We start from the raw sequence: 141,593 nt of genomic DNA on the forward strand, positions 1-141,593 counted from the left end.
ATCGTCTGTCGTCCGCCGCCTCCCCTCCTCTAACTTCGTCTTCTTTTTCTTTCTTAGAACAATAGAGGGTCCGCATGCATTCGGAAGCTTCCGCGAGCGAGCGCCACGATGTCCAGATGGCCAACGGAGGCTTCATATTTTTTTTGCCATGTGTCAAACGGAGGTTTCTCAATGGAGAAGCCTCCATTTTTATATATATATATTAGATTCGAGATGCCTTTAGATCCTAGTTGGCTGGGTATTCACTGGGTAAAAGAGCATCTAAAATCTTTGCTGGTTTATTATTGTTCATTTTGTCGTGCATTTTTAGAAGAATGGTTGTTTGTGCATTTTTCTCGATGGAAGACGATAGCCAAGGAAAATTAACAAGGCATGTTACATGTCTTGCATAAGATTATTTGGAAAGCAAAGAGGTCCAAGGTGAAATAGCTCACTCTATTGGCTAGATTTGTCCTATGGAAGGCATATTGTAATTGGTTCTTTTTTAATCTATCATCCGTGAGTGTCGAAGACTCGAAATTCTGCGCACCACCTAATATTTTGAGAACTTGAATGGGTAAGAACTCAAGTAAATATCAAAGTGATTAAATCAAAATCCTTCATGTCAGTACAAGAGACCTTACTAACTTTGCAAGTGAACACCATCAAGTTATTAGAAAAATAAATTTAATTAAATATCAAAATGAGGGTGGTATTATTTCAAGGTCTACTATCAATATAAGAGATTTTACCCAGCAAGTTAGCACTCATAAGGCACTACTAAATTCGCGGGAAATATACAACCTGAACACTTTGAAGCCAAACATTTGTTGTATTTTAGAAAATAGTAACAGTCAAGAGATGCTTTGATGCTAAAGAAGAGAAGCGTAAAAGTGCATTGCAAGCCGTATGTAGAACTCTACTGGAGTTATACAAATCTCAAAACATAGAATTTTGAGCCTTCACATGTTGTGCATGGCTTTTTTCTTCTTTTTTCTTTTTTCCAATGGACTCATACTATATTGAGAATCCATGGAGCACCAACGGAATCAATTTGTGTATCCATTAGTGCATCATACATAATTCAAGTTGTTTAGCAAGCCTAACTCATTGGAGGATTGCCACGCATGATCTACGAATGAGCATATTTCTTCTAATTATCCTAAGTTCGTTTCCAAGAAAGACTATAAGATAAGGTTTGTAGTATTTTTTCTTCTTTTTGATGAAAGGGAAACTTAATTGAAAAGAGTTGGTAATTACATGAAGATACAAAACCCAACCGAGCAAGTCCAAGGAAAGTGAAAACAGAACAAGCAGAAGCACAGTTAAATACATACTGCAACCATATATTTAAACAAGGAGAGTGGAATAAAATGAGTCCTAGGAGAAGCACATTTTGGAGCTGAGAAATTAGACCACCAGAGAATCCGCAACCTGGAAAACATAACAGTTCGCCTGAAGATGGGAAGCAATTCCATATGCGATTCCAAACCAAGATACGCCTTCATCCTATTACTGTAAACCAGAGACAAATAAATTTCACACAACATAAGAAGACTCCTAGTCCCACTGAAAAGTGAAGCAACTTGCTTAGATAGAGTATTAGAAATGAAATAGCTGAACAACATTTATCTGCACCCAAACACTGAGGAAACATGATCTGTTAAAAGAAACTCCATATGCATCTGCCTGTAATGAAGTACATAGCTGAGAAGGCAAATCTTCAGATGATTGGAACATCAAAGACTCAGACAATGTATGATCAGCCAGCCAATCTGCTATCTGATTTGCCCCTTTAAAAATATGAGTTTTCATCCATTGATGGGCATTTTGTTTCCAATAAAATATATCTCGAAGTAAGGGCATTAAACATGGATCAATTAATTGAGCTTGAGAAATCCAGTGAATAGAGTCATTTTCAATCCAAAGATGATGAATATGTAGAGAGTTTGCAATACTTTAGTACATATCAGAGGACATATTATGAATTTAAATAAAACAGATAATGGAGCTTTTTCTAATACAAAAGTCATCCTCTTTTCCATCCTAATTAACTAGCCGATCATAAGGGTCTCCAATCTAGCAACATGACTAATAAGATGATCAAATTTAATTGAGAAATGCACATAACTAAAATACAAACTATTAATTAACGATAAGCAAAAGCTAATGGAGGCTTCAAGAGTATATGCATGTAAGTTAAAACATGCTTCCACATGCTTCAGAATAGATAAAGAATACAAGATAGAAAATCTAGATCATATGGAAGGCAATTCCGGTGAAATTTACATATGCAATGGAACATATTTTTCATTGTTGAAAATAGCAACTATTATAATACTTCAACCATTAATATAATCATCTTATGATTGTTTATAATATGTTCTGTTATGCATTATTATGAAAGGCAAATATTCTTGATTGGTGAAATTATTGTTGGATCGGGTCTGCTAACTTGACATTGGATGTGTCCTTTTGTGGTTGGATTGGTCCACTGCTAGGTTGGTGGATCTGATCTAATCAATAATTTCTCTTACGTTTGGAAGATTATTTTTCTTTATACTCCATTGTAACAAGTAACAACTCTATTTAAAAATTAAAATAATATTTTAAAATTCAAATAAGCACTAACTTATAATCCCATGCAATGCATGGGATGCGATTTTTAAAATAATATTTAATTTAATTTATTTATTTTATTATATCTATTGTATATGTATTTTAAAAATCTACAATATTGATGAAATGAAATTCATACCAAAGATTTTCTTCTATAGAATGGACTCTAATCTCAGCTAGTTCTTGAAATGGAGTTCCATCCTATACTTCTTTTGAACATTAATATTCTTTTACTCAACAAGTTGTCCACAGATAAGTAAAGCAATTATATTTTATTATAATCCCATCTTCTATTCACGCACTACTGTGTTGGATCTGACTTTTGGAGTTATAAGAGAAAAACTTGACCTCCATTCTTGAATTTAAGCAACCTATTTTCTTTTTAAGTAATGAATTTTATGTAGGTAAAATCAATTTGTGTTTTTTATGATAATTTATAGCAAATCTTAAATGAAACGGCTTGTTGATCATGTCTGCGCATTGTTTAGTTGTTATTGTTGCATGGTATGCTCAGGATATAAAAGTAACCAACTTGGATACGATTTGACCCAAAAAAGCAAGAAGAGAGACGGCCCAAAGCTAAACCTGCGGAAGCGATGGCAGCGTTTTTGTTCTGACGCGTTTCATCCCATCTAGCACGTCTTCCTCGTCCTCTCTTTTCCTCCATCTCTCTCTCGAGTCCTTTAACCTAGGAAAATGATGGCGGTGTCTTTGTTCCGACGAGTTTCGTTCGACCTAGCACGTCTTCCTCGTCCTCTCCTTTCCTCCATCTCTAAAGAGTGCTTTAACCTAGGGAAGCGATGGCGGCATCTTTGTTCCAACGAGTTTCATCCCACCTAGCATGTCTTCCTCGTCCTCTCCTTCCCTCCTCCTCTCTCGAGAGTCCCTCCGCCCAGGCCCCTCCTCCAGCAGCCTCCGCCCTTCCCACTTGTCATAGCCCAAAACCTAGTCCAAGCCCAAGCCCATACCGTCGAGACCCAAGTCCAAAAAAAAAAAAAATAGAGGAAAAACCGGCGAGACCCGGGCGAGATCGGAATCCTAGGACCTCTCGGAGTCCTAGGGTTCTCTATAAAAGGACCTTTCCCTCCCTTGAAGCCGATCATCGGTCTTCTTTCCCTCTTTTCCTCTCCGATTTTTCCGAATTAGAGCCGCGGACCCTTGCTTCGTTCTCACCGTGATTGCTCGCCGATAGGGTCACCGGAGGTCGAGGTGAGTTTCTCTTTTCTTCCTCTCTTCCTTCCCCTTCCTCCCGTGCCCTTGTGCGCGGCTGCTGGCGATGAGAGTCGCCGATTTTCGATCGGAAAAAGAGAGCCGGCGACGAGAGTCGTCGATTTTCAGTCGGAAAAAGGGACCTCTGTTTTGGTCTCTTTTCCCCGTGAATTTTCCGACGCCGGCGATTGCAATCGATCGCCGGCCATGCTCCTCCGTGACTGGGGGAGTGGCCCCCCTCTGCCGCCGGCCTCCGTCGCGGCGGCCGTGGCCTGAACGGCCCGGCACAAGGAGGGGACTGCCGTCCCCTGTTCGGCCTGGAAGGAGCCCGAGAGAAGAAGAAGAAAAAAAAAAGAAAAGAAAAGAAAAAGGAAAGAGAAAAGAAAAGAAAAGAAAAGAAAAGAAAAAGAAGAAAAGAAAAGAAAAGAAAAAGAAGAAAAAAATAAAATAAAATAATAATAATAATAATATATATATACATATATATATATATAATAAATAAATAAATAAATAAATAATGAATGAATGAGAGAGAGAGTTTCTCTCTTTTCTCTCTCTTCTTTCAGTCTGAACCCTGACTTTCTCTCTCTGAAATTGAACTTTCTCTCTCTACTTTCTCTCTTTAGAATTTTCTCTCTCTATATTGTTTCTCTCTCTTGATGGATTCCTCTCTCTTTAAAGTTATTCTTCTAGGATTAGCGTAGTGGAAGGTTTCATTTGATGATTTTGATCGAGTTTAGGGAAGAGTCTGATTTTAAGTGAGATTTTAATTTGGGATCTGTTTAGATTGAATTTTGAATTAAAATTAATATAAAAATATAATTTTGGATAATAGGCACGGAAGAATCTCCTAGAAGTTAGTCGATCTGTTCATTCAGTGCTCCGTGAAAGGTAAATAATGAATCATCTTCTCGAGATATTTTATATTTATTCTGAAAATAAATAATTATTCTCTGAAATTATGCATGAATTATGAAATTATATTTTGTAAAGAAAAGTGCTTTTGAAATATTATGGTTCGTCGAATTATGCACATATTCAGTAAAAAATTATGATATATTATGATACAAAGTATTTTGATACAGACCGGATTTATGCTCTCAGCCTAACTATGTTTCAGTGGGCCCCGCCAATGGGGATTATACGTTGGTACTCAGTGGACCTTGCCAGTGGAGGTTATGGGCTGGTGTTTGTGGACCCTGCCATATGCGCTGGTGTTTGTGGACCCTGCCAGTGGGGGTTGTGCGCTGGTATTCTATGGACCCCGCCAATGGGGGTTAAACGTTGGTCATAGTCGAGGCTGTTGAGTTTCGAGTGTTTTGAATCGAATCGATTTTATGATTATATTATATGTGAATATTTGAAAATATTGGATTTGCATTAAATCAGCATGAAATATACTCTTATGTTTATTTGCAACATTATTCTTGAAAATTATATAATATCTGAATTATCTAGTTGAGATATTTGTTACTTACTGGGCTGTCTAGCTCATTACCTTTCTTTCTATTTTTCAGATTCAGATAATTAATTATGAGCGTGGGAAGAAATATTGGGACAGAGTTTTTAGAGGCGAGATTTAGTATTGTCAACTTCATTGAACTTAGACCTATTATTTTATTTTTAGTAAAAATTTATTGGATGTAAGACATTTGATTTAATTACTTGAATTAAAGTTAAATAATAATTATTTAAATTTATTCCACTGTGATGCATCGATATCGTGATGAGATGCCTTGCATGCTTATGGAGAGAGTTCTTCATGAGTATGCGGCGGTTGCCATGACCCTCGATTCACAATCTCGGATCGGGGGCGTGACAATTAATATGGTATCAGAGCATAAGTGGATAAATTATGACACATAGAATTTGACATAGTATGAGTGTAGGTGGATAAACATTAGGAATATTGAGACGTTAAAGTATGAGCATCATAATAAATCTATCCTAACAAATAGATAAATGAATCTAATAAGGTTTTACTACTATAAGATTACCATGCCTCCCCGTAGAATGATAAGAACTACTCAAGGAATTGCAAGAGAGACATCACAACCACGGGATGGTAGCACTCCCCATCTGATCAGTGGCACCCCTCAGGAGGAGGGAGTCGTAGATCCTAATGGGAGTACTTCGAGAGCACGTCAGGAACCAGATATGGCTCAGTTAATGCAGACCCTAATCAAGATGGTACAAGCGCAACAACAAATACAGCAGCAAATGCTTGAACAACAGCAGATACAACGAGATACACAACAACATCAGCATCCACCACCACAACATGGAGAGCAACCAGTACAACGGAACAACATTTCAGAATTTAAAAAACTTGCTCCTCCAGCTTTCAAGGGGACTACTGAACCTTTGGAGGCTGACAACTGGATAATGGAGATGGAGAAAGCTTTCGCTGTCCAAGAGTATCTTGATGAAGAAAAGATTCGATATGCAGCTTATTTACTACAAGGAGAAACATACAACTGGTGTCAGCGACTATAGCGCAAGCATTAACAAGATGGCGAAATATTTACCTGAGAAAGATTTCGGATTGCATTCTATGATCAGTATTTTTCTCGGAGTATAAGGATCCAAAAAGAGCAAGAGTTTATTTATTTGAAGCAAAAGGGTATGAGTGTGACTGAATATGAAGCAAAATTTACAGAGTTAGCAAAATTTGCTCCGAGATTAGTGGATGGTGAGCAAGAACGTGTTCACAAGTTTGAGATGGGATTGAGAACTGAGATTCGAAAATAAGTGGTTCCATATGAATTGATAACTTATGCAGATGTGGTAAACAAAGCACTGATAATTGAAAGAGAAGTCAATGAAGAACGTATGGAAAGGGAAAGAAAGCAAAGAAAGAGAGCAAAATCAAATGATACACAAGGGCAGAATAATAAAAACATCAAAAGATCAGCTAAGGGAGCAGTAGACAATAAGACTCAACAGATTGATGGTGAGCCGTGCTCCAGATGTGGCAAAAATCATGCAGACAAGGATTGCTATTGGAATACAGGTGCTTGTTTCAAATGTGGTCAGATGGATCATAAAATTGCTAGCTGCCCGCTAAATACTGAAAATCAAGTTAGCCAAAGAACTCATGAAGGACAACATAAGGGTGGTGGACAGATTTCTAAAATCGAGGGAAGAGTTTATGCGCTTACTCAACAGAAAGCATAGGCTTCCAATACACTGGTGACAGGTATGAAAAATTTTGAGGACGAAATTTTTTTTTAGGGCTGAAGAATGTCATAGCCCAAAACCTAGCCTAAGCCCAAGCCCATACTGTCGAGACCCAAGCCCAAAAAAAAAAAATAGAGGAAAAACCGGGAAGAAGACTCCCGATAGGAGTCTTCTTCTCTAGCGAGACCCGGGCGAGATCGGAATCCTAGGACCTCTCGGAGTCCTAGGGTTCTCTATAAAAGAACCTTTCCCTCCCTTGAAGCCGATCATCGGTCTTCTTTCCCTCTTTTCCTCTCCGATTTTCTCGAATTAGAGCCGCGGACCCTTGCTTCGTTCTCACCGTGATTGCTCGCCGATAGGGTCATCGGAGGCCGAGGTGAGTTTCCCTTTTCTTCCTCTCTTCCTTCCCCTTCCTCCCGTGCCCTTTGTACGGCTGCCGGCGACGAGAGTCGCCGATTTTCGATCGGAAAAAAGGACCTCTGTTTTGGTCTCTTTTTTCCATGAATTTTCCGACGCCGGCGATCGCAATCGATCGCCGGCCATGCTCCTCCGTGACCGGAGGAGTGGCCCCCCTCTGCCGCCGGCCTCTGCCACGGCGGTCGTGGCCTGAACGGCCCGGCACAAGGAGGGGACTGCCATCCCCTGTTCGGCCTGGAAGGAGCCCGAGAGAAGAAGAAGAAAAAAAAAAAGAAAAAGAAGAAAAGAAAAGAAAAAGGAAAGAGAAAAGAAAAGAAAAGAAAAGAAAAGAAAAAGAAAAAAAAATAAAATAATAATAATATATATATATACATATATATATAATAAATAAATAAATAAATAATGAATGAGAGAGAGAGTTTCTCTTTCTTCTCTCTCTTCTTTCAGTCTGAACCCTGACTTTCTCTCTCTGAAATTGGACTTTCTCTCTCTAGAATTTTCTCTCTCTTGATGGATTCCTCTCTCTTTAAAGTTATTCCTCTAGGATTAGCGTAGTGGAAGGTTTTATTTGATGATTTTGATCGAGTTTAGGAAAGATTCTGATTTTAAGTGAGGTTTTGATTTGGGATCTATTTAGATTAAATTTTGAATTAAAATTAATGTAAAAATATAATTTTGGATAATAGGCACGGAAGAATCTCCTAGAAGTTAGTCGATCTATTCATTCAGTGCTCCGTGAAAGATAAATAATGAATCATCTTCTCGAGATATTTCATATTTATTCTGAAAATAAATAATTATCCTCTAAAATTATGCATGAATTATGAAATTATATTTTGTAAAGAAAAGTGCTTTTGAAATATTATGGTACGTCGAATTATGCACATATTCAGTGAAAAATTATGATATATTATGATACAAAATATTTTGATACAGATCGGATTTATGCTCTCAGCCTAACTATGTTTTAGTGGGCCCTGCCAATGGGGATTATACGTTGGTACTCAGTGGACCCTGCCAGTGGGGGTTATGCACTGGTGTTTGTGGACCCTGCCAGTGGGGGTTATGCGCTGGTGTTTGTGGACCCTGCCAGTGGGGGTTGTGCGCTGGTATTCTATGGACCTCGCCAATGGGGGTTAAACATTGGTCATAGTCGAGGCTGTTGAGTTTCGAGTGTTTTGAATCGAATCGATTTTATGATTATATTATATGTGAATATTTGAAAATATTGAATTTGCATTAAATCAGCATGAAATATACTCTTATGTTTATTTACAATATTATTCTTGAAAATTATATAATATCTGAATTATCTAGTTGAGATATTTGTTACTTACTGGGCTGTCTAGCTCATTACCTTTATTTCTATTTTTCAGATTCAGATAATTAATTACGAGCGTGGGAAGAAATATTGGGACAGAGCTTTTAGAGGCGAGATTTAGTATTGTCAACTTCATTGAACTTAGACCTATTATTTTATTTTTAGTAAAAATTTATTGGATGTAAGACATTTGATTTAATTACTTGAATTAAAGTTGAATAATAATTATTTGAATTTATTCCGCTGTGATGCATCGATATCGTGATGAGATGCCTTGCATGCTTATGGAGAGAGTTCTTCATGAGTATGCGGCGGTTGCCATGACCCTCGATTCACAATCTCGGGTCGGGGGCGTGACACCACTTCTTCCTTGGTGGCGCCATAGAGCTCATGGCCGTCCCCAAGAAAAAGGTTGGCCCTGCTATAGTTCTTGTGCTTCGGGTTTTCTTTTAACTATCCATCTGGGTTAACCCCAGATTCAAAAGGCAATGATCGATCTCAGCGGGGATTCGACTCCGCGACCTCCTGACATGGCTTTCAAGTGACAGACGGAGGCGACGACTCCCTTTGGCGGGGCTCCAAAATTGTTCCGACGGTTTAGAGGGAATCTACGGGGAGCTCCCTTCGCCTCCATCCCCTCTCGCTCTCTGATCACTCCTCTGCCTCCACCACCACCACGACCTCTCTTACCCCTCCCTCGCCGACACCGCCCTCGCTCTCGCCCTCGCCCTCGCCTGCGCCATAGCGCCCTCTTCCTCGTAGCCTGTTATTTCCTCTCTACTCTACTGCTTCGAATTCGAAATGCATTGGATGAAACTTTTTTTTGCCACACGGTGTTCTCCACTTTTCCAGAGTCTCGTGTGTCAAATGAAAGCTTCTCCGCTGAGAGTTATATATTATATAGTAAATTAGATAAAAATCATCATTTTATATTTCAAATTTAAAATAATTTTTTATTTAAATTTAAATTAAAAATAAAATTTTAATTTAAATATAAATTAAAAATATTTTTTTATTTTTTTAATTGAAATGGTCGTTATATTTTTATACTCTCGTACGGTTATACAATAAGATAATATTATTTTATAATAATGCAGTACTGATTTATAATAAGACAATACTATCTTCTAATATCGCAGTATTGTTTTATAATACGTAACGCAGTACTGATTTATAATAAAGGAGCACTGTTTTCTAATATCATAATATTGTTTTATAATATGGTAGTACTGTTTTATAATAAAATAGTATTATTTTATAACAATATTATATTACAATAAGATAGTACTGTTTTATAATAAGATAATATTATATTATAATAAAAAAATATTATTTTGTAATATTCTTACATGATAATAAGACAGTATTATTTTATACTAAAATAGTATTATTGTATAATAGGACAGTACTATTTTCTAATATCACAGTGTTATTTTAATATTGGTTTATAAGTACAGAGATAATTTGATCATTTATATCAATTTGAGGGTTATTTTTAAATGAAACTCAACTGATAAGCTATTTGTAAGTTTAAATTCAAATAGAGAGTTTTCATTGATTTACCCTATATTATATATATATATATATATATTATATTATATTATATTATATTATATTATATTATATTATATTATATCATTTAAACCGGAACCGGGGAGTTAGAGAAAGATCATTGCTAAAGCTGTCGTTACTTTGCTCATTACTGAGCCGGGCAAACAACGAAGGCAGATTTTTTTTTTTGGGGAACGTTTCAAAACAGATTCCTTGGGATATCGGCGTTAACGAATCTTGACGCCATTCAATACGAAATTTCACGATTAACGCGGACCAGCGGCGCACCATACCGTGCACGATTAAATCATCTACCACAGTCGGTGTGCTCCTTCGTCGCTCAACCCCAAACTCCTCCGTTAGTCCAGCGGAGACCAAGATGCCCGAGGATCGCCGTGTCGCGGCGGAGGACGGCGAAGGCCCCGCTGGAGACGAAGATATCGCTGATCTCCTCCCTCTCCCTCTCGTCCGATCCCAGCTGATCCCCCCCGCTCCCAACCGCCGTGCGTCGGCTATCGACTGGCTGCCGGACTTCGGCGGCGCCTCTTGGATTGCGTACGGCGCCGCGTCTCTTCTCGTCATCTCCCACTTCCCTTCCCCTCTCTCCTCCCATGAAACCCTAGTCGGTCCTTTCTTCCAGCAGGTCATCGACCCGCCCGTCTCCGCTGCCGGAGACGGCCCCGCAGCCGTGAACGCGGTCGCCTGGTGCCCTGCCCACCCGTCCGAAGGAGAGATCGCGGCGGCCTTAGGGAATAGCATCTGGATGTACTCGCCGGTCCTTGACAACGAATCCGGTAAGGGAAAGATCCTGTTTGCCTCTTTTCTTTAGAATTCAAGAACTGACTCTTTTTCCCCAGGAAAAGGTGTCAAATCTTGCTATAAGTCCATTGTATCCTTCTTTATTTCTCGGTTGTTTTTTTGAATGTTGGTAGTTTGTAATTTTGTCCCCTAAAACGTTTATTGATCTTTCTTGGAGTTTGTTTCTGGTTCGGATACCCTTATATGGTGATTTCTTTGATGTGATTGTTAGTCTATCAATGGGAAAATCTAAAGATTTCCTTCGATTCGAGCTCAGGAATGCATGCCATAAGGGAGTAGTTGAAGAATCAACGCGGCACCTAATATCAGTGCTATCTACCATAAAAGAAAACTATTCAAATAGCTTCTAACTCCACTGATGCCTTATTTTCCAGTGGATCTGGCTCCATATTGTTTACTATGTCTTGATTGCTTTCTGACGAACTCTGTTCATGGCGTCCTTGGACATGCAACTTCTTGTTTTTCATCAGTTATAGGATATAGTCCAAATGGCTAAAGTGTGTTAACTAGCCTTGCGTTGCTCTATCCTTAATCATTCTACTCAAGTTTTCTTAGTGTATGCATTCTCTGCATTTCCTAATTTTCCTGCACATAAATGATCAATCTTATATCTTCATCTTGATAGTGCAAACTTTGCAAAAGGTTGTCTTTCTAGTGTCTACTGAGTTAATATTACCCAACTCCATTTCTTTATCATGTTTCTTGGTTTCTATTTTGTTGAGCCTATTGTTCCTATAGTCCTATTCTTCTGGATCTGTACACCTTCAGACTTTTGAACAAGGTTTTATGTCCCGGTGGGACAAACGGCATCCTAGCCGTCTCATCCCATTTTTGTGAGAAAATGGGACTAGGACGGGGTCGGGACTCCAAAACCTATCCATGCAGGGGGAGAAGAAGAAAGAGGAAAAAAATAAAAGAAGATGCAAGGTAAAACGTGTAAGATAGAAGAAGAAGAAGAAAAATGCAAGAAAGGAAAGGAGAAAAGGGAAAGAAAGGAAAGAAGGAAGAAAGAAAAGAGAAAGAAGAAAAAAAAGGAGAAAAGGAAAGTAAGAAAGGGATAAGAAAAAAAGAATAAGGAAGAGAAAGAGAGGAAGATAGATGAAGAAGAAGGAAAAGAAGGAAGGAAAGAAAGAAGAAGGAGAGAGATGAAGAATATCTATTGGGATGCATGATCAAATAGCTATCGGGATGGGATGGGACAGGACAGCAGGGTGTCCCAGAGATACCGGAACACTTCTATCCCACCAAATTTGAAACCTTGCTTTTGAATTGTTCCGTTCTCTATACCTTTCAATATATGTTAACATTTTTTGTTAGTAGGCCACATTTCCACCACCGTTAAACAATCAATCTCATTTAGGTCTTGCAGTTTGAGTGTTGTTTTGTATTATCTTAAGGAGCAATGAGTATCACTATGGCGGGTAACTGGTCCAACATGTACTGCATTCTTTAAGATGAAATAGTCTCCCTCTACCAGTGAAATAGTTTCGTGCAGATCACTGAAGCAACACTCACATCATCCACAAAGGTCAAGTGGATAGTATCTCAATTTATGTTCCCTATAGTTCCCATGTTGTGTAGTTTGGATCATGTTGCCATTTTGTAGTTGTCGGGATTATGACAGTTTGACTAAATAGTAAATCATTTTGCTCACTGATATATCTTTATTGTTTATTTTTTTAGCAAATGATGGTAGCTGAAATCTTCATCAAGGAAACTGCTATAAATTATGACATGGAATCTCCTGAAACTTATAAATTCATAGGAAGTGAACTGTAATTGCACATCTGACGTTTCCAGGTTCTTTCTGTTGGAAGCAGACTGTAGACATTGCAGTGACCTTTACTATAGAGGCCATCGAATGGACAGGTTCTGGTGATGGGTTGATTGCAGCTGGTATTGAGGTGGTTTCATGGATAAGAAGGAGCACCTCTTGGGAAATGGCATGGAAGTTGAGAGCAAAGGTGCCTCAATCTCTTCTTTCTGCAACCTGGTTTGCTGAAGGACCTGTAGCAACAGCTGCTTATTCATTGGTTCACTCCAGTGGAATAAATGCAGAAGTATTCTCTTTCTCAAGAGAGGAACATAAGTGTGTTTCAGTCTATCACAATGATGGGAGTTCTGGAATAACAGAAGTTCAGCTCCATCATCCTCAATCTGTTTCAATGATTCAGTGGAGGCCATTCACTGGGACACAATTTGAAAAGGATGCTTCACCTGCATCAAGGGATGTGCTGTTGACATGCTGCTTGGATGGAACTGTAAGACTCTGGAGCGAGATTGACAATGGGAGGGCTAGAAAATTCAATAAGGAAACACATGATCTGAAGACAAGAAGACGATCTTACCATGTTATTGCAGTAATTGAAATAAACCAGTGTTTGAGGGGAACTCTTGGAGTAGACATTTTCATAAAATGGGCAATTGAATTTGGTGGTGTAATTTGTAAAGGTGAAGGAGATGGTATGTATTTATCATCCGCTGGTTCTGATCATGGTCAGATTGGCAAATGTGAGTGGTTGATAAGTTTGGGCCCTAGATCCTCTGTTACTTACTGGGCAATCCATTGCCTTGATGACATTGCCCCCACACGTTCTCCACGGGTGACTTTGTGGAAAAAACAAGACATAGTGGACTTAAAAGGGTGCAAATTTTCTGAGTCTGACTTCTCAAGTTCTAAAGACCAGCCTATCCTTGTTAAAGTTGTTGATTCAAGGAGCTGGCTTTGTGGCCCACCTGAGGTCTGCTCTTTGCTTCAGTTGTTGCCCAATAGTTCAGTTCATTGGTCACAGTTATATAATCCCCTGCCAAATGATAGGGAGGATAAATCTTTAAGTAAACTCAGTAAGGAAAGAAGTCTTTCATGTTTTTCAGGTGGAGTTCTAAATCAAGATGGACACACGGGGAACATCATACAAGTTGCTCTGCATCCATATAGTTGTGAAATTGAACTTGCTGTTTCTTTGGATTCTGATGGCTTTCTTCTTTTCTGGTCCCTTTCTGCCTTCTCCAATTGCACTTTGAGCATGCAAACAGTTGTACATCCTGTATGGAAACTTCTGGGGAAAGTTACCTTGCGAGATTTATCCACTGATATTGGATATTCATGTCTGACCTGGGCACCATCAATTTTGGATGATGAGCGATTCCTTCTCCTGGGAAATGCTTATGGAATCGATTGTTTTATTGTTAAAATTTCTGAAAAAGGGGAGAATGTGTTATGCCAGAAGATGTTCACAATTCCCTTTGCTGGCTGTAATCATGGAGGACCACCAGATCACATTTATTCAGCACCTTTAGCTTCCAAATGTGGGTTATCTTTTCTTTCTAATAGTTTCTTGTTATTTTGTGTATGGACAACGAAGTTTCAAGCTTTATCATGGAAAGTTGCCCTGCACTCTGAATCTCCATCTGGAAGCAATGGTCAATGTGGCTGTGATGCTAAAGGCATTGCTGATTCAGAAGAAGGGAGACATGTTAGTTCTTTTGAAAGTCAAGTGTACTCTACTACCATTTACCCAGGCTCATCAGACCTACCAGCGCCTCAAAATTGTGATCAGATTACCAGTGTTGCTGTAGTTTCCTTGGATAATTCTATGCTACCCATCCAACAATCTGCAGCTTCTTGTGGTGGTTTATGCAGCGACTCTGTTAGTTACGACATGGCTACAGGCTGCTCTGATGGCACTTTGAAACTTTGGAAAATGTCTTATGCAGAATCTCCTCTTCATTCTGAGCCGGAGAGGCTCCTTTGGAAGCTAGTCGGTATGTTCACAGCACATCAGGGCCCGGTCAGTGCAATTTCTTTATCCATTCATAATAGTAAGATTGCAACTGTCAGCATGGATGGTCATAATAGCACTGCAAGGCTTCATATCTGGGAACCTATATGCCTGATAGGTAGTGGGAGTTTTCTGTTAGAAGATGCAATAATATTAAATGGGCCTGTTATTGCTATAAATTGGTTATCCATTGGTAATGGCCAGTTGTTGCTTGGAGTCTGCCTCCCAAATGAGTTCCATGTATATTCTCAGAAAATGTCTTCTGACCAGAATCTGGTAAAATTGGAGGGATTGAAGGAGATGCATGTTTGGTATTGCCTTGCACGATTGCATTCTTACCCTGTTTCTAAAAATTTCCTTTGGGGACCTAAGGTGACTCCTGTGCTTGTTCATGAGAAACATCTTTCTGTCTTAAGCCAGTGGTTATTCAGAGCAGAAAGTAAGTGTAGTGCAAATCATTTTGTTATATATGTTTGCAGAATGCAGAGAATCTATTCTTATGTTACTAATGTTGAAAGAAGTTCTTTTCTTTTGACACAGCAAAGTCATCAGAAAATGCGAGTAATAAGGAAAATGGCCTCAAGGACCTCACTTTCTGTTCAGAGATGTCCCAGCAACAATATTATTCTGATACCAAAAGGGGTTTGCTCAGCATAATAGATATAGCAGATAGGCTGCGTGCATATCTAGTGGTCTATCACCCCAGGGCACTTATCGAATGTCTGTATTCAGGTACCATGTAACTATCAGATAATTGTACAAAGTTGGATGCTAGTTAATGAATATAAGACAGGTCATCATATCTCTATATTAGATTTTTAGCATTGTATATCAGTTTATATTTAAAAGATATGAGAATGCCCCTTATCAATTTTATTTTTTTCTTTTTTTTCCCGAAATACTCATGACATCTGCATCACTGGGTTGATAGCACCTGCTTATTTATTGTTCTTATTATAATAATCTATTATTATCTAGTCTTTAAGTAATGATTTCTTGTATTACTAAGAGAGTTAAGATAGATGCATACTGTTTTCTTTCATAGGTAACTACCACCTTATAATTTAATGCAGCAGGCATTCTAGATGATTTATAGTACCATCCACCATGCATGCGGCATAGGATAAAATGGGAGGTGATTTGAAAAGTTTGGTCATTCCTTCATAAATTAATTACTTCTTTGGGCCAGTTACTTTAAAATTTATTTTGCTAAGAATCTGAATTGTGTTCTCCAGTTTGATATAAATAAAGATAGTCCAAGTAGATTCAAACTAATCGATCCCACAAGTCTAATAGGGTGACACAAGCGCATCTATTGATCGATGTGATTATAAAGAACAATAAGGCCAATAGGAAGATGTGATTGCTTTTATCAGTTGACATGAAAAGAAATTTGATGATGCAACTTGACTCTTAACATAAAACTATGTGCTTTATGCATGGGTAGCAGAGAACATATTTCTAAAAATTTAAATTATGTTTTTTTTTCCCTCCATTTTCCACATCTTGATTCTAGGAAAAAGAGTGGTTGATCTAAGCTGTCCATTAATTATGTATTAAAAAAACAAGCCATCCATCATAACACTCATAAATGCTAAACATTTCAGCAGTTGACAAAATCCAAATTTTCCATCAAATACTCTTTTCTCTTGAATCATCCATGAACATTGCATTGGATGGTATTACTTTCATCAATAAAATGGATGGTATTGCTACCACCCATTGGATATGCTTTGCACTTGATTCAGTCACATGCATCACATAATTGGATATCTTCTATTGAGCATATAAACATACAACTCGTGAGACAAATGCTCATCCTACTTGGTTCAGTCATAATTATGATGAGATCACCAGTTGTCTGTCAAATTCTCTTGATGAGTTAGGTAGGGATGAAAGAGGGAGCGAAACAGGTTGGTGGGCTGGGGAGGGGGGGTGTGTTTTGCAGATAGAGACAAAGGTAATTGAGATTTACACACATACACACATGCATATATATACACACACACATATGTATGTATGCATGTACCTGTGCTATTTGTGATCATTTGGCTGATCAAAGCATAGGATAATACAAAAACCATGAGCTTGTTTCTTCTACTGTGAATTGTACAGTTCCATTTACTGACAAGTTCTTCAGCTGCAGCTTTAAGCTCTTTCCAAAAGAGAGGCATTTACTTTATTAACTTTGTCCTTTTTTGTCCTTTTTGCCCCTTGAAAGAGAGGCATTTACTTTTGACTTTATGTAAGTCTCTGATCTGTTATTGATGTTACTTTCATCTAAAGAATGATCCTACCCATGTCTAGGTAACTGGAGACATGCACAAGTTGTTCTGAAGCATCTGATTGAATCTATCAAGTCTAATGGAACTTCCACTACTATTCTGGGGGGCAATAATCAGATATTGTGCCATAACATTCTGGAGATTCATTTATCTAAATATTCCGAGGATACTATCTCTCAAGAGTTATGCAATAAAAGGTTGCAATGGGGTCAAAATGTTAGTTCTGAAGTATCTAGTTTGCAGTTCCAAGGAAAAATAAGCTGGTCTATGGTAGGTGATTCAATGGCTAATGCTCCTAAAAATATTTCTACTGCCCCCTCTTGGAAATCCGAGTTCATCTATGCTCTCGAGAACACCCATGACATTGCTTCCATTAAAGATGTGGAAAGAACCCAAATCCTTGCAATTGTTGATCTTCTGGGTGAAGTTGGTGATTCAAGTCATGCTTCTGCCTATGAAAGTCTTGATGAACCTGGGCGAAGGTATGCTGGATACTAACTGCCTTGTCAGACACATATCTGTGTGAGCTTTTACAAACCTAGACAATTCAGATTTAGATAGCATGACCTAGTGATTTTTTATCCTATTGAACTTTATGGACATATTAATGAAGATACTTTTATTTGGTATGGCCGTTTATTGCAAAATATATTATATTCCATTCTCAATTGATGGATGTTTATAATTGCTTTTTGATTGGGTAAAATTTTGCTGGAAATGCATGCATGCATGAATATGTGTAAAAACAAAAAACAAATTTTGATATTTATATTATATGTGCTTATGTGCTTGTATGTGTATCATGTCTTTAGCATGCATCTGAATGAAAAATAATTTAGTCATTGATTCTTGAATATACTGAACTTCTAGAGGCATTTAATCTTATGTATAAAATATGGGAGGCCATCCATTCCACATTATTGGTTTTAGGACCGCCCAGTGATTGGTGAAGAAAATGGCTTTCCATACTGTTCTATATGGTAGCATTTTCTGAAATTTAGCTGTTTATAGTCAATTATATTTTTGATAGAGCTTAAACGATAGCGCACCAACTACAGAGCACTGCAGTCTTGACCACTTTTCCCTCTCTAGTGAATCTATTCTACCTTTTAAGCAAGGTCCATCGACTGGTATTGGAGGGGCTATCGATCGGTGACCAGTCCGGCATGGTACGGGTTTGTATTGTGTACTGTTTCAGGGTGTACTGAATAGGGAGAGCTGAAGGAGGAGGTGGAGGAGAGAGAAGAAAACAAGGTTTGCGGAACCGGTACCGGTGGCCGTATTGGCCGGTTGGCGGTACGGTTCGGCATGTCCTTGTTTCGTTCTGAATCGAGGCGAACCGACGAAGGAAAACGGAGCCAAACCGGAGAAGAAAGAGAGAAAGAGAGAGAAATAGAGAGAGAGGGAGGAAGAAAGAAAAAGAGGAAGGGGGTTCGCCAAAGGGACCGTCGAAGAGCCTCCGGTGGGCCGCCGTGGCCCGCGGACGGCGTTTACGCCCCCTGCGGCGTGAAACAGGGGTGATCTGCCCTTGTTTTTCGTATTTTTTTAATTTTTTTTTAAATGAAGCCAATATTGGGTTTGCCGGCGTCACTTAAGTGAAGCCGGTAAACCCTATGCCGGCTTCATTTAAATTTTTTTTTTAAAAAAAATACGAAAAACAGGGGTGGATCGTCTCTGTTTCACGTCGTGGAGCCGCAAGAGGTGTTTACGCCGCCCGACGGCTACGATGGCCCATTGGAGGTCTTCCGACGGCCCCTCCTCCCTCTTTATCTTCCTCTCTCTTTCTCTTCCTCTCTTTTCCTCTTTTTCTCTTTTTTCTTTTTTGGCACCGGCATGTGATGTTTTCCACGTCGGAACCGTCTCGGTTCCCCATCGGTACGGTTTGGCACGCTCCGAACCGGCCGGTTCGGGACGGTTCCGAAAATGCTGGAAGAAAAGAAAGAGAGAGGTGGGAGGGAGAGGGAGGGGAGAGAGGCTGAGAGAGAACTTGAACGCCCTCATCAATAAGGGGCTTCCCTTGTTTCATTTTGAAAGTAGGGATGCCCTAATTTTTTGGGTAAATTTCGAATTAAAGTCAGCATATAGTTTGCCAATTTTCTTTTGAGTGAAGTTAACAAACCATTTGCCAACTTTAGTTGGAAATTTATATATAAAAAAAAAATGTATGTTCCAAACAGATGGGATGAACCGTGTTGATAATCAACAAGTCTAGTTTTGTACACCTCAAACTTGCTGGTTCGGTGCAAATTTAGAAGACCTTGCTGCTAAGTGTCGTGTGCCTTTATCTAGGTTCTAGACTGAGTAGCTTAGCAGCCATTTGTGCCATCTGGTCTAGCATGCATAGCTGTCAAAGGGCTCAAGGTGCTATAAGGTGCCGAGGCCTCTTGGAGCCTAGCTGCAAGGCACAATGCAAGGCGCATGCCTTGACAAAGTGAGGCCAAAAGTATCAATATACATATAAATTATAATGATTAGATCCTTTAAAATATATTTAACAACGAAGATCCTTTCTTTACTTATTTAATTTAGATACATGTTTTAGAATTTGTTGAGGTATGCCGTAGCATGTCCCTGGTTGCTTGCACCTCGGCAAAAATTTGTGTGCCTTTAGTGCCCTTCCAATGCCCGCTTAAAGGGGTCTTGCCTCAGTAGAAGCGAGGTGTTGGGGTCGTGCTTCACCTGTGCAAGCACCTAGGCATGCCTTTCAAAACACTGCTAGTGTGTCATATAAATTCACCTAATTGCAGTGCTATTACTTGTTAAGGACCAATGTTGAGAGGAAATGACTTCACATTGAATCTCGAAATACAGATTCTAGGCTATTAATGTAATTTCTAATCTAAATTTAAGTATTTTTATGCTTTCTCTGTAATTTGCCTGCTTCTTGGATATTAAGCTGTTGCCATTGACAGCTGCATCTAAAGCATTATAGACTGAGAAACATTCTGCGGTCTTTTAGTTGCCCTAGCAAGTTCTGTTACAGTCCAAGGCGCCCCCCACCCCAAGCCCCCCATTTTTTTTTGGCAGATATCTGACTTTAGTTTAGCCTAGATATGATTGATCTCCAATGCTTCCCTATTCCTTCTTCACAAAACAATGTCCTTGAAATGGTGTTCCTCTCTTTAACTAAATGCGTATGATTTTTGTGGCATATCTGGTTCTTCTTTTATATGCGATGTCTGTCTTTCAAACTTCCTTGAATCTAGTTTTGTGTAACCAACTTGTTAGTACCCGCATTGTTTGTCTCTGAAGGGCTTAATCTATTAAATTCTAAACCCTTTATTAAGAGTTATCTTTAAATTCTTTTCAATTGCTTTATTTAAAGTCTCACTATTTTGTTGCATGTGAGATGTTGAATCATGTACACTTGTCGATACATGTCATGCATTTCTTTTATCATTACTAGTGCAAAGATGAAGAATCGAAGTACTCACAAATTTATCACTTATTATGATAATTACATTATTTTACTTCTCTCAAGGTTCTGGGTTGCTGTGCGATTTCAACATCTATATTTTCTTCGAAAATATGGGAGATTGGCTGCTGCAGAAGAGTTTGTTGTTGACTCTGGGTTGGTTGCATGGGCCTTCCAGTCTGATTGTCAAGATGATCTGCTGAATTCTGTTTTATCTGCAGAACCATCTTGGATAGAAATGCGAAATTTGGGTGTAGGAATCTGGTATATGAATGCATCCCAACTACGAACAAGGGTAGGAATGCACAATTTGCAACTTTGACAATTAATGCTTGTTCTTTTATCAATTTCTTGAATACTTTTGAGGCTACTATGTAATTTTACCAATTTGGTTTACAGTGCATGGTTTTTCAGAGGGGCTGAAGCGTATGAATTGCACAGGAGATTACAAGAAAAAAAAAAAAATCATGTTACCAAGTGATTCTAGCTGTCAATCAGCTCCTGCTGTTGTTTGCTACATTTATGATTAGCCAATCATAAAGATTGTTGGCTACTTTTTTTGTTTTGGTTATCTTGTGTTTATTTTCTTTTATTTTCTTATTATAAGTATTTCTTTAAGCTTGTAGTTAGTTCAGTCTGTTTTTTCTGCTTGCCAGCAAATTCTTTTTCTTCCATTTTTTGCTGTTCTTAGGCATTTATTTTTTCTGGATCATTATCACTGTTGACAAAATTTATTTGAGTGATGGAAAAACAGATGATCATAGAATAATATCTAGAATAAGAACCAATAGGTCTGTGTTAATTTTCATATAAGGTTGCGCATGTTACATGCTTCAAGTTTTGGATGGTTTTCTGTACTTGGGCAACAGAAAAAGCCATTTAAGTTTGATTGGGCCCAGGCTTTAATATTTGCTGTCCTCATGAAGCATTGTTGTGATTAACACTATGATACTAGCACTTGCTAACCACTGCTTCAATAACCTGTGCATAGAATTTGAGTATTGTAAGCTATCAATTCTTTTACGACTGCAGTTTGGATTGTGTCAAGCTGATTAGGTATGTTTAAACATACAGATGGAGAAATTGGCAAGATTGCAATATCTGAAGAAAAAGGACCCAAAGGACTGTGCGCTTTTATATTTAGCATTGAATCGACTTCAGGTTTTGGCTGGCCTTTTTAAAATTAGTAAAGATGAGAAAGATAAATTGCTGGTTGGATTTCTATCGCGCAATTTCCAGGTATTGTAGCATAATATGTAATTTCAATGTTACAAGCAATAACTCTTTACTTCTTAGGCCCATATATGAATATAATTGTTATTGTTCAGAAAAATCAAGTCTTTGATTCATCAAAACTAATTGCCAGCAATGTTTAGCACAGTAGCTTGGCACCTCAATCCTAAGGCTTGCCTCAAGGTTGGCTAAACTGCTTAGTTTTGGACATATTGAATAGAACCAGCCTAGAATTGGATGGCTCGGGCTTTCAAAATGGAATAGGAGGTGAACCGGTCTGAACTGGACCAAATGGGGCTGAATTGATCGGTTTGCCTGGTTTTGGGTAGTACTGACCTGGTTCATCTGGGATGAATCTAGTGACTAGTCCCTCTTGTAAAAAATTCCCAATTCCCTACCCTAATCTTCTCTCCCCCCCCCCGGTTTGCTCTCTTTGCCTCTCTCGATCGATACCCATCGCCACCTTCTTTGGCATGGCCCTACCTGGCATCCTCTATGGACTCGCTGCCTACATCCACCTTTTCTGCTGTTGGAGGCCTTCAAGATAAGGGTGGGCTATGAGGGCATTCCCCTCCCCAACATCCCCCACTGAGTTGATGCTGCACCAGCTTCTCCACCACATCTACCAGCACCATTGAGTACCCATATGCTCATGCCCCCCTCTCACCCTCCCTCCCTCCCTCTCTAGCTGAAGCATAGGGGTTTGGGCGTGGAGCTGAGTACCATGTCGGGTGTTGGTATGATATAGTATGATATCGTATGGACTCCATACTTGACCAACATAGGTGACGGTACTACACTGCTAATGGTGCTTGCCCTTCAGAAGGTTCAAGGTTCAAATCCTGGGTATTGCTATGTATTTAAAAAAAAAAAATCAGAACTAATTGATAGAGGTTCACACTATTTTATAAATATCCAGTTCATGAATAGGTAAGGACCTTAGCTGTAGGCTTAGTTGTTAGCAGAAGTATTTGTAGCTGCATCTATTGTAAGAGTTTGTAACGTTCTAAAATGACTGCTAAGATACAAACATCCTTCGTTATTTTTACTGATAGTTAAATTGTCAATGTTAATCTCATTAAATTATGCTCACTTCCTGCTGCTTGTTTAAGATCTTTTGTATTTGTTCAAAGAGTTTTACATAGTTGTGTCTTATTTGAGAATGCACTGCTACTGAATTGCATAGCTCATTTTCTTTAGGAAGAAAAAAATAAAGCTGCTGCACTAAAGAATGCCTACGTTTTAATGGGAAGACATCAGTTGGAGCTTGCCATAGCATTTTTCCTGCTAGGAGGTGATCCTTCTTCTGCTGTCACTGTCTGTGCAAAAAACCTTGGGGATGAACAGCTTGCTCTTGTCATTTGTCGACTTGTTGAGGGTTATGGAGGGTCACTAGAGCGTCAGCTTATATCAAATATTTTGCTTCCTAATGCTATTGAGAAAGGCGACTACTGGCTTTCCAGCCTATTTGAAGTATGGACAATATACACTTCATATTTGTTATTTTGTCCCACACATAACTCTTTTTGTGACTGCATATGCAGTGTCTTGCTAACATCATTTTGTATCTGCAGTGGACTTTAGGGAATTATTCTGATTCAGTCAAGGTACTATTTGATTTGCACAATGAGTTACTGATTGATAAGTCTGTAACTCTGTGTGACCGTCCTGCCTTTTCAGACCCAAATATTGGTCGATACTGTCTAGTACTTGCAGCCAAAAATAGTTTTAGAAATTCTGCTGGTGATGTTCTGGCTATGATGCTGTCCAAGTTTGGAAGATTGTTGGCTGCAAAAGCCTTGGACAGATGTGGACTCCCTGTAAGTTTTTTCTTGCTGAAACTCGCATACTTGTCTTTTTCATGATGATTGGGCAATTGAAATGTGGAGAATAGTGACATCTGCTGCATCTGACTAGGTTATATGTGTATTGTTAACTTTTGATATGGAAGAACTGTTGGATAATCACGAGAACATGTACATATGGAATATAGTAATATGTTTGTTTATATGTTAAGTTTGTTATTTTGAGAAGGGGGCATGTGTTTAACCTGGAATTTGAGACACATCATTATGTCATTTATGTGGTGTGATGTGGTTTGCCAGAAGCCGATGTATCCTTTTGGTCGTTGTTGGGGATTGAAATGTTGGCAAGAGAAGAAAAGTTGTTTGAGGGCAGGTGAATTTTGATTTAGAATGGCTGCTTTTGTGTTGATCATAACTTCAGCATGCACATAACTTGGGTATGGCTTGATTATTATGGTTACTTTTGATCTTTGGCTTGGTGACAGAAAAAAGGTTACCTACTTGGGGGAAGAGGCTAAAGGTGACCACTATTTACAGATCAAGTTCATATGCATTGCATCTTGTGGCCCAATGATGCAACACATGTTGAGTTTACAGAACTGCACCTGCATAGAGCTTTGATATGATAAGGTACTAAAATGAGGTTGAGAAGAGAAGGGCGGCAGTGCAGGGGTAGAGCTGACTTGGAGGGTGGTACATTTATAGGGTGGAATTAGGGATTGTTTGGCTTCTGGTGTTCAGTTATGCATAGGCTGATTTGTAGAAAATATAAGGGATGCAAAAGGAGCTGAATTTCATATAGAGATGCTGGAATAACACCAAAATCTTATGGAGGTGGAGAGGTACACATTAAAAAACATGGTTGAGGATGCAACTCTAGGTAATAGAATGATAATGGGTGAAAAGGGATCTGATAAGCCTTTAGATGTAATTGGTTTTGAAGTTGGTGGTTATTTCTTACAAATTAAGTGGTTTGGTGGGAAAAGCAGTTTAGTATACACAGACAGATATATAAATAGAAAAATGCAATTTGATGTGTGTGATAGTTGTAGATTGAAAGGTATGTGTAGCTGGGTTTGCTGCAGATGGAGCACAAGAGCTTTAACTTTTTTAGTGAAATAATATGAGATGAAGTTGTTTGTTTAAATGGATTGTGAATTTCCCCTATTTTGTCGGTGTTAAAAGAGGATGCAGATGGTTTATGGCTGACTATATTGTTGTCTCTTAGTTCGTAATCTATAAATACTGAATTGATCTTCATGCTAATACTTTGTATGTCCCATATGTTCTCTCAGCTGTTCACAAATGGTTAGAAGCTCATAAATCACACTCAATTCCTACTGCCATATGTCATTAGATCTCATGTACAACCATCTTTTATAGCAACAACAAGTTAAGCAGGTTCCTCTTTTTTGACAACTTACATGAAAGTCTTTTCAAATGGCTTACGACATACATGATAATGTGCATGGAGCTACAAGCTGGTCTTCTTAGTAATTCCCATAGTGCTATTGCTCTTACACTGCCTTGTAGCACCATTTATTAAAATGAGACATTGTTGCACTGGTGGAGTCATAGTTTTCTGTCCAGTAGCTTGTATAGAGTGCTCCAATTTGTTCCTCAAGACTGATCAGGTATTCTTTCTTTTTGCGAAGCTTGAAGCATTGGAGTGCTTATCCTCTTCTTTAATCATTGAGGGTAAAGATCGAGGCAGTTTGATAGATATTGCAAGTCATAAGATCTTTCATGGAATACTGAATCCTTTCTCAAGTGGTGCGTGCAACTGGCTACTGGGAGATGTGGCTCTTAAATTGGAATCTAATGTTAAGTTAAATATGGCATTGCAATACATATCAAAAGTGCTAAGGGATCATCCAAGATGGCCTCCCAGTAATCTAGTCTCGTCCAGAGAATTAATTATCTACAAGGAGCATGATACTTGCCAAGATGAAACTCAGACAGGAGAGTTCAAACATTACCTGAAGACGCTATTGTTCACGTTTGAGCAGAAGTTCTCATTGAATTCAGTTGACTTAGCCAACATGGTAATATGATGTAACTCCGAGACCTTTTATATGCTTTTTACATTAATTTATTTTCTCATGCTTAGTTTCTCGTCAATTAATGACTTTTATTTTCAAAGATTTATTTCTTTTCTTGGCACTGACTCACTGTTTATCTCTACAGATCCTAATTTTTGCTTGCAACAAGGAATTATTATTTCTTGGATACCTAATGCTACAAGTCAATATTTCTCAGGAAGATGAAAATGATCATCATGGTCCTCTAAGTTCTTTCTTAAATCCTGCTCTTTCCAGGCTGCTTTTGAAGGCAAGCCGGGAAATATCCTATTTTGTTGCTCGATATGTTGTCTTCTGCTGTTTTTCTGATTCTGTACTGAAGCTGGTTTACAACAGAGATTTCACATGTGAAAAGGACATGTATGGTCTGGTTCATCCTAGGGATTTTGTTCTGCAAAGTATAATCTACCAATTGAGGATCTTCAGGTCAATTTTAAAGCAGTGTGATAAAGAATATTCTACAGAAGGTGTTTCTTTAAATTCCCGTTCTGTTCTTGATCTCGTTGAATTTTGTGTGTTTTTTTCATCCACTTGGTTTAGGAGACATTTGAAAGGACTCATCTTGATGATCCGTCCAATTTTAAATGCATTTGTCAATGGCCGGTCATCTTTTGAAGGTATGGCGGGTGAACTAATGAAAGTTTTACGTCAGACATCGGAGTTGATGGTTCAAGATGTGCCAGGAGATAGCATGGGATGCGTCCCTGATGCTATTTGCCAACAAAAGCAGCTTGAACAAAATGATTCTTTAATTCCTTCCATACCAGAAGATGAAAAGTGGCATCTTGTAGGGGCTTGTTTATGGATGCATCTGTCAAATTCCATGACAAACCACTTTAGCAAGCTCCCAGTGACAGAAAGGCCTAAAGATGAGAACAGTATCATGGATCTGATAAATCTATTCCCCCTTCTTGTTGCGAAATTACTAGTAACCTCACTGTCTTATGTTTCCTCTTCTTTAGTAAAACAGCTTGCATCATTCCTTAGATGGAAAGCACTAAAGGGTTTACCTATACCTACTATTGTATGGTTAAATGAGTGTAGTCAGTCTCAACCAGGCTTCTTACATCATTATTTAAATCAGGAAGTTGCTACTTCGCAATTGCCCATCGAGGACAGGAAATCCTTTTTCAACATGTTGTGGGAAATTTCTTTGAATCCTCAGGATATTTGTGCAGAATTTATAAAAGAAAGAGTTCCCTGTTTTCCCTGTACTAGCAGGAAGCTCTTTTCATCCTGGAAAGATATGCACAAGGATTTCTTTGCTGAGTATGAAAATGGTGCTTCAACAAACAATAGAATAGAAGATAGGAGCACTGGTGGCATTCCTGATGATGGAACAAAATCAATTCTTAGTGGCATGGTCGTGGACACAGATGGTTTTGTGGAAACAAGAAGGAAATGTCCAAGCTCCCCAAGAGGCGCTACTTATTTTCACAATCCGAAGGAAGTTGCTAAGAGAAGTGGCGAACTTCTTGAGGTATTCACTTTATTGTTAGACATGTTCAACAGTTGGAAATTTAGTATATGAGAATCCTTTTACTTTTTTTTGTTCTAATATAGCAGGAATTATTTTTTGATGCATTGGCAGCAAATTAATCTTTTTTTCTGGAGATAACAAGAGAAAATGTCTCTAAAGCTATTTGTTGTAAGTAATGGTTAACTATTTTTTCTTCTTCATACAGGCAATTTGTTTTAATTCTATCAATGAGCAACAAGTTGCGCTTGCAAGCAACCGAAAGGTAACTTCTGTAAATTCAAGGCATTCTTTTCCAATCCATTTTGCAAGAGGAATTTTATACATCCTTCTAACTCCTCTTCTTGTTTAGAATTGTCACTTGTGGCAGTTGTTTGTGCATATCTATGTGTGCACATCTTTAAGTTTAATTACATTCTTCATTTTCATATATAGATGTTATACCTAAAGTATGGAGTTTGTTTTAGGGACTTCTTTTCTTCAACTGGAAAGCAGAAAAACCTTTCAAAGAGCAAGCAGATTATATCTGGTCAGAGTCTGATTGGCCACAAGATGGGTGGGCTGGTTGTGAATCTACGCCGATTCCTACGTATGTTTCTCCAGGTGTTGGTCTCGGGAGCAAAAGAGGGGCACACTTGGGGTTGGGTGGAGCAACAGTGGGCATAGGCTCTTTGGCAAGACCAGGAAGAGACTTAACGGGAGGTGGAGCATTTGGAATTCCAGGTTATGCTGGTATTGGAGCCTCAGGTCTTGGCTGGGGGGAACAAGAAGATTTTGATGAGTCCATAGACCCTCCAGCAACAATAGAAAACGTTCGCACCCGAGCATTATCCTGTCATCCTTCAAGGCCTTTCTTTTTAGTTGGGTCTAGCAACACACATGTCTACCTTTGGGAGGTATACTCAATGAATATGTACATAAATAAATATGTACATGCATATTATTTTTTGTATATTGTCTGTCTATATGAACTTGACAATTTCAACAAATTTTTCCATGTCCAACATACATTAAATTTAATAGTAGTGGGATGCAAGTGAATTTTCCTTGATGTTCTTTGTGATCCAAAATCTTTCTTATTAAGTTAAATTTTCTTTATATAGATACCTCTTGATAATGCATCTGTATACCTAGGAATAGTTTTTATGGTTGTGCACTGACAATTGGTGGTCGCAAGGCATTAATGGAAGCCTGCAAAATGACATGTAAGCTGTCTGTATTTTTGATCTATTTACATACTTGCATAGAAATGTACAAAAGGACAATGTAATAAATTATCCTTTAATATTTTCTATTTCTAGCAACCCTCTTAACCTTAAGATGATTTGCAGATTTTATGATGATAACTGTGTAGCAAGTAGTAGATCTAACAATGGAAAGGAAAGAGCATGAAACCAAATAATTAGTGTCACTATAATTTGGTTTATATGCGTATTGTGCTTCTCTTCTTTATATGTTGTGACAATTTGCTTTATCATTTTATGCCAAATAATATTTTGAATCTTATATGTGCATTTTCAAACTGTGCAGTTTGGTAAGGATAGAGCTTTGGCGACCTATGGTGTTCTTCCTGCTGCTAATGTTCCCCCACCTTATGCGCTTGCCTCGATATCTGCCGTGCAATTTGACCGTTGTGGACACAGATTTGCTACTGCTGCATTAGATGGCACAGTATGCACATGGCAACTTGAGGTTGGAGGGAGGAGCAATGTCCATCCCACTGACTCATCCATCTGCTTTAGCAACCATGCATCGTATGAACTTCTGTATTTCCAAAATGATTTTGCTTTGATAACTACACACCTCATTGGAAATATCTTATATTTTCAATTTCTGATTATTCTAAATAGATTGGAAATTGTTTCAGGGATGTTGCATATGTGGCTGCAAGTGGGTCAATTATTGCTGCAGCTGGATGTAACTCAAATGGCATCAATGTTGTTGTGTGGGACACATTAGCTCCACCAGCAACATGTCAAGCATCTATTATTTGTCATGAAGGTATTTATTGCCTTGGTTGTGACAGTGCATATTATTTTGCCATTTATTTCATTTGATAAAGACATCATCTGCCTCTGCTTTTCTTTTCATTCAGCTTGTTGGCTTATGTAAGCAAGCTTCCAACATAACCTTATCATCTCAAACCTTCTTCTAGACTTTTTAATCCAATGGAACTTTTTCGAGGGTTAATCCTTAATTGCACGAGCTTGTTAATTTGCAACAATGAATAAGTTCTCTTTGCCCGTCAGCTGGCCATATCTGTTTCATGGAATGCCTTTCTCTTGCCCATATTGCCTTGACTGTAATTCGACACTAGTTTCTAAAGCATTGACACCTTTTTGACAAGCAGTCATAAAATCTGTTCTTTCTGTTGAGCCCTCTCATCTTCAAGTTGTTTTTCTATAGTCCGCCTGGCATAATTAGTGGGAAAAGGCTTTGGTGGTAGTGGTGGTAGTACTAGACCAAATGGACCCGAAGTCCATGTCGTCAGTGAAGTTGTAATTGTTGTCATGATATGGCCCAACCATCAATGTTCACGGCCTGTGTACTATAATTTACTTTCCTAATGACCACATAGTGTTAACGCTGAGACTGTTGACATGGCGGACACGAAATATAATTGGTTAAACCAACCGTGTTCCAATCTTTAGAAGAAATATGGATCAAGTAAGGACCTATGGAAATGCTGAGTGCAGCTTAATGGATCTGTAATGAAGATTGAATGTCATAAGAATAAGTCAGTGAAAATGTTCCGAGGATAAATTTCCATGAGGCTTCCTAATTATACTAGGAAATATTGCATCTTTCTAAATATTACCCATAAGTTATCATTAGATAAAAAGAGAGATATGGGCTTAGTGCTGTTTCTTGATGGAAGCCTTGTGATTGAAAATTTACTCGTATAATAACTAATTCCTAACATTTGTCGCTGATATAGCATACATGTCCTCAATAATTTAAGTGCTCTCTTTATGCTTTTTCTTCCTTCATAAGCATTGGTTTCTAATAATTTCTGTAGGGTTTACTTATTTTGTTTTTTTTTCCTATTTATTTTGCTTGTTGAGTTGCACCTTCCATCTTAATAATAACATGGATCTATGATTGTATGCCATGTAAAATGAGCTAGGCTTTGATTATTTTGTTCCACAAGTTAAATATAATGAATAGATAAAGAGAACATTTGATTCCACATGAAAGAAGTACACAATTTGAACCTCTACCATAGACCTTTCATGAGCAAAGCCAGATCTATGAAATTTAGGCAGTTGAGATTCTTTGGACTATATTCTGAAATCTGAATTCTTATATTGCAGAAACTTGTTGGCTCCAGCCTATGACTTTAAATTTTAAAAATTGTTGTGTATGTCCCTCTTGCCGAGCATTTCTTTTGTTGGTTTGAGACATCTTGACTTCTCTAAAAGTTTTTGTGTGCATGTGTGCATGCATGTGTGATGTGAGGACCAAATGTGAGTGTGTTTTTGAGCCTACATTTTTGTGCACTTACAAGATGCTGGGTACTCATACACAGCCAAGAAACTCAAGTAATACCTCATGGGTAGCCTTCTTTTGTGAGGTTCTAGGTTGTTACGAAACCTCTGGACTAGCCTTTTTGATCGGGATCATCGATTGTTACAAATACTATCAAAGGGGATCTAGCCACGGTCCATGTGGATTAGGGGAAACTACAGTATAATTTCTTTTGGAACTGTCCATGGGATAATCGTGGTGTTTGTGATTTGATTTAATTGGATTTAAATCCTTAGCCTGTCCAAGATGTTAGGGCTTAAAAGAGGGGACTATGTGAGGACCATGCAAGCCTGTGTTTGGGCTTGTGTCATGGTTTGTTAACAAGATCTTGGATACTTTTTTAGAGCCAAGGAACCCAAGTAGCACCTTCTAGCTTAGCCTTCTTGGGCGAGGTTTTGCATCATATCACATGAATCTTTACAAGACTGATTTGACTTTAATTTAGTCGGGTATTCATGTATGATGTTAAATTAACTAACATGCTTTAATCAATTTTCAAAATCTACATTTCTTATCTCATGAATAAATTTCCTTTTTTATGCAAAATTCTGAATAAGTTTCTGTTTTCTTTATAATCTTTTGACCAGGAAGTGCCTTGTTGGAAGAGAAGTTAATGAATAATTTGCGATTCATTGTAAAGATCTTCTTGAGCTAAGAACTTTTATCCAACATGTTCAAGTTGTTTATTTTCTTTTTATCTTGCAAAGTTTTCAGTCCCGGATCATGGATTTTTTCCTTGAATTGTGTTAGTTCAACCCCTACAAAGTCATTGATCATCAAATCCTCGGTTAAATGTTTGTCTAATGGATATATAGTTTTTAGTGATTAAAATCCCTTATTTTCCATCTTTATTCATCCATGGGACACATCATGGATTTGTTTCAATTAATTCCACGACCTTGATGATCGGCAACAGATTTGATGGCATCAATGCATGTTGTATCAAGCTTGGAAGTTTGCTAACAAATGATAAACAGATAGTGCCTAGCATATGCTCTTCTTTTTTGTGATGGGAGCTAGCGTATACTCTTCATGGCCCTTTATTTAAACAAATGGATGGCTTGGGGATGTTGTTTCATTTTCCAAGGCATTCATGAGATTTGCATTGTATATGCAGTTGGATTAAGTCATCCATTTCTTTCCCTATTTTCACAGCCATTGGCAAAAGTAGGCCTAAGAAATCAGCAAGATAGTTTAAAGAAGCGCAATCACAAAACTATTGGGCAGATATGCAAATTAAAGAGTTCTCGAACTCTGTACAGCAATTATTGATTTAACAATTTAATTCATTCTTTGTCTCAATACAACTATTCATATAAATTGTTAATGAGGAATTGGCTATTTTTTGAAGTACACAATGATTCTCTCGTCTTCTAGAAGGAGTGTTGTAGAAGGATAGCAATTGAATTCTTGATATATTTGATTGCAATGGATAAAATCTTATATTCTCATTTTGCAAATCTGACTTCTTGTGTTATCTGGAGACCTTTTCCCTGAGGCCTTTTTGTGGATGACTGGTTCTTTAATGATCGCATCTCCTTGTCTTTGTTGCTCATCATGGAACTGTACCTTTTAAACATGCAAATGAATTGATTCTTGTGTTTCATCTGATTCTCCCCTTGTGTATGTGTTGTTGAGCCAAGTGGTGACATGGTTCATAAATTCTTTCTTTTAAGCATCTAATTCTTAGTTATTTGCCTAAACAATGCATCTTCTAATTGCAAGTACCTGTTTTTCATATGAAGGTGGTGCTCGTTCTCTTTCGGTGTTTGATAATGATGTAGGAAGTGGGTCAATTTCACCCCTAATAGTAACAGGGGGAAAAGGCGGTGATGTAGGGCTGCACGACTTCCGCTTCATTGCCACTGGAAAGACCAAGCGGCATAGGCATTCTAATGAGCAAGATTACCTGCCCTCTACTGTGCATGAGATGAACTCGGGGACTTCCAAGTATGGTGAAAATGCCAATGGAATGGTATGGTATATACCGAAGGCTCATTTAGGTATAACTCTTACCTTTCTCAATTGCATTTTATTGGAAAACTGGCTGCTTTGCTAATTTGTTTTTTGCTTGGTGTGACTGCAGCAAGTGTCACCAGGATTTCAACTATCCCGAATACTAGCTTGTTCTTAACTGGTAGCAAAGATGGTGATGTGAAACTTTGGGATGCCAAAAGATCCCAATTAATTTTTAATTGGCAGAAACTGCATGAGCGACATACTTTTCTTAAATCAAACTCCAGAGGCTTTGTGAGGGTAATCTCTTTAGAAGGAAGGATTCCAATTTATGCCTTTTTCAGTTAATGAGTTATTGCCTGATCCAACTTTCCACTCATGATGCAGGCTGGTGTGACGGACATTCAAGTTTTTTCCCATGGTTTTCTTACGTGTGGTGGAGATGGTTCTGTAAAAGTGGTCCAGCTCAAATAATCTCTTACACGCAAGTTTCATAAAATCTAAAAGAAGAAAAGAGATCTCCCTTCAGATTATGGGTTGAATGGATTTCTCCAATGAGCTTCATCAAGAACCTTTGAGATCATCTACCACCGATGATGCAGTCTGCCAGGACAAATATCGAAGTCTCTTTCCATGGTTTTCTTGGATACAGTGGAGATGGTCCTGTCGAACTGGTCCAGCTCAATTAATTTCTTAGACCGAAGTTTGATATAAACTAAAAGAGGAAAAGATTACCCTTCAGATTGAATAGGGGTTAAATGGATTTTCCCCAGCAAGCTTCTTTGAAAGCCTCCAGAATCCTTTCAGATCTCATCCAGTATTATTCTTGGAAGTTACTGGGAGTTCAACCATCAAGTCCAAATATTTCAACTCATTTTATAGCTTTAGAAGTCCCACATTCTAACTTTCTTCAGTAGAGGTACCTGTCAGCAACTGTGGTTTCTTATGGTCTCGTATTCACATCTTTGATATCCAATATGTTTTCAATGCTGCTGAAATGAGTTGTATTGTTATCAGTGGGCTCAGTTATATCATCTTAAACCACAGTTAGTCTCCAATCTTTTAGACAATCGGCAAATGCAGTGAGGCCATTATTGTGGGGTAATACCTGCCGGATTAGCAGCGCCTGGACTAATTTATTTTGATCCACCTTATATTACATTCTTTATTGGATTGTATACCAATGGGAGCTGGACATTTTAGCCAGCATAGATTTGCTGTTGGACTGATTACAACTTGAACACCTAACCATTGCTACTGGTACCTGTATCTGCTTTTCTTGCCTGCAGCATGTCTATAACATCTTGTTTTGTTATCAATTTGATTATCGAGTATATATGATCTCAAAGTAGGGGTTGCTCAGTTCATTGTAAAAACCTTTCTTATTGTACAAAATCTCTGTCAGCTTGCATGTGCATAGCCAGACTGGGGACAGATCTTTTGCTATCGGTAGGACTGATGGGTTTTGAGTGTTATCAAGGTTCTATATTCCTAGTAGGATTAAATCATGTAACCCTCCATTTCCTATTCCTTTGCTGAGTGTATTCAGCGTGCTCAATAAGTAATTCTCTGGATTGGATTTTCTGCGCCAAGTCTTTTCTCCTTTTGGGCACGATTGTTGGTCAGAATTGTTGGTTTGAACCTACTAGCGTATCTCATCAGACTGCTGACCATGAAACAGGTCATTCATACTTATGGCAGTCAGATCGGCGGCACTGATCCGGTAGGCCAATGCTTCATGGTGGCATAGAGGCCCAATTCTGTTCACACGTGGAACTCGTGGTTTCCTGACGTTAGTGTCCTCTCTTGACGCGCGGATGGCACGTGGTTTTTTGACGCTCATTATTCGGTTTCTTCTCTTTTGTTCAAGGTTGCATGGTGGGGGGAGTGGGGTCGGTGGGTGGATGAGGATGATGTGGTCAAAGGTCATATGAACCACGTTTGCTAGGATGTTTTTCTGGTAGTGGTGGCAATTTACTTTGCACTATCAGGTATCCTCTCCAATCCTAATAGGATGGGTATTGGGTTTTATCTAACCTGCAGCGGACCCATTGTGGATATAGGTAATGATGCAATATGCTCCGAACCCGATCTAAATACATGCGATGCTTTCCGTGAGGTAGGAAAAAAGGATTTCTTTTGTAGGTTTACTTGATCCAACTCGTCTCACTTTAATTCTATCCACCCTATTTTCCCTATCTTGAGCAAATATGGAAATATTTTTGTCGCATTCAAAATTTCTTTTCGATCTGTATTTTGGAGTCCGAGGCAGGGTTATGATGAGTCGTTCTATGTCAGTTTTTCCATGTTATCCTGCATGTGCTAAGAATTGATGGAGTGGCAGCACAAAAGTTATAATTTTGCTACCTGAAATTTTGATATATTTAGTATCTCTGCATCTAGGATAGGCAATCAGCATTGTAAAAGGAGAGACCGCTCTGCTCGTTCAACAGTGGAAAAGCAAATCGTGACGAGTGCACATGTGAAGCACGCACCCATGGACGAACTCTCATCAGAAATTCCGTCATTTTTTACAACTTAGATTCATGGACGCTCGTTGATGGACTACTCTTGCTTTCTTAAGATAAAGGAAATTCTTCCAAAGATGGGTATGGCTAACCAAGCTGTACATACTGACAATAGTGACCTTAAACATTACAGCTGATTGAACTTCTTGCTTTTGGCTCTTTACGAACTGCGCTAGTGAGAGAAGCCCTGGGAAAATAGTACTCTTTTTGGCCCCGACCAACTCTTGCCAGGGTTCCTTGGTGATTCGGTTCCCCGTTTAAATAGATGGTTTAAGGGCTGCTTGGCGATGGTTTGTCTCTTGCTTTTTAGCTGGCACTGCTTCCCCGCGTGCTTTCTTTCTTGAGTACTTCCACCTTGGTGGATGTTTATTGCACGAGTTTCCCTAGTCACATGTAAGTCTGTCTTCGCGGCCCCTGAGCAATGGGTCATGGGGACTCCGGACTCGAGTGCAGAGAGGCATGGGTGCGTGATCTTAATAGGTCCATCCCATGTTCTCAACTTCACGAAGGGAGTTTCCACTGGTTGCGCTGTAGGTTGTGGGGTTTTCCAACTCCCTGGCAACTTTTGCGATGTAAAACGGAGATGGGGTGTGACCAGAGCCGATCCTGATATTTTTTAAATTTCGGATTAAATAAAAAAAATAATTTTTTTTATTAAAAATTAATATATTTTAAATATTAATTATCATTAAAAAATTAATCTACATGTCATAATTTTTTATAGATATGTTCGTTAAGCAACATATAAAATTCATCATTAATTTATTTAATTATTTTTTTATTATAATATTGTAAAAAGTCATCCTTATATTCTATTGAAATTTGAAACATCAATGCAGGATCTGAGGCGGTTGTCCAGTTCAACCTGTCCTAGGACCGGCCTTGAGTGTGAGTGTAGGGGTTTAATTCATCTGTAATGCGTATTTTTCATTGCAAAAGGCCATATGATTTTGAATAGCATCACATCATCCAGCTATTGCGACTCTTGAGAATGGAAAGAGTTATATTGGATGCCAAATACGACTTCCTATGACAGCCATACACCTTCAGATGATGATATGGAGGCTATTCAGGGATGTACTGTGGTGCAAAACATACACCACAAAGAATCTCAACTTGTGAACAACATAGGTCGTGCTTGGGACCACACACACACACACTTGGTGGTTGTCCAATAGTAAGACAATAAATATAATGAAAGCCATCTGTCAAGCAATCTCAAGTATTTTTTTTTTTATAGCAGCACCTCTATTGCATATATATATTAAAAATTTTATGGGCCATAAATTTATTTTTTGATTATTTATTTCAAATTTTTTTGCTACATATTTATTTAAGATACTTTAATTGAATGTGAATCCTCTCTAGTCATTACAATTTGACCACTTATCTTTTATATATTGTACAAAGATAGATGATAGTATGAGATAAAAAATGCATATTCATGCTAGATAGAATTATGCATGATATAAAAGTGGCAAATGATGTGAATTAAAATTTTTAAATTATTTTAAAAAATATAGTATGTACAATCATTTTTTCACAATTATAGATGACTGATTGTACAACAACGGATGATTAAATGAGATAAAACGGACTTGCATGCTATATAGTATATACTATTACTTGATAAATCATGATACGAGGATAAGAAAATAATGTGAATTATATTTTTTAGTTTTTTTGAAAAATATAAGAGATATAAATTCGGACAGTGAATCTCCATCAATGAACGAAATACAATTTTTAATACATCTTCCTATGCTTATTTTAATCCAGCTTTTGCTTCTCAGTATACAAATAAAAAACAACTGGTTGAGTCCACATTATTTTTTACCATAATTTGTATGGAACAAGTAGAATAGGGTAAAACGTGCGTGTCAGATTGAAAAGAGAAAAGACTTTTACTAAAAAGAAAATCCCATGAATCAGTTTTTCAAATATTCCAATAATAAATAAATAAATAAATAAATAAATAAATAAATAAATAAATATATATATATATATATATATATATATATATATATATATATGCGCGCGCGCCCGCGCGTGTGTGGACACACGACTACAATGTCGTATGGTCGGAGCGCGGGTGTGTGTGTGTGGACACACGACTACAATGTCGTATGGTCGGAGCGCGGGCCAAGATACAAATTTGTGTTCGTGCTCTGAGGAGTGGATTCTTAGGTTCTCAAGATCTCGGCCGTCGTCTTTCGTCCTCTCCGAGATGGCGATCAGTGGATCTCCGGGACAAGAAGGTTGCGTCCAAAAACGGCAGCTGGTTCGATCCCAAACTCCTTTCCGATTTTTGTTTCAAGCAGCCCCAATTTCATCTCTCTCGAACTTGAGTTCCAATTCTCTTTTTCTCTTTCCTTTCGTTTATTGTGTTGTTCTTGAGTCCTGTCGATATGAAAAGAAATCGGTTCTGTATTCTTAGTGCTTCGTTTGGGTATGATCGGATTTGCGTTATTGAGGACCGCCATTCCCGATTGAGATCTGAAGGCCTTTCGATACCTCGAATTCGTGTCATTAGCTTTCCTGAATCCTGCGAGAAACCTCAATGGGTTTGGGAATTTGGGAGTTAGGGTTGCTCTCTTGCTTCTGGTTGAGAGGAGTTGCCCCCCCCTCTCTCTCTCTCATGCTTTCTTGTTGTCACATCTATTCACTTATTTGCAAGTTGTACGAGCTATCACGTTTCTCTCATTAGTTTTAGTTCCCAATTTATGATTTTAGGGTATGAAAAGGAGTTTATTAGGAAGGTTATATGGCGAAAAGAAGGTTTATATGAAGACTTTCTTTTTGAATGTCTTGAAAAATCATTGTGTTGGCCGACATAAGATTGGATAAAGGATATACTTGCATGGGTTTGGCGAGCTGTTAACCTGTGGAGGCTTGCACTATCACAATTGTATTACTGATATATGGACTAGATTTTTCGATCAGTAGATCTTGTATCCAACTGTTATTTTGCTTGTCCTTGAAAAGGACAGGAATTTGGGGTCTAGGAAACACTTTGGGGATATAATATGTGATGGATAGTGGGTGCGTTTTAATCTCACTTTGATCATCAACTATAACAGTGAAGTTACAATCAACTATTCTATTGTTGCATAACAAGCATTGCTTAAAGTTTATCGCACTTTTCGGCACTTGATTCGTGTCAAGGATCGCTTGTCCATTCCTTGAAGATCTATTGTTGCATTCTTTATGAATTAACATTTCAGGTGCAATTTGCCGGTGCGTTTCCAGTAAGGCATTGCAACAAACATGCAGTGCCATGCAATGCCAGTGCTCGTACATGCATTGGAATGCAGGTGTTTCACATGCCGGTCTAGTCTTGGCACTATACATGCTGGTCTGTGACAATTGGTACAGTAGACACTTTAATCATTGCTATTGGAGTATTCCAATATCCCGAGACTCTTCCAATAGAGAATACAACTCAGAGATCTCCTTGGACACTACAATATTTGTGTTCTCCTTGCACTCTGACTTTTAACAGTGCATCTACCTACAACCCCTGAAGTGTTTCAAGAGGCTTTTTTTATTGTGCCTCTTAGACAATGTTTCTTTCTTTGTTGGACAATTCCTTGGCTCTGATTGCTTAATTGCCCATGATCTATATAAAAGTATCTTCACCGTTCTTTATAGCTTGCAATGGATGTCCGCACATCTGCCCGTGCATATGGAGACCTCAACTTAAATGGAATTATGACATACATCCTTGAAAAGTTTGTTCCACATCTTATCTTGATTAATCTTCATTTGTTGCTAGCATTTATCATTCTTGGCTTAATGTTATTTAGGTTTTAGTCCTGTAGAGCCAATACTGAAAGATGAGCTACTTCATTCTACTCTTTCTGTATGCTTTATGCTTTCGTAGCTTAGATTGTGTGCATCATAAAGATGATCTGATATGAACAGGAGACTTGCAGTGTAGCAGATGACTTGCATAAAGAGATGGACTGTAAGCCATACAAAGCACATGAAGCAGAAGAGAAAAATTTGTCAGGATGTGGTATTAGAGCTAAGTGGTTCAGGTAACGAGGTAAAACATCTAGAATTTTGAAACTCCACAGGTAAAATTAGATTTTGGTGCAAATATTTTCTAATCACTTTTTGCGAAGCTTATTAATTTTAGGCACAACAGCAAAAGTTTTGTCTGTTCTGATCCTCTGGCACTACATATTTAAACAACATAGTATTATATGATGACCATTTTTATACTATTACTTGGCAATAAAAGATACTAATTGTTCCAAGAACAGTGAAATTACTTTGCTGCAGAAGAACAGAATTAAAATAAAATTACTTGGTTCATGACACTGTATGAGTGAGTAGAATGACCACATACATGATTTATGAATTGACTAAAAAGAATGTTTAGGTTTGGGTTGCTTCAATTTTTGTCATTGATAAATTGCATGGAATGTAATATCTTTTTTCTTAAGGGTGAGCCATATCTGTGGTCGTTATCCAACACACTAGGTCTAAAAAGGAGAGGAATTTGTATAGGAAATCTACTTAAGATTGAAATGGGGGACTTTGAATGGGTCTATTTCATATGCCATCATGATGCTTAAGCTTGAAAGTTCATTAGCTTCTCTTATCTAATTAAAGCACACCCTTCAAAAGCCTCACAGAGAGATACATTTTCTTTTTATTTTCCTCCTGCTCCTCAGTCATTATTATTGGACAGAAGCACCACAAAAGATGCTCTGCTCTCCTGCTTGAATCATTTCACTTATGTTGCCTAGTTGTTCTGGTTCTGAGGAGGAAAAAAAAAAAAAACTCGTTAATGCTGAGGGGACTTGAGAATCCTCAAACATATGGTGAACTGTTAATTTGACCAATGACATATGGCTAAAGACTTATGATCATATTTATAGTTGTCAATATATCTTGCTTAAAATTGTGGGGTTTATCATGTTTATCTCTGATTATACTTGGCTAATTTATCTATTTAGTCTTAGTTCTTCATTCTAATTTTGCAGCTAATAGGTCAGAATTTTCACTTTCGATGGCATAATTCTTTACTAACTTATCTTGTTTCTGTAGAATGCTCAGGTGACGTTGTATGATGACAGTGACACACTCATAGATAGAAGGTTTGTGAAGAAAGATGAGGTGGTTGAATGTGGCAGAATGCTGACCATGGAAACTCATCTTGTTGATGTTGGAGATCTTGAAGCAGATCATGGACATGTTACAAAGTTAGATGTCAGTGGTAGAGATAAGAAATTAAATGAAGTGGCTAAATACAGGGACAAAAGGGTATTTATTAATTGTTTCTTCTTATAATAGGCATTAAGTTCCTTTTTGTAAAATTTACATTAGTGGTCATTGCTTGGTACAATGATAAAAGGCTTGGGCTGACAGGCGTAATGGCTCATGTTCAAGTCCTAGGCAGCTGATTTGTTCAAAAAAAATCACCAAGGTTAGGTTATTTTGTTGCAGACCAAGTTTAGGTTATTGCTCATGGTAAAGAACCTTTCTTACACAGAACAGTAAAAGCACATTGCAGAGTAAACGACCAAATAACATTTTAAATGCGATACATTGCAGCATAAAGGTCACTGGTTCTGCCATATGTAATTATTTAACACATTTAATGGGTGATTTCTGTCGAATGTTTAGGTTCTTATCCAAAGTACCCTTATCCTCAGATTAAAGACATATTGGATAGTAGACTACAGAGAAACATTCAGTTGCGTTACTGAGCAGCATTAAGGTCAGTCTCATGTAGCTTGTGGATGTACTGTATGCAGCTGATTAGCTATGAATTCTTTCCCAGCTCTTTTCTGTATTTAACATGCTAATGCTACTCAAATTCCAGCTTTCTTTCTAATCTCATCAAGTAGATAACAGCATTGTCCTAACTAGTTCATCATGGTTTAATCTTATATTTTAATCTTAACATAGAATGTTTTAATGATTTTCCTGATCCAGTGAAACAAGAGGACTGCATTTGGTAGCTCTAGAGCAGCACAAAGTTGTCCAAATACAACATATTCACCATTAAAAGGTTAACACAACATTTTGCTTTTTATTTCCTATATGTAGTATTAATATTAACTTATTTTGGGGGCCATTGCTTGGTTCAAAGGTTTGGGCTGAAAACTGCAATGGTGCGGTTTGAGTCATGAAGCAGCCACTTTGTGCACAGGAAAAAAAAAAAAAGTAAGAAGAAGAGAGAGAAATAGGTTAGGTCGATCCTTGTTCCACCCCTCCAAGGACCCTGAATTGCTGAGACCATAACTAAGTGATGGCCCTAACATTTTACTTATGTTTAATGTTGTTGCACCCACATGTCACTTTGCATTTTATGTTCTATTATTGTGATTTAGTGGTATTTATATTTTTAAGCATCAGTTACTTTTGATTTCCAAGCCAGATAGAAAGTGAAGATGCATGCAGATCCATGTGTCCCCATGATTTTGCACATGATGCTACTGAAAGGGAAAAGGTTTTTTATGGTTCTTGCAAATATTGTGGATTTTATTTATGTCAAAGAAGGACAAACGGAAAATGAAATTATCTGGTTCTGGTAAACCATATCATGCCTGCAGCAGTTAGTGCTCAGAATTGTACAATCTACCTATTTGTATCATGTAAGTGTCACATGCCACCAAGGAAAGTCACACAACATTGTGTACAGGTGGATGTGAAGATTAAATATGCTCTTTTCATTTTGTGGTTTAGATTAATTTCAAAAAGCCTTTTCTTGTCGAGGATTTTAGCCCAACTTTATAAATGTTAGTATATGTACATGCACAAACTGCTTCTTTGGCCTGCTAAAATATTAGTTTGACCATCGCTAAGGAGCAGTGACTTAAAAGAGTATTTTGAGAGCAATGGTTAGCTTCAGATTATATCTTTAAAAAGTAAGAGTTGAAAAACAACTTTCTTTGAGTTCTTTAAAAAAAACAAAGTAAGAAAATACCTTTCTTTATGTAAATTCTATTTGTACTTGCTGAAATAATCTCAATGTCATTTTAGCCTGTACCCTACCAAATATGATTAGTCATTCCTAGAACAGCCTACTTAAGTAAGCAATTTTTGACTATATTAGTTGATAATAACATGCAAGTTACATGTCCTATGCAGAAGTCATTCCCTTTATCCTGCATTATGACATTTACGCATCTGTCTCTAGACCTGGTCTCCATTTACACGACAGCAAATTATTCTTTTCATCACTTGGATTTACTTAAAGTTTCTAACTTGGAGCACTTTTAAATGTTACAATTTTGAAATTTATGGTTTTATAAAGTATGAAAAAAGTTATAATCGTCAATAATCTAGTCCATAATAGATTAAAAAGCAAGGAAAAAAAAATATATGACTCCTTGTGATATCTAAATATGTATCAAGGATCTGGTGATGGTAGTTTTGCATCCTGATGAGAAGATTCCCCATCTGCTAACCATTTACAAATAATTTTTTATGTTCAGTGCAACATAACAGGGTGAACTTGCATTAGATAACCACCTGAAAAATAAGTTTTCTCTAAAAATATTTGAATTTATGTACTTTAATTTTTTCCATTCATAAGTTTTTACCGCTCACTCACAATCCCTTTAATCCTACATAGAATGGAATGTCTTATACATCACACAAATTACTCAAAAAGCAAAAGGATATCATAATGGCATCTTGTGTCTTGCACCTTGTGGTTTGCACTCCTTCAACTATCTTTACTTCAATTCTATTGACAATCTCACTTTTATGCATTTAAACATTAAATCTATTTTAAAACGCCAAAGTTCTATTTGTGCATCTAAATTCTAGTTACAATCAATATTAAGAAGCCAGAGTTTAGTTAAAGATATTTGTGCAAATTCTCTTATGTCTTCAAATTTTTTTATTGAATGAAGATGGGGCAGTACTGAGCAGCAAGTTCCTCAAGTCAACTGAACGGGTGGAACCAGGCATTGAATTTGAGTTGCTCAACTATCTAGTCGAAGTTTCCAGGAAGGTACAGTTTTTTCTACATATCCACGTGTGAACTCTGTTTTTAGTTATTAGTATTTTTTTAACAAGATGGATGCAATAAGGAAGAAGTACTGTTGGTTATATTTCATGATGAAAGGCTTGATGAAAAATATCTGCAGATCTCTATTGTTAAAAATAATCTTGTTGCCCAGAAAGTATAACTCAAATATTTTACTGATGTGCAGAAGGTCTCCACTAGCGTCCTTTAGGGCAAGTTGCAAGTTCTAGATGCTCAAGTGACAGAAAGTTCACTATTAATAGGGAAAACCTTAGTTGCAAGACATTGCCTACCGGTTTGTCTGTTCTTATTAGATGCAACTTTTAGATGTTATCTATCATGCAATATGATTTGAGTATTCTTCATCCTGATCATGAGGGTGATCTTTGGTGTAATGGTAAGGTTGCTCCATCGTAACCTGGGTGTCACGGGTTTGAAAATGGAAACAGCCTCTTCACACGTGGAGATAAGGTACGTAAATCTGACCCTCTGCAGATCCTGCAGTGGTGGGAGACTTGTGTCCTGGACTGCCCTTCGTCCTAATCACCTAAGTGCTTCAATGTGCAGGAGATTTACAGAGGGTCATTCAAGGCAAGTGAAAGGTTCTAGCACTCAACAATTAGGAAGTCTACAAGTTGTTCAACACTGCTAAGTAATGAGCCACTGCCTGACGGTTTGTTGGTCCTTGGTGCTTCTTTTCTACTAATATTATCTTCATTCAAATGTTACTGATTTGACAATTAGTCCAGGCATAATGTTGTCCATACTTTCTATCTATATATGCATTGGTGAACCTTTCCTTGCTATTTACAAAGGATTAGTGGTTTATATTAGATGAACATGATAGCTGCAGAATGTGAACCATTCTTTAGTTCCATAATAATGTCATCTTCTTGGTGACTGCCATTTTCTGTCTATTCTTTGGAAGCCATTACCAGAAGAGAATCAGACCGCATTGTATTGGATGTACGAGGTCATACCAAGAAAGAGCTTAGTGTGTCAGGACGAATTTTTTGAGGGAAACTGCTAGTGGCAAACATGAATATGACTCTGCTGGCGGTGCCATTCAAACTTCTACATTGGGAAGTCTCTATGTAAATTTCAGAGCTTCTCCGAACCTCATAAATCAGGAATTACATTGCAGCGGGCATGGATAGTGAAGAAAATTACTATTAGATGATTATTCATCTTCTTGCAATCGGTTATCATGGTGTGCATTTTACATTTTTAAGTTATTGTAAGTTAGAATTTTGGTCATCCAATAGTCAAATATACAATTTCTGTAACTTCTGGTCATCCAAAATCCGAACTACAAAGGATTTAAAGCTGTAGTTTGGTTCTCTTAGATCTTAATATAGAATACCAAATGTTTGGTTTTTTTTCCTGAAGAACTTATGCTTGTTGATCATTGAGAGAACACAATATATAAATTTTTAACTACTAAATGTGAATGTTCCGGTAGTGTTGTGGGTGGTTTTAGCTGTGTGCCTAAACATAGATGGTCCACCATGGTTCTGGGGCTATGTTAGCTACCTCAATTGTGGCTGTCTAGGCTACTGGGAGAGTTGAGGCGACGACCATCCAGGATTTAAAGTAATTTTTGCTCACTGAATATTGCTAACTGAAAGTTTACTTCAAGTTAATGGATACATTAGAGCAAATCATGACGGTGTTTGAGAAAGTGAGAAAGTAATTGTTAGGAAAAAGAAATTGCATGTCCAAGCACAGCATGATGGTCCTATAACCAAAGAGCACAAAAAAATACTTTGTTAAAGAAGAAATAACAAAACTGAAAAAATTGTAATGAATATGATGGGGTGTGGATAAAATTCGTATTTAAAGAAAAGCTAAGTTACGTGAAAGTGCAAAGCATCACCCAAGGCCGATGGGTGGAGCTAGCTGACCAAGGTCACACACCGGCCATCATTGGGTCGGTCGTGTTTGGTGGCGGGGAATGAAGGCGGATATGTTGGAGGCGGGGGGAGGGTTCTGGGCCCAAACCCAAACCCATTTGGCCCATTGGCCAGCACAGGGCCTGTGGGCGTGAATGGGTCTGCGGGCACACTGGGCCTTGCTGTGGAGGGACCAGTCTAGCTGAAAGCAGGACAGGCGGCTCGAGCGACAGGCCCGATCAAGCGAGCCTGGCCTGAGGAAGCTGATTTGGGCTGGGCTCCAGCTAAGCCCATTGGCCACGTCTTGAGCCTGATGGGCTCCAAGAAAGGCGGGACTAAGAAAACCAAAGCCAAAGGCAAGACCGTGATCTCTTCGTCAGTGGATTTGGAGGTGCCAGTGCCTTCCCAGGGTCCTGGTGTCTCATCTTTGCGGCTAGGGCCCCGATGGAGGCGGAGAAGGGCCCGGTGGAGTTAGGAGGGTGTCGAGAACTTGGTGCCTCGACGACCGTGGCAGTGTTGGAGCGGCGATCTGAGATAGAGATGCAGATCCCCTCTCATGAGTCTGTGGTGGCCAGACTTATGTAGGCCATCCATGATGAGGGGACGGTCTTCAGGAGGATGGGCTCGTTGGATGATGTGGCTGTGGGGGACTCTCAGGTTGTGGGGGGGGTACGAGTACTGACCCCCATCCTGATGAGTCTTCTCCCGATTGATCCAGCAGTATTGTCCTTATGTTTGTGTGTTGAGCGAGACTTGTCTTTCCGAGATCGGGTTGGTCCGAATCAGACGAAGGATCTTTATGGCCTGGAGTTCTTATGCTATGGTCTTGGAGTCTTTCTGGAGGTATTTTGGTGATGTGGCATCGCAGCTTGGTCCGTGTGGATGCTTTCCATAGGTGTGAGCAGCAAGTGATTCTTGTCATTATGGACTAGTCCCGGAGGCCCTAGCTCCTTTCCAGTGTCTATGCAAGCATCGAGTACACAGACTGGAGGGTGCTCTGGGCAGAGATCTCTAGACTTTTGATGCAAGGTGTGCCTTCTCTGATGGCTGGAGATTTCAACTATATTGTGGGTCCCCATGAGAAGCGAGGCGGCAGGCAGTAGGGGGACAGTGTGGAGTCTCAGGAGTTTAGGGAGTTCATCAGCTGCACTAAATTGATTGATTTGGGATTTACTGGCCCCAGGTTCACTTGATGCAACAACCGGCATGGGTCAGCTCGCATTTGGGAGAGGATTGATCAGACCTTTGTTTCTGCTGATTAGATCCAGCATTATCTAGGATATTATGTTCGGCACTTGTCGAGGATTGTTTCGAATCATTGTTCGCTTCTTGTTTCGACGGATGGCTTGGATTGGCTTGGGACCCCCTTTCGATTTGAGAAGTTCTTGATCTTTTATCCGAGATCTTGGGATTTGGTGTGGGAGGTGTGGAGGTTGCTGATCCGAGGGGATGCGAGATATAGGATGACTTGCAGGCTGGAGCTGGTCAGATGCATGTTCCTCAGATGGAACCACTTGGAAGTGGGTGATATTTTCTATCGGATTGAACAGGTTGAGGTGGATATTGTGGAGTTGCAGCTGAGGGAGGATCAGCATGGTGGCTTGCCTGACACTGAGATGGGGGAGCTTCGTGGTAAGCTCTCCGAGCATCACCCTTTACTGAGGCAGTAGGAGACTTTATGGAGACAGAAGTCTAAAGTCCAGTGGATTCAGGAGGTGGACCGAAACACTCGATTCTTTCATCAGTCCATCATGATTTGGAGGCCCACCAACCTTATTAGGCAGCTGTGGTGAAGGGATGGCAATGTTGTGGATGATGGTGGAGGGATCCGAGCGGAGATCCTTCGCTTCTTCAGGGATCGGTGGATGATGATGCTTGGTGATAACCATCCCATCCTGGGTGCTCAGCAGGTGACTTGCATCTCTGTACAGAAAAATGATATCTTGACTCATCTGGTGTCCTTTGAGGAGGTGCATGAGCCCCTCTGATCTCTTGAGAAGGATAAAGCCCCGAGATCTAATGGTTTTTCTCCATTGTTCTTCCGTCGGTACTGATCGATCATTCGGGAGAAGGTTGTTGAGGTGGTGCAGGCGGCCTTCCAGTCTAGGGGTGTACTAATGGCGTGGAAGAGGATCTTGATCACCCTCATTCCGAAGCGGCCTGACGCTTCTCTTCTGAAGTACTTTAGACCTCTCAATCTATGTACCACCTTCTATAAGGTGTGTGCACGGGTCCTGATGGGATGGTTGAAGCCGTTGATGCCTCGTCTGATTAGTTCGGAGCAGGATGCTTTTATTGCTGGTCGGTCTATCATCGATAATGTTATACTGGTTCATGAGTTTATGCATGACCTATAGCGAGCGCCATATCACCGTTGCCTCATGACGATCAAGCTGGATATGGAGCGGGCCTATGATTGGATGTATTGGCCTTTCCTCCGACAGATGCTTCAAGAGCTGGATTTTGCTGACAGGTGGATTGACTAGATCATGGATTGTATTGAGAGTCCGAGTTTCGCTATCCTTGTCAATGGCTCTCCCACGAAGTTCTTTTTCTCCTCAGTTGGTCTTCACCAAGGTTGCTCTCTCTCTCCATTTCTGTTCATTTTTTGTGCTGATGCTTTATACAGGGCTTTAAGAGTGATGGTTCAGGGGTAGATCCTGGAGCCGTATTGGCCTGTCTTTGGAGTCCTGCCTCTCTCGTACTTTCTATTTGTAGATGACTGCCTTCTTATCGGACGCACCTCGGCCCACAATATGGAGCGTTTTGTCTCCATTGTCAGGGTCTACTGTCGATTGTCGAGCCAGTTGGTCAATATTCAGAAGTCTGCAGTCATCTTCGGTCTGAAGACAAAGGCCCAGACCAGAGTGACGATTAGGGAGATCTTAAGGATCTGAGAGCAGACTGAGACACTGTTTTACCTTGGAGTTTCAATCACCGACCATCATCTCCAACGGACTGAGTGCAGACCACTGGAGCAATGGGTCCAGGAGCATCTTCAAGGTTGGCAGACTGATGCCCTATCCTTCATAGGCAGGATAATTATGGTGAGATCAGTGCTAAGCTCTGTTCTGATATACCTCTTGGCACATGCGATTGTACCAATTGCTTGCATCAAAGGGATGGAGCAACACTTTTGCCACTTTCTATGGGGCTCCAATCGTTATCGTCATCATGTCCATCTTCTTTCTTGGGATGTAGTTTGCCAGCCAGTGTGGGATGGTGGTCTAGGGATCCACTCGTTGTCGATGCGGCAAGAGGCTTTGATAGCGAAGCATGCAGCCAAATTTTTAATCCAGCCAAACTATATGTGGAGTACGGTGATGAGGGCCCGTTACGATGGCTGGAGCCTTGGGACCCTCATCTATGCTCCCCGGGGATGCTCTTTTATCTAAAAAGAAATCTACGCTCGTGGACCCGACGTCATGGACCAGATCAAATGCTTGATTGTAGATGGTCACTCGGTGGAGGTGACCCAAGATGCCTGAATTTCTGACACTTCTCTCTCCCGTTGGCTGACCCTTATCAGCACTAAGGTAGACGACCACATACGGGTCTCTGACCTCATTACTACTGATGGCTCCAACTGGAGAAGCGAGGATATTACTCAGCTCTTTGAAGGCCCACTTGCAGAGCGGGTCCTTGCCATCCCCATTCTAGTGCACTCCACTTAGGATGCTAGGATTTGGGGTGCTCTTGCAGCTCCATGGTCTCCTTGAAGGATCTTTCTCAGTTATATGGATCGATGCCTACTAGAAAGATCGATGTTATCTAGATTTGGAGAGTTACTGTCCACCCTAGGGTGAGGATCTTTCTTTAAAAACTGGCCTGGCACCGGCTTCCTACTTAGGCTCTTCTTAGGGATAGGGGCATGGAGGTTCTGACCTCCTGTCTGATCTGTGGGTTGGAGGATGAGACTGCGGAGCATGCTGTCCTGTGCTATGCGAGGGCGAGGCTCATTTGGATGCAGACGGGCAGTTCTCCTTAGGAGACGAGCACTGATCCATGGCTGGATCTCTTCCTTGGATTCATTCGTCAGAGTATGAGTGATGGATCACTCGCTGTTACTGGACGGATGGCTTATATTATTTATTAGATCTGGCTGTCTAGGAACAGTCTTATTTTTTATGGTGATGTGATTCTGCTCGTCAAGTATTGGACATAGCTATCTGTCTTGCTCAGAAGTATTGTCGGTTTGATACTGCCATTTCGATTCCTGGCACCTCCGATCCCTGTAGCTCTTTGGCTGCCCCGATAGCAACTTGCAGGATTCTTTCTGTCTCTTGGAAGCCCCTACCTTCGGGGCTTGTCAAGGTTAACTTCGATGGTAGCATCAGGGATGGGAGAGGCAGAGCTGGCTTTGTTATCTGTAGTTCTAACAGTAGATTTTTAATAGCTGGTGGCTCCCATCTCTTTGAGCCTTTTATTTCTAGTGCGGAGCTTCATGCTGCTTGGGTTGGGGTCACTTTTATCAGACAGTAGCTTCGTGCGGATCAGCGGACCTTCCTTGAGAGTGACTCTGCCACTATCATTGCTTGGCTTCAGGAGGGTGCTAGGTAGTCTGGAGGTCATCCTCTTCTTCGGGATGTCTGGACCTCTCTTCGTCATGCTATTACAGTTAGAATTCAGTATGTTTATCGAAATGCTAATACTGCAGCAGACTGCGTGGTAGCTTTTGTTGTTGACTACTCTAACGATTGGATTTGGAGATAGGGTGGAGATTGTCCACTGATTTTGCGGGATTTTTTATATCTTGATCTATTGGACTGTTCTTACACTAGATTAGTATGACTGTCCATTTGTACTAAAGAAGAAAAGCATCACCCAAGGAATCCTGGCCTTGAATTGTAGTGCTCAACTTTCAATTAAAAAATTATGGCAGATTTTACTAAAAAAAATGAGAGAGAGAGAGAGAGAGAGAGGAACCTAAGACATAAAGCAGCTGAAAAATTTTTCAAAGTGGCCAAAAAAGTCAGAAAAGGCCAACTTTGTTGCTTTCAATGGATCTACAATTTATTGTGTCGGTTGGCTGAAAATGTGTTTAAATTAGGGCTTTAAGAGTAAGGCTAGAATGTTACTAAAATATGGCAATTATGGATGGCGGAACCATACTACTGGTTTAGAGCATGTTGAACCATACTATTGGTCAACCGTTTGATGTTCGAAACGAGACACCGGCAAGCATGGGGGAGGGAGAAGGAAAGCGACGAAAAGAGAGAGAAAGAGAGGAAGAAAAAGAGAGGGAAAGATCGAGGAGGCTATTGAAGGGCTATTTGAGCTTTTGCCCTCTTCTAGAGAAAGAAAAAGAGAGGGGGAGGGAAGGAAAAGGAGAGGGTGGGGATGCTAACGGTGGCTACTGGAGGGCTGGATCTCCCTCCTCGCCTTCTTACAGATTGAAATAGGGGTGACTCACCCTTTTTTTTATCGATCGTTTTTATTTTTTTGCGACTCACAATAAAATCGTCAAAAAAAGAAAAGTAATCAATTAAAATAGGGGCAAAAAATGATCGATTGAAACACTGATGAGTCTCTCTGTTTCAATCGATAGGAGGGCGGGGAGAGAGATTCGACTATCCGAGGATTTTCGCAGACCTCTGAGGGCCATTGCCCGCCTCTTCGCCTTTCGATAGCTACCGCCAGTCTCCTTGCCCTCTTCCCCCTTTCTCTGTTTCTCTCTGATTCTCCTTCTTCCTTGCTCTCTCTCTACTGCATCGGTTCATGCCCAGCACAACACAGCACAGGAGTATGCCAAATCGTGTCGCCGGCCAATTGGTGTGGGCTCTAGTACGGCACGACCAACCTTGATGGTAACATTTTACATGTGTTGCATTGTTTAATTTGGAAGTCAATAAATCTATGAGAACTATTATTTAATTTGATGAATATCTGCTTGTAAAATGAAATTTGAAAATAAAAAAAAAAATTTTAAAAATTGAACTTTAAGCAATATTATACAGAAAGAAATAATGCATTTAATTGTCAATAAAGAAAAGCATAAGAATAGCATTTAATTGGAAAAAATAGATAATAAAATAAAAGAGCACAAGTAAATTCTATCAATTAAAGTTAGGATGTGTGTTTTTGTTACTTTAAAAAAAAAAAAAAAATACCCGGCAACTTTTAAAGCAAAAAAAGTTCTTCCTAGGAAAAATAAGTATTTGGTGACAATATTTGGAAAGTGCTTCTAAAAAAGATTATAAAAAAATGCTTTCACTAATTAAGAGAAGCTAGAGAACCTAGATTATGGCTTCCCCTTTTGTGAGAACTTTATAAACGTCGAAGTTAGACCATGCACGCCCTTTGTGGTGTATGGCTTTCTTCATTCAATTTCCACTGATTTCTTTTATATGTAACATTGAGTCTTCCATTCATATAAATATTTATTCTAGCAGCTAAGACTGATTTTTCAATAGGAATGAGGGGCACTGGCATCTTGAGTCTCTGTAACGTGAATTATGAAACTATCAATCAGTTTAAGAGTCCGAACCTTGTACATTCCTATTTGGTGCGAGAAGGAACAGTTCATTCTTCCGCAGATTTGATCGGCATGTGCTAACTTTACAAATGAAAAGAGGGAAACCTTCAATTTTCTGGATATCAAAACCCTAGAAGCTGAGACATTCAAAACTGTTTAATTTAACATTTGAAATTGTTTGAGTCATAATGACTCGCTACACAAAAATCCCTTTCTGGTGCAGAGATCAGTATTTATAATTTATAAAAAAATAAAAATAAAATAAAAAAAGGAAAGATGTGGAAGGGTTTACTTACTGGACATCAGCATCTCTTGACACAACCAGCAAGAATTCCGAGGCTCAGTGTTCGACAGGTATGTGGACGAAATTCCTACAATTAATTTGAATTTCCAAACAAAAGTTCCATAGTTTGTTCTATAAAGCTGCAGGTCAAAGCTGGGATATCCATTGGACAATTCATTGCTTGCTTCTGTGGTCAAGCTTTCTCTTCGGACAGCACAAATGTTAATAGCATGGCATCGAATTCATGATTGCGTAAATCACTTTAAAAATAGATGAAATAATCCTCGCCTGCACATGCCCAGTTTCTTCAAACTCCGTGGTAAATCTCTTCCTTTCTCCTTCCAAATCACCCTTCATGTTGAAACATATGCACTACATAGTCTAGGGGGGACTCTCGTGGTGTGCCAAAAAAAAAAAAAAAATTGTTTGTTAATTGTCCCATCAGGGAGGGTCATGCAATGATGTTTTGAAAGTTGAAACTGAAAATATGAGCACAAGCTTAGAAGTGTCGCCTGTTTTGAAAGAATGCCAAAGAACACAGATTTGCGCACTTGGAAAATATCTTGTTTCAGTGTACGGGAAGAACTCTGGTTTGAAACTAAGCCAAGTACTCGATGAAAGGAGGATGAATTAGGTGAGAAACAAAGATATCTCCGCTTATGAATCCATCTAGCTTGTGGTGAGCGTCTTCGACAACTACGTTTCCACTTTCCACATCAATCTGGTTGCTGGGTTCGAAATCCCCAGCCGAAGCCCATTGTTTCCCTGAGATTTATGTCAAATCAGGTCCTAGTGGCCAACTGATAACAAAGTGGATGCAACCTTCTAATCACCGGCGGCCCCTGGTTTGTTTCCAAACCCCGTTGCCAAGAGTCCAAAAGCAGCAACATTTGCAAACAAGCATGGAAAGCAAGAATAATAAAATAGGTGAAAAGATGAAATAAACTGTCAAAAGAAATAGATGGATCCTTCTGTTAAAAGATTGCCTTCAGATTCTCTACCTCTCCTGGCTGCAATGATGATTTTTTTTTTTTTTTTCCTCCACTTGCCACGTTTTAGTATGGAGGGCAATCGGAATGTTATGGTTAGAATCCAAAGTGGGATAAGCAGATGATGAAGGCATTTCTGATAATCTTGGTAAACCAAGCAGCAACGGAGGTTGGGCAAGCTTGACCTACTTTCTGCACAAGACTTTCACACCATATATGCTCATCCGACGGCTCAAATCTGTCACCATTGCACGATTCCGAGGGGGTTTTAGGCAAAAACATGTGCGCAGTTTGAATTGACAAGAAAACTTATCGGGAAACTGCTAGTAAAAGTCGTCTACAGTCCACATTTGTGGCCAAAGAAACGTTAGGTAGCCTGATAATTTACTGAAATCTCAAAATTAAAATTTCTTGAGTCAATATTTTATGAGGTTGTAGTTTATTATAAGGCCTTTATTTATTTATAGATACATAAAGTAGTATTTAAACAACCTTTGCTACTTATAAACCAAACCTTGACCTAAATAGGATTAAAAAATGAGTAAAATACAACCCAGGGGTCGGTTTCCACAAGCAAGTGGTCCGAGGCATGACATCCATAAGCTTGGAAGCGTGTCAATAGGATAAACCACCACGTCACCCGAGTTCACTCGGATTTCGGAGGAGCTGACACGCTGCCCTCAAACGGTGACCGGATCCAAAGCTTCATCATGGAGATTGCCGAGGGACGAAGGTCTTGTTGGAGAAATTATATCCCAGTGTACCACCTCAGCGGTACAGTGAATCAATAAAATACCGCCATCTCAGCTGAAATTGCTGCTGAATAAAAATAATAAAAAAAGAAATCCTCACTAGTTTCCTAAGGTGTGGAACCATGGCGGCCGCTTCCTCCACCACCACCACCATCGCCACCGTGTTGTCGCCTTCGTTGCTGACGGCGGCCAGAGAAATCCTCTCTCTTCTGCCCCAAAACGCTCAAATCGCCAAAACCCATTTACCCTCTTCAAATCCAATTAAACCGTCGCCCCCATCTCCATCTCAATCGCCTCCCAATCTTCCAAGAAAAGAGCTTCTTTTCCTCCAATCACAGTCGTCACTGCCTTCTTGGATCTCAACCGCATCCCTCTCTCCCGCAATTTCCACCTCGCCGTCGGCGAGACCTTTTCTGGCACCTTCCTCCCGAGCCCCTCCTTGACCCTCATGCAGATTGTCGGCCTCATCGACTATGAATATGCCTGCCTTTGCAACCTCATCGCCGCCCATACCTCGGCCATCCTCCGCCTTTAGGAGCTCTCCGCCACCTGGACTAAGAAGGCTCTCGACCTCGCATCTCCTTCTGCTGTTTTCCGCTGCGCGGAGGTGCCCACACGGTGGTGCGCACCTCCGCTTACGGCATTGACGATCGCTATCTGACGAGGGAGGAAAAGGAGCTTCTGGTGATGTGCCAGGGGGAGATGGTGGTGGGAGATCGAGGCGATCGCCAGCATCGAGGGTTTGGAACCAAGCTCTGGCGAGGAGCGATGACGGCGACGCAGGGTTTCGGCGGGGCCTCCTCTGCCACCCTTTTCTCCTTTTTTTTTATGCTGAGGTGGCTGGTATTCCATGTGGCAGTATTTTATTGGCTCGATGTATTGCTGAATTGGAGCACCAGCCGTATTATTGAGGCGGTGATAGGATCCAAAGTCTCCGAATCCATCCGTCCGGTTCGGTTGATTGACCGCACACCGTGCTTCCCTGTACCAGAGACGCGATCTCATCGGTGGCACCCCCGTCGCGCATTATTGTGACACGTGGGACTATGACTTGTCCGCACCTCCGCTTCACCTGCAAACCCAAAATAGAACTTCCCGGTCTCACTTATTTTTACATAATTGATTAACCGATAATACCTAACAATAGTTGAACTCAGAGCTATCTAGAGTCTTGTGATAACTGATTAACGCCCCGGAATTTTCATATAATCACAATCGAATTTATCCATTTTCTTTTTTTCCCCCTTCTCCCGACCTATTCGTCCTCGTTGATCACGAATCGTCAGATCGATGAAATGCGTGATTGTCCCTTTCTTTACCCAGCGGTGACGGGAGCCATAGTTAGTGTGCGGGTTTCACCGGGAGGCCCACAAATCGACGGCTGGCCTTCCGGCACTGCGCGGAGCGATAGACGAAAATCCAAAGAGGCGTCTAATTGGGTATTTGTCCATTTAATCAGGGGGTTTTCTGGAAGTCTAGCTTCAAAATTAGTAGAAGTGGGTGCACTGGGGAACCCAGGGGAGATAAAAAAAGCTTTGGAGAAAAGAACTCGCCGGGAAGATAGAGAGAGCGACCTAGCGTCATCCTGTCCTTTCCCCTCGATTAGATTCGGTTTTAGATCTCATCTTAGAGAGGCCAGCGCTCTGGTGTCCAAGTTTTTTTAGGTCGAAGCGCGTTACGAGGTATACTTTTCGTTCCGATCCCGGATTGCTCAATTCTGGAGTTAAATTCGCTTCCCCTGTTTCTTCTTTTTTTTTTTTTAGAAAAAAGTTCTATTCGGGATTTTGTTTTTTGGGTATCTGTTTTATTGATGTTTTTTTTCCTCTTTTGCTTTTGGGCTTCAAGGATTTGTGTGTGTTTTTGTTCTTTGGTGAGATTGTGTTTGGTTCATCGGTGGATTTGATATGAATTTCAGATTTCTTATAGTCAGTTTTTTTTACTGGATGCTTGAATTGTAGGTGGTGTTGTCATCAGTCTGTGTTAGGATTCGAGTATGTTTTACCAATTGTGTCTTGAGATATTGTGTGCTTTTATACTTCTTTTTATTTTGTTTTTGTTTGGTCTGGCCCAAATTAGATCCTTTGGATTTGTAACATTCTTTTAGGTGGTTGATGGAAATGTAGTCGTACTATCTTGGTTAAATTAAGTTAAGCAGGTTATGGACGGATGGATCTGGCTTGTGGAATCGCTGCTAGTGGTATCCGGTTTTGAGGCTGATAGCTTTGTAGGTTACCAGGATAATCTTAAAAGATCTATGTGCTATGGTTATTTATTGCATAGTGTAGAGGTGGCAGATGGGAAGTGGAATGTCCCGTTTTTACCCCTGTTCTGCCATTGGTTCGGTGATGGATGTTGGCTTTTTTGTGGAATGCCCTGCATTGAAGTGAAACATGGCAAATTCTAAATCATGCTTGGTTTTGTGTGGTCATTTTGGTATCTCTGGACAAATGCTGAATATGCATGGAGGATTATGGTGTTTTTTTGGGGCATAAAATTCTCTTATATCAGCTATTTGTCTATCGTAATAGCATTAGTGATTAATGAAGCATATCCTTCTTGAGAAGGCGTAAGCATGAGATTACATATTCGCAAAACAGGATACTTGTCCAGTCATTCTGGGATTGGCAGATAGTTCACTGTTGCTTTAGTGCACCAACCAAAGAAATGGATACATATTGCTTTAAAGTGACAACCATTGTGCTTTTGGTTTGTCATATAGTCTTTTAAGTTCCTTTCATCTCCTTGTTGATGTGCCAGATTTTTCCTTTATGATTGATGCTTTGTTCTATTAATTGAGAGATGCATGGCTGAAAGAAATTTCCATAATTGAAGGAGTATATAAAAAGGCCATATTTTCTTAATAAGCTGCAAATGCAGAAAAAATTGTATAGACAAATTCATCTTCATACTTCAAGCGGGAAGCGAAAAATTTTATGTGATGCTTGAGTTAAAATGTGGATAATATGAAAGCATAAACTATCTTTTGTACGTGTGCTTGGTTGTTCATGTGAAAGCATAAGCAACTAGCTTCTTGCTCAACTGACTATCTTCCTTGGTATCTCATCCATGGGATCAAATGGTTTAGTACTTGATAAATATCAACTGTCATGTTATGAATTTAAATATGGCTATTCCCCCCTTGTCTGTCTTGTTGCCGAGCCTTTAGGATAGGGCTAATGGGCCTCTTAAGAAGGCAATATGTTATGCAATTTATTTCATGAAGATTTCTTTTCTTCCGCCCCCAACCCCCACCAAAAAAAAAAAAAAAAAGGAATCAGGAGATTGAAGAACATGTATTTTTTAGTTTTATTTCTGCATATTCGCAACTGAAGAGGTTTACTGATAGAAAGATAATATCCTTGCAATCCGGTATTATATCTCAGCCATTAGTAATATACTATGATGTTTGTCCCTCCTGTGCCCTTCACTGATGCACATTAGCAAAGCTGAGTCAGGACACCTGTCACTGAGCTTTGAGTTTCCTAAGGAACTAGCAAAAATCTATGTTACACTAAGACTCAGTTAAGTCATGGTCTAGATGATGCAACTTTTTGAGGCAATGTTCTTTGTAGCGATAATCATATATTCATATGGTCTTTGTTGGAGTGGATGCTGACTAATTGATTTGCAAGTCTGGAGAACAGGATATTGTTGCAACATCAACTTTTGACCTTGTTATTGATTATGAATATTTTTAGTGATTGTGACTTCTATTTAAGACCAAATTCACTCCATATTTTATTGCTCCTTTCAACTTTCATAATTTTCTAACACTGGGTATTTCACCATGGCTGCATTCTAGGTCATTTTATGTATTAAGCATGAAATAGAAGAACTTGTTTTCATGGGATGTTACATTATTTCTTTCTTTAGGAATATGGTCGCCAATATATACATACATATAGAGGGTTGCGGACAAACCAAGCCGAGCATCAGATTGCTCAGATTCTGCTCAAGTTTGGCTCAAGCTTGAGTTGTGGTCCACCTTATATTTTCAAATGGCTTATGTTCAGACTTGGCTCCTTGATGAGCCAAGTTTTCAAAGCTGTTTGAGCTTGTTTGGTTTCCTACCTGAGCTGAGCTCAAACAAGCGTTTGACAAGCTGAGACTAAACTGCTCATGAACAGCTCAGTCCATTACATACATCCATGCATGCATGCATGACAAGTGTTTGACAAGCCTAGACCAAGCTGCTCATGAGCAGCGCAGTCCACCGGCATGCATGCATGCATGCGTATGCCGTACTGATGGAAATACGGCTGAAGCTGATTCACTTGAAAACTTGGTTTAAACCATAACTTTTCTAGGTACAATTAAATTCTAAATAATCTTTCCTTGGGTATCATGCTTTATTGGGATACTAGACTATGCTGTATCGTGCTTGGTATTGACATAGAAACAAGTATATCTCCGTCAGTAATTATCTAAAGGCACATTTAGATATCCGAAGAAATCTTTTATGCTTTAAATCTGGATTAATTGATGATGAATTGATGATAGATAGACATGATTTGAACATCCAAGCTGTGAGCAAGGTACTTCTAATTTCATTATATGTGATGATTTTGATGAGTTATTGCTTCTGGCAACCTGCATAACTACACATAGTACTCATTAGCTTTTCCAAACCACAACCACAACCTAACATCAACATAACATCAAAGTTTTGGTTTAATATGTGTATATCATATTGGCACAAAACACCACTTTCATAACATATTAGTGTATGTGTTATAATGTAAATCAGTATTGACTGAGACTAAGTCGAAATAGATTAACATGTAGCCCCAAGATGTGGAGTGCATATATCATGATGGGCATGTGGATGCAGTGCCAGGTGTAGATGCCTGTCTGGTACAGCACCTGCTGGCTGGCACTTAAAACCATCACAACGTACTATATTTGAACAGATCTTCTCCTTTTCTTGCCTGATATTCATATCATACAAACTTATGATCCAGATAGATCAGGATGCTAAATCCCTTAGGTATTAATGATTGTCGACCTGATGAATCATTACTTGGAGTTCAAAACTTCCTATCAAGCCTGTTCTTAAATATAGAAGTAATCATAATTAATATCTTGTAGATATTCATGGTTCTTTATGAATAGGTCTAGTTAGATTATACCAATAGTAAATAACTGGCTCCTTTGACAAGCTTCCAATCTGGGTGATTTTGGTATCTCTGTAAGTTTTGCTTGTCCTTCTTCTCCAGGCTTATAAGGTCATGCCCACTTAAATTTGAAATTGGGAGCTTTTTGTTTATTCAAAAAAAAAAATACTTTTAAGGTTGCACCATTTTTTATACCATATGAAGAATCTAAATTCATGGACTTACTGCATCTCTGGAATTCTTTTGATAGATTTTTTATAAAAAAATCTGAAATTTCTCATGAATTCTCTTGCTTGAGAACGTACTCTCACTTGCCTTAGTCTCTCTGGCAGAGAATTACTGTAACAAACAGTTTTGGAGCATGAGGGAATAATGGCAGCTGCAGAAGCAAGGGCTGCTTGGCAGCGTGCTGCGAACCGTTGCCTAGTCCAGGAAGATGCAAAGAGAGCTCCAAAGTTAGCTTGCTGCCCGTCATCATCAGCACTGCAGAATGATTCAAGCAATGGCAATGCGACAAACGCACCAGATAATTCTGGCTCCAACTTTGTGCCTTTAAACTGGAACCCCATGAATTCTAATCTCCCACCAGACACAAAATGGTGGCTCCAGCTGCAACCGAACTTTGGTTACCAAAAGGAGTATATGTGTGAACAACTGAATTTCGTAGAAGATGAACTTGATGAGAAGGGATTAGAAAGTACAGTCCCAACATCTAATCTTACTGAAGAGCCATTGCCTGGTGAATCAATGGACATTGATCTTAAAAAGAGTGAATGCTTTCTCGAGTCTCCATGGATGGTATCTACGGCTTTTATGAAGCACAATTCTGAATCCAGAGTAGAAGGGATGAAGACAATAGCCAGTTTTCCACAACAACCACTAAAGCGTAAAGTAGATATGGGTGATTATCTTTGCCAGGATGAGGAGCTGCTGGATTGGAAGGCAGTTGACCGGTTAATTTCAAAGAAACAAGAGAAGTTTTCTTCAGACCTTGATTCACCATGGGCAGGAGGTAACAAGTGTGAGCCCTGGTGGCGAATATCTGACAAAGATGAGTTGGCTTCATTGGTTGCCCAAAAATCACAGCAGCATATCGAGAACTGTGATCTTCCCAGACCCACCCAGATGATGCATGTTAGTGGGGATCCATTTGCTTGTCTTGGAAATTTAGACAGTAATAGGATATTTTCCTCGAGCATAGGTCAAAACTTGCATGCTGGCACATGCAGCCCCTTTGGTTATGCACAAAATAGTTCTACTTCTGGCAGTGTGGTTGATAAGAATTGGTCTTCTGGTGGAGGCTGTTTGGTACATGATACTGAGAAACTGTACAGGTACTGCTTGTATACATCTTGCATTCATCCTAGAAAGTGCACATACCGTATTTATTTGTTTTATTTTTCAGTAGGAAGGAGCATGTACTTTAGGTTAATCTTCTGTAGTATAATCAGATTGTAACATGTAAGTGAAAGGCACAAAGTTTCTTTTATTTTGCTTTGATATGTTTATGTATGCATGTATCTGGACACAGATTGCTCTGTTTCAGGGTTCACTTTTGCTTGCCAAGGATGGGTAAGATTTCTTTCATACCAAAGATCCTAATTTGTCTCCACGAAAGAACTGTCAGACCTTTGCAGTCATCAGGGATGGCAATTTACTCTGCCCCATCGGGTACCTAAATGGGTGGGTTTTACTTGACCCATGATGGATCCAGGGCATGTACGGCTAATGGAAAAACTAGCCCTAAACCCAGACCGGATAAACATATCTTTCACAAATCCCCTCCACAAGGCAAAAAAATTGATTTGTATGCAAAAAAAATTGATCGGTGTAACTTAACCAAACCCGCCCCGTTTAACTCTATCTGCTGTGCCTCGGCCCAAGACAAGTATTGGGTGGGTATGGGTAATGGCCTACCCAACCCATTGCCATGCCTAGCAATCGTAGACATTTCATATAATTTGTTAATTTTCTTGGATAAGCTAGGATTGCCTGCTGAAACTTAATATAGTGCAGTATGATTGTTTATAGAATACTTGCATTGGTTTTCCATTCTTTTCTCTATATGAAAGCATACATTGGAATCTAAGGATAACTGTTATTTAATGTTCTGCAGTATTCTGAGTATAGATTTTGTTTGTTAGATTAATTAACAGAGTGATGCTTGATCCATTTGATGTGTATTGCTTGTTCACATTCCCTGCAATATATAGTGTCTCATAATTAGGCCTGCTGTTGCTTCACATTATTATCCCATTCTTTTGGTGTTTGTGATAATATGTAAAATCAAAAATATTACCATTTAATCTTGTATTGATTGACTTCCTATATATACAAATCATTGCAGTTTTAATACTTTTACCAGACATGACTTTTTGCATTGAGAAAATCGTCTATATGTTTGCATGTATATGCTCCAAAAGTTGAGTATTTTTTGTACGGAGACGTACTTATTTCCTCCCTGGCAGATAAACCCGCTGCCCTAACTCATCAACCTTCTTCCCTTCCACTTTATTGCTTACATTTGTTTTATGCTTGGCACCACAATGCTATGCAGTGGCAAGCGAGGTTATTGTACAAGTAAAGAAGATTCACCAGATGGCAAAAACATACAAGAAGGTGACCCAAGCAGAGCTCAGTTGTTGGAAGCACTCTGCCATTCCCAAACCCGAGCTAGGAAAGCTGAAATGGCAGCCCAAGAGGCTTATAATGAGAAGGACCACATCATCAAGCTACTCTTCAGACAAGCTTCTCAGCTGTTTGCATACAAGCAGTGGATGCACATGTTACAGCTAGAGAGCCTGTGTCTCCAGCTCAAGATCAAAGATCACCAGATCTCAACTCTCTTCCCTGTCCTGCCATGGATGCCATTGAAGGGGGCACCTTCAAGCAAAGATAGGAACACAACAAGTAGGAAAGGGAGGAAGCAGAAGAAGTGTAATATCTGCAAGTACGCGGTCGTCTTTGCTTTTGGATTGGGTTTGGCTGGTGCAGGACTGCTCTTGGGATGGACCTTGGGCTGGTTACTGTGTACTCCCTAGATTGCCTCACACTTTATAAGACTCCTAAAGAAGAATTTCAAATCCACACTCGCTGGATTTGTACTGCTCCCGTTGAGCAATTGCATTAAGGCCCACGTTCATGAGCTTGCCTGAAAATTGGAGTTCAAAGCATGCGATGGTTCATGTTGTGTGTTTATTCGGTGAAGTGTTTTTCATCTTTTGTTGTGCATAAGCACTATCTAGTGTACATATGATGTGTCGAGACTGGTGGTTGCATTGGCATAATGATACACATACAGGATGACGAGACTGATGGTCTGGTGGGCAACGAAATATATCCTTTACATCATCAGTGATATAATAACTGCACTTGCTTGCATTTATGTCCTGTGTTAAAAGTAGTGATGCAAATGTCATTGCTTCTCGTTGTTGTGATGCGGTTTGGTAGGGATGCAATTCTTGTAATTCGACTTTGCTCTGGTACTGCCTCAGAGAGGCGGCAACTGGCAAGGGATATGCTGATTTCATGACTAGTTGGCAGATGAAGGGAAGAAGACTATATTGGATTGTGAACTGAAAAGTGACCAGACTTTCTGCACCTGCTCTGCAGCCAAGTAGAATGCATCTAAGGCCCTAGAACAATTTACTGAAGGGTCATCATCCAGTTGACAGCAAATTATGAGTTATAATGTTCGTCGAAAAGCGGATCATACTTGGATTAGAGGCAGAACTGTTCAGTAACAAATGCCAATTTTATGGAAGGGGGAACATCTTCTTACATGCTCGTCCTCAATTCCATATTTTAAGGAAGACATATAAACGTTTTTGGTAATCACAAAGGGGTGTAAATTTTGTATTCGTCGGCTTTGCGCTAGAATCCTGATGAGAGTAACTTATTCTCGCTGATATCAAGTACGATCGGGCTAGCGACTCTGATCTTTTCAATTCGACCCTGATTTGTACGAGATATAATAAGCTGCTCATCTGATTGTCTTGCAACGAAACAACTCATTTATGAGAATCCCCCATCATCATGTGCGTTGAAATGTTATCATTCAACTACTTAACACGTACTGTTTCCCTCGATGCAGACCGGGCTTGCTCAAAAATATAAATAAAAGTAAAATTTTTTGTACCCCGCAGGCGGTGCAGAATTACGCACACCACATGCGGTGATTAGCTCATGCATGGGGTAAAAAAAAAAAATCATGTACACCATGCATGAGCGCATTCTGCACCGCCTAGTGCATAAAAAATTTCTCAAAGTAAAATTGTTCAAGGTCAAATCCGGCCTTCCAGCCGCCTACTTCCCAGGAGTTGGGAATTTTCTCAGGCTTTGAGCTTGGCGCTGATTCTTAAACTTTCTAGACATTTGTCAGTTTAAAAAATATTAAAAATACTTTCAAAGATTAAATATTTGTAAGGAATTAGTAAGTCTTACGAATTTGTGTTTATGATTGTTCATAAGGAGTAGTGGTGTACAAAATGGAGCTATTAATATTTTTTTGGGACACCAAAATCAGATTCTTAAAGCATAAGCATATATCATATATTATATAAATATTTGAGTCGGACCGGGCTTGGGCTGGCCAAACTAAATTTGAGCCTGATCCGTTATAACAAGTTCGCCTCCTTGCAAGGCCTGGCCATCCAGGTTTAAAATTCAAACTTAAGCCCATGCAAAAAAGCTTCAGATGTGGACGACCTAATTGATCCCTGTGTTTTAGTAGGTGATGGATTTTTTTTTTTTTTTTTGTATGCATGGTGGGTGATGGATGCCACTATTCCTTCTTCATAAACAAAAGCACGTGCAGTAGAGGTCTCTTTCTTTTTCTTCTTCTTTGTTTTTTCCTCCTTGGCAGGAGGTCCCTTTCATTTTACACAAGCGTTTGGCTCTCTTTCAGCCGTGAGCAAGGGTCTCCTAGGTGCGTACACGGATGGATGGCGTTCACCGCAATATGGACCGTATAATGTACGCCGTATGCATTATTTGGTGGCCTTTCCTCCTGTGATGGCGGTCGGCTGCTGCCTTCGCTTTCCTCAGTTTTTTAGAGTTGTTTTAGTTAGACCAGCGGAAGGACGACGCCCATCATTATCACAGTTTTCTTATCTTTATCTGTCATTTTAAATCATATAAATAAATGGGCGCGCGCCGTCCAGGGCCATGGGGGACTGAGTCGAGCCATCAGAATTGGGACGAAGTCCACTTTGTGGACCGAGATTTCTCACGCAATGTATATAATCTTGATGGAATTAAGTGGCCATTCAGCAAAATATAGTTTTACTGCTATAAATTTTTATTCTTTAGTAGAATATTGTATATAGCAAGTTTTGTCCAACTTATTTGGAGTTACTAGCTTATCTTAATTTAGTTTCGTAAAATCCAACCAATTAAAAATTTTCATCAGACAAGATATTTGATTGGATGGCTGTCAAGGATCATCTTAGCTTTAATAGCATGAATCAAATTAGCATACGTTGAATTTTTCTTTTCTTTTTTTTTATAACGCCGAGCTTAAATAGTATATGCCAATTTATTTTTTATTTGGCAACGTTTGGTTAAAAGGACTTTTCTTTTTTTTTACTAAGCATGGAAAAGGAGACCATCCTGTCTCGACATGCATGGCATCTCTTACCGAATGCTTTGAATCATTCAATTTCATAATTAATTATCATTATTATTTTTAAATCTAAAATTAAAGTCCACTAAACACAGAGGACTTTTTCCAATGATCCAATTGTCTTCTTGTCAACCTATTTCATCATAGTAAAAAGCTACAAGTACACATTGTTTGATATCCACGCAATATTTTCTAATGCTAAAATTTGACCACAACTAGAGGCAAATGAGAGCATTAGATCCATTAGTTAGAAATCACTGAAAGATGCATGAAACTTAGACCTCTAACACTAGCGAAAACTACTCCATATGCTATGTCCATGATATTTTCTGTACCAAACCTTTTCCGGCTCCAATTCTTAGATCTCCAACCAGTACATATCTACTCGTGCCCCAAGGCAGAAGAACATAAATGGGAAAAAGAAACAAAGAACGAGTACCAAACAGTGGTCCATTGATCCAACGGTGGACCCCCAAATGATGAGAGGGGAAGAGGAGACCCGCCAGCTTTGACTCCACCCTTCCCGCCCCAGCCGACAGGATGACGTGGGTCCGAGCCGCCCATATCCATACACGTGTCCTCCCACCGCAACCCCTTTTTTTTTTTTTTGGTAGCACCCACCTCCCCTTCAATACACGCCTCGCAGCCCCTCCTGCGCTCCGATACAGCTCCTAGCCGCGTATTTCACCCCCAGTTCTCCCCCAATTCCGATTTTTTTTATTGTTAAATTAGCAGAAAATTGGTAAATTCCTTATTTTCCGATATTTTTAGTTTGGAAAATTGAGGAAAAATGCCGTTTTGCGAGGCGAGCAAATCGAGAGGAGAAGGGAATGGGATGAGGATTTTTTATAGGAAATACGGCCATGGGAGCACCAAAGTTCTCCTCATTATTGGTAGTTTTCTCTCTCTTTTTGGTTTTCTTTTCTGCGATCTTTTGGTTGATTTGTGTATTTTTTTCATTAAAATTGGATTTTGACGGAGAATTTTCGGTGCAGGATTGGCGGCGACGCATGATTCATGGGGACCGCAGATAAAGGGGTTGACGGGGACGCTGGAACCCAACGACGAGGAGGCGCCGGCGACCGTCGGTGGGGGAACGGACGGCCTGGATGAGGAGGACGAGGGGATCGAGGTGTGCTGCTTTGATAATCGTGGGGTGGGACGGAGCTCTGTGCCCACGAAGAAATCCGAATACACGTGAGTTCTCTATTTCTCTTTTGTGTTAAGATCTTTCGCTTTGTTTAGAAATTAGATTCATACTATTGATTCTTTGGTTATATTTGGGGTAAAAAACGACTTTTCGTATCTGGATTTTTCGCCCCATTTCGTTGTATTCGTTGTCAAATTATGACTTTTTTTGTATGTTCTGAAAGAAGAATAGGTTTTTTTTTTTTTTGAGTCATTTGACAAAATCTTTATCTCTGGAAACTTAAATCCCAGCTAATTTTAAAGTAGGATTGTTGTATTTTAATTTGTTTCCATATATCAATTCAGACAGAAAATAGCAATGCAATGAACCAAAAACAAGGCAAAATTGTTTATTTTAATGAAAAACATGACAAGAAAAGGCGTAATGGATTTTTTTTTTTTTTATAAACAATGAAATCTGTATCAATTTCTGCCCATGAGATCATTTGATTGGCAACACATTTTGTATTTTTCAAGCATGTGATAATCAGGTCCAATCTAACTTATCCCACAAACAGTTATAAATAATTAATTTTTGTATTTTGCATTAATTTTTGTGTTGAAACACTTAAATTGAATGTGTAGTATGTAATTCATGGGAAGACACTGATGTGCTATGCTTGATGGTTTGCAGAACAACTATCATGGCGAAAGATGCCTTGGCTCTACTGGATCATTTAGGCTGGAGAAAAGCTCATGTATTTGGTCACTCAATGGGTTAGTTGGTTCCCTTCCTTTGTTTCTCTCTCCCTCTCTCTCTCTCTTGCTCGAGTTTTGCTGGATTGACTTGAGTTGTTCTATTATGCTGTTAGAACTGGAAAATGGGAGAGGTTTTGCTCGCTTATATAATGTTTTTTGTGCCATTTGTAGCCTAAATTTTCTTGTTATTTGTTACTTTTGTTGGATGAAAACAGGAGCTATGATAGCTTGCAAGTTGGCAGCAATAGCACCAGAGAGATTATGCTCTTTGGCTTTGCTCAATGCTACCGGAGGTGGCTTTGAGTGCTTTCCAAAGGTATTCTGAGAAATCCATTACTTCCAGACATACAAATTACGAGGATCCTTCGTCTTGTGTCACAAATGATCATTATGGATGAGCACAACTAGTTTAGGATTTTTTTGGATTTCAGTTTCTTCTTTGCAAGGTTGAGCAGTTAGGGATCCACTTAGTGGCAATTGCCTCACAAGATGATGCCTTTTTATTTATTTATTTAAAGTTCTCACTTTGCATGGACATTGAGAAATTGGGCATGCAAAATGAGTTGGTTAAGGAAGGAAGGGTGTCCATTTGATGCCCAATTCCGTTGGGAGATTGTGCTGGGCTACAATTTTTTTGTTAAGAGGTTGACACCAAGGAAAAAGTGTGCTTCATATATGAGTTCGATCTTGAAATGGAAGTTTCATCTAAACATTGCTTAGCTTGAAAGCCATGTTCAAATACATTGTTTCATGATTACTGTTCTACTAAATCTTATATCTTGATTTCCTTTTCTCCAAGTCTCCAACTTTATTAGTGGCTTTACAATTAGCAGTTCATTTACAGTGGGCATATGTTCTGACTTATTTTGCAGATTGATCGCCAAATGTTATCCCTTGCATTTCGTTTCTTAAGAGCAAAGACTCCAGAGCAAAGAGCTTTAGTTGACTTAGAAACACACTACACTAAGGTTAGTCAGCATAGACATTTTTTTTCTTTTTCACATGCACTTGCGTCATGTGAAGATTCATGAACTATTGAATGACATCTAAAGGAAGATCTTTCAACTTTCCCAATTCATTCAAAAGCAATTTATTCAAAAACTGTTCACTTTTTGTTCTATTGGCAGGAATATCTAGATGAATATGTTGGATCGTGTACACGAAGGAAAATTCTTTATCAAGTAAGTGGCATTAGTGCTGTAGCAAAAAAAAAAAAATATGAAGCCAGCAGTATCACTTCTATGGATACCAAGTTTCCCTCTGAAATTCTTACGCGCTTTTCCCTTCATCTTGACATTATGAGGTTGCCCATTCTCTTGGAATGAGATTCTACAGTTTTGCTCTTGGACAAGATATTTTTGCTCTTGAGGATAATGCTTGCTTGTTCACTGAAAATGATATCTATGCATGGACAATGTTCTCTTTATCTATATCATAACAATGGGACAAAAAGAAATGGCCAAAATCACCACCGCCTCAAACTCTTGCATCTCTTTCATGCATATCTTCTGTCTGAAAGCTCTAGCCATGTTGTCGAGTGCTGATAAACTTTTCCTTCTACTGCAAATACTGCTTACATATCTTAGGTTCTCTCTCTAAGAGCCATCAGTTTAATCTCAAAGTAGTTTAACTGATGATAACGACTACTTTTTTTGAAAAACGACAAGCGTGATGATTATTTATATGCTTTTACTATTGGGTCTGATCATTCATTTCAATGCTATTGAGCATAAACTTTGGTTGGTTCAGGAATATGTGAAGGCCATATCATCAACTGGTATGCAATCAAACTGTGGTTTTGAAGGCCAAATCAATGCGTGCTGGAAACACAAGATGAAACTAAAGGAACTTGACACAATTCGTGCTTCTGGGTTTCTGGTCTCAGTGATTCATGGAAGGTTGGAACTTATTGTTGATCCGTGACTGATGATTCTTTCTTCCCACCCGTGCACGCACACACATCACACTCATCAGCCAACAACCAAACCGCTATTTGTCAGAATCATGGGTAGAGAATGCTAGGAGACTGATTTTACAATTCAAAATTTTAACAGGGATGATATCATTGCTCAGTTAAATCATGCAAAGAGACTAGCAGAGATGCTGCAACCAGCTGCAAGAATGGTAGAACTTCATGGTGGACATTTGGTGAGCCATGAAAGCCCAGAAGAGGTATGCCTTATTTTCATTCGGAAAGGGCAGTACTTTACATCCGTTTTCTACTAGTTGCTGCTGAATTCTGAGGATTATGTATCCCATGGTGTAGCCTGGGCCAACATGTTAATTTTCAAAATGTTCTCCACACCTTATCACAACTATAAACAGTGCAAGTTGCTGGTTTTTTTTTTCTGGAAGTAATTGCAAACTCCTAAGAAAAATCAAAGCAACTAGTCAGTCAACATTCATGACTTCAGAGACCTGCAAGCACCATGTTTGGAACCTGTACACTCTATGCAATAGAAGGCCATAAGTTATATCTGAACAAGATATTGTTCATTGTGTATTTTTAGCAGTTGATGCTTGTTAAGCTAGTAGAACTTATAAGATCGAACTAATTTAAGGAAATGTTTTAAAATGTACATGGTCTGGGGATTGTTAAAATTTGTAATTTACCTAGATATCTGTAATTAGTCATTATAATATCTGCAAAAGTTATAAAATGCCAAATACATGCCCTTTTGTGGTACTGGATAATCTAGGAGGTTCGAAAGAAAGGAAAGTGCCTGGGAAAAGAAAAATGAAAAAAACAGTCCAAATATTCGGTGTATTATTTTGTTTACTTGGACTTTAAATGTCAGTCACTTGAGAACAACCTTCATCGGCTAAGGTAAATCCCTTGACTAGGTATGCCAGGATAACCGTTTCTTTGTATATATTAGTACTTCTTCTCGATGTCAATTGACATATGGCATTTTGTGGCCCACATGGCTTGTTTTATACCTCAGACTGGAGAATGTATGCCAGAGTGGAGGTTTTTGTCTAACATCTTTACCTGTGAGGCAAGCAACATATATAGGCAACCATTGAATAAGAAAATTGAGTTACCAGCTCTATAAAATTTACTTGATTAATCAGAATACTGGAACTTTCAGCACTACTATTTAGATAACATCTACTTCCATGATTGACAGAAAAAGGATATTTAAATTCATTTAAAGTGCTTGTTGTTCTGAAGTGCTCCATCATAGTCTCTGGTGGAGTTATTATGACAGTCACTGCATGCCAGTGTGTTACTTGAATTGGTATATATTCTACAGTATTACAAGTAATATCTTGTGAGTGCTTCGTTGTTGCTAGACACTGCTGTTAGTAAGCAGTAAAGCACACAAACAGTAATTCCAGCATTTTATTGCCTGAACAATTCCATGTAAATAGATGAATCCAAATACATTTTTCATCTTTCATAATGAATTATCAAAATTACATAACAAGAACTACGAATATGCATTGGGAAGCAAAAGCTTAGACTGTGATTATTTTGACAATCAGGGGATCCAGAACTGTCTTACAGTGGGAACTCCATGTTTAACTAGAAATTTGTGTTCTTAGTTAAATTCTCAGGAAAGAAGCACTCTAGTTTGGTCAAATCAAGTACTAGGTCTAATGCATCAATTATTTCTATACTATAATTAAAAGGGCATCTCGACGCATGAAGCTTCCACAAATATAAGATCAGGGGAGGGTCAGATGTACGCAGCCTTACCTCTAGACTTAGTGTACAGAGAGACCATTTCTATATTTCGAACCTATAACATCTAAGTCATAATGGAGTAATATTACTAATGTGCCTAAGCCTGCCCTCTATTTCTATACTATAATTAGAAGTAAAAAATTAATGGCATTCCCTATATCCCTAAATATCATCCATTGGAAGCTTTGAAGACATGCATGTATGAGTCAAACTGTTGAATAAAGTTAATAGTACAAAATGTGATATCATATAATACAACTGTAGAGTCTGTATATTGATCTTGAGCTTACCATGTAGCAGTTACCTGATAAACAAAATAATATGCAAGTAGGATGTCTTTCAAGACATTGAGCTCCGCACTTGGGCTTGCAAGCTGACAGTAGGCACATATAAAAATATTGGCAATGGAAATTTAGGTGCATGAATTCGTTTTGAAATGCATAATCGACAAGAATAAGTGGAAAATTGTGCAGTGAATATCACATATCCTGTCGGTCATTCCCTAGTTCTAAAAAAAATTGATTGTCAAGCAAGCATCCTTTATCATGTAGGCAATGGGGACCTGTGGTGCATTGAAATCTTACCAAACGTTGTCGACAGAGCTGTGCCTAATATCTCTGTTAGATGAAAATAAACCTTTCATGATTTACCTTATTTTTGCTTTTTGATTGGATTTTGGAAAAGAATCTTCATCGCTAGATATTATCAATGCCAAACAAATTCAGATAAGGAAGTGGTATGGATATTATCCGTCCGGATCCATTTCTGTATCCGAATCAATCCGGATATGAATAGAAATTTGAAGATCCGACTAAGATCCGCATTACATCCATATCCGTAAAAAAAAAATAGATATAGATATGGATAGACAATTATCTGATCCGTATCCAAATATCCGAATTTATATATAATCCTATATAATTTTATATAGTATTTGTTAATTTTTAACGAAAATATATAACTATATAAGCATATTATTAACTTGATTTATCATCTATTTAGTAATATTTTGATTCTGTAATCATAAAATTTAATTATCTAAGTAATATCTATAATTATTTTTGCATCCGAATAATATCCGCATTCGTATTTGTATTCGTTAGACAAAACAAATATGGATATGGATATGGTGGTATCCGATCCGTATCCGATCCAATTTCAGCTCTAGTCTCAGAACTCATGCTACACCTGCAGGTTAATCTAGCTCTTATAGAGCTGATAAAGGCTTCAAAATCTAAGCTCAGCCCAGAAGATTGGTCATACGTGCCAGAGAGATCATCTGGTAAGACCACAACAACAAGCAGCTTTTTATGCCACTGGCAATCCATAGCCTGGAGACCATCTCATATTTAACTTTTTGTATAACCGGGTTTCAATGTTTAATAGGGTGGCTCGTTTTGGGGATTCCAATGTCGCTAAGCCTTAGGAATAATGGATCAAATGGACTGGTAACTGCTTACAACTTATTAGGGAAGATACAACTTAGCTTCCTTTACTTCATGGGGGTGTTTGTGATGGGATTTCAGCACATGAGAAATTTCATCAGAATTATGAAGCCTGTGAGAGTTGCAGCCTCCGATTCATAAGGTAAAAGTCCAATGAATAATATTGTTTTCACTCTTGCAGTTATGATATGCATCCAGCTTGAACGCTTATTCTCTCTGCAGGAAGCATGTTCTCAAAATGGGCCACCGTTGCTTAGACAAGATGCGGAGTATGACATCTTGTCAGAACAAATAAACCTTGGTTTTCCGGAACTTGGATGTGCAACAGATACCCTACTAACATCAGGAAGTACCGATATGAGAAGATTGTGTTCTCAATCTACATCCTAACCTTCACAAGAGAAGATCCTTAATATTCAGAGAATAACAAGCAACAGACTTGGATAATGGATGCAGCTAAACAGCATCTTTTTTGCAATTGCTATTGCGTGTATTCTGGAATAAATTCCAACAGCTGTCTACTGTTGTACCATTTCATTCTCTGGATGTATTCTTGTTTCTTTTTTGGAATGCAAAATTGCGTTCTGTTTGACACGAGGATGAAAAGCTATTTAAAGATTGACTTGCATTTGAAATTGCAGCATCTTCCCCTCATCTTCATGATGCTTGCAGTATTTTGTGGTGATCTGCAAGCTATCATTAAAACATTCCACGGATGAGATACTCCATGAGCAATCATTAAACCATACATATTTGAAAAACGTAAATTGAAGCCTTCCAGCAGGCTACCACAAATAAACCTTTGGATGAACACTCATATCTCATATGCAAGCTGCAGGATTTTCCATCATCCTGCTTTGGCTCAACCACCACCCGGTCGGCTTCACAACAGGATAGTTAAAGAATGTTTCATGGATATATGATAGCCAAGCAATGAGTGTCTTAATGCCCTAGCATGGAAGCAAAGGATAGGTCGAAGCCATGGAACAAAAATTCTGCTAGTAGAATCATAGTTATAAGAACTGGACTGGCATCGAGGATTAGAAAACCGGCGAACCGGCCACCTGTCTGATCCGGTTTTATTGAACCACTCGTTCTCATAGAAAACCGGCAAACAGAGCAGATTAATACTACTGGGTGAACCAGTCTAACCTAAAAAAAGAAAATCCAAAAATCCAGCACCTCAAAACTGAATTCCAACTCTTAACCTCCTCCATCCCCTAGACACCTCAAACCACTGCAATAACTCTTGAAGACTTCAAATGTCATAACGAAATTTTTTTTAAAAAAAAAAAAAAATGCAGCAAGCAACAATACTATAGGTAGGTTAAATATACTTCAATTATAATGTTTTCCTAAAGAGAAATTGGTTTTTCCCTTTAAAACGTAAAGAATATTTGTAAATACTTTGTTTTATCTTTTAAACATTTTCAAAACTTTACTAGTTGTAATTTAAATTACTCATAATTTATTTTCTATTTATGTTATAATCAACAAATAGTTCTGAATAGGAATATATGTTTTCTAGATAGCAGTAGTTTTTTTATTTTGGTAAAATTTTAATAGGCATAATTAGTGAAAAGTTTATCAATAATTATATCTTTACTATTATATCTAATATTTTATATTTTATTGTTAATATATTCAAATATAAATTCGGTTCAACTAATTGATCAGTGATCCAGTGGTTGTTTCTGTTGGGGATGTCTGGTCAGGACATCACCTCCACAGGACCTTTTCGATACTATACGCCACGGCAGGAAGAAAGAAGAAATAATACAGGGAACACAATCAGATATGTGGAACAGCTTAAGCACTGCCTCCACGGGATATGCAAGCTTCACTATGAGAAAAAAATAAATATAAAAGGAGAACACCTACTCTCAACTCTCTGTATACCATCCTCTCTAAACTAGAAGCTACCCTCACAAAAGCTATCTCAAATCTCCCAAAGAGATCCTCTCGTAGGCCTGCCAGTACCAGGATCCTCACGCTCCTGAATGCTTCCTATAGAGTGAACCGCTATATCGTGTCTCTCTGCAGCTGCTCTGTCTGATGCTCTGTTCTACCCTCGATTCCCTATCGGTGCTCTGCAGAGTTTGCTCTGCCCGCTGCGCACACTCGAAGCTCTGTCGGACTCCTTACAGCGGCTGCACGAGCCTCCCTCGCACTGATGCTTCCGCTCATGGCTCTCTGCCGCATCCCTGCATCTATCTTTCGGTTCTGTTCACCCACAGCCTCTTAAAGGCCCTAAAACCCAGACTGTATCAGAATCAGACTCGTGATCAGACTCCTGTAGCTTCTCGGCCATCCGATCACCCCTCAGATCTGAAGCTGACCGTTGGATCACGTCCCATCATGCCGGATCACGCCTTTGATCTCCCTGAGATGGCTCACAGTCATCTGATCACGATCGCAATCATCCGAAGCCACCCGATCACACATCAGTTTACGAGAACTCGTCTTGGATCGCGAGAAACTCCTCCGAAATGTTCTCGGTCCATGTGGGTCGCCATGGACCAGCGATCCACGCACCGCACGAGGACTGCGTGAGGATCCCGCATGGGCCGTGCTTGCACGTCCGCACACTGGGCCGCCTGTGCTCGCTCTGCCACGGCCTCCGTCGCTCCGATCTCTGTGCAATCTTCCTTTGAGCGTAACTTCTTCATCTAGATTCCGTTTGGACTAATCTTGGGCTCGTTGGACTCCTTTCGTCATCTTGGACCTCGCTGTGGACTTCTTGTGGATTGAATCTTGAGACATATTTTCTAACAATCTCTATTTCGATTTGATATTCGACCTTCATCTGATTTTGAGAGCTTCTGAATCTCCTCACTCCCATACCCTGAGAAAATCACTTATTACTTATGGATGGACAAACATGGGAGTCAAACCAGACTGCTCGATTCTATCTCCATCATATGCTGTATGCACCTCACAGCACCTCCTAACCTGAGACTTGCTCGGGATAGCCTCCGTGCGATGTCGCTCATCCTCTCGAGTCTCTTATCCTGTACTTGATCCATCTCCATCTGGAGCTCCACCTCGCACTGAGCTCCCGCTGGCATCCTCCATGTAGACGGCTCCTTGCACAAGAGAGCATCGATCAATCCTCTACGGTCGATTTTCATCTTGATTACGCCTGTCTTCTCCATCTTCAATCTTATTCACTATCGTCGTAACCTGCACTGTGGTACCGCCTCGCTCCGATACTAATAGTTGGAGATGTCTGGTCAGGACACCATCTCCACAGGATCTTTTCGATACCATGCATCGTAGCAGAAAAAAAATAATATAAGAAACACAATCAGGTATGTGGAACAGCCCAAGTGCTGTCTCCACGAAATATGCAAGCTTCACTATGAGAAAAAAATAAATACAAGAGGAGAACACCCACTCTCAATTCTCTGTATATCATCCTCTCTCAACTAGAAGCTACTCTTACAAAAGCTTTTTCAAATCTTTCAAGGAGACCCTCTCATAGGCCTGTCAGTACCAGGGTCCTCGACGTCCCTGGACGTTTTCTGTAGAGCAAATCGCTACATCGTACATTTCCGCAGCTCTTTTGCCTGACGCTCTACTCTGCTCCCGATTCTCTGTCGGTGCTCTGCAGGACCTGTTCTAAACGCTGCGCACACTCGGAGCTCTGTCGAATTCCTTCCGATGGCTGCACGAGCCTCCCTCGCACTGATGCCTTCGCTCACGGCTCTCTGCCGCATCTTTGCATCTATCTTTTGGTTCTGTTCACCCACAGCCTTTTAAAGGTCCTAAAACCCAGATTGTATCGAAATCAGACTCGTGATTGGAAAATTGACCATTGGATCATGTCCCATCGTGCCAGATCATGCCTTTGATCTCCTTGGAATGGCTCACAACCGTTCGATCGCGACTGCGATCATCAAAAGCCACCCGATCACGCACCAATGCACAAGAACCCATCGTGGACTGCGAGAAACTCCCCCGAAACATTTTTGGTCTATGGTGGACCGTGAGAAATCAGGCGAGAAATGCCCGCCCAATCCATGCGGGTCGCCATGGATCGGTAGTCCACGCACCACACGTGGACCGCGTGAGGATCCCATGCGGGCCGCGCCTGTGCGTGCCCGCCTGGACCTGAGCCGCGCACACACATCCACATGCTGGGCCACGCGCTCGCAGCCCGCACGCCAAGGCGCACTCTTTCCACTGCAACCTCCATCGGCCCACTGTCGGCCTCTGTCGCTCCGATCTCTGTGCAATCTTCCATCGAGCGTAATTTCTTCATCCGAACTCCGTTTGGACCGATCTTGAACTCGTTGGACTTCATTCGTCGTTCTGGACCTCGCTGTAGGCTTTTTATAGATTAAATCTCGAGACATATTTCCTAACAGTTTTCTGATCCCAGTTCGATAAATATGACTAGAATGGTCGTGGATTTCTTCCACCTGGCTTGGTGTCTCAAAAGCTGATTTTTATACACGACAGTCCAATATACTTCGAAACGGAGCTCATGGTATCCAGATTTTGAAGATTGTTACACACGATAACTCGATCTATAAAAATTTAGGAGGTAAGAGAAGGATAGGCACATGACCAACAGTGCTCAAATGTCTGATGTTCCACCTAAAAACCTTATTTGAGCTATGGAAGCATTTGCTAATCCTAAAATACATTCTAGCACGAAACGAGGAGCAAGAAAGTATAGCTTTGTTTTAACATCAATTTAACATACTACTCCAAGAATATATTAGAAATTCCAATAAAGAAACTATAATGAATCTGCGTGAAATAGAAAAGAGAATAGGATGAAGGAGAAAACAAATTAAACTCTTACTCGAATTCTTCTTTATTGCTGTGATTATCGGCCAGTGGAGGCAGGCCGGACTTTGAGAGAGGTTGCGGCAGGAGAAAGCCAAAGAGGTGGAGAGGAAGAGGGAGAACGGTGCCACGCTCGGTATTACTAAACCCCGTAGGATATATTCCCTGGCCGGAGATAATATTCCTAACTCCCAAGGGATATTCCTCAAATAATTCCCCTCCACGCCACCGCGGGATTTGCTCGTTCGCTTCGGGTTGTACCATTCGCCCCAAAGAATGATTGATCTTCTTTGGCGGTATCATCCGTTAGATCGCTCCCCATGCAAATCTCAAAGCAACCTGGGCGGATCGTGAAGTGAAGATCGTTGATCCATCGGTGGATTCGCCCGAAAGAAGGTGCACCCTTCTTTCGAGCGAAAGATGCAACCTCACTCTCTTTGTTGGTAAAGTACAACCCTATCCCCTTTGCCTGTTTGGATTATTGTGTCTCGCTGGATTGCCGGGGCGTTTTCGTCATTTCGATAGGTGTTTCCGAGGACTGCTTCACTTGGCCCAGGCTAGCAGTAAATCGCTGGGCTGTTTCAGGCCTGACCTACGTATCATATTTGGCACCTGCTTTGCACATGATGGTGAGAAAGATGTGGGGTTGTGATTATTTTGGGATTGTGGCTTTTCATTCGAGTATTTAGAGTGAGACTCCTCTTCCATTCTTCGACTAAGTTAGCATTGGAACGAACATTAGTTTTTAGTGTTGTTGAATTCAGCTTTGCATGATCAAACTCTAATATTTTCTTTAATATAATAGGCTTGGATTTATCATGTGCAATGCATAAAGAAGAGCGATGAGAGAAAGGAAGAGAAAGGACAGCAGTGGGTAGTGAAAAATGAAAAACAACATGGCCCGCCAAGATTGTAATTAGATATAAAAATAATTAATGTTTAATTGGGGACTATAAGATTAATCTTTAACAAATTTTATATTTACAAGACAAAGTTGGGGGGAGCCATAAATTTTTTAGGAAGTTTATAGTATAAAAGTAATTTATTATTCAAGTAAAGACTTGTGCATAATTTCGTTAAAGATCATTTGCACAAAGTAAGACCAATAAGCCACGGCGACTTTATGCTAAGCTTGTAGAATGGGAACTTGAGAATAATTTGTTATCATTCCAAAATAATAATAATAATAATATTATGGGTTCTTCATATGTGTGCATACAATTTTCGTACCATGTAGTAAAAGAAGATTGGTGTAATTTACTAAATTTGTTGCCAAACATGGAGTTGGAGTCAGCTAGATAAATTTTTTACATGCGCATAATGGGCAACTTGGAGAATTTTCTTGTTACTTTATATAGAATCCATGCAATGTGAAGTCGGCAATAATAAGTGCCGCATTCATTTGAAGCTCGTGGAACTCAGACTTGTTTTTCTCTTATATTTTTCGGAGGTGCGAGGTTATGCTTATCAGAGAGGCCAAGATGTCGATTTAAAATCCCCGCCTTCTTCTGGGTGGGATTTCAGCTGGTCGGTTAGTGATTTCTCCCTTATCACCCTTTTCAAAAAAACGGGGATTGATTTTATGGTGACATTTCATCAATTTTTACCTGGATCTTTCTTGTTCTATTTGATTATCTTTCCCTTCTTTCTACACGGAGCCTAAGTTTTATTGCAGTCAGTGAATGAATATATTGCCGATGCTATTGCATTTCAATCTGATAAATATGTGAAAAAACTAAATACGATGGAGAGTCTCAGGTCCGACAGTGAAATAGAGAAAACGAGATCACTGAGTATTTGCTATGATTAAAGGATGGCATGGAGTAGCATAGGTAGTGTTGTGGTGTAAAAAGAAGGAAAGACGTCATTAGTTTCATATTGGTTAAAGTCAAAAAAAAATTTAGATTTATATAGGAAGGGAACCATCCTTCTCACGTGACGTATCTTTTAAGGAGCAAAATTGTAAAGCCCAAAAACAGTCCATACAGCTTCTGAGTTATGGGCCGTAAATCAAAACGGACAATACCTCACATGTCGAGCCATGAATCCTTGACTGCAACATTAGCGCTAGAAAGAAGGCATCACCCTCTATGAACTGTAGAGCTCTTTCTGTCTAAACATCACTCTGTGGGAGTACATAGACACGATCTGTGAAGGAAGAGCATCATTAGTCCCACATTAATTGAAGTCAAAAAAGAATCTAGCTTATATAAGAAGGGATCATCCTTCCTACATGAGGTATCTTTTAAGGGGCAAAACCGTGAGGCCCAAAAACGGCCCATATAGATCCAAACTATGGACCGTAGATTAAAATGGATAATACCTCACATGCTGAGCTACGAGCCTTTAACTGCAACAGGTAGCAAATATAGTAATTTATACTTTCACAATGCTAGTTCAGCATGCGAAAAGTTTACCACTAATGGATGAGAACATGCTTGTCGCTTGAAGTTTCTGAAGGTTTATTTTACTTTGAACCAACACTAACATATTTTCTTTAAATAAACAATAGAAAACCTATCTTCAAAGTAATTTTCATATATATTGGAAAACGTGGTGCCAATTGTGCAACTTTCTTATCAAAACATCTTTGTCAGCAGCGGTTTTGAAGTGGATTATGGGTCAAAGAAGCATGCAACAATCGTTTGTGCTGCAGTAGCAGTTGAGGAGGTGTGCAAATTACAAAATGTGGATTCTTTCTCTGACTTAATTTCACCGACCAAAGCACATATGCCTTTGAATTTAGGACACCAAACGACTGTGACAAGCAGACCTGAAATTTACTCACTTAACATTGAGTTTTGATTACAGTTGCAGCCAGGCAAGGTTTAGAGGTCGATGTCCATTTCTAATGGCAAGCTTCAAGTGTGAGTCGTTTGTCTTCTTTCTGAACAGCATCAATCATTCTAATTGTATCTTTTCTTGTCAACTTAATGGCATTTTCTGTTATTACATAGACACTTTGAGGCGATGGAGTCTAGATTTCTGTATGCAGCATTCAGTGCATTGGTGGAACTCATGATTCTTGCCACAAAAATCATGGAAGTATTTGGCCAGGACAACAAAAATTCTGAGAAGATTAGATTTTAATAAGCAGCATTCTGTAATGCAAGCGGAACATAAATTGTAGCCGGTTCTTGCATTCATGTTGTTTTCAGAACTCCATCTAATATAATTGTATACTGTTTTCAATCAGTGCCGGATGCTTGGACTGGTTCTGCCTTTTCTTTTCATTTGATTCATTGGTTGACGTTATCCTGGAGGCTGATCCCCTAATTTTAGTAAAGCTTCTACTTTTAGTTGTGCTGATTTTGTATTTTGTTTATGTATTTATTCTTTGTCAGCAAAGCTGAGTTGCAAACCTAGCTATTGCTTGCATCTTCGATCCACAACAGCACCAAACTCCCACTTCCAGACTTTATGCATGATAATGAAGCTTAGACTTCCAGAGGTTTCATCAATCTTCCTTCTCTTCATGTGCTTCATCTTTGGCATCGCCCATCTCTGAAATTTTAGCAAGCATGCAAACACAATGCTTTCTGTGGTAATCCTGCAGTTGCATGCCAACATTACTTGTTCTTGATGCAGCCATCCACATTGCTGATTTTGTGGTTGTCTAATTAAAGTATTCAAGGTTGGCCTTCCATTATTTTCTACTGATAATTGCTGTTAGGAGAAGATATTCAAGGCCATATTTCTACTTGGTCCAAAGCAGGTACCCCTGTTTCAGGTTAGGATTCCTGATATACAATTTAATCCCTTGTAAATTGGATGCGATGGGGGTAGCCTGGAAGGATCAGAGGAATTTTGATATTTCTGTTAATACAAACAAGTTACTCATTTATCATCTTTATTATTTTTTTATTTTTTATTTTTATTTTTTTATCATGGATGTGTAAAACTAAGAAAGGAATAAAAATCTAGGAGTTGTCTGGAGACTAGGATCCAAGATTCTCTGGTGCTGGTACCATGATGATATACTATTGGTACAACTACCATGGATGTTAGTTCACCGTACCAAGACTTGGTACACCGTCTATTCAAGTACTGCTATAGTTGGTATGCACCGAAACGACAAATGATGCCCAGATGCATTGGCAACCATTGCACAGATGGAAATGCTTTGTCCCAAACAATTGGATTATATATCACAAATACACAAAGGTCGTGTCTTTCTTGGAGCTGGTAACTGAAAAGGCCAGGACCTGAGGTTAGATGAATAGACCTGGAAAATTTTGCTGGCCTCAATTAGATGATCATAGTATCAGACTCTATTTCATTATTAGGGTAAACATGAACAGAAAAACAAAACCACCAAACTCAAGCATATAGTTGTAGAACTTTGGGCTGTAATTTTGAATTTAACGTAATTATATAGAAAACTTACAATCTAATATGAAGGCTTCCCCACTTTACAAAACAACATTTTATATGTTGAAAAAAAAGGTACAAAAAGTGTGGAGAAATAGAGCAGAAAGGGAGGCAAATGGCAGGAGGTTAGCCATTTGTTTGCCTTCCCATGTTTCTGAGAACTGATGCCTCAATATTCATCCAAGTAACTATACAGCATCTCATCTTTTCTAGACTTGCGCCTACTGAGCAGGGACTTGAGGAAGCTTTTGTTTTTACCTGGGTTTTGATCAATTTCTTTATGGTCATTCCTTTCAGCGTGCAAGCGCATAGTTGCTGATTTCTGTAGCTCCGAAGGATGCTGCATGATCACAAAATAGGAAAGAAGTAATTGATAAGTTCACATTCTATTGGAGTGAACTTTTTTTTTTTTGGGGGGTAAAATATTGGAGCAAACTTTTGAAATCAACTGCCACAACCTTTATGACCGAAATTATGGAATGTTAGGTGCATGTGTTATTGTTTCCACGTATTTACAGCAAGAGCTGTGCACCTTCAGTGAGGTAGATTTTTGACCTTGGCCAGAACTACATGTACATCTAATGCATTTGTCCACAGAACAGTTCATATCATTCTTCTAAAGACTTGTAACAACCTAGACCTAGCCTTTAGTCATTGCATGAAGTCATTATATATTCATCGACATTTCTTACTGTTTAGAACATTGATTCCCTCTTGTTAACACATATCTCCAGTGAATTAGATAGCAGGATCGGTTTTTTTTCCCTTTTTTTTTAATTTTTCTTCTTTTTCTTTCTTTTTTTGAGAAAAAGAAGAAGCCAAGCTCCACCAAACTTCATTAAGAAAATAAAGGTTAACAGACAGCAGGATCAGTTAGTAATATTCCATGCAGTTAGTTAAACAAGATCTACATATATGTGCAATAAGCTCAAAAACATAAGCAATATCTGCATACCCGCCGTCCAATGCTTGATGAACTGAGAAGAGATGGTCTACTTGAGAATGATCCTGAACGTGCTAGAGGATTAGAAGTTGTAATTGCTGAAACTGCTCTTCTATCTGTTTTGCATGAAAAATGATGCATAAAAAACCTTCGATGAACCAGCAAACTCTGATAAAATAACAGTCCTTTTACTTAAAGTAAACATATTAATCATTTCAAGTATATTGTTGAACCTGTACTGGTCAGAGATTTCCCAGGCCGGGGAGAAGGTGAAGGAGAACGGACTTTTCGAGAAGGTGATGAAGAGCGTGCTCGTTGGGAAGGGCTAGGGGAGATGGAACGCAGTTTCCTGCATGGAATGTGTAGTACACCAGGTGTTTAGTTTATGAACTTTTCTTTTTTCTTTTTTTCAATTGATGTTCTCCGAGAACTGAATTTCATGAGCTGAAATTTCACGATATACCTGAACGAAGGTGCTCTGTCCCTTATTGTTGGTTGAATTGCTGAATGATAATAGTTATATCAGCCCACATTTATTTGAATGCAATCAATAACTTTTCATTGAATCTATGAGATCAAAAAATATGGTGCATCAAGGTGGCATTACCAGCCTGAACATGTTGCAATTCAATACTATCCCTTAGGATTTTTGATTCTTGATATTTTGCTACAGCATGTCTTCCAGATTCAGGCAGGGATCCACCTACTAAAAGGGGAAAATAGGGCAGAGAAGTATTAATAACTAATAACAAGAATACCTCCAGAATGTGCCTAAATTTATAGCCAGGAGATTGGCAATGGTTCTCAGAAAGCAAAGTGGTCATCTGAACATGGTGCAAGATACTGGGACTGCAGAAGTCTGAGTGACTTGCCTGGCAATATATACCGCTTATGATACTTGGGAGCTGTAATCACCAGAGATTGTTGAGAAAGGCCTTCCCGATCAATAAATGCCTGGCACGTCCGGATTCTCTAAAGTTTCCAGAATATCAAAATCAGATACTCCTATTCAGATATAATATTGCAGCCATAACAACTATTCTATAAGACAATGAAACAGCAATGAATTGAATAATACCTGTTCGATGCAAGACACACGAAGTTCGGTGCCAGAAACTTCATCAACCTTCTCATCAAGAAGACCATTTACTTTGAATGACACAGATCCCAAATGGTCTACAGTATTCACAAGAGCCTTAACAGCATAATCCTTTAACGTGTTCACCACTCTAAATCAAGTCATCATTGAAACTTTGAATTAGAGAGAATTGTGCAAACTCTATCTCGTTCATCAGATGACAATTTGAGGTAGATAAAGTAAAAATATACATACAGTTGCTTCTGGTCATCATTAGTATAAGATAATTCAAAGTATTCTGCTGCCGAGTACAACTGCGACCGCAAATTCTTCAAATCCTGGAGACCAAGAAGCAACATGAGAAACATTACATTATATGCTTTCCAGTTGTCTAGAAAAACTGCAGAGACTTCCTGCAAGTCTTCAGGATACGACAGAATTGATGATCAAACGATTTGCTGGCTTTCTCAAAGTTGGAAATTTTTAGATAGCACACAAGGTTTCCTATTCGCCAATCTTTAGGAAATTTTGATGATGAATAAATAACACAGAATATAAACTGAGAAACATATCAATTAGACAGAATCAGACAAGTTCCAGATTTTTTCTATAAAAAAGCATAATGTTAACCAACTGGCAAAAGCGTATAGGACTAATGCGAAGGTAAGGACTAATGCGAAGTTCTAAGTTCTCTATTTCTAATTAATAAGATTTTATTACAACAGAAAAAATAACTGGCATGTAATGTTAAGCATGCATCTCCTGCAAAGAAATGGTTCCGCAAGTTGTTGCTCCAAGAAGTAAATAGTTTGGTTTTTTGTCACACCTAGCTCGGTAATGAATAAACGCTTCAAGTTCTAACAGATATGTAATCAATCCCATTAAAACCAAGAGGCGGATAGCTACCTTGAGGCTGTCCGAGAAGAGCAAGCTCTGTTGCATGGAAAGCTCATCGAAGGTCGATGCTTCATGCCAACCGGACACGGAAGAAGATGTCGGAGATATGGTCTCCATGGTTGGATAACGGGCAGGCTAAAACCAACACCTGGTGGGCTTCTTCCTGAAACCAAAACCACAATCACAACCCCTTTTCGCATTTGCCCACAAAATCATTGGAAAAAGATCCAGACTTGGAGGAGATTGAGAAGAAAGGACATCTTCTTCTCTTTGTACGAGCCACCAACCAGTTGGGTTTGCTCTGTTTTTTGAAAAAATACTTGATGAACTGGGACAGAAAAGCTAGGGAACTTAACTCTAATATAGCTAGGTAGATATATGGGGTGGGATTTAAGAAGAAAGAAGTGCACCAAAATAAGATCTCATCACCACCTTTCTCTAGTCTTCAGAAATGATAAGGAACCAACAAAATGCTCAAACAAGGAGAGTAAAGAAGAGATTTAAGAAAGAGAGAGAGGGGGAGGCAGCCTCTCTTTACCTGCTGCTGCTCCGAGTCCCCCAAAGCCCTCTTGCATTCAACAGCAGCAGCCTCACCGCTGCTTTTCTATCCTCGGCAAAGTTAAAAGGCCAAATCCAAGCAAAAGCTATAAGCTAGATCAAATTCCTTGGACATGGAAATCGATTCGGTCGATTGGTTTCTCCTTTTTATTCCGGATAAATATTGTATAAAATAACAGGACCAAACCGGCTACAGTTATTACACACTTTCATTTCTTCTTTCAAATGCCCTTTTCTGTTTTGTGCTTGGATTGGGTCACCGAAGTTGTGCTTACCTCCAGATTTTCTCTCCCTAAGCTAGTGCTTCTTCGTTACGTTTTACAAATGATAATACATATTTGGCATTTCAAGATGCAGCTATATTAAACTGTTTTTTACTGCTCAAATTGTTTATGATTAAATCATTTATGATTTAAATATACAACACTTCTTAGGAAAAAAAAAAAGTATAAAATCTTCATGATAATTATTGGGATGAATTTTTCTCATTAAATGGACTGTTGGAATTGTAATTTTGATTTGCAGATAATAAATTTTAATACTCAAAATACAATGCCATCTTTTTTGCTATACAATAAAATTTACTTATTATTTAGAAAAAGGTACAATGTCACTATCTTGAGAATCATGTTTTTTTTTTTTATCAATTAATAGGTCAAAAAAAAAGCTACCTTTGTAACAAGAAAACTAATTAAGTTTAATAATATATATGTCACCCTGACTGATAAATCGGTCGGCAAGGACATGAATCGGTTGATCTAAACTTTTCGTTAATTGTACCAAGAGGTGAGGATAAACATATTCTATTTATTTATTCTATGGGAGGAATTTGGTGAGGGGACAACATCAAGGGACGCACGTCGGGAGTCGGGAGCATTTGGAGCGCCCTCAAGTCTCCTGCTCCTCTTTTGGCTGGACCTCATCATTTCCTACTGGTGGGCCCACCCTCCCTCTCTAATCAGAGCTTTCGGGTTGTATCCTTCGCGCGAGTGAATGATTCGCCTTCTTTGGTGACGTCAACCGTTGGCTCACACAACATCCACTGTGAAGACAGTACGCTCTGATTTGAGATTTGTGAGAGATGCGATCCAGTGGTTGACGTTGCGAAAGAAGATCGATCATTCTTTGCGCGAAAGATACAACCCGAACCCCTAATCAAAACACTTTCGCTCTGGGTCGTTGCCAGGCCGGTTGTTCCGCTCCTTTTCTTTTTATAGCTTCTCGATTGCTTACTTTAATCATAAACCGCGTGATCACTATTTGACGGCTATAATTGCTGTGAAATCATGAAGTTTATGCTTCTATTTTTTGTCCAGCTTTTATTTTTGTCTATTTCTCCTATTCGCATCTTTCACTTCACTCATTGTCTTGTGCGGAAGATTTTAGGTGGTGGGTGAAGGTTGTCCCCTTCATTCTTCCGTGAAGGGTAGGGCCCAAGTAAGTTTTGTCAACGGCCATAAATTAGACCTGATCATGATCAGCTCTAACATAAATCGATGTTGGGGGGCAGCATTATTTTACCCTTCCAAGCCACGCGGATGATCTGGATCTATAAATAATCATTCTTTGTTTTTTTTCCTATAGAGAAGATAAATTTAACAAATTAGACAAGTGATAAATCTTTTTTTTTTTTTAAAGCACAGGATATATTTTAGAACTATTTATTCAATCTATTTTAGTGGGAAAATGCTTGGAAGTGTTCATCATATGGACATCGAAAGTTTCCCACTTATATTGGCTTGGTAATTTAACATTTATTCACTTATGAATATCTTATCATTTTGTGTGAGTCATGTGATGAAAAAATAATAATATTAATAAAAAAATTAATTATTTTTATTTATTGACATAATTTTTATTTTTATATATAATTTATTTTTAAATTTTAGATATTATTACTATGACTACCTCTATTACGTTGCTCCCTATCTCTCAACAAATATGAATATTCAATATTAGAAATATATTTGTTTGAATAAGAAATATGTGCATTCACCGTGGTAGTGCATGAGGGACAAAAGCTATCTAAATATTTAAAAGCTAAATTATTCATGCAGAAAAAAAAAAATAATCTACACTAGAAGTAAATAAATTTGAATGAACCCGTAAAATTTTTATCATACTACATATTGTGGACAAAAGCTCGGCCCATAATATTGTCTTTTAAAAAATATCTTATGTGGATAAGAATTTTTTTCTTCTTATGAGCACAAATCTTCTTTAACTTACGATCGATATGAAACTATTGGTACCTTCTATATTATTAAAATTATAATATTATATAAAATTAAATTTTTTTATTTTTTTTAAATATTATGATTAATAAAAAGTTACTATAAATTGACATTACAAGAGTTAGCTGCAACTAAAATGATCGAAGATATACCCTCCAAACACCATGCATCCATTGTACGAACAAGATCTCATGTTTCTAGGTGATGCAACTTGAGCCAAATAAATCGGGATGAAACAAAATACAGTTGTTAAAAGAACTAACACAGACTAAAAAACAAATGAGGAAAGGAAAACGTGAAGTTACTGCATTTTCTCAGTGTACGTTATATATTCTGGAATATAAAAAAACTATTCACTGTACTCTCGTGAATGTCCTAAAGTTTAAATGGGCAGCACGTCACAGGCTTCATTCCAACTCGTGATGCCCTATGATGGTTATCTTATTATGCTTTCCTCGTTGATGTTAGGAGTGGAAATGGGCTCCACTTCGTAAGAACCAATGGCGCTGTTCCTCTTTGGACGGTAGAGTGTCTTCCATTCCATGTAACCTTCCTGGTTGTCAAATTTTCTACGCTTTTCTGAGCTTGGGCCCGATGACGCCACCTAACAAAGTGATGGCAGCGACTTGAATGCATGCGGGAAACTCGATCGTTACATCTCTTTCGATGTGAAACCGAATGCACAAAGAGATTGAAAGACCCCTATTATATATCCACGTATGCATTACACATAACTGATTTTGGAGTTAAGTTTCGTACTTGGGATAATGGTACTGTTGCGATGGTACCATGAATATATCAGATCGGCATGCTATCATGGAATATCTCAGATCAATCATCATGATTGTCGATCCAAATGCGAGCTGAGATATGTGGAGCTAAGCTATTGGCATCGAGTCTATTGTGCCGTCTGTCTATCATGTGAGCTTCCTCCATTATCTCAGCCTATCAGTTTTCCGACACGTGCAATCCATCTTGAGTGGATAAGTTTGGATGTAACCAACTCTTTATATTTCACGGGAGCAGATAAGGCTAGAATATCTCGCTCACTAACAATACGTCCAACAACCTGACAATCTCAGAACCGCATATTTCTACAGTTGTTGGACCATATCCTCTATAAGTAACCAAAGCTTTGAGGATTCAGGTAAGTGATCTCTCTCAGAGAATCAATTACTGTTTTCATTATTTTTTAATTTCTGATTTGAGTGCTGGAAGATTTTCGTTGGAACAAAAATTTTCGACTATGCAAGATTCGGTCATCCATCTTCCGATCTTAGCCGAAATAGGCAGCAACGTATGTAAATCTCTGTCTAGCAACCAGTAATTGTAGGTTTAAATATTGGATGGTGGACTCCCAAAAGACCTACATAATAATATAATAGGTTTCTCTTCTTTTCTTCAAAAATGTTTGGTCAGCTATCAAAAAGTATATTGATTGAAGAGCTTTTTGAGAACTACTCAGAGGCATAAGAAAATTAATCTCCTTCCACAGAATCCACTTGTACTTGCATTTTGTTGATAATTTTGAATATAGAAAGAAACTCTAGAATGTTCAAAGAAGTCTGCAATCAACTTCACATGTTCTGAGGCTTTGGCAAACTTTCGCCTATATTCTTATTTTTTGCCTCAAGGAGAGGAAGATGGATGTCAAGAGGAAGACTGAATCCCTACGGAATCATTGAGAACATCTGTTTCTTGCAACTCATCATTTTCTTTGCTCCTATGCTACTCTTTTTACTCATATTCTGTTTTAAGTCATGTTTTTTCAATAAAATTTGGAGGCAGGTCTTATCCAAAAAAAGAAAAAAAAAAAGAAAAAAAGAAGAAGATAGGTTTCCCTTCTTTTCTTTAGAAAAAATTTATACTTCAGGTCATAAATATTTTTTTTGTATATTAAAATAATTTTAGAGGCATTTCAATCCAAAAAAAAAAAAATAACGCCTGTCACGTACTCAACTCAAGCTTCAAGCAAAAACCATCCAAGATGTGATATCCCTTTGAAGGCAGAATGAAGAAATATTGAACCTCTCTATTATTATAACAAAAAAAATTTTTTTGGATATAATACATTCTATTTTGATTCCATTTGGGTGTACTTACAAAAATACTTCTCATGAAGGAGACTCCCCTGATGTCCTTGAGAGGTAGATTTCCTTTGGATGTTAATTGAGACAGATTTCACATGCTAAATCTATTCATGTAATGCAAGCTCCTTGATGCCTCATTTAATTTTCACCCAAAAAAACTTTATTAACTAGACACCTTTATCTATTCATCTCTCAGCATACTTTTAATAATAAGAAAGTCAAAGGACTCGTCTCTCCAAACAAGAGAAGAGGAAAGCATGGCATGGTTTCTAAACTTGCGAGTTTCGAGCATATGAGCAAGCTAGCACTATCTCACGAGTAGCAGTGTTTTTGTATATGTTAGGATTTGATATCTCGAGATTCAGTCCATATTGAGCCTACAGCGAGATTCACGATGAAAAACGGAGTCCAACGAGACCAAGATCATCCCAAACGGAGCTCGGATGGAGGAGATACGGGCTTTTTAAGTCGGCACGATATTCGAGATGGCGGAGGACCGCCGGCGGCCGACGGCGCGCAGCCCAGGCGGGGCCAACACACGGTACGTGCGACCCAGGCTCATGGCCCAGGCGGGCGGGCGGCCCAGTCGGGCGTGCGGCCCACCCCGTGCGTGGGCCCGCTCTCAGGCGGGGCCCAGGCCTGCGCATGTGGGCCGGCCCAAGCCCAGGCGCCTTGCCTGGGCCTGTACCCCGATCCACCATGGATCGGACGGTCCACGGCTGGGCTTGTAGACCACGTGGGCGTTTCCCACACATTTTTCGCCATCCACGGCACTATTTCGTGGATCGATCGCGATCGGACGGCCCAGGAAGTTTCCGATCTTGATCCGATGGTTCAGAAGCTTAATTTAGCTTGTTTAGGAGACCTAAACCTAATCTAATTAGGTTAAACTCTTGTTTAAGGCCTTTAAAAAGCCTGTGCCTCAACAGAGAACTGCGGTGATTAGTTTTTTGCAGAGGAAGCCGTGCGGAACCCGAGAAGAGAAGGAGAGAGAGGCGTGAGGCTGCTGCGAGAGAAGGAGCAGGGCTCTTGGATAGCGGATGCCAGTCACTTCAGGGGTTCAGGAGATTTTCCAAGAGAGAGAGAGCTTTTGAGAAGAAAATTTCTAGAGAGAGAATTGGGTGTACAAGGGTTGAGGGTGAGATCTCCTCTTATAAAATTTCTTTTTCATAATGAAGTTTGCATGCCCCGAGTCCTTTTGTGGCTAATCCACGTATTTTGATTGTTTTGTTTTATTTCTTCTTTCTTCCTGCTACATCGCGTGGTATTGAAAAGGTCTTGGAAGGTGGTGTCTTAATCAGACATCCACCCAACAAATAGTTTCAGAGCAAGGCAGTACAAGGATGCAGATTGCAGCGGTAGTGAGCAAGACTAAAGATAGAGAGACATGAACAATCAAGATGGAGATCAACAAGTTTGATGGTAAGAGCAATTTCTCCTTGTGGCAGGTAAGGGTGAAGGATGTGCTCATCCAACAGAGGTTGATCGATACTCTCTTATGCGATGAGAAGCCGACCACCATGGAGGTGCGGGATTGAAAATGACTACAGATACAGGCGGTGAGTACCATCCGTATGTACCTGACGAATGAGGTGGTGATCCATGTGCTGAGCGAGACTTTTCCGACGGTGCTGTGGTCGAAGCTCGAAGAGTTGTACATGGCAAAGTCTCTCACCAACACTCTTTTTCTCTGGAGGTAGTTCTACCAACTGCGGATGACTGAGGGACAGAGCGTGCAGGAGCATCTAAGCCACTTCCAGAAGATTCTCACTGACCTCCTTAGCATTGGCGAGAATGTTGAGGAGAAGACCAAGGCACTGGTTTTGCTGACGTCGCTTCCCCGTTTGTACGAATCCTTGGTGATTGCTCTTCTAGTGGGGAAGAGCATCATCAAGATGGACGAAGTCACCGCGGCGATACTCCAGAACAAAGTTCTCAAGAGGGAGAACCCAGCTTCGAGCTCAGATGGCGGTAGTTCAGCTTTGGTGGCTTCTAGAGGAGCGGGATGTGGTAGACGGAGCAACAAGAGATTGCAACGAGGGCGGTCCAAGTCCAGGAGGGACTGGAGCAAAATCAGGTATTACCAGTGTGAGGAGTTGGAGCATCTAGCCAGAGATTGTCCTCAACTCAAAAAATCGGATGGTGGCTGCTGTAACGACAGCCGACAGCGATTCAGATGGAGATGTCCTAGAGATATCTGAAGAAGTATCTACTTCTTTCCAGCAGTGGATATTAGATTCTACATACCCCTATCATATATGTTGCAGAGAGGAGCAGTTTGACTTCTTGGAGAACAGTGAGAGTATTGTATATCTGTCGGATGGATCGAGCTGTGCGATCAGAGGTATTGGGACGGTCAGCTGGAGGACACATGACGGTGCAGTGAAGAGATTGGGAGAAGTCTGATACATACCCAATTTTATGTAGAATCTTATCTCACTGAGCAGACTGGATTCGAGAAGCTACAGGATGGTAGCTGGTGGAGGAATCTTGAGAGTGCTACGTAGCGATAGGATTGTGCTGGAAGATAAGAAGGGGAGCAAAGGACATTATTACATGACGGAAAGCCCAGTGCGAGGTAGAGCTTCGGGAGCCAGGTGGAGCCCAGAGCGAGATGGAGCTCCAGGAGGCGGATCGGGTACAAGACAGGAGACTCGGAAGGATGAGAGGCGACGTCGCAAGGTGAGATTCCTATTGCCGCAGGACGATGCTCCGAGCAGGTCTCAAGTCAGGAGGAGCACAGCATACGATGGAGATGGGATCGAGCAGTCTAACTCGACTCCCATGTTTGTCCATCTATGATCAGCAGGTGATTGCCCAAGGGCATGGGGGCGAAGAGATCCAGAAGCTCTCGGAGTTTGGAGGAGGCCGAATATCAAGTCGAGATGAAGATTGTTAGGATTTGATGCCTCGAGATTCAGCTCACAGTGAGGTTCGCGGCGAAAAACGGAGTCCAACGAGATTAAGATCACCCCAAACGGAGCTCGGATGGAAGAGATACGAGCTTTTGAAGTCAGCACGAAATCCGAGGTGGCGGAGGACCGTCGGTGGCCGCAGGCGATGGTGCACGGCCCAAGCAGGGCCAACGCACGGGACGCGCGACCCAAGCGGGCATGCGGCTCAACCGCGTGGCCCAGGCGAGCGGGCGGCCCAGCCTGTGCGTGGGCCCGCATGCGCGGGCCGGCCCAGGCCCAGGCGCCTTGCCTGGGCCTGTATCCTGATCCACCGTGGACCAGGCGGTCCACGGCTGGGCCTGTAGACCGCATGGGTGTTTTCCATGCGTTTCTCACGATCCACGGTACTATTCCCTGTACCGGTCACGATCAGACGGTCCAGGGAGTTTTTGGTCTTGATCCAACGGTTCAGGAGCTTGATTTGGCTTGTTTAGGAGACATAAACCTAATCTAAATCGGTTAAACCCTTGTTTAAGGCTTTTAAAAGGCCTGTGCCTCAACAGAGAGTTGCGGTGATTGATTTTTTGTAGAGGAAGCCATGCGGAACCCGAGAAAAGAAGGAGAGAGAGGCGTGAGGCTGCTGTGAGAGAAGAAGCAGGGCTCCTAGACAGCGGACGTCGGTGACTTCAGGGGTTTAGGGGGTCTTTCAAGAGAGAGAACTTTTGAGAGGAGAACTTCTAGAGAGAGAGAATTGGGTGTACAAGGATTGAGGGTGAGATCTCTTCTTGTAAAATTTCTTTTTCATAGTATAGTTTGCGTGTCCCGTGGAGACGTGTCCTTTTGTGACTGATCCACGTATTTTGATTATTTTGTTTTGTTTATTTTTTCTTCCTGCTGCATCGCGTGGTATTGAAAATATCTTGGAAGGTGGTGTCTTGATTAGACATCCATCCAACAGTATGTATGGCATATGATACGAGAAAAAATTGTCTCAACAATTTTCAATACTTTCTTCTCAAATGAATGTTTGCGCTGGACCCATCGTGCAAATGATTGCTTCCATAGGAAAAAGTTGAAGTGAGTTCATTTTGAGATATTAAGGAAGTGGTTGGATGAACAGGCATGATATCCGCAAGATATCTAGTATATTGATTAGAAGCATATCTTATACGGTACTTGCACCCAACTATCCATGTGATTATTGTTTATAACCGCATCCATAATGACTGCACCTTCCTTGTGGTATCAGAATCCATCACTGCTATTCAATGGTTCTCAAGTTATGGTTGACACTTATGAGCTGGAAACACAATATAGAATTAGGAACCAAGCGATCATTCATATTAAAGGAAGCAACTTATCCTTCGAGTCAACAACTAAAATTCTTCATAGAAAAATGAGTCTTCTTCCTTAGTTTGGTCACCTCTTCCAACGTGTGCTCTTACTTCAACATAGAAATCGGGGACAGCTTAAGCAAGTTAGGCATGCATACGTGTAGCACATGTGGGCACTTTCCACCTACACATTTTAAAGCATTCTCTATTTCATTCATTCACTTATTGGATTTCTATTGCAAAGTTTGGCAAAAATTTGTACTCCATTGAATTGTAACGCTTCAGAAAAAATTACAAAAGCTATTGCTTTTTAAGTCATTTACCTACGCTTATAAGCGTCGTTAGAGAGATTCGAAATCTCCCAGAACATCTCTTTCACTGTCCATGATATTGGAGAACTATTTGCATTAAGTGTAACACCCGAATATTACTTTTCCTTGGACATAACTATGAGCAACAAATACCTTTTGCTCCAAAGCAAACATGAATTGCAGATTGAGCCATTTGACAGAGACCTTTCTATGTGCATGTTTATGGGATTGTGTGAATCGCGCTTTGCTTTGGTGCTCACTCTCGCTTGCTTAGCAGCCAAAGATTTTAGATACCACGTAGAATGGCGTATTTCTTGATGCCCAAACCCAAGTTCTGTGCCGCTTGAGTACGCCTTCACCAGTTCAAGTGCAGTCGAACTCGAAGTGATCAGGACTAGATCGAGAGACGCATGCTTACTTTGAGCACAATAGGCCCAGCCCGGCCATTGTTAGATGGGCTGTGTTTGGAGTTTGTGGACTGTCCTGGCTTACATGGGCCTTCTTGTTACCACCATCCAGACTGTTGACTCATCTGATCTGAACCGCTGAGCGGAGTTATCACACCCCCTGAGTCGCACCGCGATCTCTGAAAGGGAGCGAAGCGGAGAAGAAGAAAAAGGGAGCGAAGGTGATCGCGGAGAGATCGAGTGAGAGAGAGAGCGATGGCGGTGATGGAGAAGCTCAAGATATTTGTGGTCCAAGAGCCCGTCGTCGCCGCCTCCTGCCTCATCGCGGGAGTCGGTACTCTTCTTCTTTATTAAATTTATTCCTACAAAACCCTAACCTCGATCCGTTTCTCTTCTATCTATTCTTCGTAATATTGGAATAGCCCACCCTAGAATAAACCAAAAGGGTACCGTCCTTTCTTCCAATTAATTTGAATTTGTTAGGGATTGTTAGTTCCGGCACACTATGTATGCACGCACGTCTGATCTAGCTTTAATTAGATCTTTCTAGTCCTCATAAAATTCTGACGGTTCGGACTTATTCCATCCAGATTTCATTCTGTTGGTGCTAAAATCGACGTACGAAAGGGAAGAAAAATTTGAAAGATTACAAACATTTTGAATTTGGCGATTGCCTTTCTAAGGTGGTGTTTTCAAATCTTTTGAACGTTAAGAAGATTTTTGCTTTGGGGAGGTTAATTATATTTTCGAACTTAATCGTACACTGATTACGCAGGTAATTAACAATATGTTGTGGCATTTGGACATTGAGCTAAAGATTAAATTCCTCCAAACAGCGGAAAATTGAATTATACGATGAATAGAGTTGCAAAGATGGCGTTCTTTAATTCGAATATGCACTATCTTGTTGGTAATGGCTTCCCAATTCTTGGAACTGGTGGTGGTGCCTTTAGGCTTCAACTATGTATATCACTCTGTAACTGTTTGTTGGTTCTCTGTTGTGGATTTGGGCTTGCGTTTAAAGATCATTTTCAAGAGAGACAGATTTTTTCCCTTTGTTTGGTGATATAAGAAGGTCCTGACCAGTTAGAGTATGTTAATGGAATGGAACTTTGTATAACAATACCGTGGGCATTTTCTAGATGATTAGGTTCAGCATGAGCCAATGGATCGGTTAGAATGGAGTGAAATGCAACCAATTAAACTTCATTCCTTGATTTTGCATGACCATAATGGCACCTGATTGTTACCAGGTGGATATGTCAGACTTGGTTGATTAAAACCATACCTTCTAATCTATCTAGTTGTACCAAAAGCAAAAAAAAAAAAAAAACTATCTAGGAAAGGTGTGCAGCATGCTATCACCATTTTAAATATGTATTTCTGTGTCATTATTCTAACCTGCTCAAGAATTTCACTGATGGGCGGATAATCGGCAAAATCTACTACATTCAGTATATTGGTGAAATCCATAATTTTTTTGTGGTAGGTTTTCTCAGCCTTCTAAATTAAGGTTGTGTTTTCCAATGATTAAGCTGGTATTTATCTTCTTGAAAACCTCATTGCTGAGAATTGATGTGGAAGATAAATCAGGGATGTGGCTGCCGCTTTCATAGGTTGTCTGAAGATGCATTCCTTTCTTAAGCGGTCCTATTCATTGTGTAGTTTGATACTTCTGGTTTTCTTATGTCTGTTATCTGGATGCGACCACTATTTACAGCACTGGAATAAGATTGTTATGTAAGGGTGAATGATATGATGAAGGATTGTGTTAGGAAATTGTCATTCAAGGTTTAACAGGAAGAAATTCTGGAAGGATACTATTTGATGAACAAATCTTAGATATGTTTAGAAGGTCACACACATATTCAAGGTTCCCAGTCTCAATGCATATCGCCATGTATTGGGCGTCTACCTTACTATAGTGCTACCAAACCAACACTAGGTATGAAGGGTCTACTAAGTATTGGTAGGCCGAATGGACCCCCCTACCGAGCATATTGGCTCTATACCAACATGGTACCGAGACAAGGTCCAGTACCTAGATTGCGAACCTTGCCCATATTTGTCATCTCTGAAGGAGATCATTAGGAGTTATGATTCCTCAACATTCCAAAATGCCTCAAATCCATAATGGAAGAGAAAGATTTACTTCAAAGATATGCTTTTTTTTTGGTATCACTTTGGAAACATATGCTTGGTGATTGATGGCTTTAAAAGTGAGAGTGAGCTCTCTTCAGTGCAGTTTTTACCAATTTGACATTTCTTCATGATTATATAATATATTTTCTGAGCAAGTACAATACTGATGTTCCTTCAGGATTCCTTCAGGATAGAAGTTTTTCACAGGTCACATACTGCAGGTCTGGATGTTAATTCCGAATGCACATTTTTGAACCTAGGGTAGGAAAGAAGTGAATGAATCTTTAAATGGTGGTCACTGTACTTCTTTTTGCATTGTTAATTTTGTTGCATAAGTTGCTGGTCTAGTTCATTGAAATTCACTGTTCTTCTTCATAAAGCTGATTTAGGTGATAATCTTTAGCCACTTTGGGCCAGGATCTGTCTCTTCTTTGTTACTCCACAGCCCATAGAATTTATCACCAGATCATGATGTGTATAAACCAGATGTGTCAAGATAATGTACCAGCACCTCGCTGGATCTGATTCTGTACATCATTTTGCATGTCAGAGATATGAAATCAAGGTTTTGTAGTGGATTTAGATATCTTTTTGCAAAAGATAATGGTATCTGTTCATGCTTGAATAGTTTAAACTAGTCTCTTTTTTCGTGCTCATTGTTAGCATATTATTACTCTTTATGCTAAAAACATCTGTCTTATAATCATTTACTGGTCATATGATCTAAGTGATAAATTTTGCTGCCCTAATTTTGTTTTTGATGAGAATTGCTGAGTATGTAACCTAGAAACTCTTCTTTTCTTCACTTCTATTTGTGCTTGCAATATTTTGTCTTAGTAAAATCAAGCTGTGCTCTTTTCCAAAATCTCTATGTTCTCTGATTCTATTTTTGAATGAATTTATACATACAAACATACATACATATCCTTTCATATGTTCTTTTCCAACATCACGCATGATGTTCACTTTTATGGCAATAATCAATTATTTATTCCATACATACATATCCTTTCATCTTATTCTCCAACATCAGGCATGATGTTCACTTTTATGGTGATAATCAATTATTTATTCAATACATACATATCCTTTCATGTTCTTCTCCAACATCAGGCATGATGTTCACTTTTATGGCGGTAATCACTTATTTATTCAGGATTTGCATTAACATGAATTACCATTGAATCAGAAACCATGTACAGATCACTGTATTTGCACTAGACTTGGACCATTTGGTGTCCTTGGAACAGTATGCCTCATTCTATTCATTCAAAATTTCTGAATCACTTTATTTTTTAATCAATAAGTATGAATTAAGGAGGATTCCTCTAGTGAATTTCAAGTATGTTGATCTCTTGTGCAATATCAGGTCTCTTCCTTCCAGCTGTGGTCAGGCCTATATTGGATTCCTTCGAGACAGCCAAGCAAGTTCCACAACCTGCTTTAAGTGATGTATGTATATGTTGCACCTTTATCATTCTTTATTTTATACTGGTTGATTGAGTTGAGACACATCTTCAACTAATGAAGGCCCATTTTCATCTCAGCTCTGGTTCACCTGCAATTATGCACTGCTTTTGACTTAAAATGTGATTCACATTAATAGCTTTGAAAATGAAGTTATCAATTTCTTATGTAACAAAGTGTATTAATACTAAAGAAAATGAAAAGGATGTATCATATTATGTGGTGATCGTTGAAATATCAATATCCAGTAAAGATTGCAACTTTACCAAGAAATGGTGCAAAACTTAATGTGGGCTAGCTTCAAATGCAATATTTTGATGAGCATTTAGATAGAGAAATTTGTGTAAATTATAAAATTAGGTGATATTACTTCATCTATCTTTATCTGAAAGCGTTTTAGAATGTGATTTGACCTTCAGAGGTCACCAGTGCTCTGGTAATTTGTGCTGCGAAAGAGCTGGTGAAAGTGTTCCTAGATGATCCTTTTTAAGCCCAGTGTTACTCTATGGTGATCTTATTCTATATTGCCTTTGATTGCAGGTGGTTGCAGGTGTGACCGGCAAAAAACTGGAGTAATCTGGATTTGCTGTGGTGCTCAAATGTGGCCCCTTTTTTCCCTCTTTTTTTTTTTTTTTTTGTTTAATCTGTGATACATTTTGATGACCAATGCGATGCGCATCTGTTTCTCTGATATTTTCATGACGTTGGGAAGTAGGCGCGGACTCTATCTCTATCTACTTTGGCTAATGGGTTATTGGCCTGCATTGCAATGAAATTCCAGGTGTAGAACTGGAAAAGACTAGTTTAAATAAAAGAAGAATTTGACAAAACATTGAGAAAATTTTGTTTCAGTACTATTTATACAGCCATTGAAGATTGGATACAGGTTAACTCTGTTGCCAAGTAAAATTTTAAGGTTTAATATATATTAAACTTCGGGATTCTGGTGGAGCTGCTTTATGTTCCAGTGCACCGTTCGAGAAGCACAATGAGATTCTTCCAGTATATATTTTGAAGTTGATCAGTATTATAACAAGGTCAAGTGGAAAACTTTACTGTCTTTTTTATTTGTTAATGGTGGAATTTACCCATTGTCATGAAGAAACTAGCTCTTGGGACTAAAATTGTTGCTTTCCTATAATAAAGATGCTGTTAACTTCTTTCCCCGGACCTCGTGATTCATGAGACTTTCAGGTGGACCTGTGGATGTTAACGCCCTTTTCCATGGGTCTTCAGTTTTAAGTGATAAGATGGCTGTAGTTATACTTTAATTTGGATACATTCCAGATGGCGCCTTTTGATGGGTAGGCAACAATGCATGCGAGAAGTGCTTTAGAAACATCTCTCAAGATTTGACAACTCAGAAACAACTCTGTTCAAGAGGGTAGAGCGCAACTCTTTTATTTTATTTTCTTAGAAATAGAGAAGGAAAACTTTCCAACACTACAATTATCCAAGTTTAAATTTTTCTAAAGAATACACCATCCAAGAATAGAATATAGGACATGGAAGCAGTGTTTTGTTATCATTTGGGCAAATCCCAGTTCATGCAACTATTTGCTAATTCCTATTTGCTACAGCTGAAGTTGCATATAACCTCTCTCTCACTCTCCGTCTCATTACAGAATCATGGTGATATCATATAATTTAAGTATTGTTACTATATCTTAAGAAAAACAAGAAAAGTATGGGTCTGTCCATACTTTTCTTGGAGATGGTAGTACTTGCACAAAACTTTTTTTTTTCTTTTACTTTCATTTTTATTTTTTTAAAGCATTAAATCGTTGTTACCGTAAGTAAGATTTAAAGACTTCATGAATAATTCAAAAAATAGAATAAAAACTATTTTCTGTAAAGACTAAAAAGGTTTCATCATACATGACGTACAGTCTAGTTCACTTTATTTATTGAATTTTGACAAAGAGAACAGAAAACAAAAGTTTACCCAAAAAAAAAAAGCGATATCAAACCGGCAATGGACCTGGTCTCCCTCGGTCATGTTTGGAATGGAATCTCCGTTTTCTACATACATGACCACAACAAATCATGCATCAGGAGAATTAATTACCCATCACCAAACCCGACGAGATACTTATTACCATTAATAATAATAATTAATCCGCTAACCGGCCTCCAAAGCCCAAGACCTCGTAACCCCTACTTTCCTCCTCCCATCCCTTCCCAACAACACGTATGAACACGTCCCTTCTTAAAGTCACCCAACCATGCACCCTACCACTGGTAAGTGGAGTCATTACGTGGGACCCGAGTACGGTGTTGACGGAAATATGTCGGCATTAGAGTTCTGGCAGATGGGTTTATTAATGAAGGCTACCCACTCCTTAATTTGGTCATACTGGCGTAGCCAATCCGTGTTCATAAGAATCTCCCATAAGCGTCCAAAGATAAGCACTATTCATAGTATCTGAGAGCACAGAGAGAGAGAGAGAGAGAGAGAGAGAGAGAGGGGGGGAATGAAATATCCTGGAATAATCAATAGAATTAAGTGAATAGCATTTATTACGCCGCAGAAGAACAAACACGTACATTTCTATTGGATTAATTTCATCATAATCATTCAATGCACGTATACATTAACCCTCGGTTATGTTATAAATTCTTCCAGGACCAGTAGAGAAAAGGCCCCAAGCGTAACTCCCCTCTCCTCACTATAGTGCTATTGTATGCGTTTGTACGTGGGCGCCCACTTTATCTTCTACCAAACAAACTTACTGTAAGTCTCTCCCTCTCTTCTCCTCTCCTAAACTCTTTTCTCAACTTGTTCTACTTATGTTCTGCACCATCTTTTGTTTGCAGAGGAGTGCGAGGCTGACTACTTTCAGTTTCTTTCTTGACATGGACTTCAACCTTATGAACGGTCTCATGATTGTTGAGGAAAAGGACTCTCTTGACTGGGCTCTCTTAGGAGACCCCCTCCCAGATGTCCCACTCCTAAGGTGGGTGGGTGAGAGAGAGAGAGAGAGAGAGAGAGAGAGTTGTGTGTTTTTACTTGTTCTTTGAGCATACTTTGTTTTGGTCTTGCAGTGAGATGGATGCTCTGGTGCCATTTCCTGAGAGCCTGGATCAAAATAATGACCTGCATGGCTCTCACCCATTTTCAAATAATTTAGCTGCTGTAGTTCCATATCAACCCCATTCCCCGCCACCTCTCGCTCAAATGGCCTGGGACGACATCGACAAGTTCACACCAATACACTACGGCGATGCTATTAGTGACGTAGGGCCACTGGACATCATCACGAGGTCCAATGATGTTTACGATGGTAAAAATAATTACAGTGATCCATTTGAAGCATTCAGAGTGGGTTGTGTTGACGAGAGAAGCACTGAGGAGAGAACAAATGGCCGGCCGAGGTTGACCGCTATTGGCTTCGATGAGATTAGAAACTATTTCCACATGCCGATAACCCGAGCAGCGAAAGAGATGAATGTGGGGTTAACTCTCCTCAAGAGGAGATGCAGGGAGCTTGGGATCCCTAGATGGCCTCACAGGAAGATCAAAAGCCTCAGAGCTCTCATCCATAACGTTCAGGTATTGGGAATTTGCTGACTTTATGTATCCTGTTACTATATATTAAGTGTGCTAATGTATAGGACAAATATATAGTTTGAGAATTGTTGATAAGATGAACGTTGATTAATTCTATGGCATCTTTGGATGATGTGTTACGGTTTTGTAGGAGTTGGGAAAGGGTCCAAATCGGGAGAGCATAAGGAGGGAGCTGGAGACATTGGAGGAGCACAGGAGGCTGATGGAAGAGAACCCTCTGATAGAATTGACAGAAGGAACAAAGAAACTGAGGCAGGCCTGCTTCAAGGCTCATTTCAAGAAGAGGAGGGCACTTCAAAAACACTGCTTCGACCTCAGCAACAAATATTATGCTTAATTCGTTATAATCTGTATTTAATATCTATTATATGCCATAGTGGGTGTGTCCATGAGATTTGATTACTAAATCAAACTTCGATATATATTGAAACTAGTTTGATTTGCATTTTACCACATCGCGGTTGAATTATTAGAGGAGGAGAAATGTTTTAAAGAACTGGATTACATGCCAAATATCAGCTCGAATTATCTTAAATATTTGGCCTGCTAGAAGAAATTATGTAACTCCTGCAACTGGTAGATTTTGTCTCGAATGGTTTCAAGGTCTAATATCATTCTTGCCAGCTTACATTGATCCATTGGAATTTCGCCCAACTACATAGGAGTATGGCTTTCTTCTCAATTGTCCATGTATTAGGTACTTAATTATTTGGTTTAGTTGCTGAGTTTTGGGGGCTGTTTGGTTGTATGTGAGTTTTTCTAAATTAGATAAATATAAAATAAAATTTTGCCGAAGCATATTTTACTGAGGAATGGATCTGTTTTTGTAAAACATATTTAATTTTCGGGTTTTGAAAAACATGGCAGTTTTGGTAAAACAAATTTTATGAAAAATAACCAAACAATCAAGTTTATAAATAATAAATTTGTTTTGGAAAAACCTCTCAAACAAATAGTCCCCTAACAGATAGTTTGTGGTCATTTAAAATGAGAAACTACCCAGGAACATAGCATTACGATTATGTGACCTACATATCTGGCTAAAATTGCCTTTGTTAAGAGAAATGCAGATGTTCTCCATATATAAGACACTGGCATATCCTAGTCTATGAGTTACAAAATCATTTCTTTTTATTAATACTTAATAAAATACTTTGGTTTGGTCTTGCAATTATATGAAAGCAATTTGATTTTTTTATATTGGTTGTGTAATCCATCTTATGTATTTTCTACATCAAGGACATGATAAAAAACACTGGATAATCTAACCAACTAAGCATGGACAGAGCCAAATTATAGAGAAAATTGTTAGATGCCCAAGTAATGTCCCACGTGAGTGGTTGAAGAAAATTTTAACTTTGCCCCTAAGAGTAACCATCATTTATGTGAAACTATACGTTGCATCTTGTGCACCGCGTAGCCGTGCATGCAGTCAAGTATAGCCGCTCAATCCCATGGACTTCATTCGTCAAGTGCTCATCTCAATGCAACCCTGGCTACAAGAGCAAGCGATTGCAGTGGACTACGTACGGGCAGTGTAAGATATGATTAGGGGTAGAATTACTTAGGTATAAGCTAAGGTCAATGTAACCATAACCATTTCCAACCACACTGTCATGTGATACGAAGCAAGAAATGTCCTTGCCCATCATTTATTTTGGCCATCTCCAGCCCCCTACCATAATGAGACCAATTTTTTCTTCCTCCTTTGTGAGCTCCAGCTATTAAATGCATTCCGCAAGAATTCTCGGCGAAATCTTTTAACAGAGTTGCTATTAAAACCCAAGAATCTGCTTACCAGGATGGCAGACAGTGCCCTTTTTATTCAGGGTTCGGCATGAGGCAGTCTCCATTGGAGAGTGAAGCGGAAGCACGGCGCGCGTTTCATGAATTGAGAATATATAGACGAAGGCTGCCGTGACTGCTCCATACGAGGCCGACTTGAAGGTTTGCGACTTCCATTAAGGTTGTTGGTCCATCGATATATTTGGGTTTTGATGGTTGAACGAAATATTTGTAGTTAGTTTACGATTTGAAGGGCTTATGATCATGTCTATATTAAAATCCTGATACAGCTAAATCAAGATCCAAGAGCCACCCTTTGGAAGAGTTTAGATGAAACCCATTTTCTATCTAATTCTTCTCAAAAAAAAAAAATCTTTAAGGAATTCCTTATCCCAAAAAATTTGGAAAATATTGATGAGCGAGATGAAAATATGATACCACAATATCTCTCTCATCCTCGTTAGGGTTTCACATTTGTTCTCCTTTTCTTTTGCTGCTTCCCAACCTATTCTCCTCCTCTTTGCCATCGGCGGCCAGTCTACCACTAGAGCTCCCAAGAGTAACGCTGCTGCCCGCCGGTCTACCACCACCTATCTCAGATTCGCCCCCAATCCCTCCCTCTCTTCTCTTCTCTTTCCCACCTTCACTGTCCGATCCTTTCAATCGCTTCTGACGACTCCACTGCCTCCATCTCCTACACCCGCCCTTTTCTCTCTCTGGGCCTAATCCTTATCATAACCCATCCCGGTTCCTGCCAACTTTCGAACCCTATCCCTCATCATGGTCAAGCTAGGATCCTAGATAAACTCTAAGGTTGCATTTGATAGCTGGCAATATATCTAAATTGCTAGTAATTTAATATGACAATCTAGATTACTACATTTGATATATTTTTTGAATGGTAATCTAGATTACTTTGACAATCCAAATTGTTTCTTAGAAGATAATCTGGATTGTCTTGGGAAGAGATGACATCCAGATTATCACTTTTTTGGCAATGTTATAATAAAAATTTTGAATAAAATTATCCCATAAAAAAATCACATAAAACCCATTGCCAACCCTCCCCCCTCCTTCCACCCCCTTCGCGTGCGGTCCTATCCTGTGGCTCCTCCATCTCTTTTTGTCTGTCCGTGGCTTCTCCACCTTTATCTCTCACCACACCCATGGCTCCACACATGCCTGTCCCCTTCCCACCCTCCAGTGTTCACAATTCCCCCCTTCCACCCTCCAGTGTTCATGATTCTCCATACCTCCTATCCACTATTTCTCTACGCTACATCAATCCCGTCATTTTTCATCAAAGAAAAAGAAGAGCGTCCGAATAAATTTATTGAGAATATTTTAGAAATTTGATTTCACGTTATCAATAATCTGATTGTCATATTAAATATATCAATTAAAATTTTTAATAATTTTATTAAAATATTATCTATATATATTAAATATAATAATTAATATAATTAATAATTTAATAATAATAATAATCTATCAAGAAGATAATCTATATTATTTTTTTAAATTACCTGATGATACGCAAGTCCAATCTAAACTAAACCCTTGTCCTGCTCCACGTGCTCACATTTGGTACTTGGTTGCTCGCGTATTGGTATCGAACAAATAAAACTAATGTAGGGAAAGAAAAGCCTTCGGTGGGACGGCGACGTTTTGGTTGGAGCATTTCGGCGAACAGTGAGAGGGCGTTTCAGATACGCCATCCGAGTTCTGCCCGTCGGTGAGCGGTCGGCGGCTGCTATTGTATCCCGTCGGCGACATCAGCTCTCCCGGCATCGCCGAATCAGATAGCCATGTCTATCTCTCCTAGAGAGAAGGAGGTCTCCTCCTCTGTTCTGGAAGAAGCCGGTTCGTGGCCGCCGCCAACCACGCTGGCTGATCTACAAATCTCCAAGGAGGAGATAGAAGCGCTGCAGCGCTATTTTACCAAGGTCCTGGTTCTACCAGAAGACGAGATGGAGGCGGCTCGCCGGGAATGGGAATTCAGGTCGTTGTATGCTAAGAGCCTTGGTCGACGAGTGCCAATCACTTCGAATAACTAAGGAGTTCAAAGAAAAAGGGCAGCTGCTGAATGAAGTGGAGGCATTTCAATTGGCAGAGGACCATTATGCGTTCCGGTTTGTGACGGAGGTCGAATGCAATACCATCCTAACGACGCGTCCCTGGCTAATCTGTGGCCAGCTTCTTGCAATACAGCCGTGGATAGCTGACTTCATCCCGGAGGAAGGTGCGATCAAGTCAGCAGTGCTGTGGATGCGATTGCCCGAGCTTCCAATGGAATGCTGGAAGAAATCGACAATTCTTAGCATCGTATCTACCGCCAGCCAACCCATGTTTGTGGACGAGTTCACCGATCAACTTCGGAGGCTCGACTGTGCCCGGGTGTGTGTCAAGGTGGACATTACATTGCCTCTGAAGCCTGGTCGATTCATCCAGCAGCGATTCTTGTATGAGAATGCGATGCTCTGCTTCCGGTGTGGTCGCATAGGTCACATTAGGAGGGAGTGCACCTTTCCTGCGTTGGATCCCCCCTCTGATGGCGATGCACTGCAACTTCATTATGATGAAGCAGAGCAATGAGCTCCACCTTCCCCTTGTTCTGCCTGACGGAGATAGACCCTGGCAGCAATGATAGTAGAGTTGTGATCTGGGTAATGGTGTTAAAAAACAGTGCTGCTGACCGAGTAGCTACTCTTATGGATATTGGCTAATCACACTGGGAGTTTTATCTTGGATTCTCTTCCCTCTGTTCCTCTTCAGGTCCAGTAATCTTGACTCGTATGGATGTAGTCTTTATCAGAGGTGCATAATATGTCTGCCTTATCCAAAAAAACTGAAAAAAAAAAAAGAGGTTTTTTGGTTATAGTAGTAATTCTTAGTTGAGTGACTGATCCTTGGTTGCACTTCTTGCCTTCTATCATGAACATGTTGACTGTTTTTCCTTGTTAAATCTCATTTAATTTTTCATTTTCTGGTGTTCACTAGCCATTAAGAATGTATGCTTCTTCCAAAAAAAAAAAAAAAGCTTTTTTAAACGCCTTATCAATAGTTCATCTAGTATCTGATCAACCAACATATGTTTAATTTATATATGCTGTGGTTCTTTCTTCAATCTTGTAATGCTAATTGGCCCCCAGCTGGTTATGATGCAATTGAAGTTATCTACCTTGTTAATTATTGTATTTCATTTTAAAACCTGATTGTTACTATTCTATGGATAAATAAAGCAAACTCTTGAAACTCGCTCATTTATTTCCTGTCCACTGACAACAAACCTACCATAGGGCTCTTGTAGGAGGGTAGCATGGTGTCATTTTTACCAATATATGAAATGAAATATTGTCAACAAAGGCAACAAGTTATCAATACAATTGATCAGTGCATTTTCCTATTTTCTAAATTAGACAGTAATATAGACAGACAGCATGGTGTAAACAGTTGTTTTCAGCATAAGATTACCGCTGTACCTAGAAAAATGGATATGCACGGTAAACTTTGTGATCGAATAAGTTACAACCAACTATCCCCGTTTTAATCTTTTTGGGAATGTGATTTTGTATCAATCTTTGTTATTTATTCCTGTCGGTTGTACATGCTCCATCAAAGAGTTAAGAACATAAAACTTTTGTTGGTGGTTTTTTTTAATAGGGTCCTGTGAACATAACTATGATTGTGAATTATGCACTCAAAAATAAACTGTTTGTACATATGATATACCAACTAGACGAGATAACACATTAATAAATTTCAAGTGCTCTTTCTTGTGACTCCAATAAATGCTATTGTCTTCTTATGTTTTGTGATCGTTATTTATTTTATGCTGGACACAAATTCTGCTTTGATTGCAAGTTTGTACCCACACTCTTTAAACTGTCTCAATTTTTCTTTGTTTGTTCAGGTTCTTGCAACAACATTATTCTGATGGATGTGCGGCTTCTGGGAGCCTGGCCATAGACCATGGACCTTTCGATATTAAGTGTAGTCCGTCTTTGTCATATGTCACCCCTTATTGGTTCTTTTGCAGCAAGTCCAAAATTCAGAAGTCTTATTTACAACTTGTCTAAGAAGCCTATCCCACAGGAGATGTGTTTTTTCCTTGTGCGGGTTAAATTACCTGCCTCTAATTGGTGCAAAATCTAAATTAAGAGTGACATCCAGAAGTACCTCTAAAATGTTGCTCTTGCCTGGATTTGCTTGGTGACTTGTTACCTATCCATACCATAATTTTAACCACGAACATAACTATTAAGCCTTTTCTTGATCATTTGTGGTTGGTGTTAGGATTTGACATCTCAAGATTTGGTCCACAATAAGCCCACAGCGAGATTCAGGATAATGAACGGAGTCCAACAAGCTTAAGAACAGTTCAAACGGAGTCTAGACGGAAAAACTACACATAAAAAAATGTCAGAACATAATGGTACGACCCATGAAGCGGCGTAGGCCGACGGCAGGCCGGTGGAAGCTGCAGCGGAGCGAGCACGTGCGGCGGCACATAGGTTGGCCACGAGTGTGCGGTCCAGCATGCAGACATGAGGGCGCGGCTCGAGCCCAAGCGGGCGCGCATGCGAGTGAGGCCCAGGCCTAGGTGGGCGTGTGCTGGCACGGCCCGCACGGAGTCTTTATGCGGTCCACACATGGTGCATGGACCGGTGGTCCATGGGAGGAGAATGGATCGAAAGATGGTTTCCCAAAGATTTCTTGTGGTCCATTGTGGATCGGTGCTGGTTTTCCACTGATTTCTCCTGGATCACGGGTGTTTTCATGGACCAGTTCGCGATCAGACGGCTTCAGAGGCTCGCAGGCATGATTTGGGTTCTGATCTGACGGTCGAAAAGCAAGCGGGTATGATTTGAGACTTTGTTTGCACGATCCGATAATTGGAGATGTGAGCGATGAAGATCCAATGGCTGGGAGATTTTCTAAGGTTTAATCGGAGTGTATCTTCGATCAGGGTTCGGATTCAGGTCTTTAAAAGACCTTTGGACAGATCGAGAGGTTGTGTGTGGTAGTAATCGACAGAGAACCTTGTGGTTCGGCAACAATAGAAAATTATGAGAGGCAGGGTCTCCTGAGTTCTAGTGAAAGCTTTGTTAGAGTAGCTTCTAATCGAGAGAGATTATGTATAAGGATTGAGAGTGAGAATCTCCTCTTGAACTTGTTCCTTTTTCATAGTGAAGCTTTGCATGCCTTGTGAAGATAAGCCTTGAGCTGATTCACATACTTGATTTTCTTATCTTATATTTATTTTTTCTTCTTTTTTTCTCTTGCTGAGCAGGTGCAACACAAGTGGTATTGAAAAGATTCTGTAGTGGTGGTGTCCTGGTCAAACATCCCCAACAACTGGTATCAGAGCTCAGACAGTATTAGTGCATGAGGTTGTCCAAATCGTGACGGTGTTGATTAAGATTGAAGAAGATGGAGAAGATAAGTTCAATCAAGGTGGAGATCAGTCTGTTTGATGGAAAGAGCACTTGCTCCTTCTGACAGTCGAGGGTGAAGGATGTGCTCATCCAGCAGGATTTGATCGAGGCTCTCTTGTGCGAGGAGAAACTGACTACCATGAAGGTAATGGTTTGGAAGCGGTTCCAGATGCAGGCAGTAAGTACAATCTGTTTGTACCTAACGGATGACATGGTAATCCATGTGCTTGACGAGACTTTTCCGACGGTAATATGGTCGAAGCTCGATGGGTTGTATATGGCGAAGTCCCTCACCAACATTCTCTTCTTCTAGAGGCAGTTCTATCAGCTGCAGATGATCGAGGAACAAAGCATGCAAGAGAATCTAAGCAACTTCCAGAAGATTCTCACCGACCTCCTCAGCGTTGGTGAGAAAGTTGAAGAGAAGATCAAGGTATTAGTCTTGCTGTTATCCCTTCCTCCCTCTTTCGAGTCCTTGGTGATTGCTCTTCTAGTAGGAAAGAGTACCATCAAGATAGAAGAGATGACTTCTGCACTTCTCTGGAATGAGATTTTCAAACGGGAGAACAGAGCTTCGAGTTTAGGTGGTAACTCAGCCCTGACGATGACTGAAGGACGTGGCGACAGAAGACGAAGCGACAGGGGATCGCGATATGGACGGTCCAATTCCAGAACGAGAGACTATAGCAAGATCAGATGCTACCGATGTGACGAGTTGGAGCATCGTGTCAGAGATTATCCTTAACTCAAAGATCGGAGATGGCTACTATGATGGTGGCTAGTAGCGACACTAAGATCGTTGATACGTTTATAGTCTCAGATGAGATATCTACTCCTTTCCAGTAGTGGATCTTAGACTCTGCTTGTTTTTATCATGTTTGCTACAAAGAAGAGCTGTTTGAGTCTCTGGAGAACAATGAGAGCACTGCTTATTTATCAGATGGATCGAGCTGTGTGATCAAGGGCATTGGGATGGTCAGCATAGAGACATATGATGGAGCAGTGAGAAAGTTGAATGAGATCCGATACATATCCAGCTTCAAGAGAAATCTAATTTTTGTCAACAGATTGGATTTAACCAGCTATAGATGGAGAGCTGATGGAGGAATCCTAAAGGTCATGCATGGCAATAAGATCGTGATGAAGGAAAAGTAGTATGAAGGACGCTACCTCTTAGTAGGGAGCTTAGTGCAAGGTAGAGTTCCAGGACCAAATGGATCGGGTACGAGACAGGATACTCGAAAAGATGAGAGATGACGTCGCAAGGTAGATTCCTATTGCCACAGAAGATTATTCCGAACAGATCTTAGATCAAAGAGGACACAGCATGTGACAGAGATAAGATCAAGTGGCCTGGCTCGATTCCCATATTTGCCCATCCATGAGCGGCGGACGTTTATCCTAAGACATGGGGTCAAGAGATGAGCTCTTAGAGTTATTATGGAGGCTATATGTCAAATCGAAGTGGAGATTATTAGGATTTGATGTCTTGAGATTCGGTCCATAATAAGTCCACAGCGAGATCCAGGATGATGAACGGAGTCCAACAAATCCAAGAATAGCCTAAATGAAGTCCAAACGGAGAAACTACGCACGAATGAGGGCCAGAATGTGGTGGCACGACCCACGGAGTGACGGAGGTCATGACAGAGCAATCGCACGCAGCACGCTGGCTGGCCACGAGTGCGCAGCCCAGCGTGCAGACGCATGGGCGTGGCTCGGACCTAAGCGAGCGCGTGCGGGTGCGGCCTAGGCCCAAGCGAGCGCATGCTGGTATAGCCCGCGCAGAGTCCTTATGTGGTCCACACGCAGTGCATGGACCGACGGTCCATGGGAGGAGAATGGACTGAAAGATGGTTTCCCAAAGGTTTCTCGCGGTCCACTGTGGACCGGCGCTGCTTTCCCATTGGTTTCTCACAGCTCACGGGTGTTTTCGTGAACTAGCTTGTGATCGGACAGCTTCAAAGGCTCACAAGCGTGATCTGGGTTCTGACAGTCGGAAAACAAGCGGGTATGATTTGAGGCTTTGTTTGTGCAATCCGATGGTTGGAAATACGAGCGGTGAGGATCCAATGGCTGGGAGATTTTTTGAGGTTTAATCAGAGTGCATCTCCGATCAGAACTCGGATACAGGTCTTTAAAAGACCTGTGGATAGATCAAGAGGTTGTGTATGGTAGCAGTTGGCAGAGAACCCTGTGGTTCGGCAACAGTAGATAGTTGTGAGAGGTAGGATCTTTTGAGTTCTAGTGAAAGTTTTGTAAGGGTAGCTAATCCATTTAATCCGTTATAAATAAATTGATCTATTTAATCTATTTAATATTTGAATCAGATTAAAATTTTAGATATTTAATTCATTTAATCTATTTAATATTTACAATAAATTAGATCAATTTAATTTATTTAATTCGTTAAATCTGTTTAAGATATGTTTAATCTGTTTAAAATCTATTTAATTTTTTTATGATCCATTTAATTCGACCTATTTAATCTATTTATTTCGTTTAATTTATTTAATTTAATTTAATCTATTTAATAAATAAATTAAATAGATAATAGATTAGATTAAATTATTTATTTAATTTAATAAAAAAAATTAAAATTAAATTTTTTATTTACTTAATAAATAGATTAAATTTAGATCGATGGCTTTTGGATTTCAAGTGCCACCTTAGGCCGATGGGCATATCATATTAATTATACCGCGAGCGGGACGCAGGAGCTGTACTTCTGACGTGGCTCACAACTCAGTGTACATGAATTTGGAGGGATCTGAATCACGATAGTTCGATCGACGGTGGGCGAGAGGTGAACAGGGTGCACGTACGGAGTTAGGAGGTTTGGTTTTGTTATTGTTGGTTACTTCTAATCAGATCAAGTGTCATGTCAACAGTCCGTCCTTGTTTGGTACGTTGGGGAGCAAGATGAGAAGTTTCCGGCTTCTGTCTTTTCCTGAGGCAACTTAAAAGAAAGAGCGATGGCCATCATCCGAGTGGTGCCATGTGCTGCACGGCACTTCAAGGGGAACTAAAGGAGAGCACGGGAACCGGAATGACAGGTCTGCCATTAAAAACCTCAAGTAAGGTTTTCACAGATCCATTACCCAATTAGGGGCATCTATTTTCTTCTCCAGAAAAAAAAAAAATGATGTTATTATTCGTAGAGCCAATTTCTTTTTCTTTTTTCCAAATTCTTTAAAGCCTATTCTTATATTGTTAAAGAATGACATGGGAAAAAAAGTTAATAAGGAATGACATGGGTGGTAACATTTCATTACAAGTGTGTATAACACAAGAGATAATAATTATTAAAAAAAAAAAGAGATTAGATTGAAGAATGACCGTGTGATGAGTTGAGAGATGGTAGACATGACGCCAATTGACAGGAAACACGAGAGCAGAAACTTGCCAAGCTTTCACGTCATGTTGGGATTGCTGTTGGTAGTCTTTTTAAACTTTTTTTTTTTTTAAGTGAAAAAGGGAGGATGAGATACTTCCTCCTGCTTTACAGATGGAGCAAAATGTTTGCAAGGAAATGATTACACGAGAAAAAGGGAAAAAAAATGAAGAAAGATAGTAGAGTTGAGAGTCTATCATGGCAATCCAAGATTTTCTCCAAACATAAGTAAGTTTGAAGGTGTGTAGAGTTTTATGCATCACATAGTTGGCTGAATAATATCTCTTGAGAAAGATTTTTGAGTTTCTCTCATGTCATGTCAAATTTACTAAAACATGATTCTTAGCAATTGATCCTACCCTTTCTCAACAGTAGCTGAATAATCCTCTGTCCTCAAGAAATCCACTGACTATGTAGATTTGATGGCTAACCTTGGATATTGAGGCATGATTTTGTTGAGATCCAGACTCTTCTAGGAAAGGGTAACTTAAGAAAGATTTGTGAAATAGCATGACAATTGTGTAGATAATCTACTCACGCGCAGAAGCTGACGACTTCCATGCCCCAACCAATTCCATTAATAGGAGGCAGGCGGATTTGTCCGAAATTCTCCTGTCGTCAAATTGCAATTTGAGCACATACAGTATACACAAGGCCCCATCTCTCCGTATCAAGCAACAGCAGAAATTTGTCGCCACTGACCACCGTCACCGTCACATTATAAATTGATGTGACCAACTAACATGGCTACTCTCCACTTATTGGCCTTTGCCTTGTTGTTTTCCAATGTCCTAAGGACCATGAATGGTGAGAAAGAGATGGCCTTCGCCTTCTCGTTTTTCCATTGTCACAAGGACCATGAATGGTGAGAAATAAGAGTAAAACTCCATCATTTGTATCGTTAAGGAAAAGTAGATGGCCTTAACAGGGAAAAACTGAGATAGCTGGTTGGATAAATCACTTCTAAAACTCAATTTTATTAAATACCAACATGCAAAATTTCACTAATCAAAGAAAGCAAAAGAAATGAGAAGCTTGATGCACCTTTAGTATCCCATGCAGACGCAGTCCGTTCAGGCTTGCCAACACGTCTTAGAACAACAAACTGAGAAGTAAAATTGGCAATGCGAGCAGAAGTCTGGGTATCAAGGTGAATGGCGTCCTTTCAGGAAAACAACGAAAGAAAACAAACAAAAAAAAACGCAAATAAAGTGAACGGAGGTTTAGAAGACTTCGTAAGAGACGCATCATAACCACACTGTCCCTCTTCCTTCTTCTGGAGTTCTGTCACTTTTAATGTTGCTATCATGCGTACAATTTAAACCGGTAAGAACGATGTCGCGGAATATTAGTGGACCAGAAAACATCAGTGCGTCATTCCTCAGTTGCTCAAAATTACGCATGTTAAATAACTCTCAGGTGTAGACCCAGGCTTGGTCCAATCAGCTGAGAAGAATATTGCAACTTAAACCTTGGAATCAAATACATACAACTTCCCCAGATGCCAGTAAATACAGAGCCTCTATAATTGATGATTGTTTCTGTGGAATTCCCTGATTTCCATGGAGAGGTTGAGAGATGATGAACTTTGCTTTAAAAACTTATGGACACTATGTAGCTTTCCTTCCTTTAGTATACTATCCAAATGCGTATCAGATTATGGAATTGTGTGAGAAAAAAAGGCAGAATAAAGAGAAGGGCGCATTTTATTCACAGGAGAAACTTTCTTTACACACATGCAAGCAGCGAAAGAGAAGCAAAGCCTTCCTAAATCTGTTCCAAAATAGATGAGAAAAGAAAAGAAAAACACTTTTGATTTATCTGTATTTGCTGTGGTTCACATTGTGAAGTTGGCCTAGTTTTCAAGGAAAACAATTGAATCTTATCTCATATTCACCTGTGAAGAATGCCATCAGAAGCCAGCGTCCCCTCGAGATCTCCAATAATTCGAGCTATTCGAACCTCCAGGCCTTTCAGTATTTCCTGAAGCAGAGTTCTTACAATATCCGCAAACAGCCTCATATTGAAGCCTACAGACTCTCCAAGTTCGCAACCACCAGCAAAGCAAGAAGTAATCTTGGATTGTAACTCCATCAACTTCTGGCCTGTTGCCACCATATACCTCTGCAGCTGAAAGGCTTCTTCCAAAAACTGTTCAAGTGCTTCAGTTTGTTCCTTTGTATTGCCAGTTGGTGAGTTCCTGCTACTTCCAGATCGGTAGCTCTCGTGCTAACATAATAAGAAAACAGAGAAGAAAAGGTAAGTTTGCATCCTAAATTGTCATAAAAAATCAAGAAATAAATGGACATTAACCTGAAACGGATTCTTACCATTCTCTGGCACAGGTTGTCAGTCTTCTCTTCCAGTGATTGATACCTTTTCACTTGTTTACTTAGTAAAGCCATCATTATCATGAACCCATTTTCCTGCTGCCTGTTTTCCTCAGCTGTGTCATTTGAAGCATCATCCTTGGTTGTCAGCTGCTCCGTTGCCTGAGATGCCGTCAACTTTTCGAGCACAAGTAGTTGCTGCTTCAGCCTTTTGATCTTGTAAGAAACTCCGAGAGCATGAATATCTATCCTCCAGGATGAATCCTTTTTTACAACTGATGGTCCAACTGATGAATACTTATCATCAATGTCAGCGCCTTTTTGGAAGCTATTCGCCAAGTGAACATTACCTGGGTCCATGCTAACCTCCTTCTCTTCTTCGATCTCTTCTTTGGGAGATGGGGAGGTCAAAATGATACTCTCAGCTTTGTCCCTTGATATACTGTCCCCTGCTTTAGGTTCTTCTAAAGTTATTTCATTAACACAGGTAATGGCATTGCCCTCAAAATTATCAGCTGATTGTGCTTTATAAGTTGGACTAATTGCTGCGGTATTGGCAGCTGTACTCTCTCTGTACATAAGTTCTCTATTTTTATGTGATTCCAGCTGCATCAGATTTGTTTCTTCACTGGCATTCCAAGTGTCCATCTCTAGAACCAAGCTCCCTGGCTTCTGGCTGTCTCTAACTAAGCTGGTCTTTGACTCCTGATCTTTCTCCCATTGTCTCCTCTTTGTGAGCTTCACTTGTGACCTGGGAAAATAATTTGAGTTGTTCTTTTGGCAGTGTTGGACAAGGTATCTGATTTTCTCTTTCAACAATTTCAGTTCCTTTTCCTTGTCCAACAACAACGCTTCCAATTTTAAGTTTTCCTCTTTGAAATGGGACAGATTCCCATCGAGTCCTTCTATATGAGACTGAAGCCGCTTCGACTCGAGCTCCATGCTTAGCAGCTGCCATCGAAAAGCTTCGAGTTTTTCATCTTTTACTCTCAATTGCTCTGTGAACGCCTCCATCTCTGTGTAATGCCTTTGCTCAAGGACAGTTGCATACTTCTCAGTCTCCAACCGAACCAAATCTTGCAGTCGTCCAAAGTCATCATCAACTGTATCATAGCAAGAAAAGATGAGCACCTCAGGGAAGGAGAACTTGAAACTAGTGAGTGGGAACTTCTGTTAATAGCTATACATCTGTCAACACGAGAAGAATTCTTCACATTTGCCTCAAAAGAACAGAGTTCTTTGCATAAATTGTTTTAGGTATCCAAGTACACACCCAGCAAGGATTTTATAAAAAAATTGGCTGCACAAAAACGGATTAAAACTTTGCAACTCCAGAAATTAAATATACTACTATTAATTGCTCAGAGATGCAAATTGTTCAGAGATACTCAGAAGAGATGCAGATCTTTCTTCAATGCATTCCTCTGCCGGACAAGAAACATGGAAATTGATGCCTTCTTATCTTATGGAAATTTCTAATGGCCGTAAGTTTTCAGTTTCGATTCACAATGTATCCATGATGCGTCTATAAAGAGGTTCAAAGCACCAAGAATTTATAAGAAATCAAAAGAACGGGGGTAAAATCATACCAGGCTCATCGTTCCCATCGCTGGAATACCGATCCAAATATTCGACCGTGGTAATGATGCTTTCTCCCTTTGCTGAAGAAGAGTCATGCTCTTTCCTGCTCTCAGCTTCCAAGTACTCCAAAAGAAGAGTCTTGGAATTGTATCCTCTGCTCTCTAGCTGCAATTCTGCCCTTCGGTTCTGGGAACAACCTACCTCCAAAGAGTGTGCTGCCCTCCAGCCCTTCTTGTGCCGCGACTCCCACATGTTCTTCCATCTCTCCATCTCCATCTCAGCTTGTTTCTTCTTTGCCTTCGATATCTTCACCTCCTTCAGCAGCATCCGTTTCTCTGCAGTGTCAAGCTTGGATTTCCTCAACATTGCTGAAAGGATCTTATCCTTCTGCTCAGAATCTTTCTCAAGCTTCACAATATCTCCACTAAGCTTCTCGACCATCGCAAGCGCTTCCTCCTTCTGCTCCAGGGCTTCCTCAAGCTGTTGCTTTGCCGCCTCGGCTTGTCGGAGGGCACGACCCATGTCAGCTTCCAATTGGCGCTGGTTGGAGACGACCTCCACAAACGCCGTCTTATGCTTCCGAAGCTCAGCTAAGTGTTCCTGTGCCTCCTTCGTCGTCCTCTCTTTCAGTTCTTCCTTCGCTTCTTCAGCCAACTGCAGCATCTCCTCCAACTCTCTCCTCTTCCTGGCTTCTTCCTCGAAGGCTTCATCCTTAATTCGTATCGCACGCTCCTCCTCCTCGACTCGCCTCCTTAAATCCAGTACGGCCTCTTCGTTCCTTGCCTTCAAGATTCGCATCTCGGTGACAAGCGCTTGGATCTGATGCCTGAGGCTCTTCCTTTCAGCGATCCAGCTCTGTTCGTGGGCGGCGAAGATGCTTACCACCTTCTCATTGGCTTTGGCATCTTCAATTCTCCGCTGTTTCAGCTCATCAACCTCCAATTCAGACTTCCTCAGCTTCTCCTCCAATGCCTCTTCCCTTCTTTGAGCTCTCTCTACGAGCAACCCCAACAGCTGCGCACTCCCTTGGAGCATCAATTCGCCTATGCGACGCCGATGAGCATGCTCTGTATCGAGCTTTCTCATCCTCGACATAAGCTGAAGGGCTACGAAAGCACAGGAAACACCAAAAAACATAGGATAGGCACCATCATTAATCTGTTGGAGCGAAGCGGATTGCTCCTCCTCGCCCATCGTTCCTTCACAAGTTTCTTCTGTATCACAATGGGAAACAGGAACTCAACACTCAAGTGGAAAAAGAGGCAGCCAGACAATATCCTCCACAGAATTACATCAGAATTTGAACAACAAGCGATCTTATGATCTTATCTTTCCTCTGTCTTGCTCTCAGAACAAGCAGCAGAACTTATGGGACTATTGAACGAGAGGTGATCATGCTGCTGTTACCCAGAACAACCAAATGCATGCCTTCAGGTACCAACTTTCCCATTACCAGAGAGAGAGAGAGGGAGGTATAAGAATGGTGGATGGAAGGGCATTACCCAGAAATTATGGCAGCGGTGGGTACCAATGGCATGAAATTGGCACGTTCGAAGGGGTGAGAAATCGGTTGGAGTACAGATTCTATTTGTCAGAAAAGCAGCAGAAAATTATGGACAGACACCCTGGTTTTCAGTGAAAAGACTAACCCAATGCCCACTTTATCCCCATCCCTTTTCTTTTCCTCCTCTTTTTTTTCTCTCCCCTCTTTTGTCCGCTCGCAGAGTTCCTTTCACCTGTGATAAAGAACAAACTAGGAGCTAAGTTGGGTTCGATCCGTTGCAAAAGTTCGAGAGATTAGTAGGCAAAATATCCTACTCTTTGTTGGGGGCTTAAAAAAAGGGGTTAAATCTTTATGGTTAGAATGAGTTTAAAGAATAATAATAAAAAAGAAGAAAGTACCATTGGATTTGTCGATTCTGAGGCCGAAGTGCGTTCCAGTGATGTGGCCATGTGACATGATCAGATCAACTGGTATTTTTTAACTTTATGCGGTTCTAAAAGTCTGAAGAAAACGAAATGTTTCGGTTTTCTTATCCGGGTCAGGCCCAAAAGATTTCAGTTGCATTATGAACTTTTCAGGTGACAGGCGCATTTGCCATAGATTACGTTTCTTTTCAGAAAAATTATTCTCAGAGTGCGATGTGTTGAAGAATTCTTATTATGTTGAAAACTTTTATAAAGGATTATTTTTTTATCGAGAATCTCTTGATCTATTTCTTCTTCAGGAGCGTAGCCTAAAAATTTTTATTGTAAAGTAAAAAGTTATATAAGTGCAAAAATCAGGATTTGACCATGTGTGAATGACTTGTTTTGTGCATTAATACAACTGAAATTATTCTTGTGGTTTGTCTAAGCATATTTAGCGGCATCATAGAATGCTATGAAACAGCTTGCATTAAATTATAGACGTACGTAGCCAGTCGAAACTTTTTATTTCTGATCCACTTGAGGAAACAAATTATATATTTAGACGAAGTCATCCAGCAACATCCCAGAATAATTAGCTTTCAGATGAGTAGGATAAAAGGGACCTCCCAGAAAAAAAAAATCAATGAGCTGTAGTTGAAACAATCGAGCATATGAGAGAAAAAGCGAGTTTGGAAGCCTCGGAATGGAGGCGTCTTGGTAAAATAAACAATTATTACAGACTCTTAAAGTCTAATTAACATCATGTTCAATATGAAAATGGTCGCTTTTGTTATTGTTATAATTATTGTTTAAGCTTCCCTATCTTGTTCAAAAGTCTAAACATCAAGCACACTCCTAAAAGATGAATGAGTACATCGTCCTTCAAACAAAAAAAGAGTACCACATTGTCCTCTAATTGATCTATGCATGCTCTTCAAAAAATTAGTTTAATTCGTCTGGACCAATCTCTCATCTTTTTTCGATGAAACCCCACTTCTAATTATCATCACAACAATCCGTCCCAGAAAAGGAGGCTTTCTCCACCCCTTTGTCTTTTAATCCCTCATCCCCTCTTTGTAGACACGTAAAGTGGGGACTTGCCTAAAAAAAGCAGAACATCCAGAACGACATCCAATACAATTTGAATTGAATACCCCATACTATTGACAGTGCCCCACCCTCATCTTCATCGCTTCCCGACTCTTGAAGTATGGGAACAGACCAATCTGTAGTTCGAATAAAAAAGGACTGGCCACATGGAAAGCTCTCTCTTCCCAACTTTGTGACACTCATTCTCCTGTTAGGTGATTACCCAAATACAATCATGAAGCTTAGTGATCTCTCTTGCTAGGACCAGGCCAAACGATGTGATTTGGATATTAAATTAGTTTATCATTGCTTTGATCTCGTAATTTTGTCTAATCCTATGATTAAGTGGTGGTCGATCTTGTTAGGAGAATGGGCAACAGATGTGATTTCGATGCAATCCAGTTTATTATTGAGAAGTCTGAACTTTTTCATTTTGCTTTGGTCCTGAGGAAATTGTTTGCCCCTAACCCAGCCAAAGAGATTGTTCCAAGAAAACGAAGACCACGGGGAACCCTGAATCCCCGACCGCCACCTCTCGCCGGCAGTCCATGACTGCCAATTCTCACCATCTTCTCGTCTTTTTTTCCTAGGATTACTGGTATTACGTTGGTAGAGGAACTGCTTCCAGGGTTAGGAGCAGAAGTTGAACATGTCGAAAGAACATGTTCAAAACTTCAACACAAGGACGTTATTGGAGACAGGTTTGTGGGCTTAAAAAAACAACAACAACTTGGGGTTTCCATGGACTTGTGGCTGAAAGTAAATAGCATATGAAGTCTATGCTCGACTGTGGTGAAGAAAATTCTTATTCTCGTGGCAGACAGGAGAAAATCCAATTGCAGGGAATAGGTGTAGGCAGCTGCTCAGTTGTTGGGATTGGGGGTGAAATTGCGAAGGCAACATGCAGGCCGCCGCTAATTGTGCAACGTTTAGTCATACTATAATGTCTCGCACCTCAAGCTCCAGACTTGACCATTGGTACCGTGGAACAGGTCTCTCGCGTATATCACTCAAGAAATCGGTGTACAGAGCTTAGGATTCGTCTTGTGCCTTTCACCTTCCTATGAAAGAATGATTCGTTTTTTTTTCGTCAACCATTGAATCACACAATGATCATTTCGAGAGCTAGATTAACCACTTTTTGCAGGAAAGATCTTGAAAAGCTCCAAAATCTAAAACATATGTTTCAGTATGATGGCTTTCACAGTGACTCCTAAAAAGTAGCTCAAGGCGGCGACTTGGGCTGTATCTTCATTAAAACTTGGATGAATTCTAATTAATTCAAAAAAGGAAAAAGAAAAAAAAAAGTGTCCAAGTGGACGGCATGTGGTGCAAAGATTGTTTGTGGCGGATTGGCAATTGAACCACCCTATTTTTGGTAAGAACAAGTCCGTTAAAAAAATATATTAAATTGTTACCCTCTCGTTAAAAAAATATATATTAAATTGTTACCCGCTCGTTACGCTAGGTTACATATGCTCTGCATTCCATGGGCTATATTGCATTAATGAGGCCTCGTGACTGATACCGACCAGCAAACTTTGCGGGTCTTCCATTGACATCAATGCAAGGGCCCATTATTTAAAAGAGGAGGTCGTATTGTGGCGGATATAAACTCCACTCTCCTACTCAGGCTGGAACGAGTAGGATCCGAGAAGACGACACTGGTCACTCAACTCATGGTCGGATGATGGAAATAAAACAATGGGTAACAAATGGCTCCTAAATGTAAGAAATAGAATTATAGAGGTCAGATGCTCCTAGCCAGACCATTTGGAATATTCGATGCAACACCAACCGCCCATTTTTGAATTGGATGATTGAATGGGGCCTCCGAGCATCTCAGCAGGTCTGATGTCCTGTCTCAAATGGCCCATACTCGCAGCATGTAGCTTTAGCTCCTAGACATGCATGCCCATGCACAAGTACACATATAGGACAAAAGAAGAATGATGCGTTCAATTTGGTTTCGACCATTTGTCATTTGATCATTCATTATAGCATGATTCTTCCATCGTTACTATCCTTTGTCTCCGATTTATTTTGAGATCAAAATGCATTCACTAGCCGATCAAATGATCGAACATGCTTTGGACCTATCATTAGCTCAAGGACAAACAAGGTTCTCTTCTTCAGTCCTCTTGGGCCATGGCTCAACAGACATGCAGGTCCAAAGAAAGGGTGCGGCAATTGCCAATCCGATATTGTGATGTAGCAGTTACCCGAAAAATATTATGATGTAACGGTCAGAACAGGCAGACATATGTATTTTGGACAATTGGACCACATAGAACTACCTCCCTGTACCTGGATGTTTTGTCTTTATTAGTCATTCGACCGTATCCTCTTTCTTTGATTTTTAGAAGGTCTGAAGCTCCATTTAATATCTTGTTAGAAGAATCATGAGGTCGGATGGTACTTGACCATGTGGTTGGTTGCGAGGAGAAAGCTACCCTGGTTGCATTGAACCATGCCCACATAAAAATGGATAAGATCTAGTAAAATCATATCAAAGTATCTGAGAAACATGAAGAAATCAGGGCCCATGCCCCCCATGAATGATGATGATTTTCTAACTTTCTAGTTTGTGCCAAGGAAAACACCAAGAGAATCTGCTTCGATTAAATAAATAGGCACGTCTCAGCCACATGGGACTCAGACTAGATGACAGTGACCACACCTCTACCGGAAGTTTCAAGAGTTGGAAAGTATGAGATGCTGGTAAAAAGAGGTGAAGCCGAAGAGAGCATTATTTTGGTGGAAGCCAATTCTATGCTGATATTGGTAAGCAGGTCGTCCCCCCCCCCCCGACCAAAAATTACAAGGCCTAGAGTCTCACCAAAGCAGTGATAGCTCCAGATGTCTATTTGGATCTCATTAAAAATGCAATCAGTGATTTTTTTTTTTTTTTTTGGCTTAATTGACACCCCTAGTTTCAAGCAAAGTTGCTTTATCGCTGTCTAATGTTTATAAAGGCATTTCGAATTATTGTCTAATATGCAAAAGGTTCAGGCCGGCCGGGTTGTATCTTTCAAGCGGAAGAATCCACCGTTGGATCACCAAATGATAGCTTCCAGATCTGTGCAGGCGGATGAGTGAGAACATGGCATGTTGATTTTCAAAGTTCAGGACTTGGGCCAGCCAGCTCCATGATAACAGCCTAAGGTCTTTAAATTATTAGCTGGCAACTGCAAACTTTTAAAAGAAATTGACGAAGAGGATTCAAGAAAGAAGGGAGGGGATTTGAGGCGATGGGATCAAATATGATTTGCTGCCAGGGTAATGGCACATTCTGCTCCAGCTAAAACCATACGAGGGCAAGATGAGACAAAGGAATTACCTTTATGCCTTGCGCATCAACAAGCCAGTCATAATTTTCCATCGAACCATCTAAATGTCAGGCGTCTACTGCAACCCAGCCGCCTAGGCAACCTGAATAATTCCCAACGATGAATAACGATGGTTGGCAAAAGTAGCAATTTAACGGGCAGCAAAAATGTTACAAGAAGAATCATCCCACAGTAAACAACACTACTTATAACAGTCTTCTACGAGCTATCACACACTCATGAAAGTTCTAAAATCGATGCTATCCTGTATACTGGTAATGTGGCTAAACACGCTGCCCTGCAGTAAGATTGCTCATATATTTTTCCTGCTCACAGCTAAAACGTCCATATAATTTTTTTTTTTCTAAAAATGAAAGCCAAATTGGGATTCACAAAAAAAATAAAAGTTTTTTTTAATAAAAAACCTTATCATGTTACCTCTAACAGCATCATAGAATAAGTGATATTTATGATTTGACTGATGCATGATGAACAAATTTACAGCACAACCACATTCAAAAACTTTCTTTCAAGATTTGCTCCAATTAGTAGCTACCTAACTTTGACTGCAATCTGACTAATACTTACTTGCTCAGCACCAGGTGAGAAACAACTATCCAAATGATGGCAACATAAAGCACCAGAACTCAAGTCATTAACACCAATCTACAACTATAGCACAGTTTCCTGAACATGGCACACCAAATCAACATATGCAATTGGATTGAAATGATGGCTCAAAATCCTCACCAGAGAAAACAAATACAGTTTGTAAAAGCTAAATTTTTTGACCAAGCCCAAGAAATCTGTACATATGTCACTACAGGCCATCCCTGCATTAGCTTAAGAATGGTTTGAATAAAAGCATCAAGTACTCAAATTCTGAAGAGATAAAGAATGAACATGGCTTACATTTGCACATCCTAGTGATCCTCTTTTTACCCATTGTTTACATTGTGAAAATAGATTCTAATATTTCCACCTGCATACCTTGAAACTTGATGACCAGATGACATTTACCATCCAAAAAGATGACGAGATGACATCATCAGCCTTGAACTGAGACTCTAGGGCAGCCATGGATTCTGGTTTGGTGAAATAAGTGAAGAGGAGGTATATGCCATCTAAGTACGGGTTGCTCTCTCCAGCCTTGTTCTTTTTCTTTCTGGCATATGCAAGTGGGATCACTCCTTGGTTAAACATCCCCACTTACATGCCAACCCCTGCAATAAGCAACTGCAATATATACCCTGGCAGAAACAAATTGAAATGAGTGAGCAACTTACAAGAAATTGATTCGTATGCACTTCAAGAATGGTGAGGGGAAGGCAGAATAAATCATCACAACAAACAAATTTAATAATGTGATGATGCCGTCATAAAGATAGAAGGCTTTATAGGAACATGCATATAGGAAACCACAAGATGATTTAGTTTCAAGAATAAAAGCTTCTAGTAATCTGATGGAGATTTGGAGGAATGGCCTCTTCCAGTTCAGTAAGCGTAATGCCAAAACCATGTATGATTGAATTTTTAAGATTTATCTATAACCACATCAGCTGTCAAAATCAGCTGTCAAAAGAAGTCAGGAAAACAACACAAGGCAAACACTGTGATCTTTAGACTTCCAAAATGTTTGACTTCTATAATTGAATTCCTTTGGAAAGCATCCAATTCAGTAAGTGGCTTTCACTGTCTAGTTAATTGGAGAAATGTGTACACATCAAAATCTGAAGGTGGCCATGGCATTAAGAACTTGGAAGATATGAAACTATCACTCCATGACAAACGGGCCTGGAGTTGCTTTGCCAAGTAGGACGATGCCAAATGCAGTACTTTAGTCATTGAAAAGGAAACTAGGTCCTAGGGCAAGAAGATATACTGCTGGCCTATCTCTGTTATCGAGAGACATCACTAAAAGTTATAAAGCATTCTAGAGCTGTTTGGCATTCAAATTTGGAAATGGTGAAAATGTTCAGTTTTGGGAAGACCCTTGGGTGGACCGTATACCTCTGAATCTTATCTTTCCTAGGCTATCTGCAAAAGTCCCCAAAGCACTGTTGCCTCTCAAATCCCAACAGACATGGAGAAGTGCTAACTAGAAAATTAATGTAGAAAGTTACGGCTTTTAATCTCTAAATTAAGGTCATCAAGGGTAATTGGTAAGCAAATTAGAAGTGAACAACGAACATTCAACAAGTTTATCAATACTGGAAGGTCTTATTTGCCTATAGTTAAATGCCTTATGGAAAGCTGAAGTTCCAGAAAAAATCAAAATTCATTCATGGATGGTCTTAAAAAGGTTGGCCAGTTAATGGAGGTTGTTTGCCCTGGATAATTGACCTGAAATAATCGATCAGCTATTATCACACTACCCATTTGTCAAATCTATTTGGAGTATACTGAAAACATGTTTAAATATGAAAGGAAGACCATCTCCCTTTGGTTGTGGAGTGATTGGAGAAGAAAGAGCATGAATGGAAAAAGTAGAAAGGTATTGGATCAACTGGAATTGGATAATGTTGGCAACTCCAGAAAGAAAGTAATGACAAGGTGTTCCTTCTAACTAAATCCTCCATTTCTCACACTAATACACACATCATCATTGTCTTGCATACAGTTCTTGATTGTGGACATTTTACTAATTTCTTGTTCGGCATACAGTTCTTGATTGTGGACATTTCACTACTAATTTCTTGTTCAACAAATCTTGGATTAGTATGCTTCCTAATTCCTTAATATCTCTTCTTTTCACCAAAACTGAATTACCTTGCTTTTGATGCATGTGATCCAAAGTATCATTGACTCCTTCTATGCTTAAAGTTCTGAGTACCCTTCAAAACTTCTCTACAAGCCTTAACCTATAGCATCGATCAGAAAGATCCATCAAAATTATCCTTACTTAATTGCTTGATTCCCTAATCTCTCCATCTTTCACTGAATCAGAATAACTCTCGCTTATGCTTATTTAAATCTCTTCATTCTGTATACTGTTTCTTCTTCTCTGTAAACTTAATAGAATTTTTTTAAAAACATTATACCTCTCCAAGCCTTGGTAATTGTTTATATTAAGCTAAACTCAAAATTTGAGAAGTCTTTGTCAATCATCTCCCAGAGGCTAAGTAGTGCGATGAGTCTTCCAAACATAAAACAAGATCAAATTAACAAACAAGCCAACTGCATTCAGTAGCGCTATCACTAACCTAGGGCCCCCTTCCACTCCTTCCAAAAAATAAATGCAGCAGAAAATTTAGCAATCATAATTAAATTGGAAACAGAGTCAAAATATAACAAGAAAAAGAAAACGAAAGCAAGAGATTGACAAGACAGACTCTCAAAACAGTTCTTAGAATGAACGAGAAATATAATAAAAAGAAAAGATCTTTTTTTAGAATTTACTAGAAGATTAATGCAAGAGATATATCGGTACAGGCGAGCCGCTCGTCCTCGGTCATATCGGCCATGGCCTCGCACTGGCGAAGGCCAGGGGGACACTGCGACTCCTCCTTGTCCTCCAGCGGGCCATCCCCTCCTCGTCTCCCCCTCCCTCAAAGAAAGAAGCCGAGAAATCTAGGGTTCGCGCTCGGACGGAGAGCGGCCGCGTGGGTTCCGGCCACCGGAACGACGCCGGAGGAGTCGAAGGCCAGAGGTAGAAGAGAGGGAATGGAACCCTCGGGACGAAGGGGGGAGGGCAGCGGGAGAGGAGGAGAGGCCAAGATCGGAAGTTAAGGAAAACTTGGATAATTCCTACGAGACGCGAGAGGGAGGGAGTGGAAAAAGAAGAAAAGGGCAGGGGAGGGCAGTTACGCTGCACGCGGGATTTCGTATTTCACCTATTGCTGGATCGGATCTTCACGTGGACGGTTGTAATCTGCCCATGGCACAAATCTAAACCTTTATCAACAGGACGGGGGTTGTATCTTTCGCGCGAAAGCAGGATTCACCTTCCTTCGCACGAACGTACCGTTAGATCACGCATTGATGCTTTGCGATATGTGCAGATGATTGGATGGAGTTGTTCGGAGTGCTTGACGATCTGTGCGGAGCGCGATCCAATGGTTAATCGTGAAAGAAGATGAATCATTCCTTTGCGCGACAAATACAACCCGAACCCCTAGATGGACGGCTCTGATTCCAGATTAATCATATTATTATCCGCTCTAAAGGCCAAACAGAGATGAAATTGATCTTAAAAAAGCTACTTCTTCGTATCTGTTATTTTATTTCAGAAAAATTCAAGCAAGCATTAACTGAGCAAACAATGCTCATTCCTGCAATTATTAGAACATTTTAGTCCACTTCAAAATTCTTTTTTTGCTTGAATTGTCACGACCAAGCAAACTTTTTTATCGCAACAATTCATCTAAATTTTATTCATTATCTGGTCTCAAGCTCATTGGCAAGGATCCATGAGCGCCGAGGTGGAATCCTTGGCAACCTCATTGTGCGTATCCAACACAATTTTCTAAATTCAGAGGTCAGTTTAAAAATTTTATGTCCATGTTGAACAGATATTTAGAAATATCAACGGCCCTGTTTGGTTATAGTGGGAGGCATTTTTGTTAATTTAGAGAACTGCTCAGACGACTAAGTAGCATCTCTTTTTTTTTTTTTCCTTCTTCCAATTTCCTTAATAGCCACTATTGAAGAAGGACGTATTTACTCAATCCAGGTATGGCAGCTTGGTATGGGTTCCAATGTGCAATTGACCATGTTTTAAAGTGATAGAATTGTGCTAGAGGGAAATTCAATCACTATGATTTGGTGGATCAAAGAGCATGACTCTCCAATATGCCCAGCTTTGAGAAGTATCAGAGTGCTGTGTTATGGGATGCAGTGTTTTTGACGTTCTCATATCCTTTGAGAGGTTAAGTAGGTAGCGGACTATCTTGCGAATGCTGCTAGTTCTTCTTAACATAAATCATTTTGGACTACACATTTTCTTTCTCATCTGGCTCATCTTCTTCAAGCAAATACTATAGATGTTTCTTTTCTTCTATCGCAGTGACTATATCAGTCTTGTAAAGCAAAAACAAAAAGACACTATTAAAGGCTGTACCAAAAAAAAAGACGCTATTAAAGTGCAGGGAGGTTGAAGCTACTACTGAGAACGGAGGCTATTAAATCCAAGTTCATTCCTTGAGTTTCTGTGGCTCTTTTTCAAATTTTTGCTTGGGATTAGCCTCATGAGAATAAATTTGGGATTGCGCCTGCGAGATTTAAATAGTCAGGACACACCTCTGGATGGACTAAGTTTAAAAGGTACAGTTGGATGGCAATGATGCTATCGATTAAACCTGGATCAGATCTGAGTTTCCAGGCTGAGTCGAACTTACAGTTTTAAGTTTTTTTTTTTTCGTTGTTTTTGTTGTCTAAATTGTCGGGATTTCTTCATTTCGATTCGGCGGTTGAGATCATCTTTGGACAGCAATTTATCAACACTTTGTAGGGAGCATAATTAAAAAAAGAATTGCATATAGAGAGATTAACATATGGTTAATCCAACACATGGGACTCAAGGATGGTCGTAAGCTAAGCACACAAGGAACAACATGGATGGTCGTAGGGGTGTTAACTGGACTGGCCAGGTTGGTTTAGCCAAAACCAAAATTCAGTCTAATTGTGAATCCTTGTGTTTTGAGTTTTTTTTTTTTTTTTTTTTTTCCTTTTTTGTGAACAAATTATGCATTGACTTGTTGTTTAACAATTGATGCTAAACCCAAGTCTGATTGAAAACTTTAAAATCTAGTTCAATTTAAGCCGTGCTTAAATTGGACTTGTTGCGGCCAATCGCCTCCGTGGTCGCCCGATCGCCGGGGAACGCACACCTGCAAAAACGAGAAGTCCGCACTGACCGGAGTCGGCTCCGGCGGGGACCCTCCGACGGTCAAGTCAGAGAGGTGACTGGGCAACAGTGAAATGAAGACAGAGAGCTCGATCGAGAGAGAGAGGGAGGGGGAGGAGGAGCAAGCCTGTGGTTTCGAAGTCGAGAAGTGGGAGCGATGGAGCGGATCCCTTGCACTGTTGCCTTCCCCGGTTTATATAGGGGAGCACGGTATGGCGCCGTCATTAATGGCGCAGACAAGTGAAGAACTGTCAACTCACTGTAGACTGTCAGAGTCGCCGTGAAAGTGTCATGTCGCCGTGTGGCCGTCAAATCACCAGGGTTGACAAAGCTCCCGACGGGACAATGCCCCTAGATAGCCGTGCCGCATATCGCTGTCAGAGCTGACAAGGTCTGGCGGCTGTACGGCGATTGGAGGAGTCGTCCGACCCTAAGTCGGTGGCCAGCTGAGTGACGTCGGACCCCTCCGATGGTCGGGGAGTCTTACATGAGTCGGCAATCAGACCTCTGGGCTCAGTCGGTCGGAAAAGGTGTGTCCGACATATCCTCAGTCGGTCGTGAGCCGATAATTAGCCGGTGATGGCATCCGTCAGTCGGTCGCTCCGACCGCCAATCGGTCGGTCCGACCGTCGGTCAGTCGGTCGGGCCGTCAGTCGGTGGCTCCGACCGCCAATCGATCGGTCCGGTCGTCGGTCAGTCGGTCGGGCCGCCAGTCGGTGGGGCCGTCAGTCGGTCGGTCGGGCCGTCGGTCGGTCGGTCCTTCCGACAGTCGGTCGGTCGGTCGGTGGGTATCCCCCAACAGTTGCCCCCCTCCACTCCTAAGTCGGATGGTGAGCTGGCCGATGCTCTTACTCAGGCAGCAATCCTAGGCGACTAGGAGTGGGGTTGTCGTATGCACAGATCCGACCGTACCGCCGGCTGATCCGATGTCAAATGCCTCATAAATGTCAAGCGATCTGGACGTCTAGTCGGTGTCAGAAGTCACATCGACGTCAGGTGTCAGACGTCGCATCTTGTCGTCGTCAGACGTTACGTCGGTGTCAGAAGATCGGGCGCCGGACGATACGGCGTCAGACGACGGGATATCCGACGTCGATCGTGGGAGTGTGGGGCACTGTCAGGCGTCCCATCGGGAACGCGAATCGGTGCGGGCGCATAAATGCGGAACCGCATCCGTGCGTGCCGCATGTCGAAGGTGGTTGGCCGGCGCCCTCCGCATTTAATATGGGCGGTGCGGCCGCCCTGGGACGGGGCGCGCCGAATCCTCAGCCACCCGGAGGCCGCCACGCGTCGCGCATCCATGGAGCTTCGGTCGGCGCGGAGTCATCTTGGCCGTCGGTCGGGCCTATATATATAGGACCCCTCGGACCCAAGACCCCACCACTGCCATTTTGCTGCTGAAACTCTGTCCGGGCGATTTCTCAGTCGTCGCGGACAGAGCTTTCTTGCTTCCAGAAGAGCTCCTCCGGTTCGTGGTTTCCTCTTCGTCCTCCTCACCTTCTTCTTCTCCTCCGTTTCTTCTTCTTCTCCGTTTCTTCCTCCTTCGGTTCCGGTGCAATGGCCAGGAATCCGACTCAGGGAGCTCGGTCGGGGAACCCGACTGACGACTCCCGCTCGACTCCGAAAGATGAGGCTTCCTCGCTTTCGGGGCCGAATGTTGATCGGCTTCGGGAGCAATACTGCATCCCGGAGCAGTTTCAACTGTCCGCTCCAGGGGCCAGCGGTCGGGTTAACAGCCCTCCGCCAGGTCAGCTGGCGCTTTATATCGAGGACCTCTGCGCAGGTCTCCGGCTCCCGATTCCGGAGTTCGTCCGAAATCTTCTGAACTATTACGGACTCTGTCCGGCGCAACTAGCGCCGAACTCAGTCCATCTCATCATTAGTTTTGCTTTGTTGTGTCAGCTTTTGCCGACCAACCCTCGCATTTCTCTCTTCCGGGCCTTCTTTGTGCTCCGACCCCACCCTAAAGCCCGAGAGTGGTGGCTCTTCAACCCCCGGAAGGGTTTTTCCTTCATCACCGATCTTCCATCGTCCATTCATGGGTGGAAGAACCAATTCTTCTTTGTTTCTTCTCCATCTTCCTGAGGCTTTCCTTCTCACTGGGGCGTGCCCCGAACCGAAGCCAATGACAATAGTCGGGTGGAAGCGGACGACCGGGAGGACTTCCACCGACTAAAAGATATGTCGGTCCCGAAGCAGAGGGAGCTTGTTACCGAACAAGCTCTCTATGACGCCGGCTTAAGCTTGGTCCCCCGACTAGATATCGTCCGATTTTTCGGTCTCCTTTTCATCCGACCCTTAGTCCGGTCCTTTAGCTAACACCTTTATCGGTATTGCAGGGACACCTCCAAGAATGCGGCCGACAGACGCGGAGATACGGCAGTTCGCGACGAGGAAGAGGCCAGCGTCGGGGGCCGGACCTTCGCGCCCCCCGAAGAAGCCTGCTCCAGCGGTGCCGGTCATCGAAGCATCGGTGACCGATCAATCCGAGCCCATCATCGCGCTCGCGGCTCCGACGACGCGTTCGGAGGAGAGGCCGATGGGTGAAGCGGCCGAAGGAACGTCGGCGGCATCACCGAAGGCGGTGGAGCCGGATGTAGTTCGGGAAACCGAACATCATCCGGCGGTGTCTGTGGCCGCAGCGGGGGGTGCCGGTTCTACTTCGAGCATCCCCTCGCTGCCGGTCCCGTCGGTCGGGGCAGCTGATCGAGGGAAAGCCCCGATGGAGCCCGCGGACGAGACAAGGTCGGGGAGCCGATCTGTGCCGCCCAGCGCATAGTTCCCTGAAGGCGCGTCGGCGTTGGCCGACCACAACCTGGCGAGGAGGTTGTGCCAAGGGATTCTTCTTCCGACCGACGTTGAGTCGCTGAGATCTCGGCAGGTAACCGAGATGCTGTCCAGGTTCTATCCTACTATGGTCGAGGTAAGCTTCGCATCACCTTCTCTTTTCCTTAGAAATTTTTCTTGTTATGTGATCCTAACGAAGCATTTCCAATCGGCAGCTGATCTATACAATGTCGGAATTGGAGGTCGGGTACCGGAGGTTCGGCAATGTCCGGGCCGCTTATAAGGAGAGGTCGGTGGCGGCCGAAGCCGAGAGGGCGATGTTGGCCGACCACCTTCAGCAATCGGCCGATCGGGAGGCCAAGTTAGTAGACGAGGTCTCCCGGCTTGGGTCCGAGCTTAGGTCGGCCAAGAAGGAGGCCAGACATAAGGGTCGGGCCGTGCGTCGTCTTCAGCACGAATGGGACGACGCCACCGCCGAACTCCAAAGAGAGTGCGAGCAGCTTCGGGTGAGCCTGGAGAAGCTCGCCAAGGCCGAGGAGGAACTTTCGATCGCCCAAGCCGACGCCGACATAGCAAAGGCGGAGGCAGAGTCGGCGAAGGAAGCGCTCGGCCGGGCGGAGGAAGAGGCAAGGTCGGCGCGGGAGTCGGCCGACCGGGCGGTTGAAGACTTCAGGGTCTCCGACCAATATCGGGAGGAGATGCTCGAGTCGGGTTTCGCCTCGTACCGGGTGGCGTACGAGGATGGTCGGGAGGCAGTCCGGGCCTTGTATCCGGAGCTCGACCTTAGCAGCATCATCCCACCGGGGGCCGAGGAGGAAGCCACCGAGGAGATGGCCGACCAGCCGTCGGGAGGCGTAGCTGCTGCGGAGGAAGTCGTCCCGGAGGAAGCGGCGCCGACTGCCAGTCCCCCACCGACCGAAGGACCGGCTTCAGCCGTCGACCCGACCCCGCTTGTGGCTGACACACCTGTCATCCCCGATCTCCCATCGTCGAGGAGATCGACTCAGATGGGTGATCGGGTCATACCGACTCCTTTGCTTTTTCTGTTCTTTTGGAAATATATGTAATCGGGCTTCGACCCGACTTCGTACATTTTAAATGAAAATTTTGAATGAAAGTTTCTTCTACTTTCCCTTTGTCTCCTACCCAATGTATAGTTGAATGCCTTAGTGGGTCATTAACTTGTGTAAGTCGCTAACTCACATAAGTCGGTAGGACGTTCGGCAACTCATGCCGCTATGAAGGAAGGGTAGGTCCCGACTCTGGGTCGGCTTCTGATAGTCGAGCTCATCAGTCGGGCACGTCTTGTTGAGTCGGGAGCCGACCGAACCTGGCAAAGGTTCGGTAGTCGGGCTTCCATAGACACGTTCAGTCGAATGTCGCCCGGCGCAGTGTCGGGGGAACGACAATAAGTCGGATCCCCATGCTCTTGCGTCGGGTACTTGTTCTGTATCTTTCGACATACGGTAGCAAGCCGAATATCGTCCAGCCGGTCGTAGGTCGGTCGGCAAGTCGTGGATGCGACTAAGGTCGCGTTATGCGATAGACGGTGGTAAGCCGAATATCCCTCGACCGGCCGTAGCCTGGTCGGAAGTCGCGACGTCAGTCGCGTAGGCTTTTCGCCTCTCTTTGGTCGGGGCCCGATCAGCTTGTCAGCCGATGGTTTGGCCCGAAAGTTCGACCGTAGAAGGAATGTCAACTCCCATCCATGAGGGTGCATCGGTCCTTGTAAGGGTCCGACGCATCGTCGAAGGAGTGTTAACTCCCGCCAATAAGAGTTCATCGATCCTTGTAAGGGTCCGATGGATCACCAACGATAAGGCCGTTGGTTCCCGGAGGACACTAAGTCCATATCGTCACGTCGGGGCTTGACCTTGATGAGCACCGATCATTAGTCGAAGAGTTAAAACTCCAAACTTTCAAACTGAATTTGTATTCCGACTATTGAATTACAAAGTTCACTGGTAATACAGCTTCAAGTTGTCGGCGTTCCAAGTTCGGGGAATGGACTTCCCCTCAAGGGTCTCCAGTCGGTAGGCTCTCGGACCGTAGGTGTCTGCTACCTTGTAGGGTCCTTCCCAATTGGGGGCCAGCTTCCCTTGGCCCAAGGGCTTCGACACTTCTGCCTTCCTCAAGACCAAGTCGCCAGGCCTGAAAAGCTTCGGTCTGACCTTGGCGTTGTAATACCGAGCGACCCTCTGTCGGTACGAAGCCATGCGAATTTGGGCCTCGTCTCGTAGTTCGGAGAGGAGGTCTAGATCGGCCCTCCGACTCTCGGAGTTGTCCGGCTCTTGGTACCGCTCGACCCTCAAAGATGGCAGGCCAATCTCGAGCGGGGTCATGGCCTCCGTTCCATAGGCCAAACTGAAAGGCGACTCCCCGGTCGGAACGCGGGGGGTCGTTCGGTAAGCCCACAGAACGGAGCCCAGCTCATCGACCCAGAGACCTTTGGCTTCGTTTAGTCGGGTATTGAGTCCGTGGAGTAAGGTTCGGTTGGTCACCTCGACCTCGCCGTTGGACTGGGGGTGCCCGACTGAAGTCAGTCGGTGCCTAATGTGGAACCTGGCGCAGAAGTCTCTGAAGTCCTGATTATCGAATTGCCGTCTGTTGTCGGTGATGATGGTGTGCGGCAATTCGAACCTGAAGATGATGGATTTCTGGATAAAGTCCTCCATCTTCCGCTCGGTGATCTGCGCCAATGGTTCGGCCTCCACCCACTTGGTGAAGTAGTCGATGGCGACCACGATGAACTTCCTCTGGCCCGACGCTGGTGGAAAAGGACCGAGAATGTCGACCCCCCACTGGGCGAAGGGCCACGGAGCGACAATAGGGGCAATTTGGTTGGCCGGTTGGTGTTGAATATTTGCATACCTTTGACATGGCTCGCACCTCCGGACCAACTCGGCTGCATCCCTCTTCATGGTAGGCCAGTAATAACCCTGTCGCAGGACCTTGTAGGCCAGGGACTTGCCCCCCAAGTGGTTCCCGCAAATTCCTTCGTAAATCTTTCGGAGAGCATAGTCGGCGTCGGTCGGTCCCAAACACCTAAGCAGGGGAAGGGAGAACGACCTCTTGTAGAGTCGGCCGTCCATGATGACATATTGTGAGGCCGACGATCGGAGTCGCTTGGCCTCCGCAGGATCTTCGGGACTGATCCCGTCGGTCAGGTATCGGACGATCGGGTCCATCCAACTTGGTTCGAACGTTAGCTGCTGTACTTCTTCGACCCGATCGATGCTCGGCTGCTCGAGGTTCTCCACGAACGTCCGACCCAAAGAGTCGTAGGCCGACGTCACCAATCTGGAGAGTGCGTCGGCACGGGCGTTCTCCGACCTAGGGATGTGAAAAATTTCAAAATACTTGAGGCGTGCCACGAGGTCCTTCACTTTCTGAAGGTACCTGACCATGGTCGGATCTCGCGCCTCGAATTCGCCCTTGACCTGTCCTACGATCAGCTGAGAGTCGGAGAATGCCCGAAGGCCGTCGACGCCCAGCTCCTTCGCCATCCTTAAGCCAGCGAGGAGTGCCTCGTATTCGGCTTGGTTGTTGGAGGCCTTGAAATCGAACCGGAGGGCGTACTCGATGACCACCCCATCCAAATTCGTGAGCAGGAGCCCGGCCCCGCTTCCCTGAGCGTTTGAGGCTCCGTCGATGTGGAGTACCCAGGTGGAGATCGGGTCTGGCTCAGAGACCGCATCTCATCTTGGGTCTTCAGCTCCCGACCCTTGGTCGGTTGTCGGGCATTCGGCGATGAAATCGGCCAAGACCTGAGCTTTCAGGGCAGGCCTTGGTCGGTACTGAATGTCGAACTCGCTGAGCTTCATCGCCCACTTCACGAGTCGTCCAGATGTGTCGGGTCAGCGCAGTATCGCCCTCAGGGGCTAGTTGGTGAGCACCACTATGGCGTGGGCCTGAAAGTATGGACGGAGTCGTTGCGCGGAGACGGTCAGGGCAAAAATCATCTTTTCCATCTCCAAGTATCTGGCCTCTGCGCTGTGGAGCACCTTGCTGGTGTAGTAGATAGGCTGATGGGTTCGGCACTCGTTTTCTCGGACGAGCACCGAACTGATCGCCTCAGAAGATGTGGCCAAGTAGAGATACAGGGTTTCCCCGTCCTGCAGCTTTACGAGCAGCGGTGGGGAAGCCAAGTACCTCTTCAGGTCTGTTGGCACTCATCCGACCAAGAAAATCCATTTGCGTGACGCAAAGTTTTGAAAAATGGGAGGCACCTTTCAGCTGATCGAGAAATAAATCGGCTAAGGGCGACGATTTTTTCATTCAGCTGTTGGATCTCCTTCTTGGTGTTCGGATGACGCATGTCGAGGATTGCCTTTATCTTCTCAGGGTTGGCCTCAATCCCTCTTTGAGAAACGAAAAATCCGAAGAACTTCCCTGAGGTCACCCCAAAAGCACACTTGGTCGGGTTGAGCTTCATTCGATGTCGTCGAAGGGTGTGGAAGGTCTCCTCGAGATCCTGAACATGGTCCGGGATCTGCGTGCTTTTCACCAGCATGTCGTCCACGTATACTTCCATGTTGCGCCCGATCTGGTCTTTGAAGACCTTATTGACAAGTCGCTGGTAGGTGGCGCCGGCGTTCTTCAGTCCGAAGGGCATCACCCGATAACAGTAGAGGCCCTTGGGAGTCACGAACGCGGTGTGCTCCTCGTCTTCAGGCACCATCCGGATCTGGTTGTATCCGGCGAAGGCGTCCATGAAGCTGAGCAGTCGAAATCTGGACGTCGCATCTACCAGCTGGTCGATCTTGGGAAGCGGAAAGCTATCTTTTGGGCAGGCTCGGTTGAGGTCGGTGTAGTCGATGCAGATCCTCCACTTCCCGTTGGTTTTTTTGACCATGACTACATTGGCGAGCCAATCGGGATACGTGGATTCTCGGATGAAGCCTGCTTCGAGTAGCTTGTCCACTTCTTCGTCGATGGCCCTCTGCCTTTCTGGAGCGAAGGACCTTTTCTTCTGCCTTACCGGTCTCATCGTCGGGTCGATGTTGAGTCGGTGGGTTATGGTTTCTGGGGGGATGCCCGACATATCTGCTGCCGACCAAGCAAATATGTCGGCATTGGCCGTCAGCAGCTCCGTCAGTCGGCGTCGTTCGGTGTCGGGCAGTTGGGACCCGACCCAAACTTTCCTGTCGGGATTTTCTCCTATCGGGATCGCCTCGAGCTGCTCGGCCGGCGAATCTCGTTCTTCCTCCTCCCGTTGGTCCAGCTTGTCGATTGTCAGAGAACCCCTCGACTCGTCGCTTTGAGCGGAGATTTGGAAGCATCGTCGAGCGAGCTGTTGATCTCCGCGCATCTCCCCGATTCCGCTTTTGGTCGGGAACCGAACAAGGAGATGGTACGTCGAGACGATTGCCCTGAGGGCGTTCAATCCGGGCCGTCCGAGTATGGCGTTGTAGGCCGATGGAACTTGGACGACCGCGAAAGTTAAGTGGATCGTGCTTTGCCGTGGTTCGGTGCCGACCGTCACGGGCAGGGTGATTTCTCCCTCTGTCGTGACGGCGTCTCCGGCAAAGCCGATCAAGGGCATGGAGACCCTCTTAAGTCGGTCAATTGACAGTTGCATTCGGGAGAAGGTCGAGTAAAACAAAATATTTGTCGAACTTCCATTATCAACAAAAATTCGTTTTACATCATAATTGACTATTGTTGCCGACACAACAACAGCATCGTCGTGGGGAGTTTGGATGCCCCGAGCGTCGTCTTCCGTAAAGGTGATTACGTCATCCGGGCGTGGCTTTTTCGTCGGCTCCCCTCTCGTAGATGTCCCCGGGCCCAGCCGCTTGGAAATCATGTTGATGACTCCGGCCGTCGGCTGATTGTTCGCCGCTTCTTCAGTCGGTTGGGGTCGTCGATCGGCAATTGGTTGGGTCGGCGGACCCTTCCGAAATTTATCGAGATACCCCCGACGGATGAGAGCTTCGATCTCATCCTTCAGCTGGATGCACCGCTCGGTGTCGCGGCCGTGGCTTCGATGAAATCGGCAGTACTTCCGACGGTCGAGGCCTTTTGCCTTCAGAGGCGGAGGCCGTCGTAGGTATTCCTCCCCCTCGATCTCCATTAGGATCTGCGCACGAGGAGCGGAGAAAGGAGTGTAGGAGTCATACCTGGGGCGTGCCGGCCTCGGAGTCTGTTGCCGGGGTGACTTTTGGATTCGTCGGGGTGGCGAGACCCGACTATCGGTCGGGGGCCTGCTTGGTTCGGCGGGCTCCCGACCTTTTCTCCGCTTCTCTTTCGGGCCTCTGGGCTCGGCCAAGCGTCGGTCGGACGCTCCTTCATCCGCACGCATGTACTTGTATGCGCGCTCCAGTAGCTTGGCATATGTCCAGGGGAGGGTCTTGTCCAGAGAATAGGTGAATCGGGACGCCCTCAGGCCCCGCTTCATGGCTGAGACAGCCATGTCTTCGTTGAGGTCCCGGACCTCAAGCGTGGCCGCGTTGAATCGCGCCACGAAGTGTCGGAGCGTCTCATTCTCCCCTTGCTTGAGAGAGAAAAGGCTGTCCGACGTTCGCGGCGGCTTTCGGCTGGTGCTGAAATGGGCCACGAACGAGTGCTCGAGCTGCCCGAAGGAGTGGATACTTTTCGATCGGAGATCGGAGTACCAGGCCCTGGTAGCCTTGCGGAGTGTGGCGGGGAAGCCGATGCAAAAAAGAGCGTCGGTTGCCCCTTGGATCATCATGAGAGCTTTATAGCTCTCGAGGTGGTCGACTGGATCGGTGGAGCCGTCGTATGGCTCCACGTGCGGCATTTTGAACCGACTAGGAATCGGTTCGTCGAGGATCAGTCGGGAGAGAGGTTGGGCGGTCTGGAAGTCGACGTCGTTCGAAGACTTCTGGCCGTCCATCTGCAACTGGGCGAGCCGACGGTCGATTTCCTCGAACCGGCGCTCGTAGTCGTCCGTCCGTCGATGCTGGGAGACCTCGGGAGTGGAGTCTCCGAAAGATTCTGAGAGGGAGGCCGACGGCGTGCGCGGTCGTTTCTCCTTCCTTGCCCGTTCCAACGGGGAAGGGGAGGGCCGCTGGGACCGTCGGTCGTCGCGCCATAGTCGTCCCTCCTCTTCTCCGTGGGAGCGCTGTTGAGGGCGCTCGCACGGAGGCGACGGGGATCGGCGCGGTCGTCGGCGGCTGCTCCTGGAGGGCATCGGACGGGCCGCCGGTTGCTGCTAGAGGCTTTTGACTGCGTCCGTCAGTACGGTCATCTGCCGTACGATGGCCGCGATCTGCGCCTCCGTGGTCACTGCGGGGCACGGAGAACTGGGCTCCGCCACCGGCGGTGATGGGGGGCCTCTTCCCGGCGGGAAGAGCGCCTCGCCGATCCGGTGATCCTCGATCGTTGAGCTCTTGTCTTTGTCATGCCCTCCCCCCTACCTGGCGCGCCAATCTGTTGCGGCCAATCGCCTCCGTGGTCGCTCGATCGCCGGAGAACGTGCACCTGCAAAAACGAGAAGTCCGCACTGACCGGAGTCGGCTCCGGCGGGGACCCTCCGACGGTCAAGTCAGAGAGGTGACTGGGCAACAGTGAAATGAAGACAGAGGGCTCGATCGAGAGAGAGAGGGAGGGGGAGGAGGAGCAAGCCTGTGGTTTCGAAGTCGAGAAGTGGGAGCGATGAAGCGGATCCCTTGCACTATTGCCTTCCCCGGTTTATATAGGGGAGCACGGTATGGCGCCGTCATTAATGGCGCAGACAAGTGAGAAACTGTCAACTCACTGTAGACTGTCAGAGTCACCGTGAAAGTGTCATGTCGCCGTGTGGCCGTCAAATCATCAGGGTTGACAATGCCCCCGGCGGGACAATGCCCCTAGATAGCCGTGCCGCATATCGCTGTCAGAGCTGACAAGGTCTGGCGGCTGTACGGCGATTGGAGGAGTCGTCCGACCCTAAGTCGGTGGCCAGCTGAGTGGCGTCGGGCCCCTCCGATGGTCGGGAAATCTTACATGAGTCGGCAATCAGACCTCTGGGCTCAGTCGGTCGAAAAAGGTGTGTCCGACATATCCTCAGTCGGTCGTGAGCCGATAATTAGCCGGTGATGGCATCCGTCAGTCGGTCGCTCCGACCGCCAATCGGTCGGTCCGACCGTCGGTCAGTCGGTCGGGCCGTCAGTCGGTGGCTCCGACCGCCAATCGGTCGGTCCGGTCGTCGGTCAGTCGGTCGGGCCGCCAGTCGGTGGGGCCGTCAGTCGATCGGTCGGGCCGTCGGTCGGTCGGTCCTTCCGGCAGTCGATCGATCGGTCGGTGGGTATCCCCCAACAGGACTCAAGCCAAATGACTCGAAACAATTTTTTCATAGATGCGTACTCTTTTGATTGCTATACTTACTCATCCACTCTCTTAGATATGCATGAAGTACATAACTATATTTTCAAAGATTTTCCTACTAAATGGTAGACATCAAGTCGGACGTCTCATGTGAATTTGCTTCATATAAAAATGGTAGAAAATCAGCTATTTGTTTGAAAATAGTTGAGGTCCACCAATTTATTACATAACTATTGAATTATGGAGTCTCGAAGTGATCTTTTATGAAAGAAGAGCACGGAAACAATCTTCAACAGAAGTCTAAGTTAGATTCGCAAACAAAAGTTTTAGAAGAGCACAGCACGAAATTAGTTTAAGAACTTATTTTTTTGAAAAAATAAATTAGTTTGAAAATTAAGTTGCTTAGACTTTAAAAGTACGGTAGTTAAGGTGGAGTTCACCCAAATTCTTTCTTTTCATAGTCATGGACTCACAAACTAAAATTTAAACTGTTAGGAGAAGCACCGCCCAGGCTAATAAATCCATATTACACTTTTTTTATTAGTTAATGTGAGGCTACGATAATCTCTCCTATTCAATCTCCTGATGGCCTCGTCACTGTTAGCTCCCCGAGAGAGAAGGGCCACTTATGACCTGGTCCCTACTCAATCCTAATAAATCCTCCATGATTTTAGTAACTCTCCATAAGAGGTCCATATAATTAATAAAGATTGTAATGCACTATGAAGCTGACTGACTCACACCATAAAAACTTAAGCTGTTGGGAGGAGGACTAGCTTAAGTTAATAAATTCATATGACACCTTTTTTATTAATTAATATAGGACTAGGACATCATGCTGAAATATCAAATTGGAAATATTGTATTGAATAGGCTACATTCAGTAGATTCAATGCAGCCATAGTTACATCTATAATATAGTTTTCCAACCTTGCTAGCTAAAAGTGTATGCCAATCTCATCAAATTATGAACATAAAACATCCAATCAAGTGAAGAAAACCTGCCGCCAAAATGGAGATTAATGTAATATTTCCTGGCATCTTTCCTCCATCCTTCCTCAAAAACATGGCCTCATAGATAGGCAAGCAGTTGGCCGCGACAAATCCAGATAAGAACAACTGCACCAACATTTCATTGAAAACCTCCTCAATTCTCATAGCTCTTGCAATCCCCATGACAAAGGAACTCAGGTTTACGACGGCCGATGTACCCAAAATCATAAAGAATGGCGATGCTACGCCAAAATCAAGCATTCCCTTGTCATATCGCTCGCTTTGCTCCTCTTCCATCACTTTGCTGGTTACATTAAACCTTGGAGTGGATATGCCAACATGATTAAGTGCAAATTGGATAGTTCCAAAGAGACAAGATGTGAGACCTCTAGCCATCCATATTCTTTGATCATTCCACCACCTATGAATTGTTCCCTTGGATCTGAGGAAATCCATAAGGTCTGTAAGATAGGCAGCCAAGAAGAGGTAGGCATACAGATAGAACCATGGGTCAGAAACCTGCAATGCAAAGAAAACATGTCAGAAACCTGCAATGCAAGTAAAACATGTCAAGAAAATAGTTCTCTTCGCCAACTTTTCGTCATATTGGTTTGCATTGAAGGGAGAGGACTATGAGGATGCAACGAGAATGACCATACAAAAGATCCTTCTCTGGCTACCAAATAGATTGATCAGGAAGAACAGAAAAGATTAAATTTCTTACCCATGGAGAACATTCATCGATCTTTGAACAATGAATAGAGAGAGGGGAAAACGAGAGGAGATATTTCGTTAGATTCTTTTTTTATTTTAAATAGCTATGTAAATAGTTTTTCAGTTTTCAAAAATTAGTTAAAGATGTATTTTGACTGGTTATTTTAGAGATTTTTTTTTTCAAGTTTTCTCTTTGCTTGTGTGCATGTGTATGCGTTTCCGTCTTTACTGGAGATGGAAAGAGGAGAATACCTCGGGGAACAAACGCTTTCGATAGATGAGAGCCAATGGTGGGAGAAAAGCATAGATTGTGAGGGGAATGCACCATAATCCCCAGTAAGCATAATGTGCGTAGCACAAGCCCACAGGCAAGGAAGCGTTCCTGATTCCAAAAGTGAGGGGATTGTGCTTTGAGATGGCCACCTCTAAGTTCCCAATGCACCATCTCTTGATTTGGCCGAGGGCATCATCTAAGTTCTTCGGTGCTTCGCCTACGAACGCCGGCCTCTCAGGATCGCAAAATATAGACTTCCAACCTTCACAATGTAGGCGATAGCCTGTGTGGAAGTCTTCGACAAGCGACCCATAACGAAATCCAATCTGCACAAGTTTGTAACACTAATTACCACAAGGATATATCACATAATAAGTCTATAAACATAACATCGGGCTTGGTCAGATTTCATTCCCATTTGTGTTTCTCTATAATTCTGACATGAAATCATTATTGATCCATTATAACGGAGTAAATGAACCATAGTTGTTATGGGGCTGGGGCTATATCTATCGTGCAAAAGAATGATTGACGACATCCATTAGAATGCGACCTGCACAGCTCTCAAAGCAATTATTATTATACGACCCAATGGTGGATTTGCATGAAAGATACAACCGCTATCAATTGTTATTTATCCCATTGTCTTAAAGTAGACTAATTAGGAATGAAACAATGCCACGGAGAAATAATGGAACCGGATGAACATTGAAATTAAAATAGTAGTTATACTATGACAATCGTAGCAGGTTAACTACCAAATTAAAGTTGTTATTTAGATTTTCGTTATACCTCTTGACTTATATGATGTTATATAACGACAACTATATATCCGAAATTATAATTCCCATTACCAGCATTAGAACAATGCTATATAATATTATTCTACGACTTACCGTGGAACCCCATTTTGTGCCAACCTCGTAGTTGCAACTGGCCACTTCATGAGCCCGTTTCAGCACCGAGTCCAAACGCAACGAACCACAAGCCCTCGGCTCGCTCTCGTCGTGCGAGCCCAATGGGGCCAGGGGTGAGGAGTGGCTGCCACGCAAGGCTTGCCTGTTAAAGAAACAATTTGAGCCCATGTTGTCGGGCCCACTGAACCCATCCAATCCTCGTGAGTTGATTCGAAACTGGCGCTTTAGCTCGCCCCCGTAGATGTCGTTCTTGTTGAGTCCCTGGAAGTGCTGCGGAAACTGGACGTAGGCTAGGTTGGAAGCCATGGCTGGGTCCAAAAGATAGCACAGAGCTCGGAGAGGAGATTGGGGGTCATTGGAGTACATGTCACAGTCCAAAGTGAGGACCACCGGGGCATTGGTCATGACGCTGGACACGCGGATCTTTTGATGGAATGAAAACGAGAGGATTAATGGGAATTAAAGAATGGAAGAGAATGCTTCTCCTATTTTTTGTTGCAAAGAGAAGAGGG

At 41.2% G+C, this 141,593-nt stretch overlaps 9 protein-coding genes and 1 long non-coding RNA gene across 30 annotated transcripts in view; 6 read left to right on the forward strand and 4 right to left on the reverse strand.

Moving 5' to 3' along the window:
* The first annotated feature begins 10,593 nt into the window (after positions 1 to 10,593).
* LOC105038292 (uncharacterized) lies at positions 10,594 to 33,991 on the forward strand. Of its 5 annotated transcripts, none has more exons than XM_019853611.3 (18): positions 10,691 to 10,831; positions 10,917 to 11,070; positions 12,896 to 15,316; positions 15,418 to 15,609; positions 17,185 to 17,644; positions 20,644 to 20,872; positions 21,652 to 21,816; positions 23,011 to 23,283; positions 23,385 to 23,630; positions 25,271 to 25,660; positions 25,803 to 27,176; positions 27,382 to 27,438; positions 27,641 to 28,069; positions 28,704 to 28,927; positions 29,041 to 29,174; positions 32,447 to 32,704; positions 32,788 to 32,957; positions 33,045 to 33,991. In XM_019853611.3, the coding sequence occupies exons 2-18, from the start codon at positions 11,040 to 11,042 to the stop codon at positions 33,129 to 33,131; spliced, it is 7,140 nt and encodes a 2,379-aa protein (XP_019709170.1). In that variant the 5' UTR covers positions 10,691 to 10,831; positions 10,917 to 11,039; the 3' UTR covers positions 33,132 to 33,991. The 5 variants fall into 5 exon arrangements, with proteins under 5 accessions (XP_073109199.1, XP_010912358.1, XP_019709170.1 ...); XM_029263748.2 differs by having other exon boundaries at positions 10,711 to 10,831; positions 10,920 to 11,070; XM_010914056.4 differs by having other exon boundaries at positions 10,597 to 11,070.
* Positions 33,992 to 37,260: 3,269 nt separating this feature from the next.
* LOC105038288 (uncharacterized) lies at positions 37,261 to 44,560 on the forward strand. 10 transcript variants are annotated; one of them, XM_073253101.1, is made up of 9 exons: positions 37,261 to 37,466; positions 38,410 to 38,554; positions 39,110 to 39,233; positions 40,244 to 40,459; positions 40,823 to 40,916; positions 41,135 to 41,210; positions 43,063 to 43,163; positions 43,366 to 43,649; positions 43,746 to 44,464. In XM_073253101.1, the coding sequence occupies exons 3-5, from the start codon at positions 39,129 to 39,131 to the stop codon at positions 40,913 to 40,915; spliced, it is 414 nt and encodes a 137-aa protein (XP_073109202.1). In that variant the 5' UTR covers positions 37,261 to 37,466; positions 38,410 to 38,554; positions 39,110 to 39,128; the 3' UTR covers position 40,916; positions 41,135 to 41,210; positions 43,063 to 43,163; positions 43,366 to 43,649; positions 43,746 to 44,464. The 10 variants fall into 10 exon arrangements, 7 of the variants coding, with proteins under 7 accessions (XP_073109202.1, XP_073109207.1, XP_073109204.1 ...); XM_073253103.1 differs by lacking the exon at positions 38,410 to 38,554 and having other exon boundaries at positions 37,267 to 37,466; positions 43,746 to 43,830; positions 44,107 to 44,560; XM_073253104.1 differs by lacking the exon at positions 38,410 to 38,554 and having other exon boundaries at positions 37,267 to 37,466; positions 43,366 to 43,473; positions 43,581 to 43,649.
* Positions 44,561 to 54,978: 10,418 nt separating this feature from the next.
* On the forward strand, positions 54,979 to 62,068 carry LOC105038276 (uncharacterized). 2 transcript variants are annotated; one of them, XM_019846101.3, is made up of 3 exons: positions 54,979 to 55,251; positions 59,004 to 60,017; positions 61,241 to 62,068. In XM_019846101.3, the coding sequence occupies exons 2-3, from the start codon at positions 59,056 to 59,058 to the stop codon at positions 61,722 to 61,724; spliced, it is 1,446 nt and encodes a 481-aa protein (XP_019701660.1). In that variant the 5' UTR covers positions 54,979 to 55,251; positions 59,004 to 59,055; the 3' UTR covers positions 61,725 to 62,068. The 2 variants fall into 2 exon arrangements, with proteins under 2 accessions (XP_019701660.1, XP_010912331.1); XM_010914029.3 differs by having other exon boundaries at positions 55,049 to 55,251; positions 59,016 to 60,017.
* Positions 62,069 to 64,933: 2,865 nt separating this feature from the next.
* On the forward strand, positions 64,934 to 71,964 carry LOC105038263 (uncharacterized). The gene is made up of 11 exons (XM_010914009.3): positions 64,934 to 65,199; positions 65,302 to 65,503; positions 66,129 to 66,211; positions 66,409 to 66,509; positions 67,066 to 67,161; positions 67,321 to 67,374; positions 67,943 to 68,091; positions 68,248 to 68,365; positions 71,079 to 71,166; positions 71,271 to 71,471; positions 71,552 to 71,964. Exons 1-10 carry the CDS (start codon positions 65,097 to 65,099, stop codon positions 71,468 to 71,470), a joined length of 1,194 nt encoding a protein of 397 aa, XP_010912311.1. The 5' UTR covers positions 64,934 to 65,096; the 3' UTR covers position 71,471; positions 71,552 to 71,964.
* On the reverse strand, positions 68,812 to 76,286 carry LOC105038272 (uncharacterized). Its single transcript, XR_002166261.3, has 2 exons — positions 76,143 to 76,286; positions 68,812 to 70,257 (listed from the first exon to the last, which is right to left on the reverse strand). It is a non-coding gene; the product is annotated as an uncharacterized lncRNA (long non-coding RNA).
* Positions 76,287 to 80,455: 4,169 nt separating this feature from the next.
* On the reverse strand, positions 80,456 to 84,162 carry LOC105038229 (putative protein ABIL2). Of its 5 annotated transcripts, none has more exons than XM_010913992.4 (10): positions 83,954 to 84,162; positions 83,425 to 83,578; positions 82,774 to 82,856; positions 82,519 to 82,669; positions 82,313 to 82,412; positions 82,048 to 82,143; positions 81,904 to 81,943; positions 81,674 to 81,789; positions 81,453 to 81,556; positions 80,456 to 80,837 (listed from the first exon to the last, which is right to left on the reverse strand). In XM_010913992.4, exons 2-10 carry the CDS (start codon positions 83,530 to 83,532, stop codon positions 80,667 to 80,669), a joined length of 969 nt encoding a protein of 322 aa, XP_010912294.1. In that variant the 5' UTR covers positions 83,533 to 83,578; positions 83,954 to 84,162; the 3' UTR covers positions 80,456 to 80,666. The 5 variants fall into 5 exon arrangements, with proteins under 5 accessions (XP_010912294.1, XP_010912262.1, XP_019704923.1 ...); XM_010913960.4 differs by having other exon boundaries at positions 82,048 to 82,146; XM_019849364.3 differs by having other exon boundaries at positions 82,048 to 82,146; positions 83,848 to 84,162.
* A 9,224-nt stretch (positions 84,163 to 93,386) lies between these two features.
* LOC105038223 (uncharacterized) lies at positions 93,387 to 97,693 on the forward strand. The gene is made up of 3 exons (XM_019848342.3): positions 93,387 to 93,577; positions 96,755 to 96,837; positions 97,393 to 97,693. The coding sequence occupies exons 1-3, from the start codon at positions 93,499 to 93,501 to the stop codon at positions 97,426 to 97,428; spliced, it is 198 nt and encodes a 65-aa protein (XP_019703901.1). The 5' UTR covers positions 93,387 to 93,498; the 3' UTR covers positions 97,429 to 97,693.
* Positions 97,694 to 99,517: 1,824 nt separating this feature from the next.
* On the forward strand, positions 99,518 to 101,031 carry LOC105038213 (protein RKD1). The gene is made up of 4 exons (XM_010913942.4): positions 99,518 to 99,586; positions 99,670 to 99,809; positions 99,898 to 100,405; positions 100,554 to 101,031. The coding sequence occupies exons 2-4, from the start codon at positions 99,709 to 99,711 to the stop codon at positions 100,758 to 100,760; spliced, it is 816 nt and encodes a 271-aa protein (XP_010912244.2). The 5' UTR covers positions 99,518 to 99,586; positions 99,670 to 99,708; the 3' UTR covers positions 100,761 to 101,031.
* Positions 101,032 to 112,728: 11,697 nt separating this feature from the next.
* Positions 112,729 to 125,089, reverse strand: LOC105038197 (uncharacterized). 3 transcript variants are annotated; one of them, XM_010913931.4, is made up of 6 exons: positions 124,711 to 125,089; positions 122,271 to 122,530; positions 121,292 to 121,383; positions 114,960 to 116,165; positions 113,371 to 114,473; positions 112,729 to 113,269 (listed from the first exon to the last, which is right to left on the reverse strand). In XM_010913931.4, exons 4-6 carry the CDS (start codon positions 116,143 to 116,145, stop codon positions 112,934 to 112,936), a joined length of 2,625 nt encoding a protein of 874 aa, XP_010912233.1. In that variant the 5' UTR covers positions 116,146 to 116,165; positions 121,292 to 121,383; positions 122,271 to 122,530; positions 124,711 to 125,089; the 3' UTR covers positions 112,729 to 112,933. The 3 variants fall into 3 exon arrangements, with proteins under 3 accessions (XP_010912233.1, XP_073109208.1, XP_073109209.1); XM_073253107.1 differs by having other exon boundaries at positions 114,960 to 116,687; XM_073253108.1 differs by having other exon boundaries at positions 114,960 to 116,687; positions 124,680 to 125,089.
* A 13,933-nt stretch (positions 125,090 to 139,022) lies between these two features.
* LOC105038182 (cellulose synthase-like protein G3) overlaps positions 139,023 to 141,593 on the reverse strand; it is a 6,544-nt gene continuing 3,973 nt past the window's right edge. Inside the window, exons 4-6 of the mRNA XM_010913899.4 lie at positions 141,061 to 141,504; positions 140,143 to 140,490; positions 139,023 to 139,695 (exon numbers count right to left, since the gene is read on the reverse strand). Of these exons, the coding sequence (XP_010912201.1) occupies positions 139,144 to 139,695; positions 140,143 to 140,490; positions 141,061 to 141,504 (1,344 nt within the window). The 3' untranslated portion in view covers positions 139,023 to 139,143. The remainder of the gene's footprint in view (positions 139,696 to 140,142; positions 140,491 to 141,060; positions 141,505 to 141,593) is intronic.

Source organism: Elaeis guineensis, chromosome 2, assembly GCF_000442705.2.
Source record: "Elaeis guineensis isolate ETL-2024a chromosome 2, EG11, whole genome shotgun sequence".
Classification (NCBI taxonomy): Eukaryota; Viridiplantae; Streptophyta; class Magnoliopsida; order Arecales; family Arecaceae; genus Elaeis; species Elaeis guineensis.

Coding starts and splice junctions, on each gene's coding strand:
- LOC105038292 (XM_010914056.4), top strand. CDS start 10,656: ATGCCCGAGGATCGCCGTGTCGCGGCGGAGGACGGCGAAGGCCCCGCT. Junction 21,817..23,010: donor TTCTATCGCGCAATTTCCAG/GTATTGTAGCAT, acceptor CATTTTCTTTAG/GAAGAAAAAAATAAAGCTGC. Junction 32,705..32,787: donor TATACCGAAGGCTCATTTAG/GTATAACTCTTA, acceptor GTGTGACTGCAG/CAAGTGTCACCAGGATTTCA.
- LOC105038288 (XM_073253101.1), top strand. CDS start 39,129: ATGACTTGCATAAAGAGATGGACTGTAAGCCATACAAAGCACATGAAG. Junction 39,234..40,243: donor TAAGTGGTTCAGGTAACGAG/GTAAAACATCTA, acceptor TTGTTTCTGTAG/AATGCTCAGGTGACGTTGTA. Junction 40,460..40,822: donor CTAAATACAGGGACAAAAGG/GTATTTATTAAT, acceptor TCGAATGTTTAG/GTTCTTATCCAAAGTACCCT.
- LOC105038276 (XM_019846101.3), top strand. CDS start 59,056: ATGGCAGCTGCAGAAGCAAGGGCTGCTTGGCAGCGTGCTGCGAACCGT. Junction 60,018..61,240: donor GATACTGAGAAACTGTACAG/GTACTGCTTGTA, acceptor AATGCTATGCAG/TGGCAAGCGAGGTTATTGTA.
- LOC105038263 (XM_010914009.3), top strand. CDS start 65,097: ATGCCGTTTTGCGAGGCGAGCAAATCGAGAGGAGAAGGGAATGGGATG. Junction 67,162..67,320: donor TAGAAACACACTACACTAAG/GTTAGTCAGCAT, acceptor TTCTATTGGCAG/GAATATCTAGATGAATATGT. Junction 68,092..68,247: donor GTCTCAGTGATTCATGGAAG/GTTGGAACTTAT, acceptor AAATTTTAACAG/GGATGATATCATTGCTCAGT.
- LOC105038229 (XM_010913960.4), bottom strand. CDS start 83,532: ATGGAGACCATATCTCCGACATCTTCTTCCGTGTCCGGTTGGCATGAA. Junction 82,670..82,773: donor AATGATGACCAGAAGCAACT/GTATGTATATTT, acceptor GACTTGATTTAG/AGTGGTGAACACGTTAAAGG. Junction 82,413..82,518: donor GTGTGTCTTGCATCGAACAG/GTATTATTCAAT, acceptor TGGAAACTTTAG/AGAATCCGGACGTGCCAGGC.
- LOC105038223 (XM_019848342.3), top strand. CDS start 93,499: ATGGCGGTGATGGAGAAGCTCAAGATATTTGTGGTCCAAGAGCCCGTC. Junction 93,578..96,754: donor CTGCCTCATCGCGGGAGTCG/GTACTCTTCTTC, acceptor GTGCAATATCAG/GTCTCTTCCTTCCAGCTGTG. Junction 96,838..97,392: donor CACAACCTGCTTTAAGTGAT/GTATGTATATGT, acceptor CTTTGATTGCAG/GTGGTTGCAGGTGTGACCGG.
- LOC105038213 (XM_010913942.4), top strand. CDS start 99,709: ATGGACTTCAACCTTATGAACGGTCTCATGATTGTTGAGGAAAAGGAC. Junction 99,810..99,897: donor CCAGATGTCCCACTCCTAAG/GTGGGTGGGTGA, acceptor TTGGTCTTGCAG/TGAGATGGATGCTCTGGTGC. Junction 100,406..100,553: donor CTCTCATCCATAACGTTCAG/GTATTGGGAATT, acceptor ACGGTTTTGTAG/GAGTTGGGAAAGGGTCCAAA.
- LOC105038197 (XM_010913931.4), bottom strand. CDS start 116,145: ATGGGCGAGGAGGAGCAATCCGCTTCGCTCCAACAGATTAATGATGGT. Junction 114,474..114,959: donor CGATGGGAACGATGAGCCTG/GTATGATTTTAC, acceptor GCTATGATACAG/TTGATGATGACTTTGGACGA. Junction 113,270..113,370: donor ACAACCTGTGCCAGAGAATG/GTAAGAATCCGT, acceptor TTATTATGTTAG/CACGAGAGCTACCGATCTGG.